General features: G+C 39.1%; 1 protein-coding gene and 1 long non-coding RNA gene across 3 annotated transcripts in view; one reads left to right on the plus strand and one right to left on the minus strand.

Annotated features, from left to right (window-relative positions):
- Positions 1-453, plus strand: part of LOC142105049 (uncharacterized) — a 744-nt gene extending 291 nt beyond the window's left edge. The window contains exon 2 of the long non-coding RNA XR_012679679.1: positions 9-453. This is a non-coding gene — a long non-coding RNA (uncharacterized LOC142105049). The remainder of the gene's footprint in view (positions 1-8) is intronic.
- Positions 454-45,361: 44,908 nt separating this feature from the next.
- On the minus strand, positions 45,362-105,991 carry TMA16 (translation machinery associated 16 homolog). 2 transcript variants are annotated; one of them, XM_075198025.1, is made up of 8 exons: positions 105,848-105,991; positions 79,435-79,544; positions 78,780-78,817; positions 77,354-77,438; positions 71,063-71,211; positions 54,376-54,418; positions 48,782-48,817; positions 45,362-46,320 (listed from the first exon to the last, which is right to left on the minus strand). In XM_075198025.1, exons 1-8 carry the CDS (start codon positions 105,848-105,850, stop codon positions 46,146-46,148), a joined length of 639 nt encoding a protein of 212 aa, XP_075054126.1. In that variant the 5' UTR covers positions 105,851-105,991; the 3' UTR covers positions 45,362-46,145. The 2 variants fall into 2 exon arrangements, with proteins under 2 accessions (XP_075054126.1, XP_075054132.1); XM_075198031.1 differs by lacking the exon at positions 48,782-48,817.
- Between the last annotated feature and the right edge of the window lie 38,188 nt (positions 105,992-144,179).

The following is a 144,179-nucleotide window of genomic DNA, read 5'->3' on the forward strand; positions in this document are numbered from 1 at the left end:
TGTTACAGGTTACAGACGTAATCGTCTGACGTTTTAGAGGCATAAGACGTGACGATGACGGTGACCTGCTGACTTCACCCTAAAGAGCATTCAAAAAAAGAAAAAAAAAAGAAAAAAAGAAGAAAAAGGAAAAACAAATAAGTTAGGTTTAGACAAGGTGCAAGGCTTAGACACGCTGACAATGGTAATGGTCCCATGCAGAAGAATTAAGGTTAATCTAAGTGCAAAATGGTAATGGTCCCAATGCAGAAGAATTAAGGTTAATCTAAGTGCAAAATGGTAATGGTCCCATGCAGAAGAATTAAGGTTAATCTAAGTGCAAAATGGTAATGGTCCCAATGCAGAAGAATTAAGGTTAATCTAAGTGCAATTAAGAATCATGACACTAAGTTGTTTAGCATTTAGGTTAATCTAAGTGCAATTAAGAAGCATGGAATAAAAAAATAAGACAAATTTGGTCTCCTGTGATCTTTTAAGTATTAAGGGGATTAATGTACATGTTACATGCACGCTGCACAAATGGTGCAGAATAAACACACCTTTAAAAGCTTTAAGGCAAGAAGACTAAAGTTTAAAGATAAATAAGGAATACATAAAATACATAATTATACTGCCTGGCCGATAAATTTTAAAGGAGCGTCACAAAGCCAGATAAGTTTGTAATCTGAAAGAGAGCGGAGGAAACTTTTCCTGGTATACTTGTGAAGATCTAATGACTGCTGGTAAGGGTTCAATAACCAGAGTGAAGATCATGGACGACAGCCGACATCTTTCTCTAGTACCGTTTCGGATAATAACCCTATTGGATGGTGTCCCATTGATCACTATCATTGCTGATGGGTCTGAATATAGAACAAATATAAGAGATGCTCACTGACCCCAGTGTTTTAGTTTTGTTTTTGGTTTTGGATCTGGATTACCATTGTGTTTTGGTTTTGCAAAACCGCCATTGCGTGTTTTGGTTTTGGTTTTGTTTTGCTATTTTGTTGGAAAATCAATGTTTTTGGGCATAAAATAACCAAATTTAGTGCTCCACCTGTTTCTTGGATAAGTAATGTAATTGTAAAGCTAATAAATTATCCAAAAACAGTTTAATTTCTGGTAGGTAGGCCTTCATTAAATTAAATTTTTTTTTTTTTTTGCATCAATATTTTTATTGAACATTTTTGAAGATATATGGGGTACAGAAAAAAAAGAGGGGAAGAGAAAATACAAACAAAGAAAAACACATAGGGAATCCCCGCGCAGGGGGAAAGGAATCACTCGATTAAAATAAGGCACACTATATAAACAATGTACATTTAACATTTACTGATAAAAGAAAGCTAAATAAAATGGAAATTAATTTTTTTACGAGCAACAGCAGCTTGAGAAAGTGAAGGAGGACACGTTGTCAAGCCGAGGCCCAGTTCAGCGGCCAACTTGCTGAGCAATAGCTCCTTGCAAAAGTTCACATCTCGCTCATTTACAAGTAAAGACTCAATGTAGGTCTTAAACCTTGGATCAAGCACAGTGGCCAAAACGTACTGATCCGAGTTCAAGATCTTAATAACTCGAGGATCATTGTGAAGCGAATTAAGTTCTTGATCGACAAGGCCAACATACTTTGCTGAATTGCTTGCTTTCATCTCCTCCTTCAGTTTCTCAAGCTGCTTTTCCAATAGTCTAATTAAAGGAATGACTTTGCTCAAACTAGCAGAGACTGCACTCACTTCACACGTCACAACTTCAAATGGTTTCAGCACCTTGCACAGCACTTAAAGGATTCCCCACTGTGCAAGACTGAAATACATCCCCCCTCCATTCCCAATGTCATGGCTTGTGCAATATGCTTGGATGGCTTTGCGCTGTTCCTACATCCTCTGAAGCATGTACAGGGTGGAATTCCACCTAGTTACCACCTCTTGCTTAAGTTGGTGGCAGGGCAAGTTAAACTGCTCTTGGAGCTGCTGCAATCTCCTACATGCTGTGGCAGAATGCCTGAAATGGCCTGAAATTTTACGGGCTACCGAAAGCATCTCCTGCACTTCAAGGTTATTTCGTAGGAAGCTCTGCACCACCAAGTTGATGGTGTGAGCAAAACAGGGAATGTGCTGGAAATCACCCAGCTGTAATGCTCACACTATATTGTTGGCGTTATCAGAAATGACATATCCTGGGAAGAGCCAAGTGGTATAAGTCATGTATCAATCACATCTCTTAGTTTGCATAACAAATTGTCAGCTGTATGCCTGTTAGTGAAGCCGGTGATACAAAGAGTGGCCTGCCTGTGACAAATGTTACGTAGTGGTGTAAATGCTGCTGCTGTTCCTGCTGGTGAAAGTGAATGACCAACCCAGTGGGCTGTCACAGTCATATAGTCCTTGGTTTGCCCACTTCCATATCTGTGGTTAAGTGGACAGTGGGCAGAATGGAATTTTTCAGCGCAATCTCTACATTTGTACACACTTTTTGGTATAGTTGTGAAATAGCTTTACGGGAAAAATGGTGTCGCGATGAAATTCTGTAACGCGGACACAAAACCTCAATTAACTGTGAAAAACCAGCTGCGTTTATTGTGGATATTGGACGCAGATCTAACACTAACATTGCAGCCATGGCGTTTGTGATTCGCTTGGCGACTGGGTGACTGCTGTCATATTTGCTTACCTCCCCTAGCAAATGATTGTTTCACAGTTAATTGTTGAAATGTAGGACTGGTCATTTTCTTGGCCTTCCTCTGGGCTGACGATTCACCCCCAGCAGCAGCAAGAGCAGCAGCAGTGGGACTAATGCTTTCTTCAGAGGAATCAATAATAGTGCAGGAGTCATCCAGCCTTAATAAGTGGGATGCAGGGCTAACTCCAAGCGCTACTGAGGATATTGATGAGGATGGTGTGGTGGGTGTATTTTGTAGCCGTCGGGATGTCGGTGACCGGAGGGTCCTAGCTGATGATGGAGTGCTGGTATTTTTTTTGGAAGAACTTTCAGCTTTTTCCAACACTTTGCCATGAACTCTCGTCAAATGGCGTAACATAGACGAGGTTCCAAGATGGTTAAGGTCCTTCCCTCGACTGACTGTGGCTTGACATACACTACAAATGGCTATACAATTGTTGTCTGGATTGGGGTAGAAATAATTCCACACATAAGAGGTGGATTTTTTTGTTTTATGGCCAGGCATGACAATGGCCTTTTTCTTGTTACGTGCCAGAACTGCTGCCACTGGTGCAGGACTTACACAAACAACATCATTCTCATCAACATCCTCATTAGCGCCCTCGTCGCCTACACAAATCTCCCCCTCATCCTCTTCTATTTCCAAAGTGGCATCCTCAATTTGTGTATCACCGGCTACACTCGGGCTGTTCAGGCACACATCAGCAGAACTGCTGAAAGGGCCCCTCTTTATGGGTACACTAACAGAATGCTCACAATAAGACATCCCACTGTTGGATGGACTCTCCACAGGGATTGGTGTCATTTCTGATTCAGAGCAAACATTATCCTATAATGCCTTACTGTTATCTTGCAGCTCGGCTTTGACGCGTAACAGTAGTTGTGCACCACTTGTAGGCTCGGTAACATTTTTGGATCTGCCACTAATAGAGAAAGGCGAAGGTCTCATTCTCTCTTTGCCACTGCGTGTGGAGAATGGCATGTTGGCAATTTTTTTTTTAATCAGCAGTTAACTTTTCCTCAGTTACACTTCTTTTTCGCTTCTACACGGTATATTTTTTTTTATGTGTGTGTTTTTTTGCCTGATTTTAAAAGACGGTGTACTTTGACATCGCCTTTCCCGGATGACGTACTGGGAACACTACCATTAGGACTGTTGACAGAACATGGTTGCTGATTCCGCTCATATGTGGACTGCTTTGAATCCATTCTGAGCCCAAAGCAAGTGCTACAAATTGTTTTAGATACTTCTGCCAAATAGGACTTTTTTGACAGGCAGAAAAATGTATTCAAAAGAATGGGGGACACCCCAAAAGCAATTAGGAGTGCTAAATATATTTTTTTGACACTGCTGCCAAATAGGACTTTTTTGACAGGCAGAAAAATGTATTCAAAAGAATGGGGGACACCCCAAAAGCAATTGGCAGTGCTAAATATATTTGTTGACACTGCTGCCAAATAGGACTTTTTTGACAGACAGAAAATTTTCTGCAAAAGAATGGGGGACACCCCAACAGCACTTGGAGTGCCAGAAACTGAACAAAAAAACCCTCCTCTCTTCTCCTCTTACTGCTGTAACAACTGGTGTTAAGATTACAATGATATTGAATACAAACAATAATGTGTCCAATTACTGCACTGTCCCTGCGCTGATATAGCCTGTGGCCTAACCCTGCTTTCTCCCTCTGTCAAATGGCGATGGATTGCTGTGGAGGCTGGTATTTATGCTTTTCAAATCTCGCGAGAACCGAGCTCAGAAAAATGAATACGTCACAATGACTTTTTACCTCGATTTCGAATCCGAACGGGTGGGAGAGTAACGAGCCTCCTTGGCCTCTGATAGGCTAAATTAGGTAGGATTCGGAGAACCGAGCCCGCCCATCTCTATTAACAAGTGACATCAATTGAGCAGTTTATTTTCTGTGCCTTTGTATTTCACATATGTATTGGATGTATCCTGCAGTGTCTTGTTTGTTAGAGCAGAGCGGACCTAGACCCATATTCATCACCACACGTATATCTTCTCATTTGTTCCTTGCTGAATTCAGGCTTATGTGTAACTGATGTGTGTGTTTTAAAACAAACGCACATTGCGCTCAGTATGCGTGACTTAATGAATCAGGTCCAGAGATAGCAACACATTTCCTGATGGTTCTCTAATGCAGGTTTGTGTTACATTCTTTCGCTTCCCATGTCCAACGCTCTCTTTTCCACCACTTGGCACTACTTATGCCGCCAGGAAAGTGACGCATGAAAATACACCCAGAACCCACACTAACTTACATTGCTTACCAGCAAAGTGCTGCTCCTTGTCCCAGGTTTATAAAACATAGGCCCCGATATTATCATCCTCATGAATAGCAACGCTGAAGCACCTTCTCATATTTCAAAGGAATAAGTTTGCATAATTCACTGTTAGACACCCCACATCTCACATGTAGTGAGGCTGTAAAGGGGAAGTGAAAGAAAAACAGACAGTGCCTAGGGGAGCTGAAAGTCTGGTCAGAATCACAATTAGTAACAGGTCAGGAACCCCAGAAACAACAGATCAAACCTCCTCCATCAATGACAAGGTCAGTTGTTTTCAACAATGGAGATATTTGGCACCTGATACCAGGTTCCAACCTTCTCAATGGGAGTCATGGCATCTTCTGCCACCTTCATGACCAAATCCTCCTCCAGACATCATACATGATTGGGGCAAGGGTGCATCTATCATGGGGTGATGTAACCATGTCACCTCAGGCAGTACAATAAAAGAAGAGGGCAGGGGTGGCAGATGCAGAGACTCTTACATGGAGTATTGGACCTCCAACAGTCAGACTCTGCAAAGTATCACTGGAGTATTGGAGCTATAAGGCAGTCAGACTCTGCATGGTATCACTGAAGTATTGGAGCTCTAAGGCAGTCAGACTTTGCATAGTATCACTGGAGTATTGGAGCTAGAAAACAGTCAGACTCTGCATAGTATCAGTGGAGTATTGGAGCTACAAGTCAGTCAGACTCTGCATAGTATCACTGGAGTACTGGAGCTAAAAGGTAGTCAGACTCTGCATAGTATAATTGGAGTATTAGAGCTCCAAGCCAGTCAGACTCTGCATAGTATCACTGAAGTATTGGAACTAAAAGGCAGTCAGACTCTGCATAATATCACTGGAGCACTGGAGCTAAAAGGTAGTCAGACTCTGCATAGTATAATTGGAGTATTAGAGCTCCAAGCCAGTCAGACTCTGCATAGTATCACTGGAGTATTGGAACTATAAGGCAGTTAGACTCTACATAGTATCACTGGAGCTAAAAGGTAGTCAGACTCTGCATAGTATAATTGGAGTATTAGAGCTCCAAGCCAGTCAGACTCTGCATAGTATCACTGAAGTATTAGAACTGAAAGGCAGTCAGACTCTGCATAATATCACTGGAGCACTGGAGCTAAAAGGTAGTCAGACTCTGCATAGTATAATTGGAGTATTAGAGCTCCAAGCCAGTCAGACTCTGCATAGTATCACTGGAGTATTGGAACTATAAGGCAGTTAGACTCTACATAGTATCACTGGAGCACTGGAGCTAAAAGGTAGTCAGACTCTGCATAGTATAATTGGAGTATTAGAGCTCCAAGCCAGTCAGACTCTGCATAGTATCACTGGAGTATTACAGCTATATGGCTATCAGACTCTGCATAGTATCACTGAAGTATTGGAACTAAAAGGCAGTCAGACTCTGCATAATATCACTGGAGCACTGGAGCTAAAAGGTAGTCAGACTCTGCATAGTATAATTGGAGTATTAGAGCTCCAAGCCAGTCAGACTCTGCATAGTATCACTGGAGTATTGGAGCTATAAGAGAGTCAGACTCTGCATAGTATCACTGGAGCACTTGAGCTAAAAGGCAGTCAGAATCTGCATAGTATAATTGGAGTATTAGAGCTCCAAGGCAGTCTGACTCTGCATAGTATAATTGGAGTATTAGAGCTCCAAGGCAGTCTGACTCTGCATAGTATCACTGGAGTATTGGAGCTTCAAGCCAGTCAGACTCTGCATAGTATCACTGGAGTATTGGAGCTACAAGTCAGTTGGACTCTGCATAGTATCACAGTAGCTAAAAGGTAGTCAGACTCTGCATAGTATATTTGGAGTATTAGAGCTCCAAGGCAGTCTGACTCTGCATACTATCACTGGAGCTAAAAGGTAGTCAGACTCTGCATAGTATATTTGGAGTATTAGAGCTCCAAGGCAGTCAGACTCTGCATAGTAACACTGGAGTATTGGAGATACAAGTCAGTCAGACTCTGCATAGTATCACTGGAGAAATTGGAGCTATAAGGCAGTCAGACTCTGCATAGTATCACTGGAATATTGGAGCTAAAATGCAGTCAGACTCTGCATGGTATTACTGGAGTATTGGAGCTAGAAAACAGTCAGACTCTGCATAGTATCACTGGAGCACTGGAGCTAAAAAGTAGTCAGACTCTGCATAGTAGAATTGGAGTATTAGAGCTCCAAGCCAGTCAGACTCTGCATAGTATCACTGGAGTATTGGAACTAGAGATGCTCACTGACCCCCGTGTTTTGGTTTTGGATCTGGATTATCTTTGTGTTTTAGTTTTGTAAAACCGCCCTTGCGTGTTTAGGTTTTGGTTTTGTTTGGTTTTGATTTGCAATTTTGTTTAAAAATCAATGTTTTTGTGAATAAAATAACCAAATTTAGTGGTCCACCTGTTTCTTGGATAAGTAAGGTAATTCTAAAACTAATAAATTAGGAAGAAAACAGTTTAATCCCTGATAGGCCGTCCTTAATTCTCCACACAAACCTGGTTGTTTTCCTCTTCATCTTTGCCGCCACCATCTTTGGGTGTATAATACACCCTCCACTTGTAGTTGAAAAGAAAAAAAAGCAGCCTGCATAGACTGTGGAATTAGAAAGTAAAAATAAGTGGACCACAGTAGTTTGGTGGCTATCTATGCCCCCCCGCCCTCCACTTGTAGTTGAACAGAAAAAAAAGCAGCCTGCATAGACTGTGGAATTAGAAAGTAAAAATAAATGGACCACGGTAGTTTAGTGGCTATCTATGCCCCTCCCCCCCGCCCTCCACTTGTAGTTGAATAGAAAAAAAGCAGCCTGCATAGACTGTGGAATTAGAAAGTAAAAATAAATGGACCACGGTAGTTTGGTGGCTATCTATGCCCCCCCGCCCTCCACTTGTAGTTGAATAGAAAAAAAGCAGCCTGCATAGACTGTGGAATTAGAAAGTAAAAATAAATGGACCAAGGTAGTTTGGTATCTGTCTGCATCAGACCCCCTCTCCACTAGGAGTAAAATAGTAAACTATTCAGCCAATATAGAGTCTAGAATATAAATAGAAATTGAGAAAGGCAATTTGGTATCTGTCTGCATCATAATCATAAACATCATCATTAGTGCCCTCGTCGCCTACACAAATCTCCCCCTCATTCTCTTCTAATTCAAAAGTGGCATGCTCAATTGGTGTATCACCGACTACACTCGGGCTGTTAAGGCACACATCAGCAGAACTGCTGAAAGGAACCTTCTTTATGGGTACACTGTCACTAAAAGAATGCTCACGATTAGACATACCACTGGTGGATGGACTCTCCCCAGGGATTGGTGTCATTTCTGATTCAGAGCATACATTATCCTCTAATGCCTTACTGTTATCTTGCTGCTCGGCTTTCATGCGTAACAGTACTTGTGCATCACTTGTAGGCTCAGTAACATTTTTTGATCTGACACTAATATACAAAGGTGAAGGCCTCATTCTCTCTTTGCCACTGCGTGTATAGAATGGCAATGTTGGCAAAAAAAAAATAATCGGCACTTAACTTTTTCTCAGTTACACTTCTTTTGCGCTTCAACACAGTAAAAAAAATTTTGGGTGTGTGTTTTTTTGACTGATTTCAAAAGACTGTGTAGTTTGACATCGCCTTTCCCAGATGACGTACTGGGAACACTACCATCAGGACTGGTGACAGAACCTGGTTGCTGATTCTGCACATATGTGGACAGCTTAGAATCCATTATGAGCCCAACGCACTTGTAGTGCTACAAATTGTTTTAGATACTGCTGACAAATATAACTTTTGACAGCCACAAGAATTAATGCAAAAGAATGGAGGACACCCCAAAAGCACTTGGGAGTGCTAATTATTATATTTAAAATCTGCTGACAGATAGTACTTTTGACAGCCAGAAATATTAATGCAAAAGAATGGGGGACACCCCAAAAGCACTTTGGAGTGCTAAATATTATTTTTAAGATTGCTGACAAACAGGACTTTTGACAGCCAGAAATATTAATGCAAAAGAATGGTGGACACCCCAAAAGCACTTGGGAGTGCTAAAAATTATTTTTTAAATCTGCTGACAGATAGTACTTTTGACAGCCAGAAATATTAAAGCAAAAGAATGGGGGACACCGCAAAGCACTTGTAGTGCCAAATATTGGAAAAAAAAAAAAAAAGACTCCTCTATCCTCCTCTCTTCTCTATCGACTGTTATCAGAATTGGAATCAGAATTGTATTGTCTGTCCCTGCTCTAATCAGCCTGTGACTACACCCTGCTCTCTCCCTCTGTCAAATGGCGATGGATTGCTGTGGAGGCAGGTATTTATAGTTTCCAAGTATCGTGAGAACCCAGCCCCGAGATCCGACGACGTCACAATGTCGTCCGGCCTCGATTTGGATTCCGAGCGGGCGGGAGAGTACCGAGCCGAGGAGGCAAAGTTCGGGTGGGTTTGGTTCTCGGGGAACCGAGCCCGCCCATCTCTACACATAATACACACAGACAGTGGCCCCTCACACACACATAATACACACACTATTAATATACTACCCTCCTCCTCCCCCAACTTACCTTTTTCCATCAAGGATCTGTGCAGTCTTCATCCCCTTTACACATGGGACGGCACCTGTCATGTGGTGCACGTCCCATGTGACACAGAGCAGGCCACACAGAGGAGGGAGGGAGGAGACCAGTGACCACACTAGCCCCGTGTGGCCCCCTCCCCTGACTCGCGACATCCCCCATGACGCGTGCGGGGGGGGGGGGGGGCGGAGCCACGAGTCGGGGGAGGGGCCGCAATTTATTTTTATTTTTTTTTAAATTCTCTTGTCCCCCCCAGCTGGGCCCCCCGAGAGACTACTTCTCTCCCCACAGTTCACGTTCGCAGTTCTACCAAATGTCGCATCACTCACGTTTACAACTTTTGAAGGACATACTGTTTTTTAACTCATTCTCTATGCGTATTGCTGTCATCTATCTGCCCCATGGACCACACTAACAATTTATTTAACACTTCTCTGCATGTCTCCCTCACTTCTTATCCTCTGACATCCTCACCATCATCATGGGTGATTTCAACATCCCTATTGCTAATCTACGTTCCAATGCTGCTTCCAAACTACTCTCTCTAACATTCGCACTTGACCTCTCCCAGTAAATTGAATCCGCAAACTCATCAGGATGCCTCTCGGATCATCACCTTATTAGCTACTCCCTCACCCCCAGTATCAAACTCTTCCAACCCTCTTCACAACCGCAGGAATATCAACTCTACTGATCTCCAACAGTTTTCTACCTCTCTTCAACACCTTATCTCCCCAATTTCTTCATTCTCCTGCGACTACATACTTCACGTAGACTTCGTTGCCAAATGTGGCACACTAAAGTAACACAAACTCTAAAAAAACTTTCTCATTAAGCAGAACATCACTGGCGTAAATATTGTACCTCATCACATATATTAGTATCTATAACTCCTATAGAAATGCTCTGGACACTGCAAAACAAACATACTTCCAATCTCTCATCTATGCTCAGGTTTCTAACCCCAAACACCTTTTTAACACATTTAAATCTCTTCTCAATCCTCCCACCCCAAACCTTCTGACTACCATCAGTGCCCAAGATCGTGCTTCCTATTTCAATGATAAAATAGATAAGATCAGACATGAAATGGTATCATCTCCCTCGACAAGTAATCAGCTCAATTCCTTTGTAGCACCCTCTGACACTCTCTCTTCATTTGATCCCACAAATGAAGAGGACGTTTCTCCTCTCCTTTCATCTTCCTCCTCTACCTCTTATCCTCTTGATCCCATAACCTCACAAATTGGTAGGTCCCTGTCTCCTGTGATCATTCCACCTCTAACTAAAATCTGTAATCTCTCTCTCTCTACTGGTATTTTTCCATCACTATTCAAGCATGCAGTGATTACTCCTAATTTGAAAAAACAAAACTCTGACCCAAACTCTCTCTCAAATTACTGCCCCATCTCTCAGCGCCCATGCCCCTCCAAGCTTCTTGAGAGAATTACCTACACACACCTCACACAATTTCTTACAGCAAACAACCTACTGGATTCTCTTCAGTCAGGCTTTCGCTCTCAACACTCCACAGAGACTGCGCTGACCAAGGTTGTCAATGATTTGATCACAGCAAAAACTGAAGGCCATTACTCTATTCTAATTCTCCTGGATCTCTCTGCTGCATTTGACACTGTTGACCACTCTCTCTTCATACGAACTCTACAATCCCTAGGTCTTGAAGGCACTGTCCTATCCTGGCTCTCATCCTGACTATCTATTTGCTCTTTTAGTGTTAATTTCTCTGGATCCAACTCTGCTCTGCTTCCTATATCAGTTGGAGTACCACTAGGCTCAGTCCTAGGTCCCCTGCTATTTACACCACTTCTCTTGGAAAACTAATAAGCTCCTTTGGATTTCAGTATCATCTCTATGCAGATGATACACAAATTCATCTATCCTCCCCTGATCTCTCACTATCTGTGTTGTCTCGTGTTACTGACTGTCTTTCTGCTATTTTATCTTGGATGTCTTCTCGCCAACTCAAACTCAATCTTTCAAAAACTGAAGAAAACAGAACCTTCCTACCTGACATTTCTATTTCTGCTGATAACATGACCATAAATCCCACCCGCAGGCTCGCTGCCTAGGTGTAATCCTTGACTCACAACTATAGTTTATTCCCCACATCGACTCTATATCTAAATCATCTAAAGAACATTTACAGAATACGCACATATCTCACACAAGACACTGCAACAACCTTAATTCATGCACTCATCATCTCCCATATCGACTATTGCAATTTCCTCCTTCCCAAATCAGACTTGAGACCCTACAATCTATTTTGCATGCATCGGCAAGATTGATTTTCCTTGCAAACCGTTATTCCTCTGCTAAACCACTCTGTCAGTCTCTTCATTGGTTGCCTGTTTTTCAACAAATCCAATAAAAAAATTCTTCTATTAACATACAAGCCCGTCAACAAAATTGCACTGACATACATCTCCTCACTTGTATCAAAATATCTCCCAACTCGACACCTCCGTTCTGCACCAAATCTGCGTGTTTCTTCCACTCTCATCTCATTCTTCTATTCCCGGGTTACAGAACTTTATTTGGGCTGCACCCACTTTGTGGAATTGCCTCCCTCACACAGTAAAACTTTCCTCTAGTCTTCAAACCTTCAAGCCTTCTCTGAAAACCCACCTCTTCAGACAAGCTTATGATTAGGATTCCTCAACCAGCATCTTAATATCCATAGGTTACCCTATTACCACCCTCTATACAGCTAACACAAGATAACAACCCTCTTACCAACAATGCTGTGTGACTGATCACACAGCCCACTCAATACTTTTTACCTTGGCATTCTAGCTGGTCCAGTGTGCAATATGATGTAGCACATGGCCTTGTGTTTCAAACTGCCATGGTCCCATAGATTGTAAGCTTGCGAGCAGGGTTCTCTTACCTCTCTGTCTGTATATATTACCCAGTATTGATTTATTAATGTTTGTTCCCAATTGTAAAGCACTGCGGAATTTGCTGGCGCTATATAAATAAATGTTGATAATGATGATGATATGCCTAAGGGACCACTCTTCTGGACAGCCTCTTGATCAGTAGTGTAATATGATGTAGCACGTGCCCTGGTGTTCCAAACTCCCATTGTCCCATAGATTGTAAGCTTGTGAGCAGGGCCCTCTTACCTCTCGGTCTGTATGTATTACCCAGTATTGTTTTATTAATGCTTGTTCCCAATTGTAAAACGCTACGGAATTTGCTGGTGCTATATAAATAAATGTTGATGATGATGTAAGCCACATAAATTACATATGTATGTGCAAGTGCAAAATGGCACAAATATGAATGGTGCAGAAAGGCATTTACATGGAAAACGGAGTAATATGAACTTAGCATGGTCCCTGTTGGTTAGATAGTTTAGGGGTGTTCATTGGTCTATGCAGTTTTGAACACTTTTCCCAAATATCTAAAATGGCTCAATAACCATAGACCCCTAAGGCATCATTTTTTACAATCTGAAGAATTAAGAAGCAAATGTGTGGAAAACATGATGGCTTGTTTGTTCTAAATGTATCAATCTTGTGGTTACATATATATAACTTATTCCTTTTTTAAGATAAGAAGTCTTTTTAACTATCAAGTGTAATATTTTAAATTGAAATATGTTTGCCATAGATAGGTAATCAAATATTATATAAACTGTGTGTTTTGTTGAATAGACAGAGAGGTTTTAGGATTGCCTGAGGAAACTGTTAATTTAAGATATCAGGTAATGTAAATATTAGGATCACTGGCAATTAGTAACTAGCTCAGCTAGTATTTTAAATGAAAGTCCGCCAATTGCCTAATTTAGTTACGTCTAATCTTATCCTTCACACTCCTCACATTAATGGTAAAAAGAGAAAAGTTAGCCATTAATTTGGAGAAAAAAGAAAGTTAGCACAGTCAATACATTAGTTACCCTCCTTGCCCGGTGGGACTTGGTCCGGTCTACCCGTGTCCTCATGGTGAGGTGAGAGCAGACCTTTTTCTTCCAGCTGGTCGAAGAGGCAGATGTTGGACAGCTGCAGGAATTCCTCCACCTCCTCCTCCGGTTCGGAATCCTGAGACAGCAACTCCTCCACCATCTCTTCCAGGTCCTCCTCCTGCGGGAGGAGGACCTCTCCGAGCTCGACCGCTGGCTTTTTTGAAGAGTCAGAGCCGCCAGCTGGGCTGTCTAGCTCTTTCCTCTTCCTCTTTAGTTTGTTCTTCTTACCTGCAGAGGAGACAACAAAATCTTCCAGGGAAAGAGAGGGAGCTGCAGTAGCCACATAAATTACATATGTATGTGCATGTGCAAAATGGCACAAATATGAATGGTGCAGAAAGGCATTTACATGGAAAACGGAGTAATATGAACTTAGCATGGTCCCTGTTGGTTAGATAGTTTAGGGGTGTTCATTGGTCTATGCAGTTTTGAACACTTTTCCCAAATATCTAAAATGGCTCAATAACCATAGACCCCTAAGGCATCATTTTCTACAATCTGAAGAATTAAGAAACAAATGTGTGGAAAACATGATGGCTTGTTTGTTCTAAATGTATCAATCTTGTGGTAACATATATATAACTTATTCCTTTTTTAAGATAAGAAGTCTTTTTAACTATCAAGTGTAATATTTTAAATTGAAATATGTTTGCCATAGATAGGTAATCAAATATTATATAAACTGTGTGTTTTGTTGAATAGACAGAGAGGTTTTAGGATTGCCTGAGGAAACTGTTAATTTAAGATCATTCCTTCGATAAACGTGCTTCCTGACTGTTCACCACTTATTTTGTGTCCATTTTCCTCCAGAATTTATTGCTGTTAGATATGGGTTTTAGACTCCTGGGGGTAAATGTATTAATCTGCACTTCTGGCAAATGTATTAATCTGCGCTTCTGGCAAATCGCTGATATTCAGCGACTTTACTGGGCAAATTTAAAATAGCATTGTGTTTAAAAGCAAAACTTAAACAAAAATGTTAAAAAAAAAATAATATAATATATACACTCTTCTAAGGCTAGTTATAAACTCAAATTCCCAAATAAATTGATCTCCATTACTCTATGGTTTCATTACTTTATTAATGAAATCATACAGCTAAAAAATTATCTAAATTGTCAAATATGCAGATTTATTATGAATTCACATTCTGTGTTTTTTTAAGTAATGTGGGGATTTGTGTTTATAGCTAGCTTTAGGGGTGTATATATATTATATTATTATTTTTTAATTATTTTGTTAATGTATTTTTTACTATAGTTGGGATTAATACTAAAAAATTCTAGAGCTATTCAGAAATAATTCCTGTTTATGTATTATTGATTATTTATGTCAGCGACACATCCTTGTTCTATGGTTTATGATTTATGTTTTAGGAACCATGTGAATTGCATGTATTTATTTTTTTATTATATTATGGGCCCATAAAAATCAGTTGTGAACGCATAAGAAGATAAAAGTCAATGTTTTACGGATAAAATAGGAAAATTACCTTTTTTCCTACCTTTTTTCTATATTTTTTTTATGTTATTCAGACAAATGGGTGTTAGTTCTATAATCTTATAATGAAGAAATGTGATAGAAAGTAAGGAATTTGTATCACGTGGCTTAAAAATGGATTATCTTTAGATTGTTTTCTGATATAGTTTTATTCATGTACTGGATAAAGCTAATACCTCGGTGAAACTTCTGTCAGGTTGTAAGAATTCCCTGAGATGATTGGTCCCTGATATCAGGTAATGTAAATATTAGGATCACTGGCAATTAGTAACTAGCTCAGCTAGTATTTTAAATGAAAGTCCGCCAATTGGCTAATTTAGTTAGGGTGAGGGAGTTTTGACAGCAGGAAGGGAGGGAGGTACTGTCACAACAGGAGCAGGGGGGAAGGAGTGGGGAGGGGGGTTGGAAGGGGGAGGGGACAGGAGGGTTGGAAGACCTCTTACCCACTCGTGGCTGCGGTATGGGCTTCTGTTGCTTACTCTGGGCTGTCTTGGGCTGCAGGGCAGGGGCAGGTCCACCTTCCAGCAGTCCTTTCCCGGCTGCTGCAGCGTAGGATCTCGACCTCTGGGAGCAGTCCTTGTAGATGTGGCTGGCCAGGCCACAGAGGTTGCATGATGTCTTTCGTGGGTAGTCCTTGGTCTCATGCCCTGCCACTCTGCAGTTCCGGTAGGCTGAGACTTTGCAGCTTCTCGATATGTGATCAGCTTCCCCACACTTCCTGCAGTTTCTTTTCTGATCGCCATAGTGGAGAAGGCCGGCAGAGCTGCCCAGGGCAAAGCATGATGGCAGGTGTTGGAGACCGTCGGTTGCAGAGTCGTTTTTCCTCAGCCTGATAATGATGGACCACTTGCCTGTCCATAAACCGTTGGCATCCAGGATCTTGGAGGGGTCCTTGATCAAAGACCAGAAACGGCTCAGGAAGGTAGCGATGTCCTTACCAGGGGTGTGAGGATTCCTCATGGAGACTGTCACTCTTCTCTCCTCTAAATGGATGGGGCGGTTCCACACAAAGCGGAAAAAGGGAGATTCCGGTCTCGCTGTCTTCACTGCCTCCCAGTATCTCTTGCAGATAGCTATGGGGGCGAAGGTGTAGAAAATCCCCTTCAGAAAGTTCTGCACGCTGAGGGTTTTAGCCTTGGAGAATCCCTGATCGAGGGTCATCTTCTTTTCAAAAGTCTCAGCCAAAAGCATGAGACTAAAACACTGGGGAATATGGGACACCCTAAAAGCATTTGGAGTGCAAAATATTTTTTAAGCTACTGCTGACAAATATGACTTTTGACAGCCAGAAAAATTACTGTAAAAGAATGGGGAATAAGGGACACCCCAAAAGCACTTGGAGTGCCAGAAATTGAAAAAAAAAAAAACCTCCTCTATCCTCCTCTTACTGCTGTAACAATTGGTATTAATATTAGAATTGTATAGAATAGAAACAATAATGTGTCCAATTATTGCTCTGTCCCTGCGCTGATATAGCCTGTGACCTAACCCTGCTCTCTCCCTCTGTCAAATGGCGATGGATTGCTGTGGAGGCTGGTATTTATGCTTTTCAAATCTCGCGAGAACCGAGCTCAGAAATACGAATACGTCACAATGACGTTTTGCCTCAATTTCGATTCCAAATGGGCGGGAGAGTACTGAGCGTGCTCGGCTCGGTACTCGGATAGGCAAAATTCGGATGGATTCGGATCTCGGGGAACCGAGCCCGCCCATCTCTACTTTTTAGTGTCTTAACAAGTGGACAACAGGTCATACTGTACCTTTGTGAAAAGGCATCGGTTCCCATTGAGACCAGAGGTAAATATATCAAACCTTCCAAAAAGGAAAAGTGGAGGTGTTGCCCATAGCAACAAAACAGATTCTATCATTCTATCTATTGTACTAGACAAATGATAGCTAAAATCTGAATGGTTGCTATGGACAGCACCTCCATGTCACAAAGTAGACTGCGGCACCTGCGGGTATTGGCACTGCTACCCTAGGAGGCGTGGAGTCTAACACGGAGAAAGACGTCTGTCCACGGGCAGCGGGGAGGGAACCACAGGACAACTGCTGTTTCTTCATGAAGGCAGACAATAATCGTGGGGCATGTAAATCTTCTTTAAAGGCCCATGATCTCTCCTCGGGTCCGAAGCCCTTCCAATGAACTAGATACTGAAAACGTCCCCGAAGTTTGCGTTCGGCCAGGATTTGGCTGACCTCATCTTCATCCCCAGCGGTAGTTAGAATAGCCTGAGGAACATGAGAAATATGAGAGAATTTGTTAAGTACCAAAGGTTTGAGCAAGGAGATGTGGAAGGTATTATGGACCTTGAGGTTAGAGGGGAGCCGGAGTTTAAAGGTAAAAGGGTTAAAACTTGAATTATCGGAAAAGGTCCAATGAACCGAGGTGCCAACTTCATAGAACGAACACGAAATCTGAGGTTCCTAGTGGACAACCACATCTTATCTCCAACCTGAAGAGTAGGTACCAGTCTTCTATGAAGATCAGCAGAGGATTTGTATCGAAGTCCAGACTTCAGAAGATTTTCTCTGGTAGAGTCCCAAAGTTTGGCCATATCACGAGTCAAAGCGTGAGCAGAAGGAACCGTGGGAGATGAAGAGGAGAATGTGGGAAGAATAGGGTGAGTACCGTAAACAATGAAGAAAGGGGAGGATCCTGTGGAGGAATGCTTATGATTGTTATGGGCAAATTCAGCTCAAGGCAACAGAAGACTCCAGTTGGACTGATTGTGGGATGAAAAACAACGGAGGAACAATTCCAGATCTTGATTTACCCGTTCAGACTCTCCATTGGTTTGTGGATGGTAACCAGAAGAAAATTTGAGAGTAACACCTTAGTCCTTGCAAAATGCCCTCCAAAATTGGGATATGAACTGAACGCCACAGTCAGAGATTATCTCTCGAGGACACCCGTGGAGCCGAAAGATCTCCTTGACAAAAACTTGTGCCAATTTGGAGGCAGAGGGTAAGCTTTTCAGAGGGACAAGAAGAACCATCTTCGAAAACATGTCCACTGTTACCCAGATGGTGTTGAAACCACAGCTAGGAGGCAGATCTGTGATGAAATTCATAGAAATGCTTAACCATGTCTGGTCAGGAACGGGAATGGTTTGTAGTAGGCCAGCCTAGGAACTTTATTTTGGGCACACGTGGCACAAAAGGCTATGAATTCTCGGGTGTCTGTCCGGATGGTAGGCCACCAGTAGTATCGGGACATTAATGAAAGAGTCTTCTCTACCCCGACATGTCCAGTGAACTTGGAAGAATGTGCCCAACGAAGAGCCTTCAGACGGAGGTGGGGTTCCAGGAACGAACAACCGACAGGGGGGGTACGAGTGATTGCTTTGATACAAGAAGGTTCAATCACAGGTGGGGGTTTCACAATTGTTGGGACATCGGAAATGTCAAATGACCTGGAGAGGGCATCAACATTGGAGTTTAAGGAGCCGGCATGGTAGATAAGTTTAAGATTGAGCTTGGCAAAAAATGAAGACCATCTGGCTTGGCGGGGATTCAAGCAACTGGCATCTCTAAGATAGATAAGATTTTTATGATCAGTGAACACAGTAACCGTGTAGAGAGCACCCTCGAGGAGGTGGCGCCATTCCTGTAGTGCAGATTTGATTGCGAGTAGCTCTTTATCACCGATGCCATAATTAATCTCAGAGGAGGAAAATTTTCTCGAGAAGAAGCCACAGGGCAGGAGGCTACCAGAGATGGATTTATGAGATAATACTGCCCCAACACCAAGAGAGGATGCATCAACCTCCAAGAAGGAAGGTCTGTTTTGGTCTGGTTGAGCGAGCACCGGAGCCGAGAGAAAATCTTCTTTTAGTAGTTCAAATGCAGTGATGGCCTCTGGGGACCAATTCCGTGGATCGGCCGTCTTTCGAGTAAGGGCCGTGATGGGAGCAATTATAGAGGAGAAGTGCGGAATAAACTGCCGGTAATAATTGGCGAAGGCAATAAATCTTTGCACAGCCTTTAATCCTAAGGGTCTAGGCCAGTTGAGTATTGCGGATAGCTTCTCAGGATCCATCCGGAGGCCAGCTCCAGAAACAATGTAACCCAGAAACGGAATTTGTGAGGCCTCAAACACACACTTCTCGAGTTTGCAGTATAGATGATTTGAACGTAGACGTGATAGGACCTCTTTGACATGCAGACGATGAGAAGTCAGGTCGGGAGAAAATATTAGAATGTCGTCTAGGTAGGCAATGACAGAGACGTAGAGAAGGTCTTGGAAGATTTCATTGATAAAGGATTGAAAAACTGCTGGAGCATTGCAAAGGCCGAAGGGCATAACAAGGTATTCAAAGTGACCCTCTCGAGTACAGAAGGCAGTTTTCCACTCATCTCCTGAACGTATACGAATGAGGTTATAAGCCCCACGTAGATCCAGCTTAGTGAAGATCTTAGATCCACTGATCCTGTGAATGAGTTCCGAGATAAGTGGCAGAGGATACCTGTTTTTGACAGTGATGGCATTCAGTCGCCGATAATCAATACAGGGCCATAGGGTTCCATCCTTCTTCTTCACAAAAAAGAAGCCCGCACCTGCGGGAGACGTAGATTTTCTGATGAAGCCTCGCTGAAGATTCTCCGAGATATAGGTGGACATTGCCAGATTCTCAGTAAGGGATAATGGATAGATTCTGCCTTTAGGTAGTGGTTTATCCGGCAGTAATTCAATGGCACAATCCCAGGGACGGTGAGGAGGGAGGTTCTCCGCAGCGGCCTTGCAGAATACATCTTGAAAAGCGACGTAAGGAGAAGGTAAGTCCGCCTGTGAAGACAACAAAGCACAGGGAATAGATAGGTGTCTGGGTTTGACTCCTGACAAACAACGTCCATGACATTGGGAGCCCCATGAGGTAACCATCGCACGAGTCCAGTTGAACTGGGGGGAGTGAAGCTTGAGCCACGGTAGTCTTAAAATAACGGAATTCACAGACCGGGGAGGGACCAGGAACTCAATTTCTTTGGAAAGTAGCACCCCTACCGTCAGCCGAATAGGAGAGGAAATGTGGGAAACAGAACCATTGAAAATATGATTCCCGTCCACAGCGGTGAGAAAGAGCGGCTGCGGAAATTTTCTGATCGATAATTGAAGTTGCAATGCCTGATTGGCGGAGTTGAAATTCCCGGCAGAGCCGGAGTCCACAAAGGCAGAGGTCTCATAGGGGCCGACAGGAGTATCCAGAGATATAGACATAAGGAAGTCAGAACCGGAATTAGTATAGGGAGTTGTAAAGCTAACTTCTAAGTTGGCCTCCCTGTTACCGATTAGGAAGGAGCGTTTCCCGGCCTCTTGATGCATGTAGATAGAACATGACCAGGTTCTCCGCAATACAGACAAAGATTTTGCTTGAAACGTCTTTGACGTTCTTCAGGGGACAAGCGAGAATGGCCAATCTGCATGGGTTCTTCTGCAGAACAAGGATTTTGGAACAGGGGAGCAAGGCGTGGAGAGACCCGTCTAGTAGCAGAGCGTTCTTGAGTTCGCTCCCGGAAGCGCAGATCAATGCGATTGCATAAGGAGAGCAAGGAATCCAGGTCAGCAGGGAGTTTGCGTGACACTATTTCGTCCTTGACGCGGTCTGCCAGTCCTTGCCAAAATGTTGCCACCAACGCTTCGTTGTTCCATCTGAGTTCGGAAGAGAGCATACGAAATTGAATGGCATACTGACCGACTGTCAGAGACCCCTGGCGAAGGTTCAGAAGACTGGAGGCGGCAGAAGATACCCGGCCGGGCTCGTCAAAAACTCTCCGGAATGCCTCAATAAATGAAGATACATTGGAGAGGAGAGGGTCATTCCGTTCCCAGAGGGGAGAGGCCCAGGCTAGGGCTTGTCCGGATAAGAGGGAAATGATGAAGGTCACTTTTACCCGTTCAGAGGGAAAGGATGCAGGATTACACTCGAAATGAATCAAGCACTGGTTCAGGAATCCCCTGCACTTCTTAGGTTATCCATCAAATTTGTCCGGGTGAGAGAGTCTCAGAGAAGTAGTAGACCCCACTACGGAAGCAGAGGGAGTGACTGCAGCTACGGAGGTCATTACCGGTATGTCCTGGGGGGAGGTTACAGAGACCTGAAGGGACTCAAGTCGTGCAGAGACTCCTTAAATGCATTGGAGAAGCTGCGTCTGTTCAGACTCCTGCTTTTCCACTCTGTGAGCAAGATGGAGGAGTAGGTCCCGGGCCGATGGTTCACCTGGTGTCTCCGTAGACATTTCTTGGGCCAGAGCAAACTGTCACAAAGAAGATTGCGGCACCTGCGGGTATTGGCACTGCTACCCTAGGAGGCGCGGAGTCTAACAAGCCGCCGGTCTTCACCAGGGACCCCCGCAAGGAAGTTTGGACTTTGCGGCGAACGACGTGCAGGTCGCGGCCCTCCCAGGGAGCTACCTGCGAGATGGCGGTGGTAATCGTGGTCGTATAGGCTGTAGTCAGGAACCGTGCGGGCAGATAAGGTACAAAATCAGGAGACAGCGGAAAGTCAACAGGCCAAAGGTCAAACCGGAGAGCATGATGCAGGACCAAGGGATAATCCAATAGCAAGTTCAGGGAGAGCCGGGTCAATACACAGGAAATCAATAATCAGAATATAGACTATATGAAAAAAACGCTGGAGGCTAGAATGAACTAGTTGCTCTGGCACCATAATGGTGCCAGAGCCATCTTTATATAGGCAGAAGAGGGCGCTGACCGCCGCCAGGAAGTCGCGCAGCGCGTCCCGTCGCCATGGCAGCAGAGCGCTCCGTGGGAGAAAGACATCCGTTCCTGGCCAGCGGGGAGGCACGGGGACGGCTTCTGACACTCCACTTTTCCTTTTTAGAAGGATCGATACATTTACACCCAAAGCACCAGCATGAAGTGAACTGGCCATTAAACAGTATATTTACCTATGAGTGGCTAATCAAACTGGTGAAAAGAGTTCACTGTCTAATCCTGGACTATCCTGTGACAACTAAATAGCTAAGGAGAGGTGCAAAGAGCAGAAATTATTATGGTCAGTTGTCCCATTTGAGATCCACTTGTTGCTCACCCTGCTATAGACACACACATTAATTATATCATCATATTTAGATACATGCACACAAGGTGCCTGATTCATTAAGGATCTTAACTTGAGAAACGTCTTATTTCATTCTCATGGACAAAACCATGTTACAATGCAAAGGGTGCAAATTAGTATTCTGTTTTGCACATAAGTTCAATACTGACTGTTTTTTCATGTAACACACAAATATCAACTTTAAATTTCAGTGTACAAATAAGCTATCAAGTATTTGTGTGCTACATGAAAAAACAGTCAGTATTTAACTTATGTGCAAAACAGAATACTAATTTGCACCCCTTGCATTGTAACATGGTTTTGTCCAGGAGACTGAAATAAGAAGTTTCTTAAGTTAAGATCCTTAATGAATCAGGCCCAAGATCTTGCTACAATGAGAGCGACACAGAGGGGGCTGTAATGAGAGAGGAATGGAAGGGGAATGAGAGAGATATGAGGGCAACTATAACAGTTTTTCAATCTTGTGAATGATGACACTATTCCTCTAATTTTAGACAAAAGTTGATGCATAACACTGCAAAAACATGTGTGGCCCATTAATCTTGCAAAATAAATTAGTCACAAAAACCTATTTAAAGTTAACTATTATGTGCTACAAATGAAAACCCTATCGCTATAAGGTTTAGGTCCGCACTAGATCTCTTTCTTACAAATTATTAGAATTCCCCTAATAATAGTATGTCATAAACCACCAATTTCTAATACAACCTTTAGGTGATGCACCCCTGAGCATAATATAATCATTTAGCAACCAAAGGAAAGTATATTCCTATAGAGGGCACTCAAGGGCTGAGATATTTTAAAACATTTGTTTTATCGATATGCATTTAAAACAAACCATCTATTTAAAAACAAGAAGATGAGTGATGGGTATTAAAAAATGAATTGCTGGCCTTTTCGTGTATGCAATCTGTATTTAGTTTAGTAATCCTTATTGATTTCTTATTCTTATCAAATTACTGACATCACATTTTGAACACACCGTAGTGTTTGAGTGGAGACAATTTTTACTAAATATATCATTATTTTATTAGTATCTACCCATTTTGTCCTCAGAGATAGCATATCCCAATGTCACTATCTCTTAATTATTAATTATCAGCTTAATCCAATTTTTACTTGATAGCTTATTTGTACACTGAAATTTAAAGTTGATATTTGTGTGCTACATGAAAAAACAGACAGTATTTAACTTATGTGCAAAATAATAAACTAATTTACACCCCCTTGCATTGCAACATGGGTTTGTCCAGAAAACTTAAGTAAGAAAACTTACTCAAATTCTTGCCTAAATTCCTTAATGAATTAGGCCCTGAGTGTCACTATGCCTGTTTTTATTTCCAGATATATTTACCCAGATAATTAATTAGTATCCTCCTTTAATTATATTTGTATCAGGGCATTTATATATCCCTATCTATCTGTGATCGTTCAGTTCATTGCTTGGAATAGTTTCATATGGTTTTATCCACTCACTTTCATTATGTAGATATTGCTCCCATAATCCTCTAAGATGTAATATTGACGGTGCTATCTCTGAAGTTTTTAATCAGTTATTCAACAACATTATTGATAATTAGCACATGGGTATCAAGACCAAATAGTGTATTATGGAGGGTTGCACTGCAGCAAAGTGTGCCCACTATTGTAGGTTTTGCTGTTGCTTTCTCAAGGAATGAACCTGACTGAAGGGTTCAACTGCTATTTATCCTTATCTGGAAGTACTGATTGATTGGAAAACATGATTAACATTTATAATAACGAATAGTAATCATAGATCAATTCTCTCAATGAAAAGTGAAGGTAATAAGTCCAGTGGTCGAAGTGGAGATTTAAAAGAACTGGTATGGAACTTCCACTATGAAATGAATGGCTGGGGGTTTAGGGGTTTTGAGAGTGAAATAAATTTTATATGCATGTTAACACTATATAGTATAATATAAAACATATTAAATGATTCAAGGCTATCAACCCTGTGTCCCCCACCTCTCCTGTGTCCAATTACCTTTTCTCAATGTCCCTACACCTCTCTCTCTTATCTCCTTTGCGTACTTACATTTTCCCTCATGTCTCCATATTATAATAAAACTATAATAAAACTAAAAATATTTCACTTATATCTTCCATGTTACCCTTTATCTTACCCTTAACTTTTTCCTTTCTCTGTTCCTATGTGCCTCTATCTTCATAGCAGGTATTCTCCTCTCTCCCTCTCTATCTGCTCTCCTCTGTGTCTCAGGGTCATTAATAGGGCTGTGCAATGGGGTAACCAGCCCAGGGCGCAACGCTGAAGGGGGGGCACAGCTCACAAATATTTTAGGTTCATTTGGTTAAAATTGAGGGCTCGGGGCTGCATTTTTGTTTCTTGCCCCAGGTCCACGTCCTGCTTCTCTCACTCCTGCATAACTCCTTGATCCTCTCCATCCATCCATCCCCGTTCCTGGTCCTATTATTCCCTTTCAGTAGTTAATTCACTCTATGTCCCTTCAACGTCACACTTCACCCTCCTTCATCACACTGTGCCCAATCCTTCATCACACTGTGCCCCCTCCATTACATTGTGCCTCCTCCTTATCACTGTGCCACATCCATCGCACTGTGCCCTCATTCATCACACTGTGCCCCCATTCGTGACACTGTGCCCTCATTCATCAGACTGTGTCCCCTTCATATCACACTGTGCCCTCATTATCACACTGTGTCCCCTCCATCACACTGTGCTCCCACCATCACACTGTCCCCTCATTAATCATACTGTGCCCCACTATCACACTGTGCCCTCTACATATCACACTGTGCCCTCTCAATATCACATTGTGCTCTCATTCTTCACACTGTGCCCTCCCTCATTACCCTGTACCCTCATTCATCATGCTGATCCCCTCAATTCTATACTTATCTTTCTATGACATTTTCTTCTCTCTTCTTCTCTTCCTCTTCTGTCTTCTTTTATTCTGTGTCCTGGCTCCTCTCTGCTATCTGTTCCATTCTCGCTGACTGTCAGGCGTAACGTCATCATGTCCTGACAGTCAGTGAGAATGGACCAGAGAGCAGAGAGAAACAGGGAGTCACTGCCGGATGCAACAGCGGTGGACAATCGGGGAAGGCAGGCAGAGTGAAGCGCCTCTCTGGTATGGCGCTCCCCCACCTTGCCCACCCTGTTTACTGCTGGCCCTGCTGCTTGTGAAGAAGTGAGGTGGAAAAGTGCTGGTATGGTATACCGGCACAGACCTCCCCACTTCAAGCACTGATCAAGTTTATATGCAGTCTTGTAAGCTAATCAGACTCCATTATTTACTCCATTAATAGGAAAAAAGCCTGTTAAAAAAACTGATCTTATACCTAATATTTAAAGTTAAATGTGTAATAAATAATTATTAGTTACAGTTTTCTTTTTATTGTCATGGTAACTATTGCAGGACATACTGATAGAATTGCTGTTATGAGAATATTCTTTAGTAATTATTACTGTTATGTGAATCAAACTATACATTGGAGTTAACAGTATATGCTAGGATTGATGTTATTATTAAACATCTTATCGATCAGCATTAATATCATAAATTTTAACTGAGTATTGATAACGTGAAATTAATAATATGTATTATTATTCATTATGATGTGGCTAGCCTGTAAGTTCTGTCATACAGTCTTTATATAAACTACATCATGCCTTTTGTATTCAGTGTATGACATATCTTATTAATGATTCAATATACCCATTCATTAGGATGTGGCTAGCCTGTAAGCTCTGTCATATATTCTTCATATAAACAACATCATGATTATTAATTCAGGTGTCATTCTATAATAAATAGTATGGATTGTATTTATATTAATTATTGTTCTATTATTGTTTAAGCAATATTTGAATAGCACTTACCATTCACATCTTTTATCTTGTTTCCTCTTTAAATTAACTGTGATTATTAATTAAAAAAAATGACAGACCAAACTGGAATTACAGTGTTAATAACTAACAAACACCTAATCACAGTGTTAATGTGTTCAATGTACAAAGTGAATGATTTTAGATACATAATTGCGGTAATTAAAGAAATATATACAATAGTGAATGTAGAATGCTAAAATAGTTGATGTGAATAAAGAATATTAAGTGTGGTGTGAACCAGTGTCTGAGTTAGAACTCTTTTTGTACCTGTGTTCTATAAAATCTCTATATATTATCAAATTGTGTATATCTGTATTTATTAATAGTGACACAATGTGCAAAACAGTCAAGTTAAATGTGTAAAAATTCAGTGCAAAAAAGGAAGACCATTTTGTTTGAATGCGTGTATATAAATAATAAACATACATAGAGGAATGTGTCCATAAAAATTATTTCTAGACTTTTAGAATTTTTAATAATTCCAAGAATAGCAATGAATAATCCTTCTAGCATTATGTTATATATAACATTTAATGTTATATATTATCACTCATATTCTCAGTGTTAATGTAAAATAGGAATACTTATAATATATACATATAACTCAATAGTAAAAATTATATAAGTTATTAAATGTGAGACATATCATTTATAAATGGTAAACACTTACATATTTCTTCTAATGTAAGACCCTATGCCATCACTCCAAAATATACCAGTTCTCTTGTTTGGATTCCTGTGATGAACTGTGTTATGTCATCTGTTATCTGTAGAAATAATATTTTACATTCATTATTTTTTGTAGTCGCTAGTCATTAACAGGTACATATAAAATATGTAGTCATGAAAATCTTTCATGTTCTTGTGTAGAATTGTCCTTAAAATTTTTAATACAATTTTTATTTAAAAAGTAAACTACTGACAACTATTTACAAAAAAGTGCCATACATATACTTACCATAGCTTTATTCAGATTAGGGTTATTCAATCTGTATATTTCTCTTCACCCATCTTTTCCTTACAGCTGGCAATAACTAGTTCCAAAACTCCTTAATTTCTGTAAAAACTATTTTTGTGTCAAAATGTCATTTTGTGGAATAGGTGGAACTGGAGATAAATAATACGTACTAAATAAAAACAGGAGAATAAACATTGTAGTAATATCACTCATTATGCATAGATACAGTAGTGTGGCCTTGCAGTTGAACACTGCTATTTAACAGAAATTCATTACACAATCAAGTTAATTCGCAATCATTGTTTTTAATATTTCGCTATTCATGATGATTTAGTAACAGATGTATTATTATTATTTTTTTTTAAATATCTTTTATTTAAGCATGTTTACATGTATCCAGAAAACAATATGATAATAGCATACAATTGTACAATTAAACAATGAAAACAATACAAAGGTTATTCAATAATTATAAGACTGCAGTGAACAAGGGTAAGTCAGGTATTACTGGGAGCCACCCCAGAAAAATTAAACATTGGTAAGATAAGGTTATGGAAGAGTTATCGGTGGGTCATTAGAACACATTCTAGTTTGAAACCACGCTGTATCTTTGAAGCAATTATGAATATGGTGTTTAAGTGAGTCTGATAGAGTATCTATGGAGTTTCTGAAGTATTAGTACTTTTGTTTATTGTTTTGTACGGTTATACCCTGTATAGTCTACTGTTTGTACTATGTGCGGCGCTGCGGAAACCTTGTGGCGCCTAACAAATAAATTATAATAATAATAATAATAATAATATAAAGGTCTCCCAGACCTGAAAGAAACCATGAGTATATTTTTCTTTTGTCATTAAGGCCTCCACCCAATCCATACAAAAAATTTTTTTTTAATGTATATCAATAAAAATTGTGATTTTTTTTCTATATTAGTTAAACCAAAGAGTTCCCCAATTGAACACCTTTTCCCCTATACTTGCTTTTGTTTCAAAATATACGCAAGTTAAAGTGTGTGGGTGCACCCACCTTAATGTTGTATTTGGAATAAAACATAGTCAATAATAACTATTGAATAAGGGGTTAGTAATTCACTTAGTGTGGTATGATCTCTACTGCCAATTTTTTTTCTCTGCCTTATGCAAGTCTGTAAGGATGTCTCTGTTGATTTTTATTCTCTTCGTGGCGGTTTCCTCGGAGTAATTGCAGTAACTTTTTCCAGTTGGGTTCTTCTCATAGTCTGCTCTTTAGCAAAATAGGTTATCAAGTTGTAGACACCTAATTTATTTTCACCAAGAACTCTGTTCCACCACTGGTGCCAACCTTCCAATTTATTTTGCGTTCTTGGTATCCCCAAATGATTGTTGTCATAAACAGAACAAATGCTTGATCGAAACAATGGTGAAGTTTTTCGTGTGCTTTCGCAACGTCTTCCAGGGCATAGTTTTTTCGAAAAATGTAACTACTGCTTCTGCATTTTGCAGTAAATGCATTTTAAATTCTTCAAAAGCTGCAGGAATTTCATTTGCAGGATGTAATGCAAGAGCTTGAATATGCCTCAATACTAGCAAAAAATCAGTGTGCAGGCCATATTGTTGGGCTAATGCAGCGGTCTGGATACTTCTGTAAAGGCTCTATGCCAATCAAAAAACAAACATTTATGATGAGTGCTGCTTCCAAATTCTCTTCTGGTGGCATTAATGGCAGCAATTTCAAAATCCGTCAGGATGTACAATGAAGTGACCTCGATATTATAGTCCAATGCATAGTCTTGCAAAAATCTTTCGTACCACTTCTGGCTTTTACTGAAAGTAAACTATACACAAATTGAACAAAATATCTCATATTTTCATCAGTTCCAACCATAGCATGTATTGTGTATATTTGTCTGAATAATGTTGGACATATTTTAAAAGTGCCATCCATCACCCAATATGGTGCTTCCTGCTGGTTTCTTAAATTAACCAGAGTTGCAAATAAGGAAATTCTTTCACTGCCAAACGTTCTGTTTTTTCCTAGAAATTTCACACCTTCTATTTCTTTTAAATTTTTCAGCACATGGATGTTGTTTAGGGACTTGGGTTGTGGCAGCGAATCTGATAGTCTTGCCTTTTTCACAGATTGCCTGAGAGAGTCACTATTCGGCATATAGTTCGTACTAGAAGAAGGCATTTGGGCCGTTTCTCGTTGAATAATCTGAGCTGAAGTCTCTAAGGTAGTTCAGGCATGTTGTCAGTTCTCTTCGCTTGCAATAGCCACCTCCATTTTTTCAGCCTTTGCTGCCTGATAATGCTCACCATATGAGACCAGTTCTTGGCCATGGGTCTATTCTATTATTATGGCATAGGATCTACAATGCCCAACAGTTTCTTGGTGCAATTCCAATAACACCTTTGTACACGTTGTCTGTTTTTGCTGATTAAAAATATATTGACATTCAGTAAAAAAACTCCTTTTTGAGAAGGAACCAGTTGATAAGATTCTTTAGCCATAATTTTAAAAATAGCGTAGTTTTTGTTGAAAGAAAGTATATCTCGAATAGTTCCAAAATAGTGGAGTTTTCGTTGAGCGAAAATACAAAGGATTTCTACTGATTTGCAACCAAATGTAATAAACAATGAGCTATGTTGTGCCAACACATTTCTGGAAAACATTGTACAATAGGAATTAAGAAGTTAAAGTAATTCCTGCATAAATTGAATACAGTTAGCCAATTAAAATCTACAAAGTATTTTATTGTTGATCCTTCATTGCCCTCCTCTTCTCTAATTAACATATGTCTTAAATACCACTGATTTATAACGGAAGCATTATTAACTGTGTAGAAATTTTATTTCATGTTTTAAGCAAACTTCATTAATTAAATACATAATAATGTATAAATTCAGATGTAATTGATTTAACTATGTTATCGTTAAAACATTTGTAACCTGAATGATAACATTTCTTCGATATGCTGTCCTATAATATTTGTAAACAAATTGATTGTCTTGTATTTGGATACAAAAAAATATGTGTTTTGTATTTTCAGGGTCTGATTAAGGGGTCAGGCTGCCCCAGGCTAATACGCGCTTTGCGCCTCTCACATATGCACTGATCATTAATTTAACATCTGAGTTCCTTAACTCCCTCACCCCCATCAATGTTTATGTTCCTTTGTTTTCGAAACTTAGCTCCATTTGGCTTTTTAAATTTGTCATGACAATCTTTGTCACTTGTTTAGTTTTAAAAAAAAATCAAATTGTATAACAGAACAGAGGCACGGACAAGTGTTGCTGAGGGTTAGAATGTGAAGGTGGAGGGGGTGTCACCCATGAGCCTGTCACCATCCTTGTCTCGCCTAGTCACTTATTCTTGTGCGCCTGCCCAAGGATGAGTCATTGGCTTCAGCCTTTACCATGGGAATATGTCAAGATTAAAACCTTACTACATTTTCCTTTCATGTTGTCTTTATCTTTTGTTAATTTCAGTTTGAACCTCCTCACAACTTTACACCCCCAAAATTTTGCACCCCCTCAAAAGCCTTGCGCCCTAGGCTGTAGTCAGCCTATTGAATAATCAGTCCTTGTGTATTTTGATTTAGAAGTGGTGTTTTGAAGTCTAAGTGTGTCTTGTTATATAGCGCAACTGATTTTAAAACTTGCAAAAGTACATTACATGTTTCACAAGCAGAACCATCATAACCAAGACTCAGTTTTAGACCTACATATGTAATGGAAATCGGGGTATAACACATTCTTTTTGGTATGTTACATTTTCCTACTTAAAATCATTTTGGGTGTAAGTGGTGCTTCAAGACAAAAGTGTGTCTTGTTATGTAGCGCAACTGAATTTAAAACTTGTAACAGCAAGTTCCATTAATATTCCATTAAGTTTAATATTTAAAATATTGTTTATCACAACCTCTTTCAATATGAAACTTCTAGAAATATAGTTTTCAGTCTATGTTTTTAAAAAAATAGATGTGTGTTTTTGCTCATTAATTACCCATATAGGGATTCAATGTAAATCTTTGCCACCTGGGGGTCAATGTATCAAGCTCCGATTTTGAAAATCCAACGATTTTCTCGGGAGAGTTAAAACTCGCTGATGTATGAAACTAAGATTTCATGTAAAATTACCAGAGATGTGTTTCTGTCAAAATAGCTATCTCGAAAATCGATAGAGATAAAAGTCCCGACTGTTTGCCATTCTAGCTATACAAGTCTCAAATGTATGAAGCTGCGATTACGGAAACTCTCTCCTGAGTTTGCTTTAAAAATCGGCAGATACAACACTCTGCACCCTAGCAGTGTGATTAGTAAACACATCACTGTTACACTGTCCTGTTTATAGAGCTGGAGGTCCGGGTACCTGTCAAAAGTTTAAAAATAGATAAAAGTTTTTTGTTTTTTTTTAAAAAGCGTGGGGTCCCCCCATCTGAGCACTATTAACCCTAGTGCTGCCAGCCTACTGCTGGTTACATGAAAATCGGGGGGGGGGGGGGAATTTGCGTGGGGTTCCCACGATTTTAACATAACCAGCACTAGGCAGACCAGACGGGGTAGGTGGCACTATAGCAGGGGGGCATGCGGCAGGGGTCCCCCTGCCATAATGACAACCAACCCCAGGCTGTTCAGCGCTGAGCTTGCCCCCCCGTCTAGAGACACCCAGCCCAGTTCTAAAAGCACTAGGGATTTTCCTACACCCCTGGGCGGTGGGTGTAGGGTAATAATGGCAAAAATTTAATTTAAAAAAACTAACGAACGCCATTTTGTTCTGTGGAACTACAAGTCCCAGCCAGCCCAGGCTGCCCTAAACAGTGTGGGCATGCTGATGCTTGTATAACTACAAGCACCAGCATACCCATGGCAGCCAGGGCATTCTGGTACTTGGAAAACCACAAGTGTCAACATGCCCTGACACCCAGGGCTGACTGAGACGTCACAGGATAGCATAACTACACAAGATAGAAAGGTAACAAACCCTGCTATGCAATAATTCTAAAAAGATATGTTGGTTTCACTCACAGATGAAAAGACTTAATTTGCATGAGAGTTCCTTCAAGCTTCCTTTCATCAAAAACAGGCTTCCACCACCATGGCATATTACCTCATATATCAATACCTGAACAATATTAAAATAAATACATTTACACTCCCAGCACTGGGACTTAGCCCTTCCCGCCACAGCGCCCATACATTAAATATTTACATTTAAATTAATAAATATACGCTTTAATACAGCTTTAAAAGTGCTGAGGTTTAACCCATTCGGCACATCAACAGAATTAACCAATTCAATACTGCAGCAGTCATCTTGACCATGAGAGAGGTGAGAGGGACCCAGCCACACTATTCATAAACTAACATGTATCAGCTAATTAGCATTTTGTTTGACCAGTAAAGTTGACAGTGATTTTTGGTTACAGAAATTATCTGCCTTCAGTCATGCAGACTGGTATCAAAGTGCAGTTTAAAAGTAGATATCTAGAAAAGTTGGTGTATCTTGATTAACTAATTTCAAGGTCATAACATGGAAGAATTTTACAGTTAACAAAAAATGTGTAATTTTTGTGTAAGATAAACGTTAAATAAAATTAGAATCTTTATTTATATATAATATACTAAAAAAATATTCTTTGAATTGCATTTATAAATGTTTTTTATTATAAAATATGCAAAATTAATTAGGATAGCTATTTAACTATAGAGTAGAGTTTGTATGTTCTCCCTGTGTTTGCGTGGGTTTCCTCCGGGTGCTCCGGTTTCCTCCCACACTCCAAAAACATACTAGTAGGTTAATTGGCTACTATCAAAATTTACCCTAGTCTGTACCGGTCTGTCTGTCTCCCTCTCTGTCTGTGTGTGTGTGTGAGTGTGTGTCTATACCAGGGAATTTAGACTGTGAGCTTCAGTGGGGCAGGGACAGATGTGAATGAGTTCTCTGTACAGCGCTGCGGAATCAGTGGCGCTATATAAATAAATGGTGATGATGATGATAGTGTGTATCCAACCGTACTATGGCTCTAATGTCTCTTCTGTTGATAATGTGCTTTGTTCAGGTGTAATTACAGCAACTTTAATGGAGACATCAATGTTTAATACATGGGCATGAGATGATAGCTATCATTGCAGCGCTACATAGGTGACTTTTAATAAGGTCATTTCAAGAATCATTTTAATAAGAAAAAGGGTAATTTTATAAAAATACTTAAACTTTGTTTTCTGCCTCGTTACATCACGACCCATGCTGTGCAGTGGTGGAACCCTCTTCCAGATCGTCTTCTTCACTTTGCTCCTTGTCCTCCATGTCCTCTTGCTCTTTCTCTAGAAAGGCAGGGTTGCAGCTGCTGCGACGAGTTCAGGGACAATAAGACTCCTACGCTAGCTAGACATCCTGTCTAATGTAAATAGTTTTAGAAATAAAGTAGAAAAAGGGTTGCTTTTAAAAAAGCAGTTAGGTTTCAATACAAGTCTGTTGCGATAGAACCGGAATCAGTAAACAGCGCCCTGAAAACAAGCGATTCGGAAATCAGCTGCCAGGAACTGGGCCAGGAAAATCCAGATTCCCCACAACAACCAGCAAGTTCAGTCAGTTTTGAGAAATGGCAGTTTGGCTAATGGTGCAAAGGGATTTTATTAGGGTTGATGTAAGACACGAAAAAGTATCAATATTATGCAAATCTTTTTCATCAAAAAGGATGGTTTAAATACATCCATATTTCTATGATGGCATCATAGTGTTTTAACAAAGCTAATGACAGAATGGGACATATTCATACTTAAAATAGGGAAAACAGTACGGTGTGTAAAAGTGTTCCATTAATCGTAGTCCACGTGATAAAACTTGATTTTTGTTTCAAAGGTTGTCCGAGTTATGAGAATCTAATAGATGCACTCATGTAATCTGCATTAATTATTATTGGATTGTCAATACTTCACAGTAAAGAGTACAAAGTAACATTATTTTATGTGGAGTTAAATGGTAACGAACATTATTAACATGTCGGGATTATTATGGATCAGCATTTCATGTGTAGATATTTTCAAGGTGTCGGAATTAGGTATGTTGGCACTACAAGTTTGCTAACATTATTAACATGTTGGGATAATTATGGGTCAGCATTTCATGTGTAGGTATTTTCAAGGTGTTGAAATTATGTATGGCGACATTAAAGGTTTGTCTAGATTTTCTTCATGTCAACATTTTATGTGTCGGGAATATTTCCGCCTCTGGCTTTTCGCATCAGGATTTCTGAGTTTTCACTGCCAGAAATATGACTACCACTGCTTAAAGGTACCCTTAACTCTCTCATTGTACCAATGTTAGATAGACTTTTCTTATACCAAGTTGGATTTTCTCCACTCTAAAGACTTTAAAAATCCTTCAAATTGCCATGATATACCTTGTAGACATTCTTGGCTACCGAGATGTTTCAAAACTCTCTGAGTAGATTGGTACTTATTCTCACATAACATTTAGTACATGTACAATATATTCAATATATGAGAACAGTCAAATCACAATTGATAAATCCCTGAATTCAGTAAGTTTTTCCACACTTGTCATTCAAAGTAGTGTCTTAATTATAAACTGGCACAATTTACATTATTCACACTGGAAAGAGCCCATGATCATAGGTCACTGATTAATGATCTTATTAAAATGACTGTGAACAAAGTTATCACGTAGATAATTGGAGCGCCTCCAAGTCATATACTTGCAGTTCTTAACCGTCAGCAAGATCTTTGTCTCATGAGGACTGACCAATGTTTCTGTATGCCTTTAATTTCTCGCTATTTCTGGCAATATTCTCCAGCAAAGGTACTCTTTTTCTAGGTAGGTACATCAAAGATTGTCAGTCTTTTTTTTCCTTCTCCTTCACCTGTTTGATAGATCTTTTGCTTTAACCCCTGTAATTCTGGAAGTTCCTGAATGTATGTTGACCTAAACAATTACTTCTTAGTCTAAAAAATTTGGCCTTAGGCAACGTACGTTTTCTCAATGTAATAAACTGTTGGTAACTGTGCTCTCTCTAAATAAATCAGTTATGTTTCTATCTTCACTAATTTTATTTCTTAGATCAAGAAATGTAATTTCCTTTTTTCTGATTTCATAAGTAAGTTTCAGGTTCAGGTTATTGGTGTTCAGTTTAACATTAAATTCTACAAAGATCTGTCTATCTCCATCTCAAATAAATAGGATGTTATCTATGTAGCGAAGTCATAAACTCACATTTTCTGTATATTTCTCCAGTTCCTTCCCAAAATGTAATATTTTCTTCCAACATCCTGAGAATATATTCGCATAGGTGGGGGGAACAAGCTGCCCCTATTGCCGTGCCCCTCACCTGTAGGTTGAATTTGTAATTGAAATCTAAGAAGTTTTTAGTCAATGTGAAATTCAGCAGCTCAAGGAGAAAACTACCAAAGTATAATAACCCTTTCATGTTAAGGAAGTATCTGACCACTTGTATGCCTTTTTTGATGGTCAATACTTCACAAGGCTATACATGAACTTCGGTGTAGATTGATGGCATATATACTTCTCAAAACATCTGGATTATCCGGAACATACAAGGGAAGATTAGTTACAAAACTCCTAAGGTGCACATTTAGGAAAATGCTTGCCTGCTCTGCTCTGTTAATCCTTGAACGTACAGGTCTTCCTGGTGGGTTTGTTTCACTTTTGTGAACCTGAGGGAATAAGTAAAATGTAGGTACCATTACATTTTCTACCTTCAGGAAATAATTTTCGGTGATGATACCCTTTTCAAAAGATATGTGTCATGCATATTTTCCTAAAATCTTCTGTTGGATTAAACAGTAAATGTTGGTAGCATTCAGTATTCTGTAGTTGTCTAATGGCCTCGTGGAGGTATTTATCTTTAGACCAAATTCCGACATTTCCTCCTTTGTCTGAAGGTTTAATCTCTAAGACATCCACTTTTCAGTATCATGCACAATTATTAGTTCATTCTTATTCATGTTGCCAATCCTTCATTGCAGTGATTTTCCATCCATGAGTTTGTCCAGATTTTTAGAGAGTAAGTTCATAAAGACTCTTACCACAGGACAAATATGATCTGGTGGAATTTGGATCTTCATTTACAAATTAGTCTGGCAATTCTACTATTACCCGTATGTTCTGAAGGAATATTGCCATCACATAGTTCTTTCAATGTTTAATTTCTGTTTATAATAAAAGGACCTTTTCTTTTAAAGTCTGAGATGAGTCTAAATAAATAATCAACCAGTGGTTGGGAATGATCTTTTATAGTCTCTTTTGGTATATTATGTCTTTCATTCATTCTCTTTTCCTTGTAGAATTTAGTTAAGTAATTTCCTTTCAAATAACCTCAGGTCACCCGCATGCCAATCATGCTCTGGACCAATAGCAGAATGGCCTCTTTTCCAATAATCATGGAACACTCCTGGCTATAGCGCCTATATTAACTTCGTATTCACCTATGCATGGTTAGTAAATAAAGTACAAATTCACCTGCATGGTAATCAAAATCAATGGTGGATAGTCATGGTAGCTGTTGTTACATTTCTAAATGTGACAGGTTCACCTTTCATGTTTCTACTTCCACTGTCTATCCTCATTTCAAACTACCTGTAGCTGCACATTTGGGCAGAGCAATCATTACCTTGTGTTTCTTGCCTATGTAAGTTACTATCATGATATCCACAATGTGCAGTGCTACGTAACATAATTTGTTAGGTAATAATTTTACTCTAAATTGGATACCGGTGTTATGACTCGCCGGGCTCTCTATCAGAGTAACTAGTTAGAGATAGGTAGATAGTTAGGGATAGGTAGGTAGGTAGTTTGGTAGGTATTAGATAGCTTGGGTGTTTAGTTAGTTTAGTTCTTAGATCAATTAGGTAGATTAGTTTAGGTAGATCAGATAGGCAGATACAGTCAAGTCTATAAATATTGGGACATCGACACAATTCTCATATTTTGGGCTCTATACACCACCACAATGAAATTGAAATGAAACAAACAAGATGTGCTTTAACTGCAGACTTTCAGCTTTAATTTGTGTGTATTTACATCCAAATCAGGTGAACAGTGCAGGAAGTAGAACGGTTTCTATATGTGCCTCCCACTTTTTAAGGGACCAAAAGTAATGGGACAAACGAAACAATCCTACCTCAAACTTACACTTTTTAATACTTTGTTGCAAATCCTTTGCAGTCAATTACAGCCTGAAGTCTGGAATGCATAGACATCACCAGACGCTGGGTTTGACCCCTGGTGATGCTCTGCCAGGCCTCTACTGCAAATGTCTTCAGTTCCTGCTTGTTCTTAGGGCATTTTCCCTTCAGTTTTGTCTTCATCAAGTGAAATGCATGCTCAATCGGATTCAGCTCAGGTGATTGACTTGGCCATTGCATAACATTCCATAGTATTCTCTACACTACTTATACATTTTGTATATTTTCATTTTTGTGCATTGTATTGTCTATTTTGTACTGTGTATTTGGCATTGGTGGAGGGGCAGGAAGGTTGCGCGGGATGAGGAGGTAGTATCACATACGTTAAGTTACCCAGAAAAGTACATTACACAATTATATATTAAGGACCAGAGAAAATATTTAGCAAAAGCCATTAATCATTCGATCCTAGACGCCTATATAAGGACCACTTAGTAGATTCAAATATTTGGAGAATGTCATCCTGCTGGGACTTTGGCAACGAATCCACTTAGAATAGAATTTAACTACTCCCTTTTCAATGTCTGGGCTGCATGTCTATCAAAGAAAAGGAGTTCTAGTAAATCTAATTATACATCTCTTAACAATGCTTTTTTTGCCACTGTCAAAACTGTTAAAATTGGTATAACATTAATAAAGGGCAAATTACCTTTCCACGTGTCCAAGTTACAAAATAGTAATGGAATTGGATCCTCTCATAGTGCACTCTTAAAAACAGAGTTCAGGAACGCCAATATTTTGTTCCAAAAGCGAGATATTTTTCTGCACTCCCAAAAATTATGATTAAAAAGTAGGCGAGGTTTGTTCACATTTTGGGCATATACCTCTCTTCTGCAATGAAATGCTTTCTCTGTGATTATGATATATAAGCTCTGTGTAACACTTTGATGTGTACCTCTTGTATTTCGCTGAGATTAAACATTTTAGTGTTTTGTCTAGGTACTTCAGTAAAGTATCTAGATTCATTAATAACGGCATATCGCGACTCCAGCTTGTGTGTTCTGCCAGAGTCTAGAACTATCACAATATAGGAGACCCTGATACAAATATCGGATTCTAAACTTTCTAGTTTTTCTGAATCTGGCCATCTGATTTTATTAAGTCATGGTCATGATGAAATGGCGAACTTGTAAATACATGTAAACTTATTGTCTATTGAGTGTTTCTGAGACAGTTGCGGAAATGAATATAAAGATCCTCCAGGATCGAACACATCTATAATAGAGGAAATCCCCTTTTCCACTTCAAGAAATTCTTGTTCGTTAATCCAGGTTCAAAAGTGGGATTGCCCCATATGGTGTTGTATTTAGTGATATTGGAAGCTCGGTCTAATTTGTTAATCCTATGTATTGCGCGATAAGTGTCCCAGAATAAAATGTTATCTGCTATCTGAGGAGGAAGATGTGGTGATGTGTGTAAAAGGATCGCCTAAAGAACAAGGGGCAAAAAGTTTGTTCTCTAGATCTAGATTAACAAAAAAAGAACTGTTGTAATAACCAGCCAGAGGCATATCGGAATAAAGCGGATTGTGAAAAGGCCACCACATCCGGAAAGCCAAATACCACCGCTCTGTCTATCCAGATACAATTTGGTTTTGGCAATTCTGGGTTAACAATATTTTCAGAGAAACCTGAAGAAGAGTTTAGTACAATGTATGACATCTGCTGTGTTTAACCCTACAGGAAGTATTTGCAAATGATAGGTGAGTTTGGGGAAAAATATATTCTTAATGACCGCATTTCTGCCCAACATAGAAAGTTTAAATCCCTCCAAGTGCTCAGTAAATGGCTGAAATAGTTTTGATTATATGCAGGTAATTATATTTATATACGTTTTTAAGTTGAGCAGGAATATATATACCCAAATACTTTAACTTGTCTTTCATTCTTTTAAATTTGGACACTGCATCAAGAACCATTGGGATTTGAAGCATGGTTAGTAAGGAACAGTGCTTCTGACTTATCTACATTGATTCTGTAACCAGCGAAGGAACCAAACACACCAACTGTGTCTAGTATATGATTTGAGATCAATAGTAACGTATCATCAGCAAATAATGCTACTTTGTTATCTGTTTTGCCGACTTTAATACCTATGTAAACAGTGTCTGTCCTTAAGGCAATCACCAAGGGCAAACAATAATGGTGACAATGGACACCCCTGATGTGTGCCCCATTGGATACAAAATGTGTCTGTGAGATAGCCATTAGTTAAAAGTTGAGTCATTGGCCTTGTATATAGTGTCTGTATGTTTCTTACAAAAACATCAGGAAACCCAAACCGACGCAATGCTTCAAATAAATGGTCCCATGTGACTAAATCAAAAGCCTTTTCTGTGTCAAGTGATAAGACGATGCCTGGGTCCAAGCCCCCCGACAACTGCAAGTGCTGAATCACTGCCAGAACTTTCCTCACATTGGCCACAGAATATCTACCTCAAATAAAACCTGTTTGATCAGGATATACTTTATTAGGTAATATCAATTTAAATTTCTATGCCAATAATTTTGTGAAAATCTTGTAATCAACATTAAGTAAAGATATTGGGCGATATCAGGCTGGTTTTGCCGGGTCTCGCCCTGGTTTAGGCAATAGTTTTATCATGGCTGAATTAAAATGAGTGGGTAGGCTCAACTATATCATTAAATAAATCTTGTAGGCACTCAGAAATAGGGCCTTGCAAGATTTTATAAAATTCCTCAGACATACCATTAGGTCCGGGAGCTTACAACGCTTTTAGGGATTTAACGGCTTGCTGTACTTCAATCAATGTGAAGGGGCTGTGACTCTGCCTGTTGTTCTGTGATCTAAGATAATGAAATACCCTCCCAGAATTCGTATTTGTTAACGAGGTTCAGGAAGCCTTGAGAGAGAATAAAGGTCAGAGTAAAAATTCAGTATTAATTGTGCAATCCTCTTTGCATCATATACAAGGGAGCCTTTCTCATCCCTTAGGGCAGAAATAATGTTCGGGCTTCTAAGTCCCTGTAAAAGGTTAGTCAGCAGACGACTAGATTTAGTGCCGTAGTTGTAGAATTTAAATTTGGTATTTCGGGTATGTATAGCACTGATTTGTGACAATACACTGTCAAAATAAGTCTTCTTTTCTTTGTATTCTTGTCTGGAAGTAGAGGAGGGATTGACTTTTAGTTTCTGATAGGCAAAAAATAAGTGGGTCTGAGCCTTAAGATTGGTCTTTAGCATGTTGCTTGACAAACAACATAATGCAACCTCGAAGTACAGATTTAGCAGCTTGCCAGAATAATTGAGGGTTTTCCCTGTTGCTCATTATCACTGGAGTACTCATGCCAAGCCGCAATCAACATATTACAAAATTTTATAGAGTTTGCAAGCCTGGCAGGAAACCTCCACTGTATATAAGAACCCTTCATGTTATGGTTTTGGAGTTTAAATATAAGTGAGTGATCTGACAAATCCTGATTCAATGTCAACAATTTCACATTTATAAAGTAGAGGAAGAGATAAGAAAATAGTCAATTTGTGAGACAGTACCATGTGCAGTAGACAAGCATGTGTCTTTGTGCTATGTGGAATTATAAGTTCGCAAAACATCCACCAAATTAAGTTGGTCACTTATATAGTGGATACCCTGTTTGTAATGGTCCCTTGCTTGCCTTAAGGATCCATCCCTGTATAACACATGTGAGGCTACAACAATGAAATCACCTCCCATTACTGTGCGCGAGTCTTTGAACACATAAAGGTAATTATTTTTTTGGAAAGAAACCGCGTCATAAACATTAGGAGCATACAGGTTACAAAGAATCAGCCGTTGGTCATTTAAGCGTTACATCTACAATAAACCTACCCGCAGGGTCTTTAATTTGGGAGTGAGTGGCATGCTGTGTGCCATTCTTCAGTAATATAGCAACCCCCTTAGACTCAGAACTGTAGGAGGCAAAAACCCAAAATACAGTAACCGAACGTAGATAACTTTTCATGCTCCTAATGTAGCTTTCCTGGAGGAAAGCTACATTAGTTTTAACCTTAGCCATATATGTGAGAATATTTTCCCGCATACCAGGAGAGTTTATTCCCCCTATATTCCAAGAGCAGAGCTTCATATAAGACACAGTACTGGTACAAGTACGATAAAGTGTCAAGTTATCATACTTATTTCAATAGGAATACATGTACCATCCCCCTCCGCCAAAGGTGCCCGATGCTGCAGACCACTAACATTAAGTTAATATGTTGTGATTCAGAGTTATAAAACAGAGAAAACAAGTGTAAAAACACATAAACAAATCAAACCATGGGCAACGTAGCCCTGTGCAACTAACCATTATCAGTCAAAAGTAATCCGGACTGTCAGATAAAACAAACTATAGCGTAAAATGAGTAAAGGTGCAATATACCCTGTGAAGAAATCCTAGAGGGGACCCTAAGCAATATATATTTATTGGTAATTTTTGCCATATATGTCACATAACATAGACATGTAACATGTTGTATCAATATAAATGTTGACACACAAATAAACCCGATATTTCAGGTATGTATCACCTTATCTTCTCATTTTCACGATCAAATCAAACATCAGTAAGCCAGATGATGAACTCTGCTGATAATTTGCTGTCACGAGTATCGCGGCAACTTGGGGATTAATGTAGCTCCTCTCAGATGTCACCAAGGGTTTAACAAACGGGTCGTGTGTTGTCCAGAGCTCTCACCGCATCCAAAGTTGGGACCGCCTACTGCACGTGTGCACTATCCAGCTCCGCAACACGGGGACACACAAAGGGAAGGAACTCATCCAGCTGAGATCTCAGAGCAGGTAAGTCTAAAACTGCTCCGGCCCCCAAGATGGTATACACATGGTTTAAGATGTTAGCCCTGTCATGATGATTTTGGCGGGAAGGTAGGCCAGAATTTTGTTATGGACACCAAATTGCTGGGTTGAGTCCCGATAAAGATAATTAGGAGCAGGGAGGTGCTGTGTGTTATCCCCTACTGTTTAGCAGCCGAAATTGTAGTCTGGAAGCATTAAATCGGCACCCTGTGGCTTAGTATGCCTGGAGCTTGTGTTAAACGTGTGGCTGTGATGGCCTTCAAGTCACACCCCAAAAATACACTGTTCTTAAAACAACACTCTTGTAGGAATGAAGACGGCTATTTAAATGGTAAGCAGTTTATCCCGACATTTCTCAGGACCATTTGAATAATATAGTTTCTTTATTTTATGATTGTTTTTGCCCAATTTCTTGAGGAACTCCAGTAATTCAGGAGTTGGCTGTACAGAACTTGAGGGTACTTATGCTCCATACAGGTTTAGACAACTTATTAAGTTTACTTAGATTCCGAAGATTTGAGTCGTGCATAGAACAATCAATTTATGTGTAATAATGGTTTTTAGACAGATTTAACAAAGCTAGAAATGTTTCCTATAAATCAACTTGAACACTTAGGTATTTACAGTTTCAAAATATTTGCTACAATAAAGAGATCACATTTCTTTGGTGTAAAGACAACTAGGATGTGGTTGCTAAACTTCACTGGATGTGGGAAAGGCCAAAGTTACAAGTTAGATCTTTTGTTTGCCTATTCAACTGGCAACACAATTATCTCAAAAACCTAAATAAAACAATATAGCATAGCATGACCAGAACAAAATCAAACAAAAGTACATAAGGATATTATCAATGTACAAAATTAAATATGATTAATGCTACAGGGTTCTTAACTCATTCCTTTAAGTACAGACACATAACTAATACAGATTTATAGTTAGATGCTAAGCCTGAAGTGTTTTTTGTTTTTTTACTGTGTATATATTAAAATGCCGATAAACACCCATGAATTGACAGTAATCTAACATAGTACAAATTAGATTATACCAGTAAAAGTCCTGTTCCCGTTGCATATAACCCCAGTGGGATTTTGAGAAGGCTTGTGGGAACACATTTGTTTAGAAATTCTCAAGCTAAGACTCAGCAAATCCTTACAGAAGTTCTGGCTTGTTTAGCTCTCCAAGAGATCATGTGGCTTTCTGCAAATGACAATAGCCTCAACAAGCAGAGAATAAATTAGAGGAAAGGTTTGAGAAACATTTGACCACCAAGTTCAATTGTACATATTCAACAGAAATGTATACGTTGTTGAGGAAGGATATACATTCCCCATTCCATCAAGAAGTTATACATATAAAGGATGACGCTTTGAATGACTATGCACAAAACCGTCAGTATACAATTTGGTATTCTAAGAAATATATGGAAAAATATTGGATGAGTGTTGATTTTTTTTTTAAACCTATTCTGATTATTTTTTTCAAAGTGTGAGGAGCAGCACACAAACAGATATGACACAGGAGAATAAATGTCAAAGTTTGACCATCTACTCTTTTAGTATTAACCAATTCAGATAAGTTTTCCTTTTTTCACCTAAAATATTGCTTGGCTTACCTTATTTCTTAAAATCATGAGAATCAGCATGCAGCTTTTAATTACATTCCTTACAGTGTGCTATGCTTTTAACAAGATTTTCAATGTGATCTGTTCTTCGAAGAGTATGTGCAAGCTCCATTACCATCTGCGATAATAGTCCCCATGCACACTGCTAAAAATAAAGTGACAGCATGCTCCAATCCCAGCACAATGAACACAAGTATAACTATAGCTAAGTAACTGGAATGCACCTTCACCACATAACCAATCATTTTCCCCACATAGACTGCTTTATATTGGTTGCCGGTGAAAAAGTGTTTTGGGGATTCTCGCCCTTTTTTATGCAACGGCCATTCAAAGGTTTTTTTTAATGTGGATTACGCTGAATAACGAAACAATATTTTATTTTTCAGTTGCTTTTTATACCTTTTTTTTTAAATTCCTTTTCCCTATTTGGGCTACAACAGATTATAAAAAAAACATGATTTTCTGTATATATTTTTTAATAAAGCAGCAAATGAGCGTTTTAGGGCATTTTTGTAACTTATTTTTTTTGTGCTATCTTTGGTTTAATTGGCAGGAGTGATATGTATCCCTGTCCATATTAATGGGACCATTGGGGGAGGAAGACGGGCCCACTGCTTTTCAGCATGAGGTTGGTAGCCTCCCTGCACTGACCAGCCTGGCAATGTTTTTTTATTTTAGCAAGGAGACCATTTTTAGTTCTTTTTACAGTGTGCTGTGCATGGGAATGCTTTTGTCACCTTAAACCAATGAGATTTCATCTAGCACTAAGCTAGTGCAGAATTAAACCTGTTAGCTGAGTGGAATGGCTGCGCATAGGACAAGAATCGCCTCAAAAAAATAAGCTCTATATACACACACCTTTATCTCAGTACAATAATACCCATAAAATGAAACCTATTTTTTCCCACTGCTATGCAAAAGGAGGCACATACTCCTCAAAGAATATTTTTATGGCCTGTGTTACACAAAGTTAGAGTAACATCTTGCTCTGTAAACCTTTGCACACTTGAAAGTCTAGGAGTATTTGCAGATATTGGAGTGCACAACAGATCCAGTAATGTATCAGCATTGTGAAGGAGATGATGTTTGGTTCATAAATTACATGAATGTGGCACCAAATCAGCAGAACATAGTCTGATGAAGTACATGTGTAGCTACCAATGCAAGAGCAACACAAAACTCAAACCAATAAGGTTTTGACATACTAATGAGTCTCAGTTAACCTGCAAGTCAATATATAAAACTAAACATAAATAACTAGTCATGTTAGAATGGTGTTATTATAGCACTTATTGCCAAGTTAAATACATTGAACCTGGTCAATATTAAAACATTTTCTCTCATTTATAACCCATGCAACATCTATTAAATCTGTCAAAGCTTATATTTTCAACTCCATTAGACTAGATTATGCAGGACTCCTCCCTCCTTCACACAACAAACCGGCCCCACTGTTAAACGCAGTACAGGTCTGGTTGTAAGCAATATTTTTTCCTCAGCTAAACGTTACACAAATGGATCCATTAAGGTATAGACATTATCAGTTTTGTCAAGAGACAAGGCGACAATGTAAAATTTAATTTTTTCTTAAATGATTTACAGTCTATTCAGCTAGACAGCTCCTGCAAAGGCGGTAACATAACAGCCTTTTGGCACACAAAAACTACAATCACGGCAGTGTAAGTGGCAATTGCATATACATATAGTACAAATGTACATATACAGTCACAAACAATAGAAAACACACTTGAACACAAAGGAACAAATACACTTTTATATTATGTTAACTCTTTCTTTAGCAATTTCACACAAGGCAGACTGTGGGGTAGATTTACCAAACCTTCTAAAAAGGAAGTTAAGGTGCTGCCCATAGCAACCAATTAAGATTCTACATACCATTATCTAGTACATTCTAGAAAATGATAGCTAGAATGCGACTGGTTGCTATAAGCAACACATCCACTTTCCCTTCTTGAAGGTTTGATAAATCTACCCGTGTAAATGTTGGTAGACCTAGAATTAATTCTATTTGAAAATACATCAGTATTGTGTGACATTTCATAATAAGTTACAGAAAGCATACTCAAAATAATTACCAATCGTTCAAAAGTAAAGGTCAAAGTTCTCTCAAAAAAGATAGCATGTCAAATTACCATATTTATGTCTAGTAAAAATTCCCTTGCATCCTTTTAAAATTTATGCAAAGTCCTGAATGCAGATAGCAATTAATTGTAGCACATCAAGTACGCTCTTCTCGCTCTTCTGTTAATCATTTCACTGGAGACATACAGAGCAGTTCTCCCTGGCACATTAAAAAAAACAAAAAAAAAACCTATTAAAATGTTGTCTTCATAGTTCTTGCATGAGCAGCTTCTACTGGTCTGAATTATTAGCACAAAATAATCTTACAAAAGATTGTGCTTCTGAAATTCATTCTATGAGGAATAGCAGTTACACAAGATGTGACAAATTCAAAACAAGCTTCATTTCATATTCTTAATGTATTAGTTTCCAGTGGTAAATGTAATATTCGCATGGTTCTCTTCAATTGCTTTCACTGTCCGCAGACTCAGGGGACGACCTGTCTGTACTTTCCAGTTTTTCTACATCTTTAGCATCTTCTGTTGAAAGGTCTCTCTCGCTTTTAAGAAGAGATTCGCTGACTGAAAATTTGCGCATTTTAATGTTTGGCAGCTTCTTCAGATCCAAATCCCATTCTCTGAAAAGAGCAGTGAGAGGGAACAACAGGAACAAAATAAGCCGTTTGTTAATATATCAGAACTGCACAGAGCTGCCCTGAGGAATTTAAGAAAATGGTTCATCAATCAAACATACCTTCAATGCCTAAAAATTGTACAGTAGGCTGAGCTAGTATAATGATGCATCATTTGAAGCAGAAGGGCATAACTTGGACCTTCATTACTGAAATGTATCCTATGCGTTGTATTAGAATTAAAAGGGCCAATAAACCTAAAGGCAATGATGTATTATATACAAAAGAGCTAGTTATAACATTCACAAGAATATCTGTAAAAGTTCTAGGCGCTCAAAGGACTAAGATATTTCAAATACTAATGACTGTTGTGATTTCCTGATTGAACCCTTTGGCAGCCTCTATCCACCTTTAGTCAAAAATGGCTTACAACTGAGAACAAACATTGCATGTCTCATATTCTTCTAAGGTATACTAAACACACACACACACACACACACACACACACACACACACACACACACACACAATGTATTTTAGTTAAATGCCCCTTAACATGAAATTGAGGGGAAAGTAATGTGTACGATGGGCAGGGAATCGGGGTAATTATCTGTTGGTTCAGCAGGATGTTTAAAGTGGACCTGTTGTCCCACATAAAACTTATTCAAAGTACAGCTTCAGTTTCAATAAACAATTCCTATTTATTCTCCCAAACATTTTTTCCCCCCTAACAGATTGCCTACTTATGCCATTCACCATTTGGCTTTATTAAAGTCAACAACTAGTCTTAATTCTATGTCATAAAACAAATAGGCGACTAGAAGACACACCCAACGGATGGAATGCAAGTTGTCTGCCAGCTGATGCAATGTTAGGCACTATAATATACTTATGCACACTACCTTCATATACTGGAAAAGGCTAAGGGAACTCAAAACAACGCGTACAAGTTATTTACATAAATATACTTGTATAAAAAATGAAAAAAAAAAAAAAAAAAATGTTTTGTATGCAGTATAATTAAATTAACACATCTAAAATTATTAGCTCACAAGCCTTTCTACTTTGCAGCGTTAAAGATGTAAAAAAATCCATCCGCACACAACTGCTCTCACGTAAAAGGTATGTTATCAATAGCTCCCCCACTCTCAAGTCTGACAATATAAGTTTTGCTCACAATTGTGTGCTTTCATTGCAGAGCACAGTTTTAGTATGGAGAAATGATAGAACTTCCTTCTGGTCATTGATCAATTCCTTCAGTGAAAAGCGAAAGTTTGCACCCAGAAGTAAAATGGTGCATTGAGCAGCAGTGCTGAACGTATAATCATGTGCACTGTCCACCATCAAGAACTGTAAGGACTCGAACAATGTTTATCCTCTTGCAGTGAGGAGGGATTTCTGCACTGCTGCTCTCTGACTGCCTATTGTCACCATGTGGGAGGCAGGTCCCAGAACCCTGTTGGCATAAGATAGCTAAAAATACCCTAAGTTAAACCTTGTTCATCCATGGGAGGCACCCTGGCAGCAGTGAGAGGTAAAAAAAAAAAAAAAAAATGAAAACAAAATGATGCTCATGATGTGATGGGGATAAAATGAATTAAAAATTTTTTATATTATAATGCTAGTGTAGCATTAAATGTGTGAGACAGTCACAGAGCAGAATATTTTTAAGTACAATCGTACACAGATGGCTGTGGTTTTCTTTTATGAAAACAAACGCATATAAAACTAGAGGTATTGTATGTATGAATTCTGCACATTTTCGACATTATTAGCATAAAGTATATTGGTAAAACAATGCAGTGAAGTTGAGATTCTGACATAGCAAATGTTATAATCCAAAAGATCAACAAGCAGATCACATCTTCTAAGGGTTTGACCTCTCTATCCTTCTGACCTTTTCCTTCCTATTGTCGGTAAGTGAAGCTAAATACATCTGTGTACTTTAGCTTTTGTTCCCATGACACGCAGTCTAAATCAATATCTATTTTCACTAGGTCTACTTCATTTACACGTTTTAAAAATTCCTACTCGTGTACAAAAGACCTAACACACATATAACATGTTGGACAATCTGTAATTTGCATTTTCTACTCCACATTTAAACACTAGTGAAACCTGTCCTGAGGCCTCACCAATAGTGCAATGTTTTGGTGGCTGCTCTACTCTTAGGACTGAAGAAAATACGTTTTTTGAGGCATTAGTCAGTCAACTTGTGCATCCAAAAGTCAAACAATTCTCTACTCATTAAGAAGGTGCCATCTGACAGTACTTGCAAAAACAAAAAAGTTTCAATTCACCTGGGGATGATCTGATAATCTAATTTTGACAGAAGCTGACTGAATATTTCTCAGACAAAACACTGGGAAATTCTGCAAGTGACCCAATATACATATACACACTTCTATAAAACAATTGGTTTACCTATAACACAGCATTCTCAGGTCAGGTGAAAAATTCAACCTACCCAGGGCTCCGCGCACCAGAGTCCTGCTCTATGCAGCTGTTGTGTTAAGAATGGTAAAGTATGGTCAATATACAGTTCGATAAGGAGTCAGTCCATCATTGGCATAATCAATAAGAGTAAAAGAAACAAATAGCATCATAGGAAAATGTCATATTTCACAAGGAAAAATATAGCAGCCTTGCAGAAATCATTAAGTGGAAATAATCTTTCCATATTTTAAATGTCAGTTCCAAAGGAATATACTGCATATGACCTTAGAAAACAAGGGAAAGATTCATTTCATGTCAGATGTTTTATGTGTTTATTGTATTCATATTCTGTAAGTGCTTTTTGAAGGAAAACCGAAAGCACCCCTATATTTCATTTCTATATCTTATGTCTCATTTTAAAATGCCAGGACTTATGCTTCATATCCAGGAAAACTTCAACATTAAGCACAATAGATATCCATCTTTCTAGGTTCTGTATTGATGTTAACTGTTTAGAAGTCCTTATCATCTAGGTCAGTGGTCAGGGAACAGGGGTAAATTACCCCAAATGGGGTAAAAATGAAATTCCTGGGGGTAATGCTGCCGATTCACATGCTGTCAGTTGGATTGTAGACCCCTTTAAATGTGAAATTTCTGTTGTACCAGAAGAGCCTCAAGGGTTGGCAGAGGCACTTCTTGAGCTTCGATGCAATAATGAAGCATGTATTGCATTTAAAAACAAAGCAGATCTGTCATATTTTTGGATGTCAACAGCTGCAAAGGCATTCAGAATTGCACATGAGGAGGCAGTCAAAAAGTTGCTGCCTTGTGCAACAACCTACCTTTCCGAACAAGGATTTTCCACTCTAACGAACATAAAAACAAAGCAGAGAAATCGATTGGACGCTGAAGACATAAAACTGCCCCAATATTGATGCTCTCATATCAAAAATGAAGCAACATCATTTCTCCAAATCCTGAAGCTTTGAAGTTGAAGCTTTCAAAGAAATTTTTAATAGATTCAATAACATTTTGAATTTTGAATTCCAATAATTAATAATATATGATTTCCTTCCTTTCAGATCAAGGGGGCAACGTCGGCGTATCTAAATATATTTGGGGGTAAAAGGTAAAAAAGTTTCCTGACCCCTGATCTAGGTGGACAATGGACAAAATGAGGACCAACTCCTTTCTGACTATCAAATTATTTACTGAATAGTTGGGTGGAAAAATATATTGTTACAAGGCCACAAAGAGAAAAATAGCTTCACACAGAATGACAAGGATAGATAAATCTACTGTATGCAAGTTAACATCTGTCAGTAGTACAGCATACATATTAGAGGACATTGGAGTGATAAAGATGCCATCTGTGCATAAAAAAACATTCAAACATGCCATTAAGTGCATTTCACTGTGTGGGTGTGCTGTACTGAATGCACTGTGTATCTGGATGTCACTAGTTCTTAAGAGAATTGGCTGCTATCTAATGAACATTGGTTCAGCCATCAAAATGGCCACCTGCATTCAAATTTAGAGGACAGGTACACTTTAAAATATAGTGTGTGACGAAATGTAGTATATCTAATGACCGATTGTTATTTTCTGTTGAATTTATGTATCCCACTGTGAATATTTTATGTAACCTTTCAAAGTGTATTTGGTTAACTGACCCGAGTCTGAAATAGGCAAGTGTGAATGTTCTTTTGAAAGTAGCCAGGCCCAGAGACAGATCTGGGAGTAGTTTGTGTATGTAGAGGAGTTAAGACTTAGCCAGGCAGAAAGAGCAGAGGTGAGACTTCAAGGTCCTGTGGACATTCCGATCTCAGCTCACTTCGAAAGCCCTGTAACATTGGGGAGATCAATCTGTCTTTATTGACAGCTAAATTCCTAAGGTGCGGGGTGAAGAGCCAACTAGAAATGGTTTAAATCTTCTGCCTTAGACATCGGATTGTGCATTTCATGAGGGGTTTATCAAGACTGAAATGTCCCATCCTTTCAATTGTGTTCCCTCACACACAGCAAGTCTTCCTCATAAGTAGTACTCTGATTTTATTTCCTATTTGAATTTCTGAAACTCTTTTGTGCAATATATTGTATGTCTTGTTATTAATTGTAGTAAAGCAGCCTTGGAAATATTTTTCGATTAAACATATTTAATATAGCATATCTATCCGTGAATCTTTGTGAACTTACTTAGCCCAGGGAGGCTCATGCTACATGTGTATGTAATTTAAGTGTGAAGCATTAATAAGTGGTTCTGGTGAATGTAAGGACGCCATAATAAATCCTTTGTGGTGGCAGAAAAAGTGTATTCATTGTTACGTAACTAAGGTAACACCAGTCACGGCCAGCTGTTCAGATTGCTGTATCTGGGACTGGCAGGCTGTATGTACGTGACAGTGTAATATAGGTCACATGGTACTAAACTGCTTTTTTATAGTGTTCTGTGAAAACTATGAAAAGGTTCATACCCCCAATTTAGCCAATGTAAGAAGACATTAAAAAAGTAAAATGTTGGAAGTGTCACAGAAAGGTGTTCAGAGAAAATGACACATAATGGGCCAAATTCGTCTTCAGACGCAAATGCGGTTTAAAAAACAAACAAAACAAAAAGCCCCCCCTCCCAAAGCATGGAATTTGAGCGTAGTTCTGCCCATGTTCAAATCCAAGTGGATCTCAAGCTGCGTTTTGATTTGAATCTGCGTGTAAGTACGCTCTGCCTAAATGTTATGTGCCATACATTAACAGACACAACAGAGTGCAGTATACGCACAAGTGTATGTGCAAAATAAGATCACATCAAAACGCATACAAAACTGTACATTACAAAAAAACACAACTCTAAGCAGTATAATCAGTAAGCTGACATATTTTTACATTAAATATATAAATAAATGAAGATGTTCTTAATGCATACTGTACATACAGTGCATTTTTATGGTCTTAGTTGCATACACATGTCCTGTGCCATCTAGTGACAGGCATACATGTACTTTTCCAAAGACTATGCCATGCCAGTCATCACTATCAGTCGGTACTTACACCTGTCATGTAGCTGGTGCAAATGATACAGCTGAAACAAGTGTACTTACTAGAAACCCAGGGCTTGAATAGGGCGTGTTTGTGTCGGCACGCCCTCACTGTACATTTCCTATGTCTATCAGCCTTTTTCCTCATCTGTGTTCCCCCCTTAAAGTCTTAGGCAGTCATAAGTGACATTTGCATTCGGACATGAATTAGATGCAATTGCATTCATTGGCGTAAGGTTCGTTTCTGAGCATACGCAAAGTTATTTCATGCAAAATATGCTACGCAAATAGAATCAGGCACAGTGTGTGTAAATGATACACCGCTGAAGTTAGATAATAAATACAGTATAACACTAGGGGGTAAATGTATCATACTCCGGTTTTTTCAAGTCGCCGGAAATCGGCGAGTTGACAGCTAAAATTTAAAGCGGCGCTGCCTTGTAAAGGGAAGTTCCCCTTTACAAGGCAGCGCCGCTTTAAATTTTAGCGGTCAACTTGCCGATTTCCGGCAAATTGAAAAAACTAGTATGATCCATTTACCCCCAGATGTGAGTGGTCAAAATTTAGGAAGAATATGCCAGCAATAGGTGGTTATACTAATAGAAAATCTAATATTTTTCGACCTTAAATGAAAAAATTTTATATTTTATGGCACCAATGCAGTTTTTGTCTAATTATTTAGTATTTCTTCCACAAATTTGCTGAAATGAAAACAATATTTAGGCATCCATATATGTATGTCTTTGGTTTGCTTATTTCACACAGAAATCCAGACAAAATTATTGGCCTTTTTTTATAAGTGGTTAGAAATAATTAGATTTCAAGCAGGAGATTCTCCTTCATTTTGAAACTGAACCTGTGGTGATGAGCAGGTGCCTGCAATATAAAATTTATTAATTAAATGAGTCTGAATAGAGAAAAGGAATCATTCTTCTGTCTTATGTCTCCTGTCTCCTGTACTGAAGGCTGTATTAAGTGGCTTTCCTGAGCAGGGTGCAGGGTATATGTAGAGGAGCATGGACAAAAGAAAGCCAGAGATTTGTCTGAAGGCTACACATCAATCTCTAGAGACATTATTGTACCTATTTCCACTGTATGTTATTAAGTAGTTTAAGGTCCATGGCACTGTAGCCAACCTCGTTGGACATGGCTGCAAGAGAAAACTTGATCAAAGATTGCAGTGCAGGATTGTTCAAATGGCACAGAAAGCACCTCAAGCAGCTGCCAAACAGATTCAAGTCGACCCTCAAGACAGAAGTTACGTGAGTTTCAAGTCGTACCATGCGTTGCTCAATGAGGGGGAGTTATATGCTAAGATAGGGTTTGGCAACCTTTGTCTATCAGTGTGCCAGCTAAAATCTAGTCAAACCCAGACATGCGTGTGCGCGCATATTTATATATATCGTCAGTTATCTGAAAAAAGTGCAAGGCTGTCAAAATGTTTGGCCACACCTGTATATACATTTGTATTCCTAAAGTATAAATATAAACATGAGTTAGAAATGGGCTTAAAACAAAAGTTTATTATTATTGTTTATAGAACTGCTTCAGATATTTTTATTTTGTCTTGTATTAGCTGCTAACTTGAGGTCATGCAACAACATTTCAATATATTAAAAGCTTTTAGTGCGAGTCCCTCCACCAACCATAAGCAAGTTCTCTTCATCCTAAGCCCGATAAATGAGTACAGCATCCTTTAAGGATCTGTACAAAAAAGCAAAAAAAAAAAAAAAATACCATGCTTTACTCAACTAAACGTGACAAAAGCTGCCCTTGGCTGCAGAAATTTGAGTGGTCAATATGATTAGTTAAGACCAAAACTGGCCGCAAATTTTGTAAGTCTGTCTCCACCAAAACTGGTGGATCTTGATCAACAACACTGAGGGGGTGTACTTGTGAGTAAACAGCCCAGTATTTTCCACACGAACCTCTGTGCTCTCAATTTATTTTCAATTCTATGTGTAGGGGATCCTGGGGCCATTCTTTGACTAGTAATAATAGTAGTCCACAATGCTGAGCCTTGCATCTTTGAAAATGCAGGAACCATTATAACTGGTACATGGCCATTTAGGTACACCTTCGTCTGGACAAATGTTTTACTCGCCATAGTGGACAGAATTTGTTCATATATGATAATTATACCAAAAACCCTTTACACTTTTTCACACCCTTTTTATCTCTAAATTAATTTCAGGAAATAATCATTGTTGATTTATGTAGAACACAGTGAGAAAGAAGATAAAGCTTATGTTTTCAGCTAATAGTATAGTTATACCATAATCATTTACTTCCCTCCAACACATTAATTTAATGAACAGATTAAGTTTAGACCCTTGGGGGGAATCCATTTAGGAGCAATGGGCTGCCAGACATTGTCTCAATGTCAGGCTGCATATATTGCCAGCCAATACAGTACAGAATCTCCGCTCATATACTCCTCCCATCTCTATGGGGTGAGTGTTGATTTGAGGAAAAAAACGAACATTATGTGTTCTGGAGACACATAGCAGCAGCCCTTGGAATTAAGCCTATGGTGGTCATTTAGATGAACAAAAACAAAACAGAAATAAGAAGCTATCTAGTTGATACTTACCTAAATGTTTTCAGGTGTTTTGTATTCACAATATCGGGTATCTCTGAAAGAAAAAGGACACAAAAAGTTGACAAGTCAGTCATTCATTCATCCTATCTGATTCCTATGGACTCAGATGGCAGAAAACATGTCATTTATAGGTGTGTATGTGTATGAACATGGTGCACATTTAGGAAAATGCTGAGATAGGTGGGTTTGATGTAAATATTCTACTTTCATATTACAAGGAATAGGGAAGAAATGTAAATGTATTTGATATTCATATTCCTATGTATTTGTGTTTTAAAGGACTAAATATAAAATACAAGTTAAATCAAAAAGTGATCTTTAGAATGCAAAAGATGTGCATGTAACATATTATAGCAGAACTTGATGTGTTTGACATTTTATTTACATTTGCTATGAAATGGAGGGAAAATGTACTGTTTTTTAGAGGCTGACTAGTGTCCTTCAATAGGAGGTATGCATAGAAAATGTATTAATCTTTATTTATATAATGCTTACATATTATGGAATGTTTTACAGAGAATATGTAATTATTCACATCAATCCCTGCCCACAGTTAAGCTTGCAATCTCTATTCCCTTAGTACCAAGGTTATAGAGCTTACAACACTGGTTGGTATTATAATATTTTTAATATATCCCCAGTCACGTTAGAAATATATATTTTTGACTGGCATTCATCCTTCTGGGTGCTCCCTTGAATAACATATAATGCTATACAAAGAAAAGGCTTATTCCACTGTAGGGGCACACCTGAGGGATCATACATTAGTTATATTGTGAAGTGGTGAAGGGTTTTCAAAAGGATTTGGAGACATTTACAAGCACATGCAATAGGGAAAAGATCCATAAGGAAAATTAAAACCTCAATCCTTATTTAATGTCTTGTTAAAAGTGTATTGTGTAATGTGTTAAAATTAGAGGGTATTACTAAATGAAATGTTAATTACATTAATTATTCATATGGTATTCAAGAAGATTTCTAAATGTTATCGCATTACAATAATACAACACAATTTTTAATAACATAATCCCACCAAAATCGCTAACTTCGTTACCAGTCTCATAATGTATTGTCTGCAAGTTGTACATTTTTCTTGCAGTTATCACTATATCATTTCAGATTATATCAATAGTAGTCCTCTTAGGTGGTTTTTATCCCTTAGATATGCATATAAATGTATATAAATCAAATGTAAAGGGATTAATTCAATTATCCTCTGACTTTTCAGAGTGTGCTTATCCAAGAACAAATCTCCTATTATCTTGCTATTATACCCAGAATGAGGTGATTATTAGCAAAAATGTATTCATCCCCTCTTCCATCTCTTCTGATAATTGCTGACCTCAAACTTTGCTAGACTGATTTTTACATAAGAAATACCAATGATCTATTTACCATACGCTGATGGCGATAAACTCCAGTGTTGTTACAAAGAGCCAATGTATTTATTTTATATATTTAGTTATAGGTATTAATGATACTGCATTTCCATGTAAGTAAATATAAATCTATGGCAAACCCCACTGTTCATTCCTTTACGTTCTGTAACAATAATTTCAAGATCTACCTTGCTTATTTCAAACCAGTAATGAGATGAGATGTTTTAGAGGGATTACTCCATTGTACAATACACTTTATTTCTGACACAAATGTCAGAGCTACCGATATCATTACATATGATCACTGTACCTCCGTTTAGTATGTCATGACTGCTGTTTATTATGACTTTCACATCGCATCAGATATTTGTGCACAATAGATATTGCATTAATCTGCTATAAGGCCTATGTCCATGTTCTATAAAAAGGTTAATCATTTTCATTGAGGCCTTTCTCCTCAATAGTTGTTGGGCGAGATCCCCCTCCCCCTTTCTGATGCCCACTGATACCTTCTTTCCAAAGGCTCTCAAATCTCTTGGACTTCCCTTATGTTGCCTCAGGTAGTGTTTAGCTCAGGGTTTCCCAAACCCAGTCCTCAGGGATCCCTAACAGTGCAGGTTTTCCATATCTCCTTGCTGGAGCACAGGTGTAGTCATTACTGACTGACACTTTGTTACAGATCCACAGGTGGTACTAATTATGTCACACGTGATCCGCAAAACCTGCACTGTTAGGGAGGCCTGAGAACTGGGTTTGGGAAACCCTGGTTTAGTTACTATAGTCACTGTCGTCTTATTTTAGTAGAAATGGTGATGTCATTTCTGATAGCCCCAACATCTTCCAGAATCCTTTGTTTAAAGAGGCCTACATATCATTTCGATATATTTAAAATTTAGTAAATCTTCAATATTTGGATTTCTTTTTAGAGGGTAACAGGTATTTGCATCACATCTTCCTCATCTATGAGATCCAGTTGCCTGTATTTTTCAATTTCGAGGCCTTGTGTCTGTGAATTATTTGATCTCTTAAATTCTTAGATCTTCTCCATTTATGCAAATATGTGGGTCTTAAGATCTTTATCTGAAAGTAAAATATACCAGTGTGTCTTTAATATGTCACTTATATGTTGCAAATCCATATATAAGGTGCCCACAAATCTATATTATTATCCTCATAAAGAATAAAACAAAATAATCAATCTGTCTACTTCGTTGTTGCCGTCTTTCTGAAGGGCTCTGTTATTCTACTATCTTTTCTTTTTATTGTCAGTTTGAGGAAGTGGATTTACTATTTCATACGTTAGTCTAAACTTATGGACAGTTTGATTCAGGACCCCAATAAATTCTTCAAGAAGGATATGTGACTCTTTCAAGAGGAATCTATGTTTCCTACCACACAAACACACACACACACACACACACACACACTTGGGTTAACATTATCAGAAGCCAATTAACCTAGCAGTATGTTTTCAGAATGTGGGAGAAAAGTCCACAAGAAAATGCCCTGGTCAGAACCTGTGGCCCCACCGCTGTGTAACAGCAATGCCAAGCACTATGCTTCCCAATCACAGCTTTACCGCATTCTTCTACAGTTCTGCAAAGCTTCTGAAAAATGTACAGATTTGTAATTGTTACTATGCCAGTCATATTTTCAATAGAGTTCAAATAAAATCTGACATATTTGTACATTTCTGAAACAATCAACCATCAACAGTGTACCTGTTAAACTGTAAAGGATCAATGGTCTATTTGTTATGAAAAAAAATAAATCATTTTGGATTTTAAATTCATAAGCTGAACAAGTGAACTCAGTACAAAGCATCACTAAATACAAACATGTTCAGAAGTGAATTATGAAAGTAAAAAAATATATTGCTCAGTATTTATCAGACAGTCTGCTGCAGCTCTGTTAAAAAGTAAAGTATTAGCTTCCCAATCTGTTACAAGCAGCTGCAACCTCCCTCCGAAACTTGCTGCAGAGGAGTGAAGGGTCATGTTTATGGACCACAGATAGTGACAGTTACAGACTACCCAGGATATTCATAATATAAAATATTACAGTTTCCGCAACAAATCTTTTGTCATACAGCAAACAAAGGGTTAGTGTTTAGGCCCAAAATCTCTGTTTCTTGTAATGCTGCTGATCTCTTTGCATGCTTCCTTTCTGATAACAGGTTGAAAAATAGTTTATAGTTCTTTTTAACAAGCCAAAGCTTTGAATCAAAAACAACCCAAAATGTCTACTTTGTGTCACTTGGTTGTTGCTGATCATTATGAAAACATTATGAAGAAAAGTCTATGGGCTTCTTGGACAGGCCAATGGGGTGGTAGGAAAACAGTTTTGTAATCAAGGCATTGGGTCAAAGTCCAGCCTATAATTCATTCAGAACTATAACTGAACTAAAGATTCAGTCAGATAATCATGCCTGAACAAAAATGGCAAAAAGTAGCCAATTATGATATGTGTAGGCCTTCCTGCTGCTATCATTTCATTGCCATAAGATAATTATGTTTGATATCTAATCAGACAGTCCTAACCTTGATACCATTTACATATAGTTAGTTAATATGTTAAAGAAGAGAATAATGGTATACTTTGTGGCACTGAATGGGGAAAAAGGGCCATATATCAATAGTAAAATGGATCAGCATAGCTGCACACCTCTCTCGAATTCACAGAGGAGAAAAAGTCAGAGGCGATGTATACAAAATAATCAAACTTGTTTTCAGAGTCTAATCATTCTAACATTTCCCAGGCCACTGATTAAGGCAAAGTATTAGAGTCTGATTTTGCATTTCCTGTGTTTTATTTCTTTTATGTTAAAAACAGTTTATAAAATTATATACAGAAATATAATTGCAAACCTTTTTTTTAATCAGTAATGCATTGTGACCATTTTTTATTATATTAAATCACACATTCTGCTAGAGTTCTTAAAGAAGTCACATGGCTGTTTTATTTGTGTAAATTATACAGGGCATTGCTTTGTTTACAGTAACCTTGATTAAATCGGCTTCATATGAGTGACAGTTTTTGAATTAAATCTTAGTGGCTGTGTTTTGTTTTTAGTATGCCTTTCACACTGGAAATTTTTCAGCTGATGTACGACCGCTTCGTCAGATATCGTGTTAGTGTATATACTTACACGATGAACGACAGTCGTCTAAAAGTACCGATTGGTGTTCCATTTGGTTGGTTGGAATGTTTGATAAACTCGTTTTAATCACATTCCGATCCTGCAGTATATATACACTCATGTTCAGGATCTCCATAAATTTTACAGAGTCATGTTCTTTTCAGCTGATACCGGCAATGTACATGTCCCGGTGACTAAATATAGAGAGTGCTGTAGATGGAATTATTTGTTTGTTCTGAGACTAAATATTTTGTTTTAGAGTCAAAGAAGCTAACGAAATTTGCTATGACTTGTGGATAGTTATAGCAAGACAGTTAGTCAGTGTGACAGTTATGAATGAATGCATATTGTGCTGTCACTCTCTAAACGACTATAGGACCAGATGAAGAGCACAGATCTACAGGTCAAATCTTCAGTCGTTGGTACAATTTCTGTAGAAAACAGATTGGTTGGAAAATTCTCCAGTTTGTACCTAGGCTAAGGGGTATATTTACTAAACTGCAGGTTTGAAAATGTGGATATGTTGCCTATAGCAACCAATCAGAGTCTAGCGGTCATTAATTTAGTACATTGTACAAAATGACAGCTAGAATCTGATTGGTTGCTATAGGCAACATCTCTACTATTTCAAACTTGCAGTTTAGTTAATATACCCCTAAGTGTCACACCTGCCCAGGTGAGTCTTGTCGTGACAAGACAGACCACACATCTTCTATTTCTAAGTTTCAAGCATTGAATACTGGAAAAAGGCCAAAAATTGAAGATTATTTGATATGTCAAATCACAAAAACAATGACTAAACAGCACAAAAAGTAGTAAAGAAACATTGTGGAAACTCTTCATGAATCCCAAGTGACACAAAACCCCTAAATCAACAGGCATTTAAAAAGGAAAGAAAAAAAAAAAAAGCTCAAAGCATAATGTTAAACTACAGTTGACTCATAGAAACAGAAGAGTTATTTGGCAGGGAAAATGTATTGCAATTTGTAGTGGACAGCAAGGTTTAGAGTAAAATAGCATTTGATCTGAATTCAATTTGTCACTGCAATGAGTTTGACAATGCCTTTTGTCACTCGTATATAGTTGACAGCAGGTATTTGACGTCAGGGAATTTAACCTCAATACGGATTGCTGAGCAGTAAGTTACAAACGTTGCACCTTTATTTTGTTTGGTTTTTGCATATATGTATTTAACATGAACCATCATTATTAAAAGAAAAACGAAACAAAAACAAAGCAAAAACAAAACGTGCACTGGTTTTGTTGCTTAAATGACAATTGCCATACTACATCCTAGAATCTTTATGAAATGCAATCTATTAAACCTTATTAGTCTCACTATATTGTACAAGCGATTTAAGTGATGAAACAAAATCAGTAATTACAAAACAGGGACGCCTAAAGTGAGATTTGTAGCAGAGAGCTTACATTAAAGATCCTATTCTGTGCAATATTGGCTTTTTTAAGCTGAAAACAGATGGGAGACTGAATTAACAAGGCTGCATGAAAGGTCAGGATTGGATAACATACTTTGTGAGTCATTTTCTACTTTTCACATACTGGGTGACATTCCATTAAAAGGAAAAAAACAAAAAACCATGCTTTGTACTTCATAGTGTAAAAGGTATGGATTTATGTATAAAAATAAGGACTGTAGTTCAACAATATTTATGTCAGAGTTATTTATCTATGGCTTGGAGGATTGACATTAACTGAAACGGTTAGAAATAAGTCTAATAGTTATACTGTACGAACAACAAGCCAGCAAATTGTAAAAAAGTGTTATAGATAAATAGACTAGGTCTGTGGGTACTTTTCCTTTAGTCAATGTTTGGGGTAGAATGTGTAGAACCCCTTGCAGGAAAGTCGGCACATCTCTCATTAAAGTAAACATGTGCTGAAAGAAATTGGAGAACGCCGAAACCTGCAACTTCAAATATGACACGGAAGCCCTTGTCAAAACCCTCCTTTAAGAAGGATAACAAGCGAGAATGACTAAAATCGGGAAGTGTGAAAATTGTGACCCTCACACCACCAAACATGAGCTTTCCATACACAGTAATTTGAAGATGACCTCTGGTCCAAAGAAACACTGTTTCAGGTAGCCCCACCAGATGACTTAAGGAGTAGCACAGAAGAGGACCCTGAACCTGGATGAAGGGCAACCGGTATAGTGAACAGATGGCCTCTCCAAGGATGTTGGAGGACCACATTCTGCGTGACCAATCGGCAGCCATCAGAATGGCGGCTACCAGTTTTCTTTTAGTTTCTTTAATACCAGCGGAAACATTTGAATGCTGGGAACAGTTACACCAGGCAAAATGTTCATGGGATGGACATGGCATCCGTTTACCTTACCCTGGGTAATGCATAGAACTGAGGAAACCTGAAGATCAGACGAGACACCCTGACATCTATCTCTTGCTGACCCCAGCACAAGATCAACTGAACAAACACCTCATAATGAAGGGACCATTGTCCTAGCCGGATAATGGTTCTGCTTAGGTAATCTGTCTCCCAGTTCTCTACACCCGGGATGAAAATGGCTGATATTAATGGAACATGATATTCAGCCTAGGACACGATCCATACGGTCTCCTGCATGGCCAAAGCAATGAGAATTCCCCGTTGATGATACAGGCATGCTATCACTGGTGCACTATCTGACTGGACTTTGAGGGACTCTCCAGCCAGGACCCCGACTCTTTAAGAGTGCTCTGTAGATCGCTCTTAATTGCAGGACACTGATGGGCATTAATAAATCTGGTTCCAGGAACTGTGGTTTCACCAGAAGAGGACCTATGACAGACTGGTGTCCACTCCCAACTCTGGTAGGACTAACCCTTTGAAAGGTTTGTTCTTCTTAACCACATAAGTGATTGACATGCAACCGTAGAAAAAGTGAACAACTGTCTGGCCAGGTGAAATTTGGACCTGGACTATTTCCTGAGAAGGCCTGAAATGAATGTGTGCAAAAGGCATCGCCTCAAACACAGACACCATGGTCCCCAGCAATTTCATGCAGTTGAAAAGAGACACTTTAAAAGGACAAAAAAAAACCTTGTCCTTTGGGAGGAACATCTTCTAACCTTATCTGTTGAGCTGGAGGCAAGGAAGGCTTGGGGAAATTGAGAAACTAGCCATGTCTCTCCAGAATGTGAACTGTCAGCTGAATGTGCTGTAGCAGAGCAGACTGATGGAGCCTTTACTAGGTCATCCAAATAAGGAATGATTTTTATTCCTTGAGAATGCAGAATTGCCATAATGTCATAACTTTTGTAAAGATCCTTAGGCTAAAGTTTAAAGCTTGAAACAGGTAACACTTGTTGCGCACTGCAAATTGGAGTAGATACTGATGTTTATATACACATTCCTATATGGCAAGGGCATATTTTATGTCTAAGGATGCAAGAAATTCCCCTTTTACCATGCCGGTGATCAGGGACCGCAACAACTTCATCCTCGAGAAGGAGAATACTGCCCTCTAACAGAAGCTGCTCTTGTTCATCCAAAGGAACAAAAGGACAGAAACCTTTTGTTCCTGTGTTTGTTTCGGTTTGCTAACAGACTTAATATAAGTAATACTTTCAAACGGCAAAGACTCCAGAGCTCAATTGGATTCTGCATCCGCCGACGAGGATCGTAACCACAGGGAACGCCTGGCCACAATTGTGAACTAAAAAAGCTGTATCCAAAGAAAAAGAAAAATCAAAAGCTTCCTGAATATGTTCAGCAAATGCTAACATATCAGCTCAGGGTCTATTCCCATGGAGACCTATAGCCATTTGCTCTGCTCATTTTTTAATAGCCTTCTTTACCCACACATTATTGGTGTGAATAAACGTCCTTCCGCAACATATCCAGATCCAAGGAGAAAAATCACACTTTTTGTCCATAGTGTCCTGGAGCACTTCTGCTCCCAGCATTGGTAGAGCACTGGTTTAAGATAGGTGGGCAACAGGTCGACCTGCTGTTGGAGAATTCTTGCATCTAACAGACTTCTGATGGTAAGGGGTAAAGGGATTTAAATTTGGAATTTTTTATTTTTTTTTAAATCAGGTTTATGCTAAACTATATAAACCATTTCAAGGAGTTGAGGAGATGGTGGAAAATAAACTTTCTGTTTTATCTGACATTTAAACAGGAAAAAGCAGAAAGGTTTGTAACCTCTGGTTCCTCAAAACCTAAGGTTTGTCAAACCCCAAGATTAAGTAAACAACACTCTGTATCTTAGAGATATCCTCTATACATTATAGTACCCCTCAGACTCAAGGAACAGCTCCTCTTCCGAAAATAGATCGGAGTCAATTGAGAATAGGTGGAAAAAAATCTCAGGAATATGGCGTTTGCGTTTAATCTTTCTATAGGGGGTGCTAAGAAGGTGTTCCAGTGAGGAAGAAGCCTTCACAGACTTGGCTAAAGAGAATGCTAGACCAGTCTCTGACTGGTGGTTGGTTGGTGCAGGCGGAATTTGTGGTGCGGTTAGAGAAAAAAAACGTTCACCTACCTCTTTGGTCTGCAACATTCATAGAGTGAGTTTGGCTGTGGTTTCCAGTGACAGCCTAAGCTGGCTCCTCCAGGGCCACAGACAGGCCCGGCGCTCCCATTAGGCAACCTTAGGCAGTTGCCTAAGGCGCCGGGACCTGCAGGGCGCCGCTGACTAGATTTTCTAATCTAGTCAGCGGTTCAGGAGAGAAGGGCAGCGGCGGCGGGGTGCCGCCGCTGTTTTTCTGACGTCAGTGATCATGTGATAGTCTGTCCGGCGGCGCCTCTGAGTTCTCCCCTCCCCTCTCAGCATGCATCGCGAGGAGCAGCTAGAGGAAGAAAAGGTAAGTAACATTTAAATTAATTTTAATTAATTATTCTTTTATCTGGTGAGCGGGGGGTGAGCGGGGGGCGGCGGCGTTATTTTGCCTAGGGCGCCGTGAACCCTAGCACCGGCGCTGGCCACAGATGAAGTCACGGGAGAACGCTGAACATGAAAATCCACCTCGCATGCTGCACACAGAGCATCTGGGTCAGACCGTCCACAAGATAATTTAACATTACACTGTTGTAATATAGAATTACAAGTATTACGGCATACAAACTTTCCAGCTGTACCTTTAGTCTTGGAAGTCCCTTTCTCAATCAGTGTTAAAATAAAAAACATACAAACAGCCGCCAGAGAAAGAAAGCAAAAAATTGACCCATACTAATTACATAAAGAGGTAAAAATATTGCAGTATACATTGATTGCTGTATATAATATAGACAAATAGGTCTATATTATAATGCACATACAAGTGAGACAGTGAGAGAATAGCAAACAGCGTTACAGCTTACTTTCTTTCTATCCCCAAATGCTAACAGATGAGGGAACCAGCAGGAGAGTACAGACCCAGAGCAGTTTTATTTTTGAAAACTGTCTCTGATGAGGATGCCCATCTTTATCTAAACAGGGGAGGAGAAACACTCACATAACCATCGTCTCCTGGTCCCCCTAACAGCTCTTCCCAGAAGAACCTATGTACTCCTTGTTCCCTGCTGATAGCCTTTACGCACTATTTCGTCTCCTGCTCAAACCGCTCTCTACGTGACAGAGAACTGCTGAGCCTGCCATTCCCTGACCGAGTCGTTCTCTTCAGACGAAGAACTGCTCGTTTGCCAACGGGGAGGCCTTTCGACATGTGCGTAAGCAACCTCTTCCCTCCATAGATGCTGGCTGAGGGAAGCCAGGAGGCTGCACGCCTCAGCCCAAGGACCTAGATTGGAGGAAGTCCACAGGCAATCTACTCCCACGTAGGCGTCCTTTAAGGTTTTTTTAAAAGGCAAAAATGAAGTAAACAAATTTAAAAAAAAACAAACAAAAAAAAAAAAAAAAAACACAGGCAACAACCCTTTACTTAAAATAAAAAAAATATATATAATAAAAAAAAAATGAGACACCCTACTCCACAGCGCACTAACAAAAAAAATGGAGGTCAGCTTCAGATGGCACGGAAGGTGCTATACACTTAACAGCTTTAAATATTGAATTGACCTAGCTTCACGTCCACCTACTATATCCCAAGGACACATTGTCCCCCAATGGCAGGAAAGAGAAACAGGAATGTGGTTAGGTGAAAGGTACATATCAATAAAGAATGTGTAATCAAAAAGCTGTTCTATTCAAGGCTACGGTGAGGATTAGCTCTGGTACAAAACCAGTTTAGGAATATATGCCATGAGCACACTGCAACCTTTTCCAACTTACTCTGGATGTACCACCATGTTCACTTCTTTTGGGCACAGATCCTAGACACTATGACGCCATTTCCCAATGGATAATACTTCCAGGGAGGCCTTTAATCTGCATGCAAAACATTACTGCATACAAAATGTCAGTTAACCATCCCACACTACAAGGATGGAAAACTTGTATCTTATGTACATGTTTATACGTGCACAAAAGTCAAAACTGAGATGGTGCGGAATAATCAGATGCTTTTAACTAGTCCTCAACTTCCTCACATTAAACTACCTCAATCAGGGTATTGTACTATTGTGTTATTTGGTTTTGCTATGTAATGCAGTATCCCCTGCCTGATGCCCACCCTGCTTTTTTACAGTCTCCTCTAATAGAGCATTTTTGTAGTTTGATTCAAAAATGCTAAAAAATACAATAAACACAATATAAAAAGCAGGTGTTCCTGGCCAGATGGAGTCATATTTGTGGATGACTGTGTCATGTGATTAAATAAATTACATCAAATAAATTAATGTCAAAAATTAATGCCATATTCAGCCCAAAGCATTTGCTGTTTCACGTCGAAAGAGTTAAATGATGATTTCATCTTGGGTATACAACCTTTAACTAGATTAATTTGCAGAAAAATCTCTTGCTATATCATTTTATAATAAAACTTTTATATCAAATATTTAAAACAAATTTCTACATTTTATCCACAAAATTATATTTCAGATAAAATTGTTTTAGTATTTCCCAATGGTTAAAGGAAATAAAATAAGTGGAATTCTTTCAAGCCCAGAGGCACAAATTAAATGTTTTCTAATGCTATGTGATAGCTGTAGAACAAAGCCATTTGTGCTGGTACCTGAAACACATAAGCAAATGCCAGCCATCCAGAAGACGACACAGATGTCCGCTTTCAGTAAAGAAAATTGCTACAAAGGTGACACCTTCATACAGAAATCACAGACACCACATAATATTGAAATGAAAACTAAGCAAATGTTGGATTCAATGTTTAAAAAGGAGTCCAATTTAAATGACATGCCCACTTTATGAGTTTTGTTCATTGTGTGCATTCAAATATAAAACAAGCTTGAGAACCGGTTTGCCTGTGCCCATGAATGTAGCAACATATTAGTAACTGCTAGTATGTTTAGTACTATGTTCAGTATTAGATCATACTCCCTCCTGTCTTGCACTGTAAGTAGTCTTGTGAAAGTGTAGTTAGGAGGAAAGGAAATAGGAGGGTGGTGGGGGATACGTGGTTTTGCTTTTTGTTTTTGAGAGCTTGCAGGTCCTACTATTCCCCGTTCTTTGTTGCCAAATGAGAAGGCTCCATTGTCACAGGTTCTGCAATTTACAATTCTCCAATAGCAAATCAGTAACTTGTGAACATGTTATTACAGAACTGTGTGCATGAGTTTATTGTGTGATAAAAAGTAAAAAAAAATAAATAAAAATACAACAGAAAGCAGCAGCCATTGTACACCTTGGGGTGCCCATGTGGAAACTGTCCATGCTCTGGATTTTGTGTCTGATATTTGCTCTTTAAATCACAGGAGAACAGACTGTATTATTGGTGTGGTCCCCACATACATTCCTGTAGCATCTAACATTCCACAGTTCTAACTGCTGCTATTCACTGACCCCTGGAGCCAGTAGTAACAATACTACTAGCATGCTGCGTGTTGTCATAGCCGGATTAAGGGGGGGGCACAGGGGGCACGTGCCCCGGGCCCCCCTCTCTCTGAGGGCCCCCCGCCGCCAGTATCACTTCATCTGCTGTCAGTTGCTGTCTGACAGCAACTGACAGCAATCGCACCAGACATCCCTCTCTCCATGCCGTCTCCGCACGCGGGGGGGCCCCCCACGCTGCCCGCATTACCTGTTCTGTATCAAACAGCTGTCAGTAGCTGTTTGACAGCAACTGACAGCTGACGCATGCGCGATGTGCGGCCACTCTTAGCAGCACCGTGGCTGCTACCTAAAATGTCCGAAATGGAGCTGCTGCGCATGTGCAGCTGCAGCAGCTCCTCCTCTGCATGAAGATTTGAGAGATACAGTCGGACGGTGAGTGACCAAAAAATTATACTTAAACTTAATTTTATATAGAAAACCCTTGGGTATTTATTGAGTAAATATGTAAAATGCAGCCACATATAACAGTAAGAGTACAATATATATATATATATATATACATATATATATATATATATATATATATATATATATATATATATATATATATATATACATACATACATACATATATATATATATATATATATATATATATATATATATATATATATATTATATATGTATATATATATATATATATATATATATATATATATATATATATTCTGGCTACATTTTACATATTTAGTCAGGCTATCAAGTAATAATCATACTGTGTGGCGTCTTCTTAAATATGATTACTTATTTTATCAGTAGTGTTTCAATAAATATACATTACACATTAATATTAGGCTGGTAGAGCAAATTGAGTGGCAGATTATATTTTATTAATCATTAGTAAAGTAATTACTGAAGCCGTATAGTTATATTAAAGTTTGTACATTATGTATAATTTATATTTATTTTTATTTATATATATATATATATATATATATATATATATATATATATATATATATATATATATATAAACATATTTATGTCATCTAATTAAAGCTTTAATATAAGTGGCAGACTTCGATAATAACTTTAATAATGATTAATAAAATGGAGGGTCCTGCATGATTATTACACACACATATATATATATATATATATATAACACATAGATATGCACATATACATAGCTACACACACACATATATGAATATAGACATATATAGTCAAAATTTGTGTTACGTTAACATTTTTATGTTAGTTTAAATGTGCGGTATCATTGCTAGCTTTAATGTGCATTTTCAATGTTATTTTTAATTTGCGGTATCATTGCTATTTTTAATGTGCATTATAAATTGTATTTTTAAAGTGCGGTATCATTGCTAGTTTTAGCTTGCGGTATAATTGTTAGTTTTAGTGTACGTTATCAATGGTATTTTTAATGTGCGGTTTCAATGCTAGTTTTAATGTGTGGTGTCAATACCCATTTTAATGTAACCTTTTGATGATTGTTTTAATGTACAGTATTTTAGTTTTGTGTAAGTAATGATTTGTCTTATGCAGACAACCTAGGCGAGCCCCTCTGGGAGAGCTGTAAGTGTCCTACTGTGGGCTGTAGGTGATGTAGGTGTGTCAATGCTTATAGCCTTATACCCAATGGCGTTATTTTACATGCGATTTATACAGAGGTGCTTGTACATTTTACAAGTACCTGTACTAATATTAATATATATCTATATATAGATATATATTACATCCAGCCATCATACCTTCAAATCTTTGTGGACCGAACCAGCTTCCCAGAAGGAGATTATTGGATCGGAGTAGAGGCAGGCAGCTGTAAGTAGTTTTAACATACCGTATATATATATATATCTATATATATACACACATGTGTATATATATATATATATCTATATATATATATATATATGTATATATATATATATATATATATATATATATATATATATATATATATATATATATATATATATATATATATATATATGTATGTATACATATGTAAAGTACCTGTACTAATATTAATATATATATATAAAAATCATCCTGAGTTATAAAAGTGCAATAACTGTGTAATAACGGAGGAAATCAGGATGTGGTGTAATACTTTTTCATGGCACTGTTTATATGTGTATGTATAGAAATATATATAATATACAAAACTTTTTTTCACTATTATGTTTGGATACATGTTAAATAAATATTCCTTTTATGATAGAATTGGTCTGATTGTCTCTTTAATATTCACCACCTACTTGTAACTCTCTCTCCTGCATGATGAAACTATGCACTTAATTCCTAGGTTCCCAAAGTGTGCGCTGCAGCGCTGGCACTTGGGTGCTGTGGCCAGGAAAAGAAAAAAAAAAATTGAATGTTGAGCGTGACGGCATCATGCCCGACATTCAGTGACAAGCTGCAGGAGAGAGGATTCTGGGTCCCGGGCACTGCCGAATTGGAAGGAAGATAGAAGAAAAGACAGAAGAAAGAAGGTCAAGTATGTAAGTAATGAAATGGAGGGGAATGGTGATAGGAAACAGCAATGGAGGGGCAAAAGAGTGAAGGAGGGGCCAGTGTGTGGATGCAGAGGGGCACAGAGTGTGTGGATGCAGAGTGTGTGGATGCAGAGGGGGCACAGAGTGTGTGGATGCAGAGAGTGTGGATGCAGAGGGGGCACAGAGAGTGAGGATGCAGAGAGTGTGGATGCAGAGGGGCACAGAGAGTGTGGATGCAGAGGGGGCACAGAGTGTGTGGATGCAGAGAGTGTGAATGCAGAGGGGGCACAGAGAGTGTAGATGCAGAGTGTGTGGATGCAGAGGGGGCACAGAGTGTGTGGATGCAGAGAGTGTGAATGCAGAGGGGGCACAGAGAGTGTAGATGCAGAGTGTGTGGATGCAGAGGGGGCACAGAGTGTGTGGATGCAGAGAGTGTGGATGCAGAGGGGGCACAGAGAGTGAGGATGCAGAGAGTGTGGATGCAGAGGGGGCACAGAGAGTGTGGATGCAAAGGGGGCACAGAGTGTGTGGATGCAGAGAGTGTGAATGCAGAGGGGGCACAGAGAGTGTGGATGCAGAGAGTGTGGATGCAAAGGGGGCACAGAGAGTGTGGATGCAGAGGGGCACAGAGTGTGTGGCGATGACGCAGAGGGGCACAGAGTGTGTGGATGCAGAGGGGGCACAGAGTGTGTGGGTGCAGAGAGTGTGGATGCAGAGGGGCACAGAGTGTGTGGAGATGACGCAGAGGGGCACAGAGTGTGTGGATGCAGTGGGGCACAGAGAGTGTGGATGCAGAGGGGCACAGAGTGTGTGGAGCTGACGCAGAGGGGCACAGAGTGTGTGGATGCAGTGGGGCACAGAGAGTGTGGATGCAGAGGGGCACAGAGTGTGTGGAGCTGACGCAGAGGGGCACAGAGTGTGTGGAGCTGACGCAGAGGGGGCACAGAGTGTGTGGATGCAGAGGGGGCACAGAGTGTGTGGCTGCAGAGGGGGCACAGAGTGTGTGGATGCAGAGGGGGCACAGAGTGTGTGGATGCAGAGGGGGCACAGAGAGTGTAGATGCAGAGAGACACAGAGAGTGTGGATGCAGAGGGACACAGAGTGTGTGGAGATGATGCAGGGGCACAGAGTGAGTTAGCTGTAAATTATTCTTTGACAGAAATATAATAGAAAAAACAATATAAAAGTATTCTTTTCCCTTGGATTTATGTGTATTGTTTTTGCAAACAACTTACTAAGTATGTCCGTCCTGACCTAAATACTTATTACATTATTTTGACCAAACTACTTATAAAACGGGACTGATAGGTAATTATTTTGGAGGGGTGCCTTGAAATAATTATGGAGACACTAAGGGTGCCGCAAACTTGAAAAGTTTGGGAACCACTGCCTTAATTTTTGATCTTAGGGGCCCCCCTGTCTGAAGTGCCCCGGGCCCCCCAAAGCCTTAATCCAGCTCTGCGTGTTGTACATTTCTGTTTAATAGCATATGTGGCTTACTAAATCATGTAAACATATATATGCTAAATATGAAAAGTTCTTAGTTAGAGGACCAATATAAGATGCCTTATTTTTCTGAAGTGAACCAACATGAAATAAAGAAAAAAAAACTGCACCTTGGAATTTCCAAATTCAATGTAGCATTTGACAATTTTCTGGGATGATATCAAGGAACATATTTGGAAATCTGCATGCGTGCAAGCAGCCCAGCATTAACCAATATATTGTTTTTGTAATACATAACATGAAGAGAAAACAAGAACAAATCGAAAGAACAAAAATAAAATATTACCCATCCCATATCCACTGTACAGTCTTCTTTCACGCTCTATAGTCTGTTTAATGATGGTCTCTCGGGAGCTATGCTGTCTTGCTTGTCTACCTTTGATGCAGTTATGCAATTCAATTTGTTCCAGTTCACTATCGAACCGATGCAAATAGCTGCAAAAGCAAAAACAATTACCATGATGATCACTCTTAATGTCTGTCATATAAACAGCACACAGTATCAATAACTTCACCAGTGTTTTAAGTGTCCTAGTGTGCTATTTGGAACAGTCGAAACAGAACACACAAAAGTCACAACACCATATAATATATGCTACTTGGGCTTAAATGATTATGATTTAACAGTTATGTGGAAGTAACAGAGACAGTCTAGTTTTATCATCACTTTGTACAGCTTGTATTAGAAATCAGCTTTATTCATCAACTATTTAGCCAAAGGACTGTTACAAATTACCCATGTATATCTGATAAGCACTGTGTGAAGTATATACTTTAAAAAAAAAGAAGAAAAAAAGAACCTATTATACATCACATTGCTCAGGAGAATGTGCTGTCCTGTAAACTATATTTCCTGATCACAGAACAGAGGAGAGAATATTAACAAGCCTGTGTAATACACACAACTAATCTTTAATGCACATTATACAGTTATAGCCTGCTCCGTTAATAATTATTATCTAGTCTTAAGGACGCTCTGGAAGTATAAACAGGTTAGAAAGGATAATCAGGATTAAAAAAAAACAAAAGGAATAAAATGGAAAGGAAATTTCAGTTATATGTTTTGCTCCTAAATCATAAACTGAACTATAACACATCATGGCTTCTTTTTGTACCCAACAAAACAGTGTTTTATGTAATATGCAGAGCACTCACACATCTGAAGTAGAACTCTAGTTTCCTTGTGACTTTAATAATTGCCGTGCCCAGGTTTTAGAATACTTACCCTTGGATTAACTCAGTTTAATCTATTCTTGAGTATGCTGGTTATGGAGACACTACTTGTAGGAGACGCTGAGCAGTGTTTTGAGAACAACTTGAAGACCTTTGACAAATTAATTTACATTATATCTGTACAAACTAGTTTTAAAAATGATGATGTATATAATGGTTGAAGTAGAGAAATGATAGGCCCACAACACAACTTTGTGGCATACATTTATTAATGCTTCTGATCAGTTACAAAATCATATAATAAATTGTTCCTGATCTATTTTGTAAAAATGTTCCATTGGATCAATAATTCCCTCATAATTCCAAGTCTAGTTAACTAGTGTAGATGTTGTAATAGTCCTATTTCCTTGCGTTTACTACATTACTAACCTCAGCTGCATTGTTCACAAAGGAAAAAAAAAAGTAAGTAGAAATGTGACTACAAGAATTTACGTGCGCCTATCTGACAGCTTCACGCTGCAAGAGAATAATCACAGAAGCATGAGGTGACAAAAACTCAACCAGTATAAGAAAGTTCTGTATGTTTTTGCTACGCTCTTCCTACACCACCAGTGCACTGCACTTATCTTAAACTATCATATGAACTCTCTTGCTTGTTCTGGTAAGTGCAGAAGACTCAGTTCCACTTCAGATCAGTTTGCATTTCACTTTGCAAATGGTCCAAGAGACCATTTTTTTTTAATAATCACACCATTTATTTACATAGTACTATCATACTCTGCAGTGTTATACCATTGGGAAAAAGTACAACAATAAAACAAGATGGCTATTAACATACAGACAACGTGGTAAGAGTGCACTGCTAGAAAGATTATAAAAACATAAGATTAAAAACATTACAAATTACATATTGGCCTGTTTGGTTGGGGGTCAGTAGATTGAGTAAAGAAAGAGAATACATGTAAGTCTTGTATGAACTGTATTGGGGGCAGTAAACATGTAGAATAACCTAGAAGGGTTATGGTTTGGAAATTTGATAAGCCGGCCCGAATAGGTGTGTTTCAGGGAATGCTTGAAGACTACAGGAAAGTCTTGTTGTATGAGGGAGCAGCCTTTAACAGGGAATGGGAGTATGTAATGTGTGAAGGATTAGAGGTACTTATTTTGGGCAGAAGAGATCAGGTTGGGGAATATTTTGAGACAAGTGTAGATGTACATTGGTGATGTTTTGTTAATTGCCTTGCATATCTGCATAGCCAAGTCCAAAACTCAGTTCTCCCTTCTTATACTTTTCTGCTGATTTTGACACCATCGATCATTCTCTTCTCCTCACCACCCTTCTTCTACTCACCACCCTTCACTCCCTAGGTTGTCGCAAAACAGCTCTCTCCCGGTTTGCCTCCCTCTCTGGCTGCTCTTTTAGCGTGTCTGCCTCTGACCACCCCCCCCCCCCCCTATTACACTTTCAGTTAAGCGTCTCAAAAGGCTTTGTCCTTGGCCCTCTGTTCTTCTCTCTCTACACCACCTCTCTTGGTGAACTCATTCTATCATTTGGCCTCCAATACCACCTCTATGCTGATGACACGCAAATCTATCTTTCCTCCCCCGACCTCTCTCCCGTCTTCCTAACCCATGTATCTAGCTGTGTCTCTATTGTAACTGCGCTTCCTAAAACTCAACATCTTCAAATCCGAGCTCATCATCTTTCCTCCTGTCAATTTTGCTATCCCTCCCATTATCTCCCTCTTTGTTGAGAACAACACTCTTTCTTATGTCACCCAAGCCCAATGCCTTGGAGTCACCCTTGACTAAGCCCTCAGCTTTACCCCTCATATCCAGTCCCTCACCAAATCCTGCCACTTCCTCCTCCGGAACATCACAAAAATCTGTCCCTTCCTCTCTCCAGAAGCAACCAAAATCCTAGTCCATTCACTCATCATTTCTCGTCTCGACTATTGCAACCTTCTTCTCACTGGCCTTCCTGACTCTCACGTTTCTGACCTTCAATCCATACAGGATGATGGGGCAAGGCTCAACTTCCTCTCCCACTGTACCTCTTCCACTACTTCTCTGCGCAAATCCCTTCATTGGCTCCCTATCTGTTTCAGAATTCAGTTCAAGCTCCTTGCCCTAACTTACAAAGCCCTTACAAACACTTCTCCCCATTACTTCTCTGACCTTGTCTTGAGGTACATACCTACCCAGCCACTCCGCTCTGCCTCTGACCTCCTCTCATGGTTACCTCCAAGACTTCTGCCGTGCTACCCCTAATCTTTGGAACTCCCTATCCCGTCTCACTCAACTCTCCCCCAACTTTCAATCCTCCAAACACTTACTCAAAACTCACCTTTTCAAGCTCGCCTATCCTATCACCTCCTAACTAACCTATTCATCACCTTATCTGCCATCTCCATCTTTTCCCAGTTGTTCCTACTGTCTCTATCCCCTTCCTCTAGCATGTAAGCTCTTGCAGGCAGGGTCCTCTTTTCCTATTATCCCATGTCTGTTTACTGCTCGTTCTGTCATGTCTTTTGCTGTGCGAGTCCCCATAACACTACTTATATGTATTACCTCCATCTATTTGTTACTTGCTTCTGTATCCAGCGCTATGGAATCTGTGGCGCATAATATTAGTAGAACTGCTTTATATTAGATTCTGGCACAGTGGAGTAGCAACAGAAAACTGGGGAAGAACATATTGGGGACATACAAAATGGATTGAAAGGCTCAAAGTCTGGTTTGAAAAAACACCAGTGGAAAGGAAATGAAACAGTGAACATAGAAGATTATGAGAGAATGTATTAAGAGTTTTGCAGTATATTGTGCAAATCTGTGACTATTGTGGCCCTACTTCTTAGATGCAAATAACAGGAATTGGAGGTGGGGAATAAAGAACAGTTCTGAGTTCAGAATGACACCTAGGCAGCATTGGGTAGGATTTATTGTATTGTAAACAAAAATAGATATGTCAGGTCAGTAACGTCTGTTGGTTAGTGCAGTGGTTCCCAAACTTTTGCAGTTCGCGGCACCCTTAGAGTCTCCAAATTTTTTCAAGGCACCCCTCCAAAATAATTACTGAGCAGTCCTGTTTTAGAAGTAGTTGGGTCAAAAAATTGTAATAAGTATTTAGCTCACGACAGAAATACTTATTTAGTTGTATGCAAAAATGCCCCTCTGCATCCAGGCACACTGCCCCTTCTGCATCCAGACACTCTGCATCCAGGCACACTGCCCTCTCTCATGGTGCCCCCTCTGCCCTGCTGTCCCCCTCCTCTGCCCTCTTTCACGCTGTCCCCCTCCTCTGCTACAATCCCTCTCACTCTGCTCTCTGTCCCCCTCCTCTGCTCTCTGTGCCCCTCCTCTGCCACGATCCCTCTCACTCTGCCCTGCGCCAGCCATAGAAAAAAGAAAGAAAACATCTGTTTTCTTTCTTTTTTAGGGCTGGCCCGCGGCACCCCAGTGACAGCGCCGCGGCACCCCAGTGACAGCGCCGCGGCACCCCAGTGACAGCGCCGCGGCACCCCAGTGACAGCGCCGCGGCACCCCAGTGACAGCGCCGCGGCACCCCTGGGAGCCGCGGCGCACAGTTTGGGAACCGCCGGGTTAGTGGAAAGATTAATAAGCTCAATCTTTGAAAAATTAAGTGTGAGGAGAGGACTTCAAAGATGAAATGGCAGAGAGACATTCAGCAATCTGTGCAAACAGAGATTGTAAAAAAATTCCAAAAGGATTCCTTGACATTCCAGTGAGTGCAGGCAACCCTCTCAAGAAGTTTAGAGGATTAAACAGTTGAGAGATTTTCTTTTTCAGAGTAGGAACAATTACCAAATACTTGATGGAAAGACATCACAGAAGAGTGAGAAATTATAGATATTAGTTAAGGCTGGGTATGGACACAGCAGTCAGTGAAAATCGGATTTGTTGTGAGGGGATATACTGGACGGGACAACTAGTAGAGAAGAAGAGGAAAAGACGGTAGAGACTTCAGGGTATATTTACTAAACTGCGGGTTTGAAAAAGTGGAGATGTTGCCTATAGCAACCAATCAGATTCTACCCATCACTTATTTAGCACCTTCTACAAAATGACAGCTGGAATCTGATTGGTTGCCATAGGCAACATCTCCACTTTTTAAAACCCGCAGTTTAGTAAATATACCACTTCATCTTCATTGGTTGGTTTAAATGAAGAAATAGTGCCAGAGGTCTCAGGGAAGAAACGGCGCAGGTTTATACCAATCATAAGCAGCAAAATCTTGGTCAAGGAGTGTGTTAAAAAAGGCTGCAGTAGGAGATGTAAATGTTTTAAAGAGGAGTTTGAGGATACAAGACTAATCAGAAATATTAAAGATTGAAAGTATGGTTGGCAAATATCCAAAGCATTTTGGTGGAAGAGGTAAATAACAATATATTGGAGGAATTAAAAACTATGAAACTTTGGACTATATGATTCTACTTTGAGGCATAATTTTTGATGGCAGTGGTTCTTAACAGCCTGGACCACTAGCCTTAGACCACCAGCATTGCACCGAAAACTTCAAAAACCCTACAGGCAACTAACCTAGACTCTTAACAGATTGGTGGCCCAATTTCACTTGCTGACATTACCAAAGTACTTAAAGAAAGTACTGGTCATGAGCTGAAATGTTTGACCTTGTTCCACCAAAATAGAGGTTCTGATATGTAGGACGCAGACTAAAGAAAAATACATGTATCACTCTATATAGGGTACATTGTGAGCATTCAAAAGGGTCTACGTCTAGTTAAAAAAAACAAATAAAAAAGCAAAAACAAAGTTTCATAAAAAAGTCGTACTCCAAAACAAAATATGGGAAGTTTTCTCATACCTAGTAACAACAATTGCATGCTGGATAAAATAACCTTACAACAACGCTTGCAGTTAACCATTGCCAAAACCATTATTTGCAGACACAAACCATCCTTTGCAGGGGATTGCCATTGTTCTTTTCTTTCCCACATGTCAACAATTTTTTTTTTTTTTTAAATTAACTATGGGTATTCCTGAAAGAACCCATACAGGGATTACTGTAATGGATACAGTATTAACACCACACAATTACTGCACCCACTACTCTCACATACAGAACCTTACCTAATGTATCCTGTCCGTACGTACATTAAAGTGTATTGGCTTTTATTGTATAACATTCTCTTTATAAGGCCATCTTTGCTATAAAGCCAATTCTGCATCTGTCTAAAGAATTATACTTTTTGTGTAAATAAGAGGAGGAAATCATTTTTTTCTCAGGTACTTAACATGAATGTTAACTAAGGAGAGAGAAAAAAAAAAGTGATGGCGACTATCACTATAAGATACTTCATAACCAATCTGAACTGTAATTGAAAATAATTATGAATTACAGTTCAAAATAATTAAGCAGTACCTTTCAATTAGCTCACATGCTTCCTTCTTGGTGTACTCCATTTTGTCAGGATTAAGATGGCTTTGAAACCACTGAAGTTTCTCACCTGCGAGATAAAAACATCCATTAGTATTTAATATGAAATCACACATTTTTCATAAAATGGTATGAAGTACTTCTATACTGAAAACTCAATCCTTTAAAGGCAAGCAATACGAATGCATGTTTGCGCATTATATATTCTACATAATTTATAAAAATGTAGGAGCTTAGGTAACTGATAAAGTTTCATAGAGTCAAATAAGACATCATTGTTGCACAACATGGGCAGTACATAAAATATTAGTATAATGGGTACTGCCTGAAGGAGAAACACTGAAGAACACTGGTTAGTGCACAGCTGACAATAACATGATTTAATGACAAACTCTAAGGATTACATAATGGCTATCAAGGACCGATGTTTTGAACTAACAAGCTTATTCTTCTACAATCCAAGTTGTGTTCTGGCATGAGAGCAGCTTGTCTCGCTCTGTGTAGTAAACGCTTCAGGGATTAATCTCAAAAGAGGTTACAGTGTGTGCATTGGAGAGAGGACTTGTATTTATCATGAGGATCATTCAATCCATATGGTAGATAGTAATTTCAATTTATTTTGGGTGTGGTTCGTCATTCTTGACTCTTTTTACTTTCCAAGACATAGTAAAAGTAAGTTGTGTATAAATTGCTTTTATTTATTATGATTACAGCTTCATACACTCCTCACCTCTATTATCTCGTAAATTTGAAATTTAGATGGTGGTTTAGTGGTTTTTCAATCGTTTGGACCATGCTTAAAATGAAACAAATAATATTTAAACATGACCAATATTTCACAGGAAAAAATGCTCTATGATCATGTAAGTATGTATGACATTATTACCAAACAGTAACAGTTATTTGTTTGTTGTCTCTCTGGTTTCCAACAAAAAACACACTGTTATGAGAGCAGTTATTCTGAAACTTGTTTATTCAGAATTTAACCATGCTCGTAAATTGCTACAGTTATCACAAATATGCTATAATCCAAAGCAAACAATCAAAAGTATCAAATGACAATATGTAGAAGAAACATCCAATCTTTGAATATTTGCCAAAGAAACCAAACACTTGTCCATTCCATTGAAATATCCAAGGCAGCATGAATTTACTAATCGAGTGTCGTGTCAAATAAATCAACACAGCGCATTTTGGCCATTTTAAGCTTACTATTAAAACTTAAATAAGCTGTTGTGTACGGTTCTTCCACTTTTATGAAATCCTCAACAATCTATAATTACAAATATATAATCTATAACATGTGGTAAACTTGGTAAACTTATCACACCCCCCATACAACCTAAATATAGTTTAATGTTCAGAACTGTAAAAAAAAAAAAAAAAAAAAAAAATAATTATTTTTACTTACCAATGATGCTTAGCTTCAAGGCTTTTTCATTCTTTGACCTTACAGGGAGTTAAAACAGATATATAGAAATGTTTTCTTTTTTAACTTGGTAATACTTTATTAAAGGTTTTACACAACAGAATAAATTAAAATTAATTAATTAATAACAAAAAAACACAAAGAAAGTATTATAACCTAATAACAAAGAAAAATACAAAAACTAGACAGATAAAGGCAGAAAGGGGGAGGGGTATGAGACAGATATCTTGAACCTAATGCTTTTCCCAAAAGAAACCATATACATGCTAAATGAGCATTTACAAGCAATGCACTTATTTATGAAATGGCATATGCAAGATATATAATATGGGGGAAGAGTTACTGATATTCAAGTTCATTTTTCTTTTCCCAGAGTGTTCAGAGAAAGCTGATATTTTGCATATCTGAAATTGGCAATGATTTCTTCCCAGAGATCCCATGAGCCTTGAGTGGCCTTTCCCACAACTATAAATTAGCACCAAACCCCAGAAGACACAAGGGATGTCAGCAAATGCAGATATGTTACTAGTCAAGTAGTTTAACACATTTTAATGTAAAAGCAGAAAGTCAGAATCTGAATATAGAAGTACTACATGTAAAATGATTAAAGAAAAAAATGTCAGGAATGAATACTCACTTCTCCTTTCTGTCCTGCTTGTGGCCTTCTCGTGCCAACTGAGCGGCTTTTCTACTGTAAGGATGGATGACCTTCTTTTCTTGTTTACCTTTATTCTGCGGTGCTTTAGGCTGCAAAGGAAAATATAGGATCATTAAATGTTGCTCCACCCAGCACAGTATATGCTTCAAAAGGTGCTGCCTGGTAGAGCAAATTGGCTAACAAACAATTTCATTTTCGTTCTCATCGTGCCCTAGTCAGCTGTCTGTGCGGTTTGCAGAGGGGTCTCAAGGGGTTATTAGACCATCTTTTTGTTACAATGGTCTCTGCTCATAACAGTTTTTTGCATTCCTTATCCTTGTGTAATATTCTGTCTTTTTTTTTATTATTATTTATTTATTTTTTAAGTACAAAGAAGAAAGAAAAAAAATCAATCAGCTAGCTGCTACAGACTTTGGAAAATACCCCTAATTAATATTTTATCTTGCTAGTGTAAATTAATTAGCTACTTTGTTGCCTTTTTAAAGTCCACAGAGATTTGCAAATATAGTAATTGCAAGCATTATCTTCATGTGGGAGGAGGCAGGGGCTGAATAGGTTAACACTTCAAACTTGGTTAAACAACCAGACTGTAAATTTATAATAAGCCTATTATTTCAATTCTCCTGACCTGCAGGAATAAGTCCTGTAATCTTGTGGTTTTCAATTGGCAGCAAGTGCTTCAGGCTGCAAAACTTGCTTATATCTGTAATGTATATGTGAAAATGTGTGTTAGTTTGATTTCTCTTACTTGTTGGTTGCTAAATTTAGAATATTAGATACATTCCCATGGCAACACATGATAGATCCTAATGGCTATCTTTTATCTGTACTACATGTAAACTCCAGATCAGCTGTTGGAAAATGTCCAGAAGTGGTTTCTATGACCACAAATAATTTCACTAAAACCTTCACTCATTATGTACATTAATAAAAGCCATTTAAAGAAATATTATACTGAAAAGGTTATTCATTTTAAAATTATTACCTGTGCTTATTTGTAAATAAAATAAAAAAGTGAATCTTAAATAGTTATGACATATGCTGGGAGAATATGTAAAAAAAATATATAAAAAAAATAAAAATAAATCATCTTTAAACATTAAAGACTATGGGGGCACACAGATGGGCCAGAGCTACATTCCTGTGCACTCCAGCACAAATTAAGCCCTGCTGTTTACTATTCTTGTTTAGTAAAATACCAAGGGTACGCTTTAGATACTCAGTGAAAAAGTAGTTGTTTGGAAATACAAATTGTAAGAAAAGAAATGCAATCAGATCAAATTCTAGTTATCTTTGCCTATATATCTCGCTCATTACTTTTACAAGGATAAATATTATATAGCGGTGTGAACACAACTGCTTTTATAGTATTAAGTCAAGAATACCTTATGTAACTACCATCAATTAGAAATTTCTCTTTGCCCAGCACTACTCGTCAAGAGGCTGTCCAGAAAAGTGGTTCTTTAGGCACAGGGCAGATCAGCTTTACTCAGCGACAGGCTGCACTGGAGACTGAGGGGTGCATTCAATTATGAGACTATATTATATATATTTGATTTGTGAACAGTGAAAAGGATTACGGCATTTGAAAGAAATATATAGTTTGTATTTATTTTCTTAGGTTTAAACTGTAAGTCATGGTGTTCCTATTGTATTTAGAATGGATTGTGCAATGACTAATGTGAAACTTTAGAAATAATGTAGTTTATTGCTGAAGAAATTGCATTCATGGGATGATAGTTAATATAGCATTACTTTAAATCCAGTATTTCAAGAAGGCTGCCATCGTCAGTTAGTATTATCCCCATGATTGGATAAAATGGCTCCTGTGTGACATAAATATCGTTGCTGTAAAGTGTCCATGCGAGATTAGAATGGATTGTGGATAGTGTGTAGTGGCTATTGTTTACACTACACATTTTAGACTTTGACTTCGATAAGTGAAATTAAATAGGAGAATAAGTGGTAAAAGTTTGCATGTGAGATAAATGGAGTTTATAGTGAGAGAATATGATTTTAGTTCAGATTTCCGAGTTTATATTGTTGTGGAATGAATGTGGAAGTTTGAAATGTGTTTTGAATGCTTAAAATGGAGTCCAGTCTGTGTGTGTCTCCCACCATCCCCACAGCTTTCCCCCTCCCCTTCACACACAATATCAGGGCACATCACACAATATAGGCACATATTAATACTACATCCTGCCAACACACAATACAAGCTTATTCCCACACTTAATAGCTAAAACTGCACCTTTACACCACACAATAGCTAACAAACACACACACGAACTTGTATATTTATAAAATAGACAATGAATGTAATGTATTGTGTGTACATCTATGCTATACCAACCATGTTAATAGAGCAAAGAAAACCTGTTGAGTTTTATAATATACTCTGATTACTAAATATTATATAACAATTATAATGTTAATTAAGAATACAAAACATTTTAAATGAAACTACATTTTGTGTGCAGTATTTATTGAAAATAAAAGCATAAACTTATTATATATAATTTAGTCCTGTGGATTTAGGGAAAATAAAAATTGCATTGCTTAGGTTAAACCAGAACAACCTTTGTGAAGAGTTGGTTGACGGTAATGGTAATAAATAACATTAACAACTGGTCATCCATACATTTGCCAGACTATTAGGACCCAAAACCCCAGTTGCATTCTTTTACAGTCACTCATTTATCCAGACATCTCCATTTTTATTATGTTACCTTACCTGTACATAAGAATAAACCACAGAACCAAGAACTCCCTGCATGTACTTCTCCTAAAAACACCTTCATAGGTAATCTGAAATGGTATGTTAAAACTTGAAATGCACACTGCTCCCCAATGTTTGGAATGCCTGCAGTTGTGGAGTAACTCAACCCTAATGGCAATAATAACAGTTCTTCAGGTCTCAACAACTTGGAAAAGTTTAAAATAAATACAGAGCTTAGTGCATTACTTTCATAATGATGATTCAGAGTTATCGACAGTGCAGTGAGCGGAGTAGAGGCCTGAAGAATGGATCATTATTGGTGCCTGCGTCAGTGAGTTGTTCAGGGGGCCCCCAATGTTCAGTCACTTTGTAGGAGAAAACTAACTGCTACAATAATGGTTTTAAATTGAGTTCCTTCTTTAAGTTTGGTCAGAAATAAAATAGGTATACTCTGCGTGAACCAAACGCAACTTTTTGACCTGCCAGTTAATATAAATTGCACTTACTTCAACATTGCATATGTACATTCACTGCCTGCACCCCCAGTAATCTGCCTTTGGGAGAAATTATCTTCAATTCAAAGTATTAAGTAAACATTTTGGTGTTCTATGCAAATGCATATCACCGCAAAAGGATAACCGTTTAAACTTTCAAGCAAACAGATTAATGGAGGAAGCAGAATTATTTAACACAGCATGGGATAAACAGTCAAGCAAAAGAAAAATGAAAAATAAAATAAAAATGTACCCCATATAAAAAGAAAGCTTAAAAGCAAAATGAATGTATTGATCAGATTCAATTACACATTAGCTATTGTAGATATAACAGTGAGAAACTTTGTGGCAAATCTTGGCCCTTACATTTCTGTTCCATGAGATTACATAAAAGCACATTTGACAGGTGGATACAATAAAGCAACATTTTTTTTTATAATTTCAGAAAATGTGTTTATTAACGTGTTGTCAGAACATTAGCACAGTTTGTGATAGATTTTGACACTTACAGCTTTAATGTATGTACTTTGTTGGGACATTCTGTTAATTGAAAACTATAGCAGTATTTTCTAAAAAGTAAGAACAACTGTTTTTAAGGTTGAAATTACATGATGAATACATGTTACAGACTTCATTTTGATTATTAAAACTATAGCATTTATAGTGTGGGCTCCAGAAAATGTCCTATTCAAGTTTTCTGATATTGTGGTTCATGATCAGCAGACTGCTGAATACAGCAATACCATAAAAGTTGTATCAACTGTAATTCACTCATGCACTAGTTTCAGATTGCTGTAACATTTAAGAAGACACCCAACATCACATCCATATCTGCTTGTTGAACATGTCATTCCAAAACCATGGGTATTAATATGGAATTGGTCTCCGCTTTGCTGCAATAACAGCTTCCACTCTTCTGTGCAGGCTTTCCACTAGTTTATGGAACATGGCTGCGGGGATTCACATTCATTCAGCCACAAGAACAATTGCGAGGATGGGAACTGATGTTGGGCAATATGTCCTGGCTTGCAGTTGGCATTCCAATTCATCCCAAAGGTGTTCGATTGCATTGAGGACTGGGCTGTCTGCAAGCCAGCCAAGTTCTTCCACATATTCAGTTGGCATTACACATTCCGTTAGGAAGCATTCACTTGGCATTAATCAAACCCAGATTAATTTGTCAGACGGTGAAACAAGATTCTTCACGGTGGCTAAGTGGTTAGCACATCTGCCTCACAGCACTGGAGTCATGAGTTCGATTCTCAACCATGGCCTTATCTGTGTGAAGTTTTTATGTTTTCTCCTTGTCTGCGCGAGTTTCCTCCCACACGCCAAAAAACATACTAGTAGGTTAATTGGCTGCTAAGAAATTGACCCAGGTCTCGCTCTCACTGTATGGTAGGGAATTTAGACCATTTGTTATTGGAAAAAGAAAGAAAGAAAGAGAGGAATAGTATTTTGTGGGCACTCTTTTATACAAATGGTTGTGATATATTGGTATTATAAAAACAAATAAACTTTATTGTTAATTATGTTAAAAAATTGTCACAGCGAAATATTAAAAATGATGAATGTAATGTTGAAACCTGTAATAATTCAGTTAAAAGGTAGATTACTACCAAGCTGGCTTGCTGCTATTAATCTATGTAATTAGCGGCTAACGAGTATATTAAAGTACACTCAATTGGTATGAATCTATGATTAGGAGTTCCTATAGTGGGTCTCTGCTGCTGAAATATCAGCAGGGATCCATGATTGAGGTTGATAAACAAAGAAATAGATCTATGATTGTGATAAACTATTTGGCACGAATAAACCCTTCAATCCCTTAATTGGTGTCTATAAACCAAATTACTAGTTGTCACTTTGATAGGTTTAGCTTAATAATATATGAGAGCTAAAAACTTGTAATTGTCTATCCAATGTATAATTGTAAAAGGCTGGTTCCTAAATGCTCCTGATAGAATCAGCCTAATATCTGGCTGCTAACGGAACCTAATCCTAATCTCCTAGCTAGAGGTGTACTAACTCTCAGCCTATATTGAATTATTTATAAAAATAGAGCAGCGAGCTCAGCGTAACGCCGACGCGCGTTTCGCTTCTGAGCTTTGACAAGGCAAGTTTGCCTTGTCAAAGCTCAGAAGCGAAACACGCGTCGGCGTTACGCTGAGCTCGCTGCTCTATTTTTATAAATAATTCAATATAGGCTGAGAGTTAGTACACCTCTAGCTAGGAGATTAGGATTAGGTTCCGTTAGCAGCCAGATATTAGGCTGATTCTATCAGGAGCATTTAGGAACCAGCCTTTTACAATTATACATTGGATAGACAATTACAAGTTTTTAGCTCTCATATATTATTAAGCTAAACCTATCAAAGTGACAACTAGTAATTTGGTTTATAGACACCAATTAAGGGATTGAAGGGTTTATTCGTGCCAAATAGTTTATCACAATCATAGATCTATTTCTTTGTTTATCAACCTCAATCATGGATCCCTGCTGATATTTCAGCAGCAGAGACCCACTATAGGAACTCCTAATCATAGATTCATACCAATTGAGTGTACTTTAATATACTCGTTAGCCGCTAATTACATAGATTAATAGCAGCAAGCCAGCTTGGTAGTAATCTACCTTTTAACTGAATTATTACAGGTTTCAACATTACATTCATCATTTTTAATATTTCGCTGTGACAATTTTTTAACATAATTAACAATAAAGTTTATTTGTTTTTATAATACCAATATATCACAACCATTTGTATAAAAGAGTGCCCACAAAATACTATTCCTCTCTTTCTTTCTTTCTTTTTCCAATAACAAATAGTTGATACATAGTATTGGAGCACCTCCCCTATATGATTAAATATTATTTATGTAATTGACCTTCAAGGGGTTCAAAGCTTGGTGCGGTGTAAAATCGATTGTGTTCAGGGAATTTAGACCGTAAGCTTCCATGGGGCAGGGACTGATGCGAGTTCTTTGTACAGTGCTGCAAAATTAGTGGCGCTATATAAATAGCTGATTATGAATGGTGCTGTGTTTCACACCACTCCAGTTGATATCGGTCATTGTCACCCGAGGCTTGTGTGCCACTGCTTGGCCCTGGGAACCCAATCCATTAAGCTCCCGATGAACATTTCTTGTGCTGATGTTACTTCCAGTGGCAGTTTAGAACTTGTTAGCGAGATAACAGAGAACAATTTTTATGATGTGCCATGCACTTCAGCACTCGACGGTACCATTCTGTGAGCTTGTGCAGCCTACCACTTTCGGCTGAGATATTGTTTCTTCTAGATATTTACACTTAAAAATAATAGCACTTACAGTTTACTGGGGTGGCTCTAGCAGGGCAGACATCAGACGTACTGACTTTTTGGAAAGGCGACATCCTAGCACCTTGCCACATTGAAAGTTGCTGAGCTCTTCAATAGGACTCATTTAACTGCTGCTTGACTATGGAGATTGCACGGCCATATGCTTGATTTTATGATCCGTTAGCAATCGTTATGGCTGAAATGGCCAAACACACTAATTGGAAGGGGTGGCCACATAGTTATTCAAACAGGAAGTTATTAAACATGTCAGCATTACCAGCTGCAATACTCTTCTCCAGGTAGGTAGTGTTCATGGGAAATTTGACTATGTCATAAATCAGGGCATGATGCAGGGTCTGTTGCAACCTGGGCATAATTTGCACTCAAAAATCTGCATGTATAGATAGCGTATTATGTCCATATGCTGTACACATCTCTGTGCAGGTCTGCATTAATAGCATATGCACTAGCCACAGACACTTACATCCCACATGCACAAGTTTTTATTTTTTTACATATGAAAACACATTCGCATTAGACATCAATAAAACTTAAAAAACAAAACAAAAACAACCCAACTCTCTAATAGGACAATAATAGCTCCTGACTCAAGTGCAAATAAAGAAAAAGTTGTGCACACAAAAGCATAAGAGATGCTCCAGTGAAAGCCAAAGCACCAAGCCAAGTACAATTGCTAACAGCCAATCACAAGTGGTGCGTATAGGCGTCTTTTTCCCAGTCTGCATCTGTGACAGGATGGACCACCAATGCCACCCTGTCTGTTGTTGCTGGTCTTACTTTGCCTTCGTCCCCTTTTGTTATTCCGCATATACACCCCTCCTGCCGCAGTAGGAGGAGCCTGCTGCCACCACTAGGCTCCTTTATGGCGCCCCCAGAAGCACGTTCTTTTCTGGGTAACTGTCACTGGTGGGCTGCCCCCTTGCTGGTGTACCTGGGCTGGTACTCCGGACCGCTTACTATGAATCAGGGTTGCTGTGGATGTAACCTCCCTGGCCTATCACACTGACCAGAGCTGCAGGGTAGCGGCAGTGGTACTGGAGATCTGGGTCCAAACTCAGAAACAGCCAGAGAACGGATTAGATTTAGGGTCTAATCTGCAGGTCACAGGATTACAGCAATATTGAAGATGTTTTCAAGCAGGTCTTTGAAGCAAGTGATGTTTATTTGCTCTCACACTGGTTGAAGGTACCAGGTGATCAGGTCAGATGGAACATCAGAATGATACATTTCAGTGTACAAGACAGTGCTTTTTATACAGATTTGGACACAGGCTATTTTTAGAATCAGGATGCAATGTGTTTACACAAACATGCAAAGCCAATATTTACACTTATCTTTGAAATTCTTAAAACCTTGCTGTGATAGACTTGCTGTCCACTGTAAGATGCAGGATAATTACATCTTCCTATGGCCCTCACACATCAAAAAGTCTAGTTAGCATGAGATTTGCACAAGTCAATCTTCCAACAGTTGCAGAATACACATTTCCTCCAAAGAAAAGAATTCCCCAGGAAAAGTTGTAAACCCCAAACAAGAGACATTTCCTTACACAAAGATATACAAAAGGCTTATTTTATCAGACATATACATCAGAAATAAGGCATTTCTTCTAAAAAAAAAAGGTTAAAACAAATGAGTTTCTTTCCTGGTCTCAGAAATAAGGATTTCCTATATCAAAACTTACACAATATCAAAAATAAAAATGCATTGGCAATTATATAAATAAGCACCCTGCGCTATTTCCTTTATATAAATTTATACCAGTTACTTGTAAGTGATCCAGTCACAGCATCCCTTACTGTACTTGGCCTACGTTACAACATCCCTGTTCTGCTTCTCCAAAAGCAGACTGGCCTAAATGGCAGAATCACACATGTATGCTTAAGCTTATATGAACACACCCACTCTCTGGGAGTGTGCGGAGCATTTTCACTCGAGATATACTATTCAAACTGGTGTAATACTTACTCTGCCTTAGCCCCTCAAGTATTTGCAGAGATACATAAATTGCAAGCAATAATCTGTTAACCCATGTTAGTTGGTGTAAAATATGCATTAGTGCATTCCAGGCCACCCTGTGGCTCTCCACGTGTTGTGAACCTGCAAATCTCAGTAGAGTCTGGCAGCCAATAGCTGGCAAGGTATGCGGGGACTTGTAGTTTCACAACACCTGAAGAGCCACAGGTTGGCCTGGCCTGCAGTAGTTGATTTACTTATGTGAAGAAAACTAAATAAAAGTGATACTTTGTAATGGACATATGCCTGAAGTAAGCTTATTAGTGTGCATGATTTGCAGTAAGCCATTAAGACTGTACTTACTCTACTTCCCTTTATGCATCTGATCATCTCTATATATCTCTGGGATCAACATATGGTATCTAGGCTCTGCATCAGGGACTGGCTGGGTGGCATCCACCCCCAAGTAGATCACATAGCAGGCTACCTTAGGCTTGGTCACTGGGCTAAATGCTAAGTTTGCCAACGGCAAATACAGTAAGTATATTTTCCTGTCTCTGGCAGACCCCTCTCAATTTTTTATGGGCACTACTCTCTCCTACCTGTGCAAGCCTCACTACCATACCAACGGCACTAGCCTTGCTCCTCATTTCCTGCCTGTGCCAGCTGTGCTTCCCTTTAGCTGCTTGCGTCAGTGTCTTTCCCATTTCTCTTTGTCAGCCACCTCTACCACTAATTTCTCTGTGCTAGTCTCTTTATCCATCTATGCCAGTCACTCGCCCAATCCCATCTGCCAGTCTCAGTCTCCCCATGTGAGCATTTACCGCCTTCCAACTCTGCCCCGTGTGCGTATGTCCATTTCTTTTCTCTTCTTTGTGTATTGGTCGTTAAATTAATAATTGCATCTCTGTCGCCACATTTGTATTTGCACTAAACCCTACCTTTGATTGTCTCATTTGCCCCCCCTTTTCCCCTGTGCCCCTCACATCCCACTTTCCTCTTGTCTTGCCCAAAACTCCCACCTCCCCCATCTTCTTCCATATTCCCCCATCTTCACCACATAACTACCTCCTCCTTTTCTGCTAACACTTATAATAGAGCCCTGGTGGCTATTATCATCACCATTTATTTATATAGCGCCACTGATTTCGCAGCGCTGTACAGAGAATGCACGCACATCAGTCCCTGCCCCATTGGAGCTTAGTCTAAATTCCCTAACACGTACACAGACAGAGAGGGAGACACTAGGGTCAATTTTTGATAGCAGCCAATTAACCTACCAGCATGTTTTTCGAGTGTGGGAGGAAACCGGAGCACCCGGAGGAAACCCACGCAAACACGGGGAGAACATACAAACTCCACACAGATAAAGCCATGGTCGGGAATTGAACTCATGACCTCAGCGCTGTGAGGCAGAAGTGCTTACCACTACGCCACCGTGCTGCCCTGATTTGCCGGCTTTTGCCAGTGACATTTTTTAGTAAACGAAATAGTATTACTAGTATAGTATTTGTCTTTTATAAAAGCTAAGAAATATTGTTATACTAGTTTACTTTTTTTCACAATTTGTCACTTTAAAAGAAATTACTATTAAAACTATGTTTGGATACTCTATTTGCCTCTTTTTCGATTCAATGCACCTTCATTTATACAATATATGTTAGTGGGTATTTTTAGTACTTTAGCGAATCAATTTTTAAACTCACCACATGCAAATTAAAATAGAAATCTTTCTTGATTAGGAACGAATACAAAAGAGTTATACCACTGTTAAAGTAAGGTACTTTTGTAACCCTCAAATTTGCCTTCATTATCTAACTTGTACCAGATCAAAATTAAGTAGACTGGGTACACACTGGAGCATTTTCATTCCATAATCGGGCAAATCAGCAGACATACGACTGGTTGGAAGTCAGGTTAGTGTGTATAGTGACACGATGGCCGAAAGTCGTTCCAAAGTGTCGATTATTGGCTCATTTGGTTGGTCGTACGGGTCACTATTTTCAGACCAATCATCTAACGATCATGTAGTGTGTATGCACCCACACTCACGATCCCCATAAAGTTTACAGAGTTGAGCTCTTTTCAGCTGATGCTAGCAATGAATGTCCCTAATAAATGGAGAGCACAGTAGAAGAAATAATTCATTTGTTTGTTCTAAGACAGAGTGTTTCGTTTCAGAGTCACAGAAGCTAACAAAATTTGTTGAGACATGTGGATAGCTATAACAAGGCGGTTTTAAATCAGTGTGACAAGAATAAGTTTATGAATACTGTGCTGTCCTTCTCTGAAGACTAGAGGACCAGATGAAGAGCACAAATCTGATGGTAAATCGTGTCAGTGTATATGGATGTATTGTCAGACTCATCGTACCTTCAGTTGTAGGTACAATTGTTTGAGAAAACACGTTGGTCGAAACATTCTTCAGTGTGTACCTAGCCTTAGTTGCAATGGGTTACTGCACATTTACATTCTTTCAGGGTTATCTACTTACAGAGTTGAGTACAGTACAAAAGCATAATACATGAAAATAACATTTTGGGTTTTTCACATTATGTTCTAGTAGATATGATGTGCCTGAGGACATTTCAAATATATACTTCAGGTACGTTTTTATACACCATTAAGAACAAACTAGTCAACATCTTTGCGGAAATGTTGATTTTCTGTTAAATTTCAATTTATAACTAGATCTCTAAATAAATTCATTGTCACTTTCATTTATTGTTAAACAGGAACAAACTCATTAGCAACTCTGCTATTTATTACACTACCAATGTGTTGTTAACAAAGTGCAACTGGCTTCTTGCACTGTTAGAACAGATGCCAGTAATACAGCCATTACTGCAGAGCACAGTACATTTAACATATAACTAGTAAAATACAGGGATGGAGACTTGGAGTAAATAAATAATATCTGTAATAAAATTCAATAACTTTGTCACAAAGTGATTTTAGTTAATCCCAGAAACTGCTATGAGAATACACATAAAAAAGTAAAAGGCCACCTGCTCAAATGAATTTATAGCCATGAAGTTGGGGCAAATCATTGAAAAATAAACTGGAGGCAAACAATTATCTGGCACTCATAGGCCGAAAATTAATATAAGACATACTTTTAATATGCATATTGAAAGCAAGTAACTTGGTTAACTCAGGTTTGTGGACATATACAAAAGGCTTGGATGTCTATTTATAAATGTACCCTATTTACATAAATATATAATACAGTTGAATTAGGTACCAACTAAGAAGAGTCACAGTTGCAGATTGACCATTGTAGACATTTATTAAGCAACTTGTCATATATACCGATCAGCCATAACATTAAAACCACCTGTAAAATATTGTTTAGATCCTCCTTGCGCCGCAAAAACAGCTCTGATCCGTCGCACATGGACTTCACAAGACCTTGGAATGTGTCCTGTGGTATCTGGCACCAAGACGTTAGCAGCAGATCCTTTAAGTCCTGTAATTTGCGAGGTAGGGCCTCCATGGCTTGGACTTGTTTTTTCAACACAGATGCTCGATCAGACTGAGATCTGGGAAATTTGGAGGCCAAGTCTACACCTTTTGCCAAGTTCCTCAAACCATTCCTGAACAAATTTTGCAGGGTGTCAGCATGCATTATCCTGCTGAAAGAGGCCACTGCAATCAAGGAATACCATTGCCATGGAGGGGTGTACTTTGTCTGAAACAATGTTTAGGTAGGTAGTACGTGTCAAAAGTAACATTCACATGAATACCAGGACCAAAGGTTTCCCAGCAGAACATTACACTGCCTCCTCCGGCTTGCATTCTTCCCATAGTGCCAACTCTTTCCCACATAAATGACACACACGCATCTGGCTGTCCACATATTGTAAACTAATACATGATTCATCAGACCAGGCCACCTTCTTCTATTGCTCCATGGTCCAGTTCAGGCGAACTGTAAGGTCCTTGAAAAAGAAGAGCGAAACGCGCATCGCCAGTTTGCTGGATGCACGGTCAACCCATTTTATTACAATAGGATAGTTTAGACATGGCTCCTTAAACCCAAAGTCAGTATGGACAACTATAGGTAGATAGCAATGCATCTCCCATTTATGCATGCAGTAGATAAGCCAGAATAGGAGAGCTATTGCTACCTTCTACTAATCAGTAGAGCAAGACAGTGGGCAATACCTCATACCAACCTAAATAGAAGATAGACTTTATTATTGGTATTGGCAGAACTCATGTACAGTGGGGAGATGTATGATAATCTTTGTTATATCCTCTAAAAGGTATGTTACAGGATATGGTGGAGGAATTAAGCTATATGTTGCCTTCCTATTTCTGAAATTATATCTAAGGATTTATTTATGTAAGGATAATTTTAATTTTCCAATAATGTATAATAGTTTCTAGCTCTACCTGATATACATCCAACCATGGCTTTTTAGGAGTTTAGAAATAGTGCATGCAGTGATTTTATTTTCTCACAAATTTTGTTTAATCACGAGCATATTTTGCTATTTTTATTTAATATTTTAATTGCATCTGATGTTCATATAACAAGCTTCTATCATAGACAGCATTTTTTAGCAAATTGTGCTACAGTAAGCTCTTCTGTGGACTCAATGAGCCTTGGGCACCCGTGACACTAACGCAGTTCACAGGTTGTCGTTCCTTTGACCACTTTTGTAGGTATTAACCACTGCCTACCGTAAACACCCCCACATGACCTGATGTTCTGGACCCAATGTATCCCACCCCTTGACAGGTGCCATTATAAGGAGATAATCAATGTTATTCACTTCACTTGACTTCAGCGGTTTTAATGTTAAGGCTGATGGTAAAACTTTACCTTAAAGAAAAAAAAAAAAAACCTGCAGATTTTTGTTCAGGGAGGATAAGTCAGCAGTGTCTCGGGCACTGTTTGAGAATTATATCGACCCCTGTATACAATTATTTAACATGTGAGATCAGTAGTGAGATGAATAAAAACTGGGGGACAGCAAAAAAAAAAAAAAAAAAAAAAAGTTCCGTATTCATAATAGAGATGTCCACTTTAACTTTACAAACTGTAGGAAAACGTTGCCAGTTACTACAGCGCCAATTTTGCAACAGTTATCTGTATACCAATTTTCATAGATATCTCCGTATTCGGGAATATTTGAAAAGTAATACAAGGGAAAACAAAAAACAGAATCTGATCAGTTTCAACATGCAGCACCACATAATTCCCTTGTACCTGTTTTTTGGTTGTGTTTTGCTTCAACTCTCCAGTACACATTCCATTGTAAAACAACTTTGTAGTAAGAGATGGGCATGTTGGTCGTATTATATGGTTAAATGTATGTTCAAAAGATTTGATTAACTGCCATTCTCCTAAATAGACAGAAGCAGCAAATGACTAGCACCCACTGGGAAATAGCCAATGAAAACTGCACCAAAACAAAAAGTATTTGTAATGATTGTTTCAGGAAGAGAGGCCCCGGGTGACACATACCCGTGTTAGCCTGGTTTAGCGCTGCCGAAAGAAAGGCGCAGAGTCTAATGGGTCCCCCCGTCATCACCATGAACCGCCACAAGGCAGGATGGACTTTTGCAGCCAGGAAGACGCAGGCAGTGCCCCTTTACCAGCCACTAAGCTTAACAGCAGAGAGAAAGAAAAATCCAAAAGCAGGTCAGCTAGCCAAGAACTGTACACTGGCGTAAGTGAGGTACAAAATCAGTGGGAAGGGAAGTCCATTAACAGGCTGGGATCTGGTACACAGGCAATAATGCAGTACAAAATCAGAGAGAGTGGTCAAAACAAGCAAAGACTGGTACACGAGGGATTAACAGGCAGAATCACTATCCAAGGAGGAATCAGAAGGGAAGCCAAGGTCAGCAGCAATACAGCATAACAGGCAGTCGGTCTGGGTATAAGAATACCTGTTGCTCTGACAAAGGGTGAGCTTTATATACTCTACAGGTTTGAATATGCTGCCTCCCAGCCACAATCAGGTAACAGCCTGAACCTGGAAGTGCTGACCTCTACACAGAGGCAGAGGAAATCAGCAGCACAGGATTGTGGGGCAGGTAAGTTTTGTGACAGTCTTACACTATTGTGCATCTCTGAATGAGATGCACCCAGGAATGGATGCACATTTATTAAAGCTTGCAAGAAAAGTCTTTTCATTTTGTCAGGTAAAAGTCTGTTTGATGCCCTTTGACTCAATAAAAACAAATCAATAATTTTCAGAGAGGAAATGATGACAAACAAAATAAAATTGCTGGGTTTTAAAGGAGATTATTGGGATTGTGGCCATGCAGCCTGATTTACTATGCCTGTATCATAACTATTGTTTTTACTTACTATTTAACATGATGTTCTCCTTCCTAGCCAAAACAACTGTCATATGAATTAAGATGTGATATAGCTTTATACCATAAAACAAAAACACACTGTATTACAGTGTTTATGTTTGCATTAAAACACTTCACAGAAGTGAAAGCTTTACTTTGTCATGCTAAAGCAACATTTTACAAATTATTTCTCTGATGCTGGCACTATTGTTTAGAGCAATGACAAATTTATCAAATGTACAATTATGCTGTGGGCATAAGCAAATGACATGTGGCAAGGATAAAGACATATTTCAGCACTAGTATAACAAGATTAGGAGTTCACTGTTCTCCTGGAGTGCTTACAAAACATTCCATCTGCTTCCAAATATGTATTACTAGACAAGTTCCTGAAAGCCAGCATTTTTGGGGCACCAAGTTTCTTCGGTGTTCTGGCTTGATTTAGGTCAGACATGCACCGTTATGGGCCTTCTAGTAGGGAACTCCTGGACTCAGTGTATGCTGCCACTTGGAACACACACTGTTCAGCTTTGAACGCTGTGTCAAAAGCCTGCAGGGGCCAGGAACCAAAATAAACAATTCCTGGCTGTGATTGAAAACAGGGGTACAACAGTGGAAGTACAACCTGTCAATAACTTGATGTTAACTGAAGCAAATCTGTGGGTAGGGGCTTAATACAGAACAGTAAAAAATGCTTAGCTTTTTTTCATTTGATTTTTCAGGAACTTAAGCCCTGTACACATGGTCATTAAAACAAATAATGCCTGTTGAAAGTAAAAACAAATTCTTGTATTTTGACAACGCATTTAACAGTATTCAAATTAAATTTTCTCTTCAAAGCTTAACTGCAGTTCTGTACTAATTACGGAGGGTTCATGCTCGTTAATGTTACAGAAGCAAAGCAAAGAGAAAGCTGTCAGAAAACGTGGCTGTGTACAGATCCATTCAACCATCAGCAGTAAAGAGTGTTTGGCAGGCATTAAGAATATGCCTTAAATTCCTAATTAATTATTATCGTAATTGATTTGTAAGGCAAGACAGTGCTCTACAGCACCAGACAGTGGTAAAAACAGAGCATGCGTAACAGCGGCACACAAAATAAATGCAGACATAAAATCAAGGAGGAAGGAGGACAACTCTCAAGATACAACTTACAATCTAGTAGGTAAACGGTAGAAATTAGACAAGATTAGAAAGTTTGGTCAGAGTGGAGGTTGGAACATTGAGGGTGTACCTGTGCAAGTAGTATAGGTAGGTTTAGGGTAGGATCCAGTAACCAGGTGGGTTTTCAGAGAGCGTTTAAAGATTTGAAGACTGAGGGATAGTCTGATCAACAAGGTCCTGTACACATGTTGGGTAGCGGTATGGGAGAAATTTTGAAGGCAAATTCAGATATCTGGGTGCTGTGGGAGGAACAAAGGGAGCTTGAATGTGCAGGACCTCCTGCAAAAAGGTATAGACTTCCGGAAGGTCCACCAAACGCCTTTGGAAGAATATGGAAAGGCCGAGACCTGGACCTTTAAGGATCCCAGGCGGAGCCTTACATCAAGACCGTTTTATAGAAACCCTAGCAGCCAGGGCAAATTTACTTGTATTGTGTGCCAGGTCTTCACACTGTTTAATGCAAATGCACTAGATTCTACGGCAAATGCGGGCTGACACTGGCTTTCTAGCCCGTAACAGGGTATTGCAAAATACATTTCCCTGGCGCTCCACCACGGTATAATAAAAATATATGAGATGTAATTATACAAGATATATAAACACATAAAATGACTGATGTGACTGGCCAGAGTTAAATAACAATGCATGTACAGATTATAAACATATATGTACCATTTCTACATTGATAAATATCAAAGAAATAGTAAAAAATGAATCTAAAACCGACACTTGCACGATGTCCAATACTATTAAAGTTAGATAGTCCTGTGGTAAAGTCCGGCGGAGCTATCCATCGTGCATAGATGTCCCAAAAAGTCTGGACAATGTAAATATAAATCCAAATATGCATCCAAAATAAAAGAAAAAGAACTCAAAGTTTATATGCACTGATGTTTCTTTCATCCGGCTGCTAAGGCCATCTTCATTCTCTGATTCAAGTCCATCCAGGCTCCGGACTGTCCCAATGTTATATATCTGTGAGATGCATGCGCAATTGCTGGAAATATATTCTGGGCAGAGACGCCTCCATTTAAAAGCGGTGAAGTCCCACCTAATAAGTGAGGGTAATGCGTTGTCGGTTTACCGAAAATGTAGAGATAATTGATGGTAGATATAATATGATGTGTCCTACTACTAGTAGTCGTCCATATATCCCAAAAGTCCTCTGGATTGGAATCAAAGATGAGAGAGAAGTATAGGAGCGGAAGCAGCCACTACCGAAAATGTCCAGCTGGCACATGCGCAGCTTATATATAGGCTCCCAGTTGTTTCCTTCCCCGTTCGCGGCTTGTTACGTCATGCGTAGCAGGCGAATGTTCCGTACTTGCAGCCTTGGGTTCAATGGAGCTAGATAAAGCACTATTTTGGTGTTCCTATGAGATGTTATCAATATATAAGAATAAGAAACGCATTTCACCTTGATAATTAAAGGCTTCCTCAGGGATAAATGAATGTTAATGTTCAATGTACAAAGTGTGTTTAAATATCCCTCCTTTCAATCTTTGACTGGTTGCAAGTTGACTCCGGTAGGAGCAAATCTAAATAATGTCCCAATTGGTGCTGTTGTAGCACATGACAGTGTTACTAAGTAACCACTCTGTAAACATCCTAATATGCTCGATCACATTCTTTCTCATGGATATATGAAGAGAATAGAAATTAACTAGACATATTCTGATTATCAACAAATCGCCCACCTATAATGAGCCACGTACATAAAATAACTGCTATTCCACTGCTCAGGTCTAGTGCTAGAAGGGAATATTTGCTCAGGTTAGTGGGACAATGATGAAGTCCTTCTCCCACTGCCATGAGAAGGATGTCTGCATAGCATACCCTGCGGGGCCAATGGGGAGCTACCAGTATAATTGAGAGTCTTTCCTGCTTGACCCTCCAGAGTACTCAGGGAAGCATTGGAATGGGAAGGAAAAGATACCTTAGCCGAAAATTCCAGTGCATTGTCATTATGTCCACCGCCACCGGGTCCCTTGCTCTTACACAGAACCTGTGAACCTGCCAATTGTATCTGGACACCATCAGATCCAGAAAGGCCCCGATTCCGGACTAATATCGGAAATACCTCTGGATGGATGAACCATTCCCCTGGCATTGCTGTGTGACAACTTAGAAAGTCGGCTTCCCAATGTAGAATGCCTGGAATTAATACGGCTGAGAGAGATGGGACAAACTGTTTTACCCAAGCTCATATCTGGGCCGATATGCCCACTGCCTTTGGACTCCTTGTCCCCCCGTTTGTTGATATATGCCAACGCCGTGGCATTTTCCGAATATAATTGAAATCGGGAATCCCTGAATTAGGGACAAAGTCTCTTTGAGAGCCATTAATATGGCCTTCAACTTTAGGATATTTATTGGAAGGAAACTTTCTTGTTCCGAACAAAGACCCGGAAGGTGCAAATATAGCATCACTGCACTACAGCCCTTTAGACTGGCATCCGTTGATAAGATGATCCAGGAGCACGGGGCAAAGGATCTGCCCATGCTTAGAGGTTCTTGACTCTTCCACCACCTGAGAGATAGACAAGCCTCTGGGCATAACATTATTCTCTGGTGTGCCAAATGGAGAGAGGAGCCTGACCACTTTTATTAGGAGATCCCCTTGGAGTCATCTTAAATGAAACATTCCACCTCATGCGAAGAAGCAGGAAATGTTTGTGACTGTCTAGGACCCAGGTCACTAGGTCCTGTACTGAGCAAATCTTGTCCTGTGGAAAGAAAATTTTCTGCCTTCTAGTGTATTATGAGACCTAAGAAAATCATTCTCTGGACTGATATTAACTGAGACTTCTGAACATTCATTAACCAACCATGAAGCTGCAGGGTCTCTATCATAAGGTGTAAATGCTGACATATAAGCGGATCTGAGGGGGCTTTCATCGAGATAGGGAGGGCACTATGCTCACCCTAATAAAATGGAGACGGGCAGCCATTACTGGCATGATTTTTGTAAATACTCTGGGCGCTGTGGCCAGGTCAAAAGGAAGCGCCCCGAATTGGTAATGGTCGCCCCTACCGTGAAGCGGAGAAATGGTTGCGCCCTTCTTAGATAGGTACATGAAGATATGCGTCCCGAATATCTATGGACGCCAGGAATTCTCCCCCCTCCAATCCATTTATCATTGAACGAAGAGACTCCATTTGAAAACCTGTCTATACTTAGGTGTAGATTTAGAGACTAAGTTCAAAATGGGACGGAAGGAACCGTCCGGCTTGGAGACCAGAAAAAGATTTGAATAGAATCCCTGGCGTCTCCGATTCTCTGGGACTGGGCAGATTACTCTGCCCAGTCTGCCCGCTAAAAGAAGAGAATCTACACAGTGCCATATCGCTTGCCTTCTGTTCTGGTCGAAGGGCAGGGCAGGAAAAAATGATGAGGGGCCCGAACTTAAAAGATCTATGATATATCCCCATGCCATGATCCTGAATCTAGAGAGGATTTTATCCACTATTCTGTGAACAATCGCAGGCGCCACCCCCCCCCCCCCCCCCTCCACTCCCGTGGCCACGAGGCGAGTAGGGTGTAAGTCAGACTGCCGGGTTTCCCGAGAGTCTGGCCTGACGCCTGCTGCCAGACGAGGACTTTCCTCTATGGGAGAGACCTCTGAACCCAGAAGACTTCCCTCTACTTGTCTGACCTCTAAAGGCGGGGCCTCCCTGAAAGGGCTGACGGAAGGAGCTAAACCTCGGCCAGCAAATAAAAGTCAGCCAAACTCCTTGGGCACTTAAACTACACTGACTAGCTACAGGGTGTTGCAGAAAGGAGGGGTCTGTCAGCAGTCACAGATTAACTAGTTAAGTGCAACTCCACACTCCCCAGCTACAACCCCATGGTAGCAGTGTCCCCCAGATAGGATGAAGGAGAAAGTGTTCTTGGAAACTGAGCAAATTGTGCTGTTGTTGATGAAGAAGGTTTGAAGCAACTATGGAAAGAGGGAAGATGATAAAACTCAACATGTCCAAAACAGAGCTTATAGGCTAGTGTTGGTAATCCATGTATAAATAGCAGACATATAGCAGTCCAACAAGATAGTAGAGAAGGGCACAGGTCACTTGAGCGAGAGGTAGATTTGGGTTTAACAACATAAAAGTAGTACTTTATTCTGATTAAGTAAATTAGTTCATGAAAATAGTAAAGTGAGAAAAGCAGACAAAACAGATAGTGGTACTGGAGGAGAGGATGTGCCAGAGCTAGAGATAGTGTAGGTGCAGTTCGACGTAAACCAGGAAAGAACTGTGTCACAAAGACAAATTGGTGGTGTGCAGTAGGAGACAGTGATCAATGGTGTCAAAATGGCAGTGAGGTTCAGGGGGCTGCGTATACAAAAGGAACCCATACACTCTGTAAGTAGATCGCTGATCACTTTTGTGAGGGCAATCTGAGTTGAAAGTTTGGGATGCAAACCAGATCGCAGAGATGCCCTTGAGTACAGGCCATTAATCTGGACCACTTTCCCATTGATGTTATTTCATGTTCTTATTAGTAAGCAGATACTCAGTTCTTTGTGTAAAAAAATAATGCCAGTTTGTTTTACTGATCAAAATAAGAAGTATAGGGTGTAAGAAAACTGTATTTATAAAAGAGTATTTTTTGCTTTAACCTATTCGCTGAGGTTTTTCTCATGCCTGTGCCGAGTATTTATTTCATGCCTACTAACCAAACATGGTCAGCAGGCAGTAAACAAACAGGGGGACTTCCCTCCTTCTAACAAGGTTAACTCTGTTTTAGAGCCTCTATTTTACTATCCCTCACATTTCCCATAGACTTTAATGGACTTTCCTCCTTTAATGGAGAAAGGCATCAGAAAATCCAAAGATCATAATAGGAAGTAATCTGTGTTTTTTAATTTGTTAAATGCAGTGGAAAAGTGGGACTTGTCCTGAGCACTTTGAGGGTCATGAAGAAGACGAGCCATGGTGAGCAGTTAGATTCCCGACCATGGCCTTATCTGTGTGGAGTTTGTATGTTCTCACTGTGTTTGTGTGGGTTTCCTCTGGATGCTTGTTTCCTTCCACACTCCAAAAACATAATAGCAGCCAATTAACTTACTAGTAAATTGACCATAGTCTCTCTCTGTCTGTGTATGTATGTAAGTAAGGGAATCTAGACTGTAAGCCCAATGGGGCAGGGACTGATACGAGCAAGTTCTCTGTACAGCCCTGCGGAATTTGTGGCGCTATATAAATTGATGATGATGATGATGAGCCATACCTGTCTTAAGCACTCAAAGGGTTAAATTAACACAATAAAATGACCTCACTCATGAGTAGGTTTGACATGTTACCATCAACAGAGCTATTTGATGCAATGCAATGGAAGGAGTGGCCATGCAAACCTTTTATCTTGGTACACAGAAATACAGGGCCTCATCCATGTGGAGTTTTCCCTGTGTTTGCTAGGGTTTCCTCCCACACTCCAAAAGAGGTTAATTGGCTGCTGACAAAATTAACCCAAATGTGTGAGAGTCCATGTTGGTGTGTTAGGCAATTTAGAGTGTATGCTCCAATGGTACGGAGCTTGATGTTAATGTTAAATTTACTCTACAGCGTTCTCCCCAGAAAATTTTGCCAGATGGGTGGCAATAATAAACAGCAGGGTATGGGCAGTTGTAATACTTTGCAATAATAATGAAAAAATTTCCAGGTTATTGCCCACATCTGCCAGGACTGGTCTAACCACTGCTGGCTGCATTGCTCAGATGGGGCAGCACGGTGGCTTAGTGGTTAGCACTTCTGCCTCACAGCACTGGGGTTATGAGTTCAATTCCCGACCATGGACTTATCTGTGTGGGTTTCCTCCTGGTGCTCCGATTTCCTCCCACACTCCAAAAACATACTGGTAGGTTAATTGCCCTAAGTCTCTCTCGGTCTGTGTGTGTATGTTAGGGGATTTAGTTTAAAAGCTCCAATGGGGTAGGGACTGATGTGAATGAGTTCTCTGTACAGCGCTGCGGAATTAGTGGCGCTATATAAATAAATAGATAAATATGATGATGATCGTGCCTGTTATAATAGGAGAAACAATGGTTTATTATATTATAATAAGACTCTGTTGGGCTCCAAGAGCCGGGTGGCAAGTAAAAACAGCCGGGTGGAATTCATGGGAAAAAAGGTGTTGGGGGAACACTGCTCTATAAAGCGCTGCATAACTGGAGTTGCTAGATAAATGATAATATAAAAAACTAAATCTACATTTGCATTATAGATGTGCACGTATATTCTTTTGCATGACAATGCAATTATTTAGTGATAAGTTGACCCATGCACTATAACTATACAAATAAATTCTGAAAAATAACAAATATAAAAGGGATTGTTCACTTCGAGACATCACCCATCTTTAGAGTACCCTGCTTGTGTAGCAATTTTGCACATTCTCTGTTATAACGCAATCAGTGCTAGTCCTCCTTGTTTGGAAGCATGCCAAGAAGAAAGCTTCCAGCTATAGAGGACTGTAGCTATCTGGTTTCTATGAAAGTGATAAGTCTGCCTACAAAGTTTACGATTTGAAGAGCCATTATTGTTTGCTTTCCTCAAAGAACCTCTTGTCCTTCTTACGGAGGTATGATAATTCTCTCACAAAACAATAGTGAAGCATATGTGTGACATCAATGGTTGTGAGCATGGCATCACTGGATGCATGTCCAGGTTCAGGAAAGCCAGTAAATACGAGAGCAAACAAAGAAATAAGAGGCAAAACCCACTAGGATTTCTCATAGCCTAGACAAAGAGAACATTAAACTAGGTCCAACATGTATAAATACCCTATGTTACACCTAATTAAGCAAATACAATTTTGGTTACAGACCTGTTAATACTTAACTCGCTTATTTTTAGTAAGCTACTTGTAGAGGGCCTGTGCCCAAAGCTAGAGTCGAGAACAAATTTATAATGCTTCTATGAAAAAGGAGAGATTTAAGAAACACATACATAGAAAGGACATTATTTAACAGATAACTGCTTAGCTGCTAGTTGGTCAAATCTGCACTTTTATTTATTTTCAAGCATCGCAGTTAAGAGACAGACTGTGTCTAGAAAAAATGGCTATTCATGTGTACACTGTATAAATATGTATAAAGACAGGGAGAAAGACTGTGGTTGGGTGGTTGCTACTTGACATGCATAACTTGGAATTCTAGAGAAAACAAAACAATTCTATTACAATCCATACACTTATCTTACAATCTTACTATTATTTATACTACACATCTCCAATGGTGAAAATCATGTTGGAAATACTCACTGAATGCATTATATTTTACATTATCCTTGAAGAATGTCTAAATAACAGCTAACTGTCCTTGATGTCAAAAGCATCCATATTTTAAATATTTCTATTCTTAACATATGTATTTACAAACATTCCCATGTTGCCAGGCATCTGCATCTAAATAGAAGATGAATCATTTGAGAAGTTTTGTTGTTAGAGCACATAGCAATTAACTTATGCAGTTTAGGTAGTCCTATAGGCAAAGCAGTAAAATGGTAGGAAGTCAGAACTTAGACAGCCGAAAGCGCAAAAAAAAATAAGATTGGGTCCATCATTTTGCTCTCCTTCTCCTTAAAGAAAAGCTGAAATAGAGTACATAGATTAATATTACTTCTGACAACTGAACCCTCTAGACAGAAACAAGCTGGGAGTTCTACAGAATACATAACAATCGTGAATTTTTTTCACTATTACAAACTCATGTCTTATATCATTTTCTTAGGAATTTTATAAATAGTTACAAATAAAAAAAAGTGACAGCACACATCACGTGCATGTATAGATATGTCAACAGAATTTATACACTGAAAAAAAAAAAAAAAAAGAAGAGAAAAAAACAGATGTTAAATCTTTTAGCTAGCCATAATTCTACTCTCTGTTAGATCCAGTTGAACAGTCAGGGTAGTTTCACCTTTGGCAAGGACTAATAATGTCATTTGGCTGTTTAATCCCTTTCAAAGCCCTCACCATCGTTCATTCATTTCCGTGACATCAACATGCACAATAGTCATGTTGTAGGGCGATTATAGAGTAGTCAGGATGATTGTAGTCTTTTTTTGCCCAGGGAGAACAAATGGTCAATTTCCTGTTTATTTTAGTTCATGATTCAGGAAGGCATAGTAGGTAGCCAATTATTAGAGACATACTTGGATCCTTTACATAGATAGACTCTTTACTCTGGCATATGCATTGCTGCATAACACATGTAGTCAGTGGCAATGCACACAAATGTCTCCACGATGTTCATAATGGAATTTATTGAAAGAAGAAGGGATGCCCTCACAGGATGTCACTCTCACATCAACACCAATAAAATAATTCCATTGTCGCTCCTATTTCCAATTTCTTTTGAAAATTTAGATGAACAATTCGCTAAATGAGCTCACAATCTAAAAATAATTCCCTAATCTTTAGAACCATATTCCAGAAAAAAAGTACTATTTTAGATAGATTTATAAACATTAGGAATGTACCAAACTCTTAATATTTGTCTATATACACTTATAATTGCTTCAAGATCATGATCGTTTTCAGGATTTTTTCAATGTCGCAGACAAAATGTATCAGAAATTGTGAACACCACAAAATGGCTGGACTGAAATGCAATATGAAGAGTTAACCTCATGTATCCAGCTCCCACTGTCCCATAGATTGTAAGCTAGCGAGCAGGGTCTTCTCACCTCTTTATTTTACCCAGTCTCTTTCTTACTGTGTTTGTCCCCAATTTTAAAGAACTACGGAATTTGCTGTCGCTATATAAATAAATGTGTAATAAATTAAAAGTGGCAGGTAATGTACTTGAAAACAAACTTGATAATTTGCTAATTTGTGATTGAAGTGATTTGTTGAAGTGATTGTGGATTAGGTTGGGGCCTTATCCTAAATAGATATCCCCAATCAAACTTGTACAATTCTATATCATTTCTATAAATGCCATAGATCAAAAGAAAGGCCAAAAAGACACTTTTGTTTAGTAATTGAGTAATTTGATTGTACAAAACTGTGTTGAGCACTAGTGAGCAGTGCTCACCTCATTCTGCATGATATCCCCATGATGCAGTAGATATGCATTCACAATTGTATCAGAACATGCTAAGATCCTCCCTTCATGTTTATTTCAGATATTACATTGTATATTGATATTAGAGTTGACTACATTATGCTTGTTATTAGTGCGTCTTTAACGTGCTACTGCATTCTTGTAAAAAAATTTATAAAATTAGTCACAACAGTGATGCGCCTTTCCAAAACTTTACAAATTTGGCTGGCTGGACTAGATCTCCCCTTATTTTTTTCTGTTTAGTGCCTTAACTATATTAAACATACAGATGTGAAACATCAATCTTGAGTAAAATTAATAAAAAAAGGTTAACAAAAATAAGCTGCATTGTGATCAAAATGTAGCATTTGTTGCCACAATATGCAGTTGAGAAAATATATCCCCCCCCCCCAAGTACTTTTAAAAAACAATGAACCTAAGGAGACATTGCATTTGTCAATTTCCATTCCACTGCCAAATGCAAGACTGTTAAAGGTATTTCCAGTAATGGTGCCTCGTGCAGGTGATCTTGCTGCACATAGCAGCTGGATCAACTTGGTTCATTCATGTGAGCCCATAGGGCAAAGTTAGCCTAATCTTGTTGTATACATATTTTTCGTCAGTTCTGACATATTTATATTTTTGATCAGTTTAGGAAAACTATATTATCCAATTAGTTTTTTTACAGAGTGGGGACTCCACACATATTACAATTTTAACCCGAGAACACAAAAATGTTCAGCACATACACAATGTTGGATACTCTTTTCCATCAGCATCAGTTCAAATCACTTTTGAAATATTTTGCCCACAATAACAGTAAGATTACCAATCATTCTGGCCAATTGCATTTGAAAAGTGACCCCCCCACACATAACTTTAATTAACAAATTGAGAAGTTATTAAGCTGAATGGGTGGATAGGAAGGTATTCAAGTATTAACAGATAAATGCTAACTGAACAAGAGTTAAATAAAACGTCAAGTTTCCCATGGCTGAATTAAAACCGACTGCATAACAAAGAAGTTTGAAAATAAGTGGTATTAGAATGTACACTGCCGTTTAGGAAAATGACTTGATATTATATATTGACTAAACAAAACTGTTTGATATACATGATGCATTTCTATACTAAATACTAGAAGCAAAAGCACAATGTTCAGGTGTGAAATTTAAAGACAATAATATTGTATCTAATCGGGACATAATAATGAAACACGGTGCATTTAATTCAAGTTGGCACATTAGTGCCACAAGCATTTTGCACTAACAAATTTGTGAGTGGTGAGTAGGGGAACAAACAAGCAATGTTCGTGTCGTTCCATTCAAATGTTCTAATGGTTGTTATACATACCATAGTGACGTCCTGCTTTCTGTACTACAACTTATATACACCCGTCCCTCTCACAGCGCCCCACACGTGGGTTTCTTCTAGATGGTGGCTAGATCCGCTGCATCGAAAGGACCTTCTGACATCACCGGGTCATGTGACTACAGAAGTCACATGGTACACAGCAGAGGAGGCTGCTGCAAATGTTCCTGTGTAGTTACTGAAAGTAATGGAGAATCAGATAGAGCAGTCTTCTAGCAACAAGCAGCAATATTTCTACTGAATCCAGGTGGAAAACTTGTTTTCCCTGTCAGACTCATTCACGTGAAGGTGCTATTCAGGTATTAATGCCAGAGAAGAGTCTTAAAACAGGACACTTTGAAGTGCATTACATAGCATTACATTACCTAGCTTACATGTCAGCAATTTCAATTGTCCAAAGTTGCATCGCATGTCCTATGTTTTTTAGTGCTATCAATAAATGATATATACTTAATAATGGACAGTGATCCCTCCTAATTGTGTTTTGCTTTAGTAGTCTAATGACTCCAATAGTGAATTCCACAATGGGTCCTGTCCCAATAATCCAGGGAGGCAAGTCTACTTAATGCTTTCAGACGGTAGTACTTTAAAAGCAATGCAGTAAAGGGGAGAGGCAAGTTTAACAAATGCCTTCTGAGAGTATTGCTTATTTTTCGTGCTGACTCAATAGTATGCAAAGGCCTTGTATAGTTCTCTATGGTAACAAAAAAACCTTTATATTTCTTTAGTTGACAGGTAAAATGACAGTTAAAGACCAGAAGCAAAAAAATGTGTTGTGAAAAAATAATGGCTATTCGGTAAATTCACATTCTAAAAATGTATAAATGGAGGGTTCAAATGTAAATGATGTTAAAGTCAATACATGCATTTCAGTTAATGATGGGAACATTCAATATCTACAGAAAGAATGTCTCCCATGCTTTGGAGAAATGTAAATTACTTTGGCAACAGCCATGGTGGTTTGTAACAGAAAAACTTATTAGAATAAAGAAGAATAAATCATCATCATCACCATTTATTTATATAGCGCCACTGATTCCGCAGCGCTGTACAGAGAACTCATTCACATCAGTCCCTGCCCCATTGGATCAAAAGGGAAGATTGGGATAGGTTGCGCTTCCTTTAGATATATATTGCAGCCAAAATGATGAACCTGAGGGTATGTGGGAGGGAATCCCTACCCTCCCAAATGGGAACTAGATATAAGCAGGTTAAAGGCGCTGAGTAATGTAAAGTTTAAAAAGTTTTATTAGAAAGTTTTATTACAATACACACTGATATATACCACGTTCCGGCCGGAACATAATAAATGACATAGAAAATGCAAAATACAAATGTGCACGTGTGACATACAGTATGTGCACGTATGATATGGCAATTGCTGTATATGTGATCTCAAGGTCTGTAAGAAATAGTCCAACCCGCTTTAAATGCTGTAAAGTCCACATATTGGTGAAGCGGGATGTAGCGGTTTATTGTTAGTTAGTGAAAATACGATTAGGTCCAATGAAATTCCCGATATTCATGAAATCCAAATGACATATGAAGTAAATGAAAAGTTCAAAATTGACTTACATAGCAGGTGATGGCGTAGTGGTCCGGTCCGAAGCGATGGTCCCTCCTGGGGTACGGGAACGTCTCTTTTCCTCCTAAGTGTAGTGGATACTTGCTGGCGGTCCCACAGCCTGTATATATTATGGAGCTGGCGTGTACATGCTCTACGCTTCTGATAGCGGACAGGGTGCGCCTTGATACTGCCGTATTATGGAATGAATGAACAATAGTCTAGCATGCTAGAGAAATTCAAATAGTAATAGAATCCTGACGATGGTGTAGTTGATGTTTAAGGCAATGATTATCCCTAGCTTCCTCTTTGGAGATGAGGGAGAAATAATCACCGCCTCTCCACGGTTTATTAACTTTGCAGATCCCCATAAATTGAAGGGTGGTGTGATCATGATTGTGATTTGAGGAAATGGGCTGATACGTTGTGGCTCTCTGACTGATTCCTAATATTACGTAAGTGCTCTGAGATTCTGACATGTATTTTGCGAATGGTGCGTTCAACATACTGCAGCCCACATGGGTACTCCAGTAGATAGACCACACCCATGGTGTCGCAGGTGATCTTAGTTTTAATTTTGTAGGACTCTCCTGTAATGTTGGAATGAAAGTTTGTAATGGGTTTTAGCTCACTAATATACCTAAGGGTCAGTTTTCTCGGATTAGGCGGAACTGTTCCAATCTGGCGCTATACGAGGAACAATCCAAAATTTTAAAGGATAGATATCTGGAAAGAGAATACAATAGCGATATAATCCACACAGCGTTTGAAAAAATCAAAGAAACAGACAGGGAAACCCCCCTCATACCCAAAACAAAAAGATACAAATGATGATCCATTACCGCCTGCCTTCATAACTAAATACAGTTCTAACCATAGAGAACTGGAAAGAATTGTACGAAAACATTAGCACATATTGCTGATGGATGATCATTTGAAGGACATTCTCCTGAAAAATCCAAGGGTTAACTACAGAAAGTCTGACTCCCTCAACACCATAGCGCCAGATTGGAACAGTTCCGCCTAATCTGAGAAAACTGACCCTTTGGTATATTAGTGAGCCATCTCTTTAGGTGGCCGTTAGATGCTGGAATATAGGAATTACAGTCCACTGGTTATAAAAAAGTCTTAGTCTGAATGCAGTTGTCAACAATGGAGATTTCTAAGTCTAAAAACTCTACCCTTGTGTCACTAATCTGAGCAGTAAATTTGAGATGAAGATCATTGGTGTTAAGATAATTGAGGAACTCCTGGAGTGTGTCCTTACTTCCGGTCCATATGCATAGGACGTCATCAATGTCTGACTCCCTCAACACCAAGCTTGTCAAATGCTGCATCCCTACAGCAAACAAAGGACAGCAACAAAGTTGGCTAAAAGAGAATAGTGGGGGCTTCTTTTTCTGAAATAGGTGTCAAGCCTGTACAGTAACCAAACATAAGGGACTAAAACCCATTACTATTTGAATTTCTCTAGCATTGCATGATGGAGAAGTACATGCCTGTATTTTTCAGTATTGAAGATACCATTAATCATGAACATTATTAATTCATAGTGGGTCATTCCATGTCAGTTCAACCAGGGTTGTCCACCACCCATCTCAGATTTCTATGAAAATTTTTTAGTTGAGAGGATATCAAAACAACTATTTCTGCTAAATATCTCAATTGTCTGACAATTACTTGATTAAATATTGATTTTTCAATTTATTAAATAATTTACTAATCGCGCACTTCTTTATCCAGTTTATTTAAAGTATAACGGGTGTTTAATAAGGAATCACCACAAAATTTGGACCCCTAAGGTAACTCTTCCTCCAGAATCCAAAAATCCAAACCAAATTACTTTATCTGCCTTCTGTTTTGCGTTACGGCAAAAACGCACGTATCGCTGGTGTTTATTAAGGAATCGGGATAGTTCACTTTTTTGGTATGGTTTTTAAACAATATGTAAATTATGTATGTGGTACAACAGTAATTAAACATCAACTGATGTGGAATGACCCTAGTGTATAAATTGTCCCAATCAGATTGATTGATAGGAGACAATTATTATTTTTGTTGATTCAATATTCTTTAGGTTCTTATGGACAGTATATATAATACCAAGATGTAGAGCACCATATTACCATTGACATCATTCTTCAAATGCCCATTTGACTGCTAGCAGTTTTCCTTTAGCCTTGTCAAAATTATTTTCAGCACAAGAAGACTTTCTTGAGAAATAAGCATAGGAATTAAGAATTTTTGTGGCTACTAGAGGTTTGAGATAGAATATTACCAACCTCACAGGCATCAGCCTTTACAACAAAAGGTTTCAGGGTTTCCAGTTAACAAACCCTTGGTGCTGAAATAAATGTTTAAAAGTTATATGTACTACTGATTAGCACTAATGTCCACTTTAGTCAAAACAGTAATGGGTTCTATTAACAAAGAGAAATTCTTAATTATTTATAATGATTGACAAGATAAACAAAACCGTGGCATGGATATTAAGCAATTGGGGCTAATTTTGAGCGCATGATGCACAAAATCACTCTGCGCATGCTCAGAATAATTACATACGACCGGTAAATAGGCCCTTTTCCGTGCGATAGTGCATGGAAAGGACTGTTACTACAGGCTACAAGAAAAGGGGGTGTCGGGTCAGGGAAATGGGCATTCTAACGAGGTCAATGTACAGTTGTGACGTGCCAAATTCCTAATGCTACTAACCCTAGTGATGGTTTCCATGAAATTGGGGGTGGGAAAATATGGAGCTAACACTGTGGATAATGTTTGCAACAATGATCACAGTTGAGCTTAAAGTAAGATGTATTCAAAATTAGCATGAGCTCAGAGAAACAATGAAGGTTTCAATCACAACACAGTTTTAAGCGTTTTATTGCTTATATGCAATTTTCTCGGACACAACTGAGGAAATTGCATATTTGCTTATACATGAAATGGAAGCAGGTAATGAGTGGGGATGAGAGACACGGAGGAATGGAGGTGTTGAGGTGGGAAATATTTAGAGACAAGCAGTGGTTGAAGTGGAAATTTAGAATTGTAGGTATGAAAATTTAGTGTAAAAGGTAAGTGAATGGAGTTTAATAGTTTTCCAATGAAGGCAGTAGGAGTAGTGCCAGTATGGCATACTTTTATATATCAGCCCACTTCTACCACTGGAGACAAGTAAAGAGATGTAAGCTGCTGCAGTTTTGTTGATGGCCTTGTATGTTAGTAGATGTTTTTGATATTGAATTTGGAAAAAAAACAGGCATCCAATGTAGAAACTGACAGAGCGAATCAGCAATGGCAAATAAATTTGCAAGGAATATCAATCTAGCCCCTGCCTGCAAAATCAGTTGTATGGGTGAGAATCTGATTTGGGAAAGAATACAAAAAATAGTATTGCAGTAGTCATTGCGGGAGATGAGTGCATAAAGTTTTTGCAGTGTCTTGTGTTAGATATGTGCAAATTCTGGTAGATGTATGTAATAAGATTTAGATAGAGATTGGATGTGGGGAACAAAGGATAGTTTTGAGTCAAGGATACAACGTAGGCTGCAAGCTTGAGGGGTAGGATTTATTTCATGTTGTTAACAGAAATAACTTCTGTTGGCTGGGCTGGCAGGTGAGCTTTAACCCAATATAGCTCTATTGTGCACATAATTTTACTTTATCTATATGCTGACACATTGTGATGCATACACTGCACAGATAAGGCCCTGGTTGGGAATCAAACTCATTTCCCCAGTGCTGTAAGATAGAACTGCTAACTAGAGATGCTTGGGCTCGGTTTTCGGAAAACTGAGCCCACCCGAACATAGCCGATCTCGGCTCGGTACATTTGCACGCCCTCAGAACTGTAAACAAGGCAAAACGTCATTGTCGCGTTGTCAGATCTCGCTAGTTTTGGATCCTTTCAATACCGCCCTTCACGGAGCTCCTGCGCCATTTCACAGAAAGACACAAAAGGAGTAGCAGTGTTGTTGGCAGTCTCCAGTGCAGTTGGGCAGCATCATACCTAGAACAGAAAGAGGAGGGGTGGTAGTGTTCTTCAAAGTCTCCACTGACATTCTACAGAGTTATAACTCACACAGAAACAGGAGAGGTGGCAGTTTTCAGTTCTGAAAGAGAAATTATAGTGCTGACAGTGTTTTTCAAAGGCTCCGGTGACATTCTACTGTGCCATAGCTCACCCAGAAACAGGAGGGGTGTCAGTGTTCTGTGCTGAAACAGAAATTCTATTAATAAGGCTGGCAGTGTTCTTAAAAGTCTCCAGTGACACTCTGCTGTGCAATAGCTTATACTGAAACAGGAGGGGTGGCAGTGTCCTTGTAACTTTCCAGTCTCCAGTCACATTGTTCTTGTCACTCTCTAGTCTTCAGTAACATTGTTCTTGTCACTCTCGAGTCTCAGTCATGTTGATACTAATCCCTTTACATCATGTGCTAAAGCCTATGTACAAGTGCATGGTGGTTTTAAGTCAGGGAAACAAAATTGTAAAAAAAGCTTGTACTTTTTAAAGAAAAAAAACATCTCTCTAGTAAAGGTAAAAATTTACTGTAGAAAAACATAAAATTGCCAACATGCCATTCTACCCAAAATATTAATAAGCATACCACCTTCAGCTAGCTCCCTTCTCTCAGCTACATTGCAGCACCTGCAATCTACACTGTCATCATCCTCGCCCTCATCAGTGTGTACATCATCCTCACACAATACTAATTCATCCTCGCTGGAATCCACCATTACAGAAGTCTCTATACGTTGATGTGAGTGGCGGGAATGGTCTTCCCCGTAAAATTTGTTGTTAATTTTACGGCAGAGCTGTCACAATTTTTGGGCACTTTTTTTAGTCCAGGCCAAATGTCGAAATGTTGTGCTGACTCATCTGCATCATCACTGGGTGTCTTGGGAAATCAAAGTTTTTTCCTAGCAGCCGTTTCCAAAGAATCTGAGGGAGCATCAGTCGTCTTGTCATGTACCACTGTGGAATTGTTTTTACCCAGTCCTGACAACAGTTGTCTAGCCATTTGTAGCATTTGTAAAGCCACACCATCAACACCTTCCTCATCAACATCCTTACTAGTGATCGGAGTTAGTCATCCATACAAGTTGGTAAGGCTAGATCACTCCTCCCCTATCCAGGATTCCTTAGAAGAATTCTTGAGTGTTAGTCCCGCTGCTGGGGGTGGATCTTCAACCCAGAAGTAGACAAAGAAGAAGACTACTAGTAGTTTACAACAATTGACTGTTAAACAATCCTTTGCAAGATGAAGCAAGTATGAAAGCTGTCACCCAGTTGCTAAGCGGATTACAGACGCCATGGCGACTGTGCTAGTACTAGATCTGCATCCAATATCTACAATTAATGCAGCTGGTTTTAGACAGTTAATTGAGGTCCTCTGGCCCCATTACAAAATTCCATCACAACACCATTTTAACAGAAAAGCAATTCCTCACCTCTACCAGAAGGTTCGATAAAATGTAATTATTGGGCTACAAAATGCAATTTTACCCACTGTACACTTAACCACAGATATGTGAGTAAGTGGAACTGGGCAAACTAAAGATTATAAGGCTGTGACAGCCCACTGGGTTGGTGAATTGCCTTTGGCAGCAGGAACAGCAGCAGCACTTACCCAGCAACGCCAGATTATTCAGAGGCAGACTACTCTGTATCAGCGGCTTCACTAAGAGGCATACCGCTAAAAACCTGTTTGAAAAACTAAGGGATATCATTGAAACATGGCTTATCCTGTTTGGACTGTTCTGAGTATGTCATTTATGATAATGCCACAAATATTGTGAGAGCATTACAGCTGGGTGAAATCCATCGCATTCCTGTTTTGTTCACACAATCTACTTGGTGGTACAGAGCTTTTTAAAAATTGCAGGGACGTGCAGGAGATTCTGTCTGTGGCCCAAAAACTTTCGAGACATTTTAGGCATTCTGCAACAGCAAGTAGGAAATTCCAGCAGCCGCAAGAAAAAAATATTTTGCCCTTCCACGAACTGAAGCAAGAGGTGGCAACAAGGTGGAATTCCACACTTTATATCCACAAGCCATGACATTGGGAAAGGAGGGGAAATGTATTTTAGTCCAGCACAGTGGAGAATACTTTCCATGTTGTGCAAGGTGCTGAAAGGATTAAAAGTAGTCACCTGTGAAGTGAGTTCACATACTGCTAGCTTGAGCAAAATGATTCCCTTAATTCAACTTTTGGAAAAGCACCTTGAAAAATTGAAGGAGGGGATGGAACAAAGAAATTACGCTAAGTATGTCGGACTTGTAGATGAAGTACTTTAATCGCTTTGCCAGGATCGAAGCGTAATACCCCATTCATATTGCATCAAATACCTGAGTTTTTGCCAGGGCAAGCCCAGACGACCCGGGTCGAGGTGCAGTATGAAAGGTCCCAGATCTAATGACCCGGGAATTAGACCCGGGTCTTTTGGTGGGGTAATTCCCGTGTCTGCCCCGGAAAGCCTGCACTATGAATGGTGCGACCCGGATTTTTCAACCCGGGTCTCACCAGACACAAGAGGAGTCAATCAGAGCTTCTCTTGTGATGTTGCCATGGAGAACCCAGGCAGACCCGTATTCAGTATCAACACGGTCTACCCAGGATTTTGACTCTGGGGGAGCCTCTGCCCCCCCCCCCCCTCTGTCCCCCGACCATACCCCGGGTTCATATACCCGGGATATGGCCTGGGCGGCAGTATGAAAGCGGTATTATTAACTTCTGGAAATTGGATGACTACATTTTGGCGACTGTGCTTGATCCTAGGTTTACGAGCTATGTCTTCTCTTTATTTCCATCTGTCCCAGATCACAAGAGATGCAATCAGCTCCTGGTGAACAAGTTGACAGCTGAAGTGGTACCTGACAAAACAGCGTCCCTTCCTTCAGTTTCTCAGGCTAGGAAAAAACAAAGGTTTTCTAAGAGATCCAAGGATGATGCAGATGATTCAGCAGAACATTTTGACATCTGGTGGTAAATGTATCAAGCTGAGAGTTTTCCGGCATGTTTGAAAAACCAATTAGATTCTAGCTATCATTTATTTAGTACATTCTATACATCCCAAGAACAATTCCATCTTGCACCACTTTTTCTTTCAGCTACCGCTGTGTGCCAATGTTACCTACATGTGCTATAAGTGCTGAAGTTTGTTTTCAATCATCCTTTCAATTGCTTCTCTCACGTACGTGTGACACCATACTTTGTTTTCACTGGGTTCACCATCTCCCACTGTGTTATAGGAGTGCTTTGGGTGGCGACAACCTCCTCATCTCTGCAACTGTGCCTGTATTTTTTAAAAGTATGTAATAGGACTTTGTTACTTACTTAACCTGTGTTTAGTTGCTGCTCATTGAACCAATTTTATGACTCTGGCCTGGCTCTCATTTAGTTTGAGTAAGCCCAATAGTTCCCCATCCCTTCTCTGATCAGCTGACCAATTAGTACAGATGTAACTTATTTTGAGATTAGCCTCACTATAACTTACCATCCAGTCTGGGGGAGAGGTATGTGGGGGCAGACGTGTGTTTTCTACACTATGTGTTTTTCTCACAAAGTGTTTAGAAAATACAGTTAAACAACAATTGAAGACATCTAGAAATAATCTAGATCTGCTGCATCTTTACTTTGCTACTTCTAAATTGCACAGGACAGTACAACTAGGTAATTCTTTTAATTCCTGCATATGTTGCTATTTGCCTTCAAAATACCAATGTTTGCCAAATAATTTTTCTTGCTGTCCCTTCATGGTATTATCTCTAGAACTATATCATTCTTCGCCCTTCCTGCAACACACACACCTCTGTCCACATTGCCCCTTCATTACTTCACTCACCTAACAATAACAGAAACCTGGCTCAGGCAATCAGATACTGCCTCACCTGCAGCCCTTTCACATGGTGGTCTCCATTTCCCCCACACCCAGACCCGGTGGCAGACAAGGAGGTGGGGTTGGACTACTTCTCTCCTCACAGTGCACATTCACAGTTCTGCCAAATGTCCCATCACTCACGTTCACATCTTTTGAAGTACATACTGTTCGGATTTTTAACCCATTCTCTATGCGTGTTACTGTGATGCATCGCCCCCCTGGACCCCACCAACAAGTTCTTGAACACTTTTCTGCATTGCTCCCTCACTTCTTATCTTCTGACATCCCCACCATCATCATAGGTGATTTCAACATCCCTATTGCTAATCCACATTCCAATGCTGCTTCAAAACTGCTCTCTCTAACCTCCTCACTTGACCTCTCCCAGTGGATTGAATCTGCTACTCATCAGGATGGCCACTGTCTAGATCTTGTTGTCTCTAGACTATGCTCAGTTTCTAATTTCCTTAACACTCCTTTCCCCTCTTGGATCATCATCTTATTAGTAGAGATGCTCGGGCATCTGAAAACCGAGCCCACCCGAACTTAAGGGATCCGAGTAAGCTTGCGAGCCAGCTCGGTACTTTCACGCATCCTCGGATCTGAATCGAGACCCAACATCATTGTTGCGTTTTTGGATCTCGCTGGTTTTGGATTCCATAAGTACCTCCCTCCCCAGGAGATCCAGCGCCATTGCTCACACAGAAACAGTGGTAGCAGTGTTCTTGTCACTTTCCATTGTCCAGTGTCATTGCTCAGTGCCATTGCTCATACAGAAACAGGAGGGGTAGCAGTGTTCTTTTCACTTGACAAAAATTTACTGGAAATTATTGTTATGGAGGTTAATAATAATGCAGGTACAAAAACAAATTAGGGATTTTAGAAAAAAATAGGGCTCCAAAACCAAAACACACGAGGGCGGTTTTGTCAAAACCAAAACACGAAGTTAATCGAGATCCGAAACCAAAACACGGGGGTCAGTGAACATGTCTACTTATTAGTTACCGTATTTCCCCATGTATAAGCCGCTCCCATGTATAGGATGCACCTTAATTGCCGGCTGCCTTAGCTGTCAAAAAGTGTGCTGAGTGTGCTGAGATTGCAGGGACTTGCTGCCGGCGGCTACACACTATGTGCAGGTCCATTCCATAGAGACAGGCAGGGAGAGTGTGCTGGCCGGCTGCTCAATCAGAGCAGCAGCAAGCTTCTGCAATTGCCCCCCGGCTGCCACTGTACCGCTGCCCCCCCCTGGATCTCCCCGCTACCACTGTATAAAAGGAACCCAGTTTTTAGACCCCAATTTTTTTAAAAAAAGGTGCGTCTTATACATAAGGAATTGCGGTACTCGCTCACTCCCAGTTCTTTAACCTCCCTGCTGTCAAACTCTTCCAAGCCTCCTCATACCCACAGGAATATTAACTCTATTGATTTTCCACCTCTCTCCAACAGCTTTTCTCCCCAAATTTTTACATTCTTCTCACCTGATATGGCAGTTCCTTATTTTCACCAAACCCTAGCAACTGTCCTTGATCAAGTGGCTCCAGCGACTCTTCGTACTCCACGTAGACTTCGTTGTCAACCGTGGCCCACTAAAGTAACACGAAATCTACAAAAACTCTTGTAAAGCTGAACGTCACTGGCGTAAATCTTGTACCTCTAATGATTTCAGCGCATATACTGCTATCTACTACTCCTATTGAAGTGCTCTGGACACTGCTAAACAAGCATACTTCCAATCTCATCTATTCTAAGGCTTCTAGCCACAAATGCCAATTTAACAGATTTAAATCTCTTCTCAAACCTCCCACCCCAAACCCTCTGACTACCATCAGTGCCCAGGTTCTTGCTTCATATTTTAAGGACAAGATTGATAAGATCAGACTTGAAATGGTATAATCTACCTCGACTAGCAATCAACTCAATTCCTTCCCAGCATCCTCTGACACCCTCTCTTCATTTGATCCCAAAAATGAAGAGGAAGTTTCTACTCTCTTCTTATCTTCCTACTCTACCTCCTGTCTTCTCGATCCCATACCCTCACAAATTGGTAGGTCCCTGGCTCATGTGCTCATTCCATCTCTAGCTAAAATCTGTAATCTATCTCTCTTTACTGGTGTCTTTCCATCACTATTCAAGCATGCAGTGATTACTCCGGTTCTAAAAAACAAACTTCTGATCCTAACTCTCTCTCAAATTACCACCCCAGCTCTCAGCTCCCATGCCCCTCCAAACTTCACGAGCGAATTGCCTACACTCACCTCACACGTTTCCTTTCTACAAACAACTTATTGGATCCTCTTCAATCAGGCTTTCGCTCTCAACACTCCACAGAGACTGCGCTAACCAAGGTTGTCAATGATCTGATCACAGCTAAAAATAAAGGTGATTATTCTCTTCTAATTCTCATGGATCTCTCTGCTGCATTCAACACTGTTGACCACTATCTGCTCATACAGACGCTACAATTCTCAGGTCTTCTGTCCTATCCTGGTTGTCATACTACCTATCTAATCGCTCTTTCAGTGTTAATTTCTCTGGAACTACCTCCACTCCGCTTCCTTATCAGTTGGAGTACCACAAGGCTCAGTCCTAGGTCCTCTGCTATTCTCTATCAACACCACTTCTCTAGGAAAACGAATAAGCTCCTTTGGATTTCAGTATCATCTCTATGCGAATGATACACAAATTTATCCTCTCCTGATCTCTCACCATCTGTTTTTCTCGCATTACTGTGACTGTCTTTCTGCCATTTTATCTTGGATGTCCTCTCGCCAACTCAAACTCAATCTTTCAAAAACTGAATTAATTATATTCCCACCCAACAATAGAAGCTTACTGCCTGACATTTCTATTTCTGTTGACAACATGACCATAAATCCCACCCTGCAAGCTCGCTGCCTAGGTGTAATGCTTGACTCGCAACTATCCTTTGTTCCCCACATCAACTCTATATTTACATCATGCTGCATACATCTGAAAAACATTTCCAGAATACATATATATCTCACACAAGACAGTGCAAAAACTTTAATTCATGCACTCATCATCTCCCGCATCGTCTATTGTCATTCCCTTCTTACTGGTCTTCCCAAAATCAGACTCGAGCCCCTACAATCTGTTTTGCACGCTGCGGCTAGATTGATTTTCCTTCCAAATCGTTTCACATCTGCTGAGTCACTCTGTCAGTCTCTACATTTTTTGCCTGTTTTTCAATGAATCCAATATAAAATTCTTCTAACATACAAGGCCATCAACAAAATTGCACCAACATACATCTCCTCACTTATCTCAAAATATCTTCCAACTCAACACCTCCGTTCTGCACAAAATGTGCATCTCTCTTCCACTCTCATCACTTCCTCCCATTCTCGGTTACATAAATTTTTTCGGGATGCACCCACTTTATGAAATTCTTTCCCTCGCACAGTAAGACTTTCCTCTAGACTTCAAACCTTCAAGCGTTCTCTGAAAGCCTACCTCTTCAGACAAGCTTATAATATTCCTCTACCACCCTCTTAATCTCCCTAGGTTACCCTATTACCACCCTCTACATAGCTAACACAAACAACAACTCTCTGACCAACATAGTTGTGTGACTGAGCATAACGCCCACTCAATACTTTGTAACCTTTGCATTCCAGCTGGACAAATATTCAATATGATGTAGCACTTACCCTTCTGTATCAATCCTTGTCCCATATATTGTAAGCTTGCGAGCAGGGCCCTCTTACCTCTACATATGTATGTATTACCCAGTATTGTTTTATTACTGTTTGTTACCAATTATAAAACGCTACGGAATCTGCTGACGCTATATAAATAAATTATGATGATCTTCCAAACCTTCGTCTGCAGGGGCCAATGACACACCCATTTGTTTTCTCAGGTCTCTTAGCTGTTCTTTAAACTAGACATATTTATCATCCTGCCTCGGGGCCTCCTCTGTATTCTTCTGAAGCGCAGTGTATCTCTCGTGTACAATCTCTTAAATCCTGAATCTCATTCGGAGGGTCACGTTTTAATTTACGTATGGTCTCCTCAACTGCATCTATATATTGGTCTTTGTTCAATGCAGCGTATTCCAAAATGACGGATTCCATGCTACCCACATGTTCCGTGTCACAGTCTGTCTGAAGCAAATGTAATGCCACTCTAATTGTAATATCCATTCCTGCGTCTTCATAAGTTTGGCAGTTCTTCAGGAATGAGAGGGGGGTATCCAGAGAGGAGAATGAGATTAAAGATGCAGTACGAGCAAACATGGTTTTATAATGTAGAATTCATTTACAGCACTGTTAGGCTTAAGGCAGCTAAGCTATTGGTAGCTTGTTTTGTGGGGGCCCAAACAAACCAAGCACTTCAGCCTCAAAAGTGGCACTACTTGTTGCTGGAGTGCTTGCTTTGTTAAACTGTACATGTCCTTTTGAATATCTTGCATAAGGTTGGGTGGGAGGGTCCAAGGTCAGTTTCATCTTGCACCACTTTTGTTTTCTGCCACTGTGTGGCAATGTTTCCTAGATGTGCTATTAACTGCCGTGTGTTTGTGTCGTTGCTCTGTCGCTTAGCATCCAGCCAGCTCGCTACAGTTGTTATCCGAAAGTGAATGAAAATAATATTGTGATCTGTGAGGTGGTCAAAATTGACTGGAAATTAGTGTTATTGAAGTTATTAATAATAAAAATTATGTGATTTTTAACATATTTTAGCTATTTTTCTAAAAAATACAGATACAAAACCAAAACACGCGAGGGCGGTTTTTCCAAAACCAAAACACGAACTTGTTTCAGATGCAGATGCAGATCCAGATCCAATGCCAAAACCAAAACATGGGGGTCAGTGAACATCTCTAGTGCTAACCACTGTGCCACAATGCTACCCCATGTATCTTATAGCTACTAAATATTTATACGAAAAAGCTATTAATGACATTAGCAGACCATGAGATAAAGCTGTAGGATTTCCTTATTAGCCATTTCAGACAAAGATGGCTGCCTGCAGTATGTTTCAGTAAGCTTAAAAATAGGATGTCTGTTGTGCATAACTAAAATTTACATATGTGAATATTTTTAGCTTTTCAACTAATTTACAGTACATTTTGTCAATGTATTAATTCTACTACTTTCTTATTTATCCACTTAGTTTAATTTTAATCCTAGTGCTTCTACTTCCATACAGTAAATACAGGCATCAGTATTTTTTGAAATTATTATTGTAAATATTCAATTTGCCACATCTTTTTGTTGTGTGCGCATCTACATTCTGACCACATTGGCATCTTTGCATTTTTTATTTTCAGTTAAGAGTGTGGATGAGGTCATCTGAAAAACTTCAGGCACAGGCAGCACAAAACAGAGGGGGACTGAATTGTAATACAGTCAAGTCCATAAATATTGGGACATTGACACAATATCCCATAAAAAGTGGAAGGCACATATAGAAACCGTTGTAATTCCTACACTGTTCATCTGATTTGGATGTAAATACCCTCAAATTAAAGCTGAAAGTCTGCAGTTAAAGCACATCTTGTTTCTTTCATTTCATATCCATTGTGGTGGTGTATAGAGCCCAAAATATGAGAATTGTGTCAATGTCCCAATATTTATGGACTTGACTGTATATGTTATGTTCTTTATTACAAAATTTAAATTTTACAGAATCTTAATCAGACACCAGTCTTAAAACATAGCCAGACTAGCCAGAAATGTAGAAGAAAATGGACAATAAAATATCTTTCATACCCATTACCCTGAAAGCAGATATTCTCCTTCAAATTTGAGTGGTGTTTGGGGCATTTTGTTTTTTTTAAAACACATACCTACTGACACTGATTCAGGTCAACTTGTGCAGATACACTGATTGTGCATGATGGAGAATAGTCATAAGTGTCTCTATGTGAAATACATGGGCACTTGTTTGTAAGAGCAACACTTTTAATTTTCAATTTAATCATTGCAATAAAATACATTTTGATCTATTGGAAGCATTCATTGTTTATATTTTGCAAGAATCTGAGCTAATAGAACTGCAGTGGATGCGTGATTCATTGGTATTATTTGTGGACATATTGTGGACAGTTTGGTCTTTGGGAAGCGCTGCATTTCCTGATATTTTAAATCTATTTATGTACTCTTAGGTTTAAAAATATATATTGGGACAGTTCACTTTAAAGCGAGAATTTTAAAGCTTCATACCTCAACTATTTAGAAGGTGTCGCATACACAAGATTCAGACTATTGTATTTGAGGAGTCTCTTATATTTAACTTTAAAATATTCTACATGTAGCTTCTGGACACCAATAAAATTAGCAAATACTTTAAATAATATGAAGCACTCGAATCATGTTATTTAATAGGTTTCTGCCACCACAGACAAAGTATATATGCTATTTCATACGCTGTCACTGGGTCATACTTCAATAACATATATTTTACCACAGAATTAAGTGAGTTCTCTGTAACACCAAAGAAGAAAATCTAAAACTGACTTAAGTTTAGAAGCTAAGCTTTCTATAGACCTCAAATCACTCTTTCACCTTTACACATTTACAGGGTAACACATTCTCATTTTAATTATCTGAAGTGCCATCTAGAAAGTTATTCTGCAGCATAGACATTTGGCTATAAATGACCATCCACAGAGAAAAGCTGTCAGATCAATAAACTGCCTAACATCTGATGCCCCCTTCCTTATTACCAAAACTCAATTTTTCCCTTAAAATAAAGACGTGAAAATCATTTTGGCAAAACAAGAGGTCACAGCTTTATTTCAACATCAGTATTTTCAAAAAGTTTCAGCCATAACTGTAAAATGAAAAGAAGAAACCCAAAGAGCATAAGAAGCACAGCCTCCCCTTTCCAATTTTGGATACATTTTAAAATATTTTGATTCTGTTTGAGTCCTATGATTGAAAGTGTAGGTTTATAGCCTTAGGATACAAAAGGTGACCAGTTCAAATCCCGTGTAAGGGATTAGTTTGAAATATAATTGAATTTATTGTTCTGTAATTAATATGTCTTCTATTGTTAGTTAAATTAAGTTTTAATATTGAGTTGTGCTGGTAATGTGTTTTGATTAATATTGCCGGTTCATATATTTTATTGGCAATAATTTATACTCATTTCTATATTGTACTCAACATATGTTTAAAAATTGGTTAAAGAATAATCTATGCGCTTTGACACAGAGAAGTTATTATGTTCTTGATATTTCTGTCAGATATTACTGTCTTTAGTCAGCGCCCATTGGTATCCTTAGCTGGATACATTATTTGGTGGAGATAACTGTAAAATGACAACCAGGTACCTACAGGAAATGAAGATCCTACCCTCCTTTACCCTGGCTTCTTTCAGGACCCCTCATAAAAGTGGTATTGAGCATATCTGCCTTAAACTGGTATTTTGTTAAAGGGGTTGTGTTTGCATGTGATAAAAAGGCCTGGTCGCCTTATGTTCTGTATGCCAAGGATTACCTTACCATTGTGATTGGGCATACAAACACATTACCATTTCCTTTCATTGTCATCCACCTGACTTTCCCCAGCTGGTCCATTTTAGACTTGTGTATCTTACACATTACCGCCTGACAGGGCCGGACTGACATCTGGCACTTCTGGCAAATGTCAGAAGGGCTGATGGCTAGATGGGCTGGTTCACATGCCCACCCGAGCAGCAGCACCTCCCTGCGCACTGCTCAGCGCACGGAGACTCAGTGACGTGCGGCCGATGCTAATAATCACATAGGACGACACCTGTCAATTGGTGCTGTCCCATGTGATTACTTGCATAGGCTGCACGTCACTGAGTCTCCGTTCGCCGAGTAGCATACAGGAAGGAGGTGCTGCTGCTTGGGCTGGTGTGTGTGTGTGGCCCCATGTTGATATAGTGTGTGTTTGGCCATGTTCATACAGTGTGCGTGTGCGTACCGTATTTTAAATATAGTGTGCATGTGCACGCAGTATTTTAAATATAGTGTGTACGTGCGCAGTATTTTAATGTGTGTGTGCACGCAGTATTTTAATATAGTGGTGCGTGTGTGCGCGCGCATGCAGTATTTTAATATAGTGTGCGTGCGTGCACTACTTTAATATAGCGTGCATCTGTGTGTGCGCAGTATTTTAATATAATATGCGAGGGAAGGGAGGATCTTAATATTGTGTGTGAGGTAGGCTATTTAATGGTAGAGTGTAGGTGTGGGCTAATTATTCAAGGTGAGATGAAGGAACCTTTAATTTAATGCTGGGGTGGTTTAGGGCTATCAATTGAATATGGGGCTGATTTTGGGGTGGAAGGCTATTAGTAAATGGGAATATGAATTATTTGTTGCCGGGGATGGTTGTGGAAAATGGCTATGTTTATTAAACTTTAATGCTATTTAATTTAATGTTGGGGCTTGTTGGAGGGAAATAGGTCTACTTATTATTATTATTGTGGGGTCTACTGAATATTATTATTGTGGGGACTGGAGGCAGGCCTTATATATAATTAAAGTAGTGCCTGTGTATTTGTCTAAAATGATAAACATGTTACATAATTGGGGTCCCCTGTCTTAAATACCCTGGGCCCCCTGAGCCTTAATCCACCTCTGGATAGGGGAAGGGAACTGATAGCTGCTCCCAGTTCCCGGACAGGACACAGACTGCAGAGCAAGCCGAGGAGCTCTAAGTATCGCAAGATTTGGTAATCTCGTGAGACAAAGAGCTTCCCTGCTCACTCTACAGGAAGTTCCCACCCTTATGGATGTTGGCAGCACCAGAAGCATAGATAAGTACAGTTGGGGGTGTCATAATGTGCCTGGGGGGGTGGCGTGATGTGGCTGGGAGGGCGTGATAGATGTAATGTTTTATTATAATGTATGTATCGATGCCCCATGTTGGCCACACCCACAACACAATGTGGTCACGCCCTTTTTGGCGCCTCCACTTTGCGGTGGCAGATAGTTTCTTTGCTGCTGGAGTTGAGGTGGGCCTGTGTACTTTAAATGCCAGGGCTAATTTTTAGTCCCAGTCCAGCCCTGCCGCCTGATCCCCCACAGTCACATTCTCGTAAACCATACAAGTTCCGGTCGCCTTTTTGGAAGCTGCTACTAATTCACTGACTCTAAAAGTGCCAAAGAAAGCCATGGAAACTGCTGTCTTGAACAATGCTGCATCATAACTGTTATCCACTCTTGTCCCCACTTTACCCAACAACATACATAAAACTTCCTCACTAACTGGCCTCCTTACATCCTCCCATCTGGGTCTCATTCTACTCTAACCCTTCATGCCTCCCCATTTAACCTGTTAAAAAAATATATCCCTTGCAACTCTACCCCCAATGCTGCTTTTGATTTTCCTTCTCTATACTTTTAACATTGCTCGTGAACCTTACCCGCATTCTTGTATACTTCCCATACCTCAAGAGCAGCCCTATAACTCTTCATGTTCCTGGAGGCAAAAAGAATTCCACCACATCTTCTATGCCTGCCTGATATTCTGCCAGACATGAGCTGGACACTTTAAACCAACCATGTTCGCTCCAGGGGCCAGTTCCCTGAATGCCTTCTAATTTAACCTTGACAAAGAATCCGCAGTCCTGTTTTCTACACCCAGTACATGCTTGGCTTTAAATTGCATGTTTAGACCCATATGAACCAGATGCCTAATCAGTCTGGTGGTGAATTGGCACGCTGCTTGTTAAACTCCTGCACTACTCCTAAGTTGTCGCACATAAAAATTTATTGCCTTTTTTCTTAATTTCTCCCCCCACAATTCAACTCCTACTATTATTGGGAACAATTCTAAAAACAGCAAATTCTTTGTTCACCCTTTCTTTGCCCATTCTTTAGGCGATAGAGCTGCACACCATTCACCTTGAAATAAGCATCAAAACCCTTTGACACTGCTGCATATGTGAACAACAGTTATTGCCTAATAGATGCTGGTGGAATTGGCCAGATCCTTATGCCAATAAAATGCTTCACAAAGTTACTCCATTATGTCCTCTTTCAACTCCTTTCTTAATCTTATATAATGAAGTGACCTCTTAGCTCCTGCCATAGCACTTTCCAATTTCCTACAAAAAATTCTACCCACTGGGAATCACTCTACAAGCAAAGTTCTACAGCCCAAGCAATGACTGCAGCTGCTTCAATGTTAACTTGCCTGGCATCTAGTGAGCTCTTCCGCCAGCCTCTTAACCTTGTCTTCTCCTTGATCATTCTCATTCCCTAGGTATAACAATTTTGTAGTTGGACACTCTGTTTTCTCCTTGGCCACTGGTACCCCTAAACTCTGAAATAATGGTTGTACTAAAACCAACAATTCTTGACTCTCACCGTCCCTACCGGTCCTAGCACCACAGTGAGCCAGCGAATTGCATCCTGACCCTGTTTCAATACACCAGTGCAAGAATGTACTACATTTTTAAAAGATTTGGATATTTCTGAATACTGTTGACGAACGTCACAACAGCGCTGAGACTTGACTTCATATCGATAAACAAGGCTGTTTTAGGATCTACTGAACTATCATCTCTCTTCATCTTTGTGACCCACAGAGCTCAACTGCCATTGCTGATTCAACATCTGTTCAGCTACCCACTGAGCTGAATTGTAATTGCTGTTACTTTCTCTGCTCCTGGACCCTCTGCACCCAACTGTCAGTATCCTCCTGGGCCTAGTTGTGTCAGAGCGTCAGAAACTGCCTACTCCATTAACTCCAGCCACGGGGCAGTGAAGTATCCTTCACCTCTTCAATTGCCCCACACAATTTGGATCAGTTGTTCCTTTCCACTTCTTCATTACCTACCCTAGCTAATACACATTCATTCACATCATGCACCTACTCAGTTTCTCCTTTACTGTCAACATGCTTCTCTCCAAACTCTTCTTTTTCTTAATCATCCTATTCCTCTCTCCCCGATTATAATTTCCCCTTCACTACTTCCCTCTTTACTAGTCTGTACAAATGAACTGTTTTGTCTCCTGCATCCACCACACTCACCAGTCACACATAAACAGAAGCCTCACACCCACAAATCCTCCTCTCATGACATCTTTCTTATACTGTTCCTTCTCATAACTGCTGGCGACATCTCTCCTAACCCTGTGCCCAATAGAATACCCATTATCTGCACATGCTTCTCGCTCCATCCCAAACCTTTCCATTCATCCTGTACTTCTAATTCCACTAACCTTATCTACATATTGCCACTACCCTCTGTTCCCTTCTGTGCACTATGGAACACCAGGGTGTAAATGTATCAAGCTGAGAGTTTTCCCGCGGGTTTCAAAAACCAATCAGATTGTAGCTATCATTTATTTAGTGCATTCTACAAAATGAAAGCTATAATCTGATTGGTTGCTATAGGCAACATCTCCACTTTTCAAACCCACCGGAAAACTCTCAGCTTGATACATTTACCCCCAGATCTGTTTGTAACAAACTTACATTCATCCATGATCTATTCATTACTAAATCCCTCAACCTCTTTGCCATTACAGAAACTTGGCTCACCTCCTCTGACACTACATCCCCTGCAGCTCTCTCCTATGGGGGACCCTCCCTCAGCCATAGCCCCAGACCCAGAAACAAACAAGGTGGTGGAGTAGGCATTCTACTTTCTCCAAGTTGCACCTTCCAGGTTATACCCTCTGAATCCTCCCTCTCATTCTCTTTTCCACACTATCCATCCATTTTATCCTCTCCACCTTTGTGTTGCCATTTATTGCCCCGCAGGTACAGTTACCCAATTTCTTTACAATTTTGTGGCCTGGCTCGCTTATTTCATATCTTTTGACCTTCCTGCTCTCATGCAAGGCGATTTCAACATTCCCATTGATAATTCCACTGACTCTTTTGCCACTAAACTTCTTTACTCACTTCCTCCTTTGGTCTCAACCAATGGACCTCATCTCTCACCCACTGTGATGGGCTCTCCCTTGACCTTGTCTTCCGCTACTACTCCATCTCTAGTTTCTCCAATTTAACCTTCCCACTTTCGGACCACAACCTCCTTTCCTTCAGCCTAACCTTACAGAGTGTTCCCCCACCTGCACCCAAATCCACAAGTGCACAGCAAAACTTAAATACTCTTAACCCAATCCACTTCTCATTTTCACTAAAAAACTTTTTTCTCCAATGACTACATTGTCCTGTCCTAATCAGGCTGCCTCTTTCTGTAACAAAACAGTGACTAAAGCCTTTGACAATACAGCTCCAGCTATTACATAAAGTCTCAGATGATCCAAATCCCAACCATGCCACACCAACCAGATCAGCTACCTGCAAAGCTGCTCCCACACTGCAGAGCGCCACTGGATGAAATATTGTTCCTATCCCGATTTCCTCCTCTATAAATTTATCCTTTTATCTTACAGCACTGTTCTTTCAATTGCTAAAGACATATTCTTCAAATCTCTAATATCCACCCAGTCTTCTAACCCACTTCACCTCTTTGCCACCTTCAACTCGCTTCTCTGTCCATCTGCACTTCCTTTCCCTTCCTCCCTCATAGTCCATGATTTTGCCACCTATTTCAAAGACAAAATCCACACCATTCGACAAGATATTTCCTCATGCCAAATTCCACTCACTCTACCCACTCTATACACCATTACCTGCACTTCCCAATCCATCCTTAATTTATTCTCTCCAGTAACTGAAGATGAAATCTATGCACTCCTCTCATTTCACCGTACAACCTGTCCCCTCAACCATTTTCCCTCTCAACTTCTCTGTTCCCTCTCCTTTACTGCATGCCCACCTCTATCTCACCTTTTCAACTTGCCTCTTTCCACTGGCATATTTCCATCCTCCTTTAAACATGCGCTCATCTCACCAAATCTAATGAAACCATATCTCTATCCAGTCTCTCTCTCCAACTACCGACCAATTTCTCTACTCCCCTTTGCCTTCAAACTACTTGAGTGATTAGTGCACAAACACCTGTCTCACTTTCTCTCCTCTCATTCCATTCTTGACTCTCTACACTTTGGCTTCCGACCCCAACATGGCACTGAAACTGCTCTCACAAAAGTGATCAATGATCTACTTACTGGAACGTTTCTATTAGTGTTTCTACCTCAGGCACATCCTCTCCTCCACTCCTACTATCTATTATAGTCCCACAAGGCTCTGTTCATGGCCATTTACTTTTTTCATTATACACGTCTTCTCTTGGGGCACTAATTCACTCATTCGGCCTCCAACACACCTCTACTCTGATGACATTCAAATCTATATCTCTTCCCCTGACCTCTCTCCTTCTGTACTATTTCTTGTAACCAATTGTTTCTCCTCTGTCTCCACATGGCTGTCCCAATGCTACCTAAAGCTCAGCATGTCCACAACAGAGTTATTATCTTCCCTCCTGCCAGAAACACCATCTCACCTCATACTTCCTTCACTGTCATAACACCTCATTCTCCCTAGCCCGCTGCCTTGGTGTAACATTTGACTCCACCCTCTGCTTTATTCCTCACATCCAGACTTTCTCCCAGTCCTATCGACTTCACCTTAAAATCATTGCCAGAATATGCCCTTTTCTTGCTCAACATGCCACCAAAACTCTTATTCATTCTCTTATCATCTCCCATCTTGACTATTGGAACCTCCTGCTATCTGGCATTCCTGACACCCATATAGCCACAGTTCAATCCATCCTTAATGCTGCTGCAAGACTGATATTTTTCTTTCACCGATCCACAACTGCTGCGCCACTTTGCAAATCCCTGCATTGGCTCCCTGTGTCCTCCACAATCAATGTCAGGATTCGAACCCAGAGCTTCTGCCTCTGTGGACTGCTGCTCTAATGACTGAGCTATTCTGGCTGCTGGTCAGTGCCTTGCCTTTATTCTGTGTTCTAGATCAGTTTCTGTGATCTCCTGGTGTTCCAGCATGCCTTAGCTCCACCCCTTGACTTACTATAAAAACCTGGCCAGTTTCTGTCTCCAGTGCCTGATTATTGTGCTCCTTGCCTGTGATCAAGCTCCTTTTCCTGTTGCTCTTCCTGGTTCCAAGCATTAACTACTCATGTACCGACCTCGGCTTACCCTCCACTTCGCCTCCTCCTGAACCTTTGGACCTCCTCGCCTCACTGTGTACCGAACACGGCTACGTTCGACTATTCATACCATCTAATCTCCTGTTGGCCAGCCTTCCTTCCTGCCACTGGGCTCCTATCCTGTCTCCGGACAATCAAATTCAAATTACTCGCCTTTACATAGAGAGCCCTCAACAATACTACCCCTGCATACATCTCAAATCTCATATCAAAATACTCTCCCTCCTGCCCTCTTAGATCTATCTCTGACCTGCGCCTTGTCTTGTCTCTGGTAACCATCTCTCACTCACGCCTACAAAACTTCTCCCATGGTGCTCCCCACTTATGAAATTCCCTACCTACCCTACGCTCAATCAGACTTTCCCACAGCCTTCAATCTTTAGATGCTCTTTGAAAACCCATTTCTTTTTTTCAGAGGTGATCTTATCCACGATAACACTAGTCACACTAATGCACCCTCACAACTGTCCCAGTCTCCACTCTGAACCACATTTGCTCCTCTTGTTTCAGCTGTGGCCTCTTCCACTTAGAATATAAGCTCTCTAATGAGCAGGGTCCTTTATACCATTTGTTTTCATGTCTGCATTTATTTTGTCTACCTTATCTGTCCCTGTTTTATGTATATACTATTTTCCCTACTGTACTGCGCTGCAGAGCACTACGGCGCCATACAAATCTACGATAATATTAATAATATCTCGCTTTTTCTGTCCTCCTTCTGATCTTCTTGTGAACCCCTCTATCTGTTATTGTGTCTACATACACAGATCTTTAACTTATCCCTCTTGTCCCTTACTCCACATTTTCTCTGACATTATATTACCCACCTTTTTTTTCTTTCCTTTAAACTGCTTCTTAAATCGCCTCATGATTATTCCTTGTTCCGAATCAGAATCTAAGCTATCACTCAGTAGAATTAGATGAATCAGACAGATTTATATGGTTCAGCCTTTTCATAATCACTCATATTTCCATTGCCAGGACCTCTTTCTTGGCCCCTTCTCGCTGCGACTCCATTCTGGCTTGTGCCTGGTGTCTGATTTCATTCTTCCCTTTTCGCCATTACTGTTGTTTCTGTTTGCTGAGCATCCTCCTTGCTTACAGTTGCTTCGGGCCCTGAAAATGATAATTTGTTATTACAATGTGTACCACACATGTTCGTATTACCTTGTTGGCTCCTTTACCATTCTCCCATATTAGGTGCTGTCCCCAACTGCTGTGTACCATCCCTTGCTGGTCGCGTTGCCCGACAGGGCTGATGTAAATTTTTTAGCGTCTGACCGTGTTTGTTGAAGAGTCATACCATTTGATTAACCCATAGGTTGCTGATTGGGCATACAAGGTGTCTGCTTCCAATATGGAATACCCCTGTAACAATTCCCTGGGTGCTGGTGCCCTGTTTGATGCTGTCGTGTGCAAGGGTAAAAATTGCCCTGTCCTTATGGACATAACTATTGCCCCCTGATGGCCCAAAAATTCCTAAGTAGAGCTGAAAAGCAATGGTGAGTACCTCCAGCTACCGCCTAATCCCCCTTCAACATTATGCTGCCTACCTGGTAACCCCATTTGCTGTACTCCCGCCGCATCTCTAGCCCCATTTTGCATATTTACCAGCTTTGCAGCTGACACCACGCGGTCCACTGATCTTCCTTCACTGCATCATGTTAAGCCAGTGAGTCACTTCACGTCTAGGATTGCTGCTCTCCTTGTTGGTCTACAGCTGTCACTAATGTTGCAGAAGTACTCGACTGCCTTACTTCCAGGTCAGGCACCTCAACGTTTTCTGTATATTTAACCCTTCTCCTCTTCCTCAGGCTGCTCTCTCCTTCTGTAAACCGTGCTGGCACATACTTTTCCATCATTGAGTTCTTCATCTCTAACCAACAAATCAACAGGTTTCACTCACTTATATTATAGTGTTTGTTTGAAGAACAGACTTGCTATAATTAATCTGTGCTGCTAAAACAAAATTTGTTTAATCATGTGTCTTAAGAGGGGCAGGGTTTAATTACCCCATATACAAAGCATAAGTCGGAACCCAATAGCCAAATGGGGAGAAGAAGGTTCTGATAATTTTTAATATAGTGTCTATATGGGGAAAGAACAATGAGAAAAAACAATGAACCCACAAGTCTCACGCTAAAAAACTCAGTGGGATAGGGGATTTGTAGCTTTGAAATAATATCAAAATAAATAATTAATAGATAGCCTTGATATTTCTTAAGCACAGATTGTCATCAATTGTATTTATTTACAATAGCATAATCAGAGAAGAGCCAATTTGATATGTTGACATAGAAATGGGGAAAAAACAGATAGACGTAAGTGGTTAATAATGGGAAGTTAGAGAATGGATTCTACTAGCCCTTTAGCCTATGTGGAACGGATGAGCCACAATATGCTGCTTTTTTATCTCTTTAGGGTAACAAAAGGATGGATGTTATCTGCTAGAAATACTCCTTGAAGTATTTTCTTGAAGTGAACGACCACTCCTGCATGTCACACTTCTTCCTCACATAGATTATTTATCCTCATTTAAAAGACTGTCTAAAGCTAGGTACACACTACAGAAATTTCAAACAAGTTTTTATGCCGGGCGATTTTACATGCGATCGATGGTCCGATCACTCGTTTTTAATGGACTGCATACACACTAGCCTTGTTTAGGACGATAAAGGGAAGAGCAGACGTCCCTTTAGCGACTTTTTACAGCCATGTTGTCGTGAGCAATGACTGTAATTTCGTACTCACTGTTGTGGATCGGTCGGAAGTTTATACACACTACACAACGGAACCGAGATTGGAATGAAAATATTAAACGGTACGACCAACCAAATGAGGCGACAATCGTCCATTTGGGCAGACTTTTGACCATCGTGTCACTACACACACTGACCCAACTTTTGAACGAACGGTCGTATGTCGGCTGATTGAGCCGATTATTGGACGAAAACCGTGTAGTGTGTACCCAGCTTTAGCTATGTACAGCAGGCTAGTGAAAGCAGCTTAACCCTACAGTATCTCAGACAGTGGAGCAGCATGTCTTGCAAGACCTCTTCATAAAATATGGCATTCTTTTCTGTAATGAAAGTTTGTTTTCAGTCTTGTATTCAGTCTTGCTTAGACCCAGAATGGAAAAATATGTAGACTTTATAAGTTATATGTGTGTTTACATGTTATATGAATAGTGTGATACATACCTGTATATTTCCTTTATATACAACACCTAAGTGGTGCCTTAGAATTAATATATCCAAATACAGCGTTTTCATAAAAGCATATAAGCATGTATATGTAAGTGTTAAAAATAGATCTGAAACATCCTTCTGGAATTCATATATACCAAGGTATATGTTTACAGTTTTCAGACAGACTTGGCATACATACATACATATTCAGGAGCATTCTGCATACAATAGTGACATAGAAATGGAAACTTCAGTGGGATTTTTTGGGTTCATGTTTTATAATATACATATTATCCTGCAAAGATTATTTTATTTATACATTATATAAGTATACTGCAATTTTAATTTTTATATCATCAGTGTATATATTTAATTCTGATTATTTTTACATTTAGTAGGTCTATTATGCATCATGGATTTTATCATGGATTTTATAACATGTTTAAAGTATTTTAGTGTTCTGGTTCTCTGTGTTTTATTGTACTTTCAAATAGGCCATTTTATTTCCATAGAAGTTGAAGTAGGCTGTTCTAGTTTTAAAGACAGTGGCCATTTGTTTACACATCTTACTTATACTATTTCTTATTGGTTACTTGGTGACCTTAGAGGTATAACTCATTATTTGCGTCTACTATGCATAGACTTGAAGCATTGACGTCCAGCACATGCACAATTTGACTGTCGCGCACTGTCCATGTGTAAATTGGCACTCCCCACAGCATGATTTACTATAAATAGTAGATAGAATATAAGTATCTGAATCTTCCTGAAGAAATCTCATGTGGAGATGAGACTTGTTTGTGATGACATTTTCCCCAGATCTTATGCCCTATTTTTACATTCGGATGCTGTTATAGAGAAAAAGTTCCTGGACTGATTTGGACTTACTAGGACACATATTTACTTTTGTGGTACCTCTGCTACAGATAAGCAAATTTTTTTCTTATATTTATATTTTATCATTATGCATTAAGAAGGGTTTTTATAAATTTCTACATTACATAGTGCTTCTTTATCCATTCCTGAGCAGTATACAGACTGGAGTTGGAATGGTACAGAAACAGGAGTGTGATACATATGTTTGACAGTTACATAATTGACATTTATACCATAATACAGACAGGGTTGTAAAGTTGACAATAGTAAGATTGACAGTATTATTAGGTCGATAATAATAACCCTAACCTCATCCCTAATCTTAACCCTATCCCTATCCCTAATTATATGCCTAACCCTAACTGTATCCCTAAACCTAACCACATAATAGTGTCTTCATTTGACTTGTCGACCCAATACTACTATTGACTTTTGAATTTCTTTCTAAAAGTCGATGAAATGAATGTCTACCCATCAACTGCATACCAGAGGCAGTATCAGGATTTAAGCAAATAAGTTTTTTTCCTATTCTATTCACTATTACAACTTTTGGGTGTTATATTGGTATTACTATTCTATACATTATCTACTTATTTTTCTTATATTTTTTCTGCTTGGAATTCTGAGGCACAGTGACAGTGAGATTCACCAGATTCTGGTACTGCACAAAGCTTCACTAAACTACAGATATGCCTTGCTTCCATTTATATTTTAAAAGAAAAAATAAGTTCTCACAGCGCTCCAAAAACCAACTGCTGCCCAAGCCAGTTCTGATGTAAAACACACACTAATTTACAAACAAACATTTCAATATGATAATTAAAGAACAATCCAGGCACTGTATATATCATATTGAGGTTAAATAGAAAAGAAAATATATATAAATACTTATATTCGTATGGTGAGAGGTTTCTTGATGGTTCTCCTTCACTATTTCTCAGTGGCTTTATGAAAAACAGAAACAATAACACAAACAGTTTGATATTGTATGCACCTGTTAGAGTTATGTTATTTATAATAAATAAATATGACAGTAAGTTTTATGTATAGTTCTTGTGAACATTCCAAATGGTGAGCCCCCCAAAAAATATTCGCTTATTAATCCTTTCATGCATGCTGCCCCCTAGTGCCACACTTCTTACTAGAAATGCCCTTTTTGTTGTCGCAATTAGCAAGAATCTTGTATCTTTTTTCCTCTCCTATTTTCCTCTGACACTCCTTAGATTAATTTTCTCGTCACATCGAATGCATTTCTAAAGAGACGAAAATACATCTAGTGTAATCCAGCTTCAAATTTTTTACAAAAACTTTAATTAATTCTCCAAAACACTCACATTTTAAAAAACACATTCTAACATAAAGCATTGGTTTGCACGTTCACTCCTACCAGACTGGATCTCTGAACAACAGCAGTGGTTAAGTGTTGTTTCCAAACAAACGTCCCGGGATTATAAACACACTGTGAAAGTCCTGAGTTCATATGGATGTTTTGCACCAGAAAGAAGGTCCGTATTTTGCAAACTTAATGTTCACAGACTTGTACCGAGATCTATCACCAACATGTTTCGACAAAACAGTCAAGGTCAGAAGACTCTCAGAACCTTAACTACCTATTTAAACAAAATCCACCCAATCACAGGTGATTAGGAGCATCAAACATCTGTGATGTTTAACCCATTCATTATTTGGCCTAACTGAAATGAATACAACCACTGAACATTCAATAAATATATAAAACCAATGTTCATAAGTTAACACAAATACAAAAAATAGATGATAAAAAAGATAATGCTAAGAGAAAACCAGAAAAGGAGAAAAACAATGTAATAGATTGAATATTTTACTATCCATTTTGTTCTTATTTACTAAGTTCTAAACAATTGAGTAAAGAAGAAATTTCTCTACTAACTAAGGGAATACAATTCTCCCTTACCACCACCTTAGATCCTTTTGAACTTTTTTTGGGTATACAAAAATATATATGAAGATTAAAGAAGTTTTTATATAATAAAAATGAATATAATCAAGTTGAAAGTGAAACGGCACAATTAGAAGGAATGATAACTTGCAATTACCAATGAAGTTTAAAAAGAAATCAACCTTTTTCCCCTCCCATATAAAAGGACCCTATTTGGAAACCTTTAACAAATGTGCAGCTGATGATGTCAAAAAATTTATGAAAATGGTAAGAAGAAGGTAAATTTCAATTTGACGTATAAGAAAAGGAATGCATTAAAAATGCTCTAAAGAGATAACAGTATAGTTATTAAACCAGCAGATAAGTGTGTGTGTGTGTGTGGGGGGGGGGGGGGGGGGTAGTTATCATGGATTTAGAAAGATACACTAAAGAAGTTTGAAGACATCTGGGAGATGATAATACACACTTGAATGAAGAATGATCCCACTGTACGTATTATAAAATGTTTTAAAAGATTAATTGATACATAAGAGTCAAATGATACTTTAAATAAAGAAACTACAGCTTTTTTGAAATGAAGTTCACCAACAACTCCATATATTTATGTTCTCCCAAAAATTAAAAGTTTAGTGGACCCTCCAGGACGCTCAATAATATTGGGTGTTAATTGCATTTCATCCAATTTATCATTTTTTATTGATCACCATCTTCAACCTATAGTAATAAAGAACCCTTCCTATCTTAAGGATACAGGAGATTTCTTGAATAAAATAAGATATTCCCTGGGAACAGGATTATTACTTAGTAACAGCCGATGTAACATATCTCTTTACACGATTATAACTCATCATGAAGGTGTTCTGTAAAGTTTTTCCTTGAAAGTGCCAGCTACAGTGAAAAATGAATGAGTTTTTATTGGAAAGAATAAATTTAATTTTATCATACAATTATTTTTATTTTGTAGGAAAATACTATATCCAAAAAATAGGGTCAGCCATGGGTTCCAGGTTTGCCCCGAGTTATGCGAATTTGTATATGGCATATTGGGAATTTTTGACTTTACCAACAAGAGGTGAACTCGAGGCAAGCCTGGTGTCCTGGCTAAAATATATAGATGATGTTTTTTTTTCATTTGGAGAGGAGATAGAACATCGTTGGACTCCTGTTCCAACATTAACACAAATGATTATAATATAATTTACTTTTAACATAAGTCAATCATCCGTTCATTTTTTGGTTCTTAAATTATATATAAAAAATAATACTAGTCAATCAAAGAACTACAAGAAATGGACAGACAGCAATTCATATATTCTGAAAAATAGTGAGCACCATGAGACTTTACTTGAAGGTGTTCCTTATAGCCAGTTCTTACGTTTGAAAAAAAACTGGACAGAACAGGATATTTTAATAGCTCAGATGCAAGAAATGAAGAATGATTTTGTAGTTAGAGGTTAAGGCGAGAATCATTTGATCAAAGCAAGTGATAAAGCAATGGGAGTAGATAGGGGTATTCTATTATCTTCTGCGAGAAAATACAAAAAATTTCAAAATAATAGAAAAAATGATTTGGCATTTATTACTCGCTACAGCAGTTTATATAAAAAAGTAGAAAAAAGTATATGTAAACATTGGAACATTCTCCACAAAGATGGTCTCCTATCACAAATTCTCCCAAATAAACCCTCTTTCATATATACGAGAGTAGCAAATTTGAGAGATAAACTAGTAGGAACATTCTCCTAGGAGATTCTGCTCAAAATGCAGGTCCTGTTACAAACAAAGGCTTTTATAGTTGCCGATATGGACAGAAATATAAGATAAAAAAACTTTATCACGTGTAATTCAAAGAATGATTTATTTGCTGAAATGCAAATGTGATTTAATTTATGTGGGGAAAACCACAAGATGTTTAAAAACACATGTAGGTGAACATCTTACAAACATCAATCAAGTTGATGAATTAATCCATGTAATGCATAACATATACCCATATAAAACATGGATAACGCGTGCAATGATAACATGACATAAATAACATCTGCAATACACATATACACAAACGTACATGTGTATATATCTATGTGTACATACACATACATACACACACACGTCCATGCATACAGTCCAAATAATATAAAAATAAACACCTGAGATAAAGCAAATACATAATGAATATTAAAATAAAATGTAAGCAGCATGTATGAGAAAAAACATAAATCTCTTTAAAGGAGAGATTTAAGTTCTAAGTCTATATTAAGACCAGTAGGTGTTAAGGTCTTTAATTTATAGATCCACCTAGCTTCCTCTTTGTTGATAATTTTAAGAAAGTTACCATCTCTCCAATTGTGTTGTACAGATCCTATGGCCATAAACTTCAAACCCACAGGATTACAGTTATGGTGTTCAGAGAAATGTTTGGAGACACTATAAAGTGCAAAGCCCTTCCTAATATTTCTGATGTGCTCTCCAATCTGCACCTTTAACTTGCGTATTGTGCGACCCACATATTGGATCTGACAAGGGCATTCTAACAGATAAATGACGTTCTGAGAATTAAAAGTTAACCAACTTGTCATGTTAAGTCTCCATCGTTTGGTGAGATGTAAATGTACAGACAGGTTTGTTTGTCCGGTTTTGCAACTAATGCAGGTGCCACAATAGTAAAACGCATGTTTAGTTAGCTATATCCGATAACTACATATGGGGATTGGGTTTAACGGGTAAATAATTATGCGTCAGTTTGGAGTTAAGATTAGGTGCTTTATGGAACACCAGTTTAGGTTGACACGGTATAATCCCCTGAAGAGCATGATCTTTTTGTAAAATATGCCAGTGACGCTTCAAGATTTTATTAATCTGTTTGGCTGATTTAGAAAAACCCGTAATAAAGAGTACATCTTGTCCCCACTCATGAGATTTTTTTTATTTTAGTGTTCTCTTTATTGTATTTGAGTAAATCTGATCTATCAAGTTGTTTAACTTCTTCAAAGGCCTGCTCTAACAATTTTGGGTCATATTGCTTATCAATGAATTGTTCTTTCAACATAACACTCTGTTCTACATAAGTTTCCTCCGGATGCGTTTGAAATGTCCCTGCATAAATGGGAAGTCCTGTGCATCCCATAGCACCTGGTGCAAAGAGAAAATCCCATGTGTTCCAAGTGCTTTCCACTTGGAAGTAACTTATTTCCGGCTCCGGTCTTTCGTAGTATTTGCCAGAATTATGTAAACACGTGGATTTTGAATTTATAAAGAAAATTTTAGAGCAGATTTATAAACAAATTTTATAGCGATATTATTTTTCCCTATTTTGTCTTGGAATGTAGGCTTTTATTTATATCATATTTTATGCGTTCCATGTGTGTCCCAAATGGTGATTACACATTTCCGGTATCAGACAACTATACCATCAAGAATCCGTTTAATTTGGAATGAGGATAAACTTATAAAAATACTAATAAGATTTCATAAGAGATTAGTAGGAAAATGTATATGAGAAATTAATTATGTGGACAAATGTTTTAAAGGAATTTTGTTTATTTCCTTTTCACCACCGCAAGGTTGGTTTTATATATTTATTGAATGTTCAGTGGTTGTATTCAAATCAGTTTGGCCAAATAATGAATGGGTTAAACACATACTTGCCTACTCTCCCGGAATTCCCGGGAGGCTCCCAAATTTCGGGGAGTCCTCCCAGAAGATTAGGCATACCTCCCAGATTTCCCGAAATTCATGGCATTGAATGTTGGGGGCAGGGCTTAATCACATCATTAAGCCCCGCCCATGCTATTCAATGTCGTGAATCTCGACATTTTATAATGGGGGTGGGGTTATGGTGATGCAACGACATCCCCACGTCCCCTTCTACCACCTGTCACATGACTAATCCCCCAAGATCTTCCGGGGGAAAGTTGGCATGTACGGTTAAACATCACAGATGTTCCATGCTCCCCTAATGACCTGTGATTGGGTGGCTTTGTTTAAATATGTAGTTAAGGTACTGAGAGTCTTTTGACCCTGAGAAAGACTGTTTAGTCACAACATGTTGGTGAAAGATCTCAGTACAAGTCTGTGAACATTAAGATTGCTAAATGCGGACCTCCTTTCCGGTGCAAAACATCCATATAAACTCAGGACTTTCACAGTGTGTTTATAATCCCGGGACGTTTGTTTGGAAACAACACTTAACCACTGCTGTTGTTCAGAGATCCAGTCTGGTAGGAGTGAACGTGCAAACCAATGCTTTATGTTTGAATGTGTTTTTTAAAATGTGAGTGTTTTGGAGAATTAATTAAAGTTTTTGTAAAAAATTTGAAGCTGGATTACGCTAGATGTATTTTCTTCTCTTTAGAAATGCATTCCATGTGATGAGTAAATTGATCAAAGGAGTGTCAGAGGAAAATAGAAGAGAGAAAAAAGATACAAGATTCTTGCTAATTGCGACAACAAAAGTAAAGTTTGGCACTAGGGGGCAGCATGCGTGAAAGCATTAATAAGGGGGGGGGGTCAACTTTTGGAATGTTCACAAGAACTATACAGAAAAATTAACGTCATATTTATTTATTATAAATCATAACCCTAACGAGTGCATACAATGTCACACTATTAGTGTTGTTTTTTCTGTTTTTCAAAAATCCTCCTACTACATATGAGAAACAGTGGAGGAGAACCATCAGGAAACCTTTCACCATATGCATATAAGTATTTATATATTTTTTATTTTCTATTTAACCTGAATAGGATATATACAGCACCTGAATTGTTCCTCTTTATAATTGTTGCACAGATAACAAAGCACCTAATTTTATATTGAGATTTTCCATATAAATACTACACTACTGGCATTTTTGTTCTTTTCGCTCAGTCTCAGATTTGTATTTCAGCATTACCTACTCCCAGAATGGAAAATTATGTAGTGATTTAGAACCATACAGGGTTGCCCCCTTTTCACCTCTTTCACATTGCAATTGACCCACTCATTCCAAGTCTCCATTCCTGGGATACGATACCTTCCAATGAATCCACATAGGCCACATCAATAAAGCTTCCAGCCTTTGCAGATGAGCTATTACTGTACATATCCACAAACAGAGCCTACAATTAATATTTGAAAAGTTCAAACAATTTGTTTTTTCTATAAATATAGACAACTCATTTGCAATGGCACTAAACAATGTCACACAACTGAACTGGAGCAAAATAATTCCCCTTACCTGGGAAAAACAATACATAACATATCTTGGTATATGTCTTCTCAAAAAAATACATTACCTCGATAGGTTAAACATGGTATGCTTAATCAAATCCACTGTCGCTGCATTAAACTCATGATAATTTGCAACTTTCTTCCTTGGGTAAAGCAAACTAATAATGTTCCCCAAAAGACTATACCACTTGCAAAAACTCCAAATGCTTATTTGCAAAAATATGAACCCACAATAAATAATACATTCAGACAAGTTATATGTCACAATATAAAAAACAAGATTAGTATGAAATCATGCAAAAATCTAAACTAGAAGGTAAAAGGGTATTCATTTTTCCAATATTTTGCTCTATAATCAAGTTGCTGTATGTAGATACATCAGAGATTGGATAAACTATCGAGCCATCCATACTAACCCATGTCATGGATTCAGAGTCCGGATGGGACTCGAATTCTGCTCAGGTGGATACTACCCCCAGTGAGGCGCAGAGTTTAACGGAAGAGAGGTTTTCACCAGGGATCCCCGCAAGGGGATATGGACTTAGTGGCTCTCTAACTGCAGGTCGCGGTCCCCTAGGGGGCAATGAGTGAGACTAATTGGATGGACAAGAGATAAAGGTGGTAATTGGATATTTCAGCGCTCTGAGGTCCTGATGAGCTGGAAGCCCTGGAGCAGGATCAGAGGAGATGTGCAACTATCTGCAGAATGGCGGTAGCGTCTTGGCTGCAGAGGAGATACAGATATACACAGGAGAGTAATAGGTTACAGGATGATGAAGCCCTGGAGCAGGATCAGAGCGTGGTTGCTGAATCTAACGATTAACAAGGTGGAAGCAATAAACAGGAGCCAGAGGAGGAGACGTCCTAACAGATAAGGAGGTCTAAAGATCTGACACCCTAGTAAGGAGGCAGGTGCTTTAAATAGACAGGGCTGACAGGCAATTAGCCAATTAAGTGAATGCAGGAAGTTTTGAAAAGACCAGGTGTGTGCATGCTCAGTCCAGAACAGCAAGTGAATGCAGGGAGTGAAAACCAAGGGAAACATTACATAGTCTAGAGTAAATGGTTGATTGGTGCGATGTGTGATGCCACACACTAAAACATCAACTATTACCAAAATATCAACTTAGTATCATTTTGACATCAATTAAAATAAGTATTAGACCCCAATAGTGTTAATTAACCTTCTTCTAATGACAAATTGGTCTGCCTGGCACAAGATATGGGAAAAGTGTAACCTCAATCACCATTGTTCCTTTTTATTGCCATTTCTTAAAAACTAAGATTTCTAACATGTTGAAGCATTTCTCCCATTCAACAGGTAAGCATTATTTCTATTGATGAATTGGCAGACTCAATAAGAAATTTAACTCTATGCTTCTAAAGTGCAAGTTCCAATCTTGAAGTAATGCAGTCACCTTCATTAGCCATCCTACAAGCACTGCATTACATCTCCACACTCATACCTGTTCTATATATAACGAATAATCCCATTTTGTATAAAACCATTGTGCTGCCTTTATTGACAATGCTTGTATACTTTTCAGCCTAGCTTTCTCTAGACAACTACAGTAAGTGTATAGCCTTCTCTTTTATTTTATCTTCATTATTGCTTACTTACTTTATTGCTTAACTTCTCCACTGTCTACATTCCATGCCCCCCCTCACCCTTGGCTCTCACTTTGCCTCTTCCCCTCTCCCTTGCTCTTCCTCATCCTCACCTTCATCCTTCCCCTCACTTTTGCCTACTGAACCGTTAGCCAAATTACCCCCAATGCATCCCTCTCTCACAGACTTCCACCTCCCTGCTCATACTCTTATCAGGTTGCAAGATTACAATCATGAAGTACTAGCACAAAGAAAGAATGATACACTCACAAACTATGTATAAGAAAAATATTTAATAATTAATATGACAATTAAAAGACTTAGCTTTGATAGGTTGTTAGACACACACGTAATTCCCCGGATTCACAGCATGGAGACTCCACATTCAACAAGCAGACCCCAAGTTGAATCATGCATCCTAGAATACTTTGATGGAGGGAGATCTGACACAGCCTTCCTGACTCACCAGCGAGGTCTCAAGAAGGTCTGAACTATGCCATCCTTATATAATCCATTTCCTTACACTAAAGTGAATGCTGATGCAATCTGGGCAGCTGCTGATAGTATCATTCTGAGTAAAACAGTTTGCAAACTGAGCAATTACATCCATTTATTGCTTAACAGCAAACATTACAAGAAATACTTAAGAATACACAAATACCAGGGCCGGACTGGACATCTGGCACTTCTGGCAAATGCCAGAAGGGCCGATGGCCAGATGGGCCGGTCTGCATGCCCGCCGAGCAGCAACACTCTGCGCGCTGCTCGGCGGACGGAGAATCAGTGACTGCCGCCTATGCGAGCAATCACATGAGACAGCACCTGTCACGTGGTGCCGTATCATGTGATTACTCGCATAGGCGGCTGTCACTGATTCTCCTTCTGCCGGGCTGCGCGCAGAGTGTTGCTGCTGGAAGTAAGGTAAGTGTCTGTGTGACTTCTGTTTGTTTATGTTGCAGATCGCTTAGTATTACAGTTCAGTACTATGCTGCAGATATGCTTAGTATAACAGATCAGTACTATGCTGCAGGTCGCTTGGTATAACAGTTCAGTACGATGCTGCAGATTGCTTGGTATAACAGTTCAGTACTATACTGCAGATTGCTTGGTATAATATTTCCGTACTATGCTGCAGATTGCTTGGTATAACAGTTCAGTACTATGCTGCAGATTGCTTGGTATAATATTTCCGTACTATGCTGCAGATTGCTTGGTATAACAGTTCAGTACTATGCTGCAGATCGCTTGGTATAACAGCTGGAATCTGATTGGTTTGCTACACCAGTTTTCATAAATGTCCCAATGAATTTGCACAGATGTTATACAATGATCTAATTCCTCTCTGATTGTGAGATCAATATAACAAGATACATATCGTTATCAGTATATACAACTGACAATGGTGAGGTGAGGAAAGTAAATATGTATATGTCTGTGTGAAAAATAGTGAGTGTGGCTATTGTGTGGCAAATAGTGTGTCTGTGTGGCTTATAGTGTGTCTGTTTGGCAAATAGCGTGTGTGGCTAATAGTGTATCTGTGTGGGTAATAGTGTGGCTGTGTGGCAAATAGTGTGTCTGGCTATAGTGTGGCTGTGTGGCTAATAGCGTGGCTGTGTGGCTAATAGTGTGTGTGGCTAATAGTGTTTCTGTGTGGCCTCATGTTGCTATAGTGTGCGTTTGGCCATGTTCACATAGTGTGTGTGTATGTGCGCGCGCGTGCAGTATTTTAATATAATATGTGAGGGAAGGGAGGATCTTAATATAGTGTGGGAGGTAGGCTATTTAATGGTGGAGTGTAGGTGGGGGCTAATTATTTAAGGTGAGGTGAAGGAACCTTTAATTTAATGCTGGGGGGGTTTAGGGCTATCAGTTGAATATGGGACTGATTTTGGGTAGGAGGGCTATTTATTAAATGTGAATATGAATTATTTATTGTCGGGATGGTTGTGAAAAATGGATATGTTTATTAAACTTTAATGCTATTTAATTTATTGCTGTTTGGAGGGAGGGAAATATGTTTTGAGTAAATG

The sequence above is a fragment of the Mixophyes fleayi genome, chromosome 1, assembly GCF_038048845.1.
Source record: "Mixophyes fleayi isolate aMixFle1 chromosome 1, aMixFle1.hap1, whole genome shotgun sequence".
Classification (NCBI taxonomy): domain Eukaryota; kingdom Metazoa; phylum Chordata; class Amphibia; order Anura; family Limnodynastidae; genus Mixophyes; species Mixophyes fleayi.

Bases quoted from the DNA above. Each gene is read 5' to 3' on its own strand.
- TMA16 (XM_075198025.1), bottom strand. The intron at 78,818-79,434 runs GTGAGTATTCAT...ACTCCCTGTAAG, and splicing joins AAGCAGGACAGAAAGGAGAA to GTCAAAGAATGAAAAAGCCT. The intron at 48,818-54,375 runs GTAAGTATCAAC...TTAACACAACAG, and splicing joins AAACACCTGAAAACATTTAG to CTGCATAGAGCAGGACTCTG.